This window comes from Pleurodeles waltl, chromosome 2_2 (genome assembly GCF_031143425.1).
Source record: "Pleurodeles waltl isolate 20211129_DDA chromosome 2_2, aPleWal1.hap1.20221129, whole genome shotgun sequence".
Lineage (NCBI taxonomy): Eukaryota > Metazoa > Chordata > Amphibia > Caudata > Salamandridae > Pleurodeles > Pleurodeles waltl.
In genome coordinates this window covers 105,690,158-105,834,336 of record NC_090439.1, presented here as the reverse complement: position 1 = coordinate 105,834,336, position 144,179 = coordinate 105,690,158, and positions in this window count along the sequence as shown.

The window sequence follows — 144,179 nt, the reverse complement described above, 5'->3', positions numbered from 1 at the left end:
GGATCAGTTAAGTACATTGCCAGAGAATCCTATTGAAGAGATTAAAACATGAATGAGGATGAATCAAGACATAAATGAAGACATGAATCAAGACATGAATGAGGACATGAACAAGGTCAACAGTGTCCAAGACAGCTGAGAGGTCCAGCGATATCAGGAGGCAGTTGTCATCATTATTTATGGTTGCAGGGTAATACTTACAATTTGAAAGGAAACTGCATACATGCTGCAGCTTGGTCTGAAGCCAGATTGGTGGTCCCATAGGAGTTGGATGTGATCTTGAAGTTGAGCACAGACTACTTTTTCAAGGGTCTTGCTGATAAAGGGTAGGTGAGAGATAGGCCATTCGTTGGTGAGGTTATCAGGGACTATGTGGGATTCTTTAAGTATAAAAGGATCTGGAACAAGTTGAGATCTTCTGGGAGGTTGCCTTGAGTGACAGAGTCACAAACAATGGTGGGTAGGCATGAGAGAGCTTATCCATTGGGGACTTAGATGGGGTGAGTTCAAGAGGGAAGCTAACACCACACTAACGACACATTATTGTCATTCTTTTAAGGCGTTAGATGGCCAAAAACGATATGCTGCTGAGCGGGCATTAAAAGGAGGCTCCTATTGATTAGAATGAGCCTCTGGGTGCTTTGCAGGATTAGCGTCAACATTTTTTATGCTAGTCCTTCAAAGCGCTGAACTACCAAAAAATTCTGATGCTAGTTCCCTAACTATCGCCATTAAATACGGTGCACACATGGTGGCATTAGGAGGGCACTAAGGGGTGCAGGAAAAGTGGCACTACACTAGGTGCAGTGCCACTGTTCATAAACTTGCCCCTTGGTTTTCTAGAAAATCACTAAAGTTGATCGGAAAAGTGCTGATGACAGATATGGAGTTGGCAGGGTGAGAGACAAGTTTGAGTTTAAGGTTATGAATCAGAATTCTTTGAAGGTTCTGAAGGTTTGAGATTCTCTTTTACGTTGGATGCTGGTTGAGTAGATGGGGATGACTAGTTGGTCATTTTAGTGCAGTGGATGGAAGGTTGCTATGAATGGTAAGCGATGTTGGTAAGACAAGGTCAACTATGTTGCTTTGGAGTGTGTTAGCATAGTGCCAGGAAGTACCAAATTGAGTGTTATGAAAAGTCAAGGTGGAGAAGAGTTTATCTTATTTTTGTGCTCACAATTTTAGAGAGCACTCCCACCCAGTAGTTGTAATCATGTTGATGAATAAAAGGGAAAATAATTCAAAGGTCTATTCTGTCCACGAGGTCTGTAGAAGAGATGAAAGGTGATGGACTAAGTTGAAAAAAGAACAAAGCATGAGAGGAGCTCCACTGAGCTTACTCACTTGTTTTCCTATAGTTCATGACCAGGAGGACGTATGGATAATGAGGTCTCCTCCCATCCTATGTTATTAACTGCATTCTGGATGCTGCAGTATGTGAAAACAAGAAAGTCTAGGATGTGAAAGGATGTGAGGGTGAGTAATGTGTCTGTGATGCAGAGTGCCACAAGTTTGCTATAGGTGATGAGGTCTGTGATGTCTACAGCATGGAGTACCGAAGAGCATGAATTGAGATGTGTTTCTGTATTTTTTGAGCATTTGTGGTGATTAGTGGGGCATGTATGATAGTGCATGTATGTGTTGTGAAAATGTAGTGTGAGTTATGATATAAGAGCAAATCTGGTTGTGGTTGTAGGGATGGATACTATGAGGGGGTTGGTGAGGAACATGATATGCTTTGATATACATTCTTCCAATGGCATCAGTAAAAAATAGGTTTTGCCCTTAGGCCTTCATTGGTCCTATCAAATGCAAACAGGTAACATTTGTGTCTGCTCCTTGACAGGAGCATCCAAAAGGTGGGTGATCTGACAACCTGATTGACATAGCAAAGAAGGAAGGTGATATATAGTGGAAGATCTGCAAATGTGATTTTACCTCCTGAAGATGTGCATGCTGGGTAAAGCAGTGACATCATTTCACCAGTGGTGGATAATGGGGAAAGAGATCTGCTTTTTGGCTCCCTCTTTTTCCATGAAAACCAGTGATGTCACTTCTTAAAAGATTTGTATGTTGGAAATGGAGTGATCAGTCGAAGGACATAGGCAGAACCCCGTAATCCTGTTGGACCCGGATACCAACAATTTAAACTATTAAATATGCTCTCAACTATGGATCAATATGATAACTGATTAGAAAGAACAATGGTTAACTAATCAAAGTTCTCAATAAACATTTCTTTTATATCATTTACTAGATTTCTTCAAAACGCTTTTGATCATTCATCACATAAAATTAATCATTTAATTTAATTACATATAATGAAGTATAGATATTTACCAATTTTATCCTTGTAATATTATTGCATATTCATCATTATTTAAAAATGCATGCAATTTTCCTTCACCTGTTTTTATTTTGTTGTTGCAGCCACAATACCTAAAGTCCAGGATTACACATTGTTGATTGAGAAACTCTTTAAATATTGTATGAATCCAAACAATTCTTATTCTGTTCCAAATCATATACTGAATAGGAGGTTTTCCTACTTTTTTTTTTTTTTTTTAACAATCAAAGCCTTTTTTTGGTAATTGTAGCAGCGTTTTGTCTTTGCAGTTGTTTATAAGCCTCTTCAGGATAGTCATCCAAGGACCTACAGGGCACTGAAAAGGATGGCACTAAAGTGTATTCCATTGTTTTACACATGGTTTTTGTGCCTGTTAACTATGTATTTTGAAGACATATGCAATTATGGAGACCTTGCTTTAGGAACTCCAAGTACAGTATCAAAGTCATTCCCAAACTAAACATTCATGAATGTCTAGTGCTGAAGAGATACAAACAAAAATAGCATAGTCAAATACAGCGATTTCACTCCCTGTGGAAGTGAGTGCAGGGAAGTGCAGAGTGGTTACTTTTGGTTGAGGTGGACCCTGGGAAATGAGGTCCACTTCATTAGCTTCTTTAGCTTCTTATAAGGATAGTTTTTCACATAAAACCAGTAATGTCACTTCCTTAAATGGTGGATGATATAAAAAACAGGATTGTCACTTCCTCTAAAGATGGTAGCCTGGAAATGCTGGGATGTTGCTTTCTGTAGAGGTGGATGTTGGGGAATTAAATCATGCCATATACCATTACTATCTACCTTTGTCTATTTCTCACATACATGTTGTTACTCTTTTTGATGAGAGAATGACTGTATGTGTTATTGGTCTAATATAAATTATATTTCTGACTTGTAAATAGAGTTAAATGATTAAATAATGATGGAAAATAGGTTTGTATTAAGAAAATATAGTCCACACTACAGGGTATAGTTCATGCACAATCAAATAATATGACAGTTAGTATAAGCCTACCTGTTGGAGCTAGCCCTTTTTGCAGGGTCATCCCCAAATTCTTGCCTCGTTCCTCCTATTTTTTGCTGACCATTTTTTGGTGGCTTTAGGACTTTGGGCACTTTACCACTGCTAACTAGTGCTAAAGTGCATATTCTCTCTGTGTAAATTGTATTGGTGATTGGTTTTTCACTGATTGGCATATTTGATTTACTAGTAAAGTGCACTAGAGGTGCCCAGGGCCTGTAAATAAATCAAATGTTACTAGTGGGCTGTAGCACTGATTGTGCCACCCACATGAATAGCCCTGTAAACATGGCTCAGACCTGCCACTGCAGTGTCTGTGTGTGCAGTTTTAATCTGCCAATTCGACTTGGCAATAGCCTTCCCTTGTTAAGCATTTAAGGCACCCCTAAGGTAGGCCCTGGGTACCCCCATGAGCAGGGTACAGTGTATGATAAAGGTGGAGCATGTTCTGTTGTGTTTTATATGTCCTAACAGTGGAATACTACCAAATTCAGTTTTCACTGTTGCAAGGCCTATATCTCTCATAGGTTAATATGGGGGATGCCTTTCTATATCCTTTAAGTGCAATTTCCCTTTGGGAGCAGATAGACATTTGGAGTTTGGAGCCTCTGAACTCACAATCTAAAAATACATCTTTTGGTAAAGTTGCTTTTTAAATTGTCAGTTTGAAAATGTAACTTTTAGAAAGTGGGCATTTTCTTGCTTAAACCATTCTGTGACTCTGCCTGCTTGTGTATTCTCTGTCTGGGTCAGACTGACATTTCAGCTGTTTATGAATCCCCTCTGGACAGTGAGAAAAAGGGAGCTGGGGTGTAGCCTGCATGTCCTGATGAGCCATCTGAGCTAGAGTGGAGGGAGGAGTGGTCACTTACACCTGAATAGGCTGTGCCTGCCCTCACACAATGCAGTCTCTAACCCACTGGTGTGTGCCTGGGGCCTTGCCTGGGCAAGGCAGGATCCTGTGAACAACAAAGGCTTTCATTTGAAGTTTGCCTACTTCAAAGGCAGACAGGGGTATACGTAGTGGACCCAAACCCACAGATTTTTAGTTTACTTCTGGAATCAAGAGGAACCTCTGCCAAGGAGAAGAGCTAAAGAGCTGGAGGAGGAGTACTGCCCCTTTGCCTGTGACTGTGCTTTGCTGGATTGGCCTGTAGTTGCTTCTTCTGCCTGAAAGAGGAGAAAGACTGGACTTTGTGGTATGTTCTGCCTGTGAAGAATCTCCAAGGGATTGTACTGAGCTTGCCTCCTGTTTTGAAGTCTCAGGCCATCATAGACATTCTCTGCCAGCACCTGGACTCTCTGCTGAGACTCCTGCCCTGCCAAGTGGTGCCCCATCCAGTCCCTAGGCCTTTGAAAGTTGGCAGAACAAGGACTGAAATTCATGCACAGAACACTGTGCAGGGAAACTTTTCGACGCACCACCTTTAATGCGGCTGAAAAATGACATGCCACCCACTTTGGGGCTGAAACTGATGCCCCACCTGCATCGCGACTGGGAAATTGATGCATCGTGGCTGGAGAAACGATGCAACATGGCTGCTGATAACAATGCAAACCTTACACAGTGTTGTTTTCTAACACGAGCAACTGGATCTCTCACGCATCATCGCTGGACATCAAAGTCATCATGAAGCTGCGCAGATCCGAGGTGCCAAGTCTAGAAATCAATGCATTGCTCTCTTGTGAGGGAGAAAACGAAGCATCGCATACCTGACCGGAGAAGAAAATGATGCACAGCCTCACTTGTGAGTAAGGAATCAACACATCACTGACTTTTCCGATGCACGCTTGCCTGTGAGGCTTTATTTTTGATGCAAACCAGGTACTTTGGGTAAAATCAATGTTTTCAATGTTTTCTATGGAGTAAGACTCTTATTCTTTTGAAAATTCATATTTGGACTTGTGTATGTTAGATTTTTGTTGTTTTGGTCTTGTTTGATTTAGATGAATATTACCAATTTTCTTTAACTGGTGTAGCATCCATTTTGTAGTGTTTTCACTATGTTACTGTGTGTGTTAGTACAAATACTTGACACATTGCTCCTGAGTTAAGCCTTTTCTGCTCATTCCAAACTGCCAAGGGGTGACTGGGGGTTAACCAGGTGTGTTTCCCCTTTGCCCTGACTAGAGAAAGGGTCCTTGCTTGGAAAGGGTGTAACCTGACTGCCAACCAAAGACCCCATTTCTAACATTGGTGATCAGCGGTGAGGATTGGACTTGACATACAGTGATTAAATGTACACTACTAGTTTCAGTGCAGACCATTACTTAACCATTGTTTTTGCGCTTGTTCTCTCTTTTTGGACTTCATCTGCTTCCACTTTTTGATTTTTTTACTTCTCATTGGGAACTCCTTGTTCTGCCTTGGAACTTTGCATTTTTTTGATTTGCCATCATTTCTCAATCTGGAGATGCACCAGCTGGAGCTGTTCTTGAGTTGGAGAAGCTGGAGAGTTATACAGTTGCTCAACTGAAACAGTTCATTAAGGATCTTGCCTGTCCCATTAGGAGCTCCAATAGGAGGAGGAGCTGCAAAAGGCACTGAGGGCCTGGGTGACAGCCAAGGAGTTTGGGGGGCACACAGAGTAGGCGAATGAAGGTGAGGAGGTGTAGAGTGTCCATAATGTTGTAGTGGATGTACCTGTTGTGCCTGGAGGAAGGTCTCCAGGGCAGGTAGTAGTGTGTCATCCAAGGGTCTGACTCCTGAAGAGTTGCAGGACTACCAGTTTGAGTTAGAGATGATTAGGATGAAGATGGAGCAGAAAAGGCTGGTTTTAGAGGAGAAGAAGATGCTCTTGGCTCATGAGCTAAAGTTGAGAAAGCTAGAAACCATGAGGGTGGAGTCCCTTTGAGGTGGTGGAAGCAAACATCTTATGTCCAGTACTGGAGAACTGCACATGCCCAGAGACATGGTACCCAACTTGAAGGAGGGGGTTTGTATGCACCCGGAGGTTCAGGGGTATGAGGTAGCTCCAGTGGTGGGGAGGGTCCCAGTGGTGGATTAGGGAGCAGGCATAGGGAGTCATATTCCTTATGGTGGGAAGGACACTCTACTGGCTCTAGGTGAGAGTGACCGGGAGAGGGTTTCCCATAAGGTAAAGGTCTTGGTTGTGGAGTGTGGAGACACCCGAGAATAATGTGGGTTGAGTCTCGGGACAGTCAGGTACTGTCTCATCAGTCTCAAGAGGGTAATGTGGGGTACTTTTGTAAGGCTGAGGCACTGGATGGCCGGGTGAAGGGTAGTTTGGTTAACTCATGTGAGGGGCTGTGTGATGTGATTGCTGGTGAGCATATGTCCAATCCTTGTTTTCCAGAGCTACGCCAACACCAGGTGGACTTTGAGTTCTCTGACCCCAGGGAACTTGCTCTGGAGGCAGACCTCTGGATGAGTCCCAGAAGGTCTGAAGAGGCATTTGGGGGTGCTCCTGAAGGGAGTGGTCTAGGTATTTCCCAACCAGGAGAGGTGAGAAAGGCTTGCAGTGTCCTAGGTAGGTCCCAGTGTACTGGGATGTGTGAGGGACCCCATGTCCAGTCTCAGAGGAGAGGGAATTGGGTGGGCTGAGTCCCAGGATGCCCGAGATCTAGTCCCAGAGCCTGGAGGGTTCCATGAATGAATGCCAGGGGGGGAGCTGAGCCTGTACCATGGGCCATCTGCTGAGGGAAACCCCATAGTGTCAGAAGAACTTGGGGGTAGTTGTCTCCAGCAACCCACCAGTTCTGGTGTCTGACACTACCACTCCTAGTGAGGGAGTGCAGAAGTACAAACAGAGGGTTGAGAGGGGGTTGCAGGCCCCAGTGGAGAACATGGAGGGTCAAGGATCAGCTCTGATGTTAGAGCCCCCCAGGAATGACCTTGGTGATGTCATTTCTGGCCTGGGTAGATCCCAGGCCTGACCTAGAGGGAGTGACCAATGCTTATAGTGCCTCTACCATGTTTTATTCTGGTGAGACACTCCTAGTGGGGGGGTGCAGGACACCAGAAGAAGGGGCGTGGGAAGACTGCTCGCCCATGACCCCTACCAAGTCTAAGTGTGCAGACCCTGGGCAGGGGGACCAGTACCAGGATAACATCCCTGCACTGGTGGAAGAATTGTGCAGGGCTGCTACCTTAAGCACCCTCACAATTCTGGGTTCTGGGGGGACTCCTAGTGTGGGGGGGTGCAGAACCCCAGAAGAAGGGAGAGGGAAGTCTTACCCCTGACCCAAGGCCAACCTAAGGGTACAGTCTCCAGGTTGGAAGACCAGTGTCAGGCTGCCATACTTGACCTGTTGGAGGGGAGAGTGGTCACATGATGCCATGCAACTGGGGTTACTACCCCCCACTCTCCACAGTCACAGTGGTTAGAGAGCCCTGAAAGGTCTGGCTCTCATCCCTTACAGCTGTCAGTGGCCACTGTGGCTTGTTGTCCTGGTGGACAGAGTTGCCCCTGGAGGGGAGACAGGAGTCAAACCCCAGGGGTGGAGTGGGCCACACAACTGTGTTGGCCATGGTGGTACTGTCTGCCCCTGGGATACATCAGTGGGCAAAGTAAGGTTAGGTGCTGCACAGATGATATTCGTAGGTGAGGAGAGGGGTTCCCCATGGGTTAGCTTAGTGGTCCCTGAGAGGATGGACAGAGCGATCCAACTGGATTCAGGAAGGCATAGAACTGGTACAAGCCCCTGCTGTTGAGGGCCAGGGTCCATGTTCTATCGTCGCAATCACGGAAGTCCATCAAGGTATTGATTGGTCTCTTCTGGCTTTAGGCTGGTGGGGGTTGTGTTAGACCTGGCCCTTTTTGCAATTTCATCCACAATTTTTTGCCACCTTCCTCCTATTTTTTTCGGACCAGTTTTTGTTGGCTTTAGGACTCTGGGCACTTTACCACTGCTAACTTCTGCTAAAGTGCATATGTTCTCTGTGTAACTTGTATTGGTGATTGGTTTTCCCCTGATTGGCATATTTGATTTACCAGTAAGTCCCTAGTAAAGTGCACTAGAAGTTCCCAAGGCCTGCAAATCAAATGCTGCCAGTAGGCCTGTCACACTGATTGGGCCAGCCACAAGAGTAGCCCTGTAAACATGGCTCAGTCGTGCCACTGCAGTGTCTGAGTGTACAGTTTTAAACTGCCAATTTGACTTGACAAGTGTACCCACTTGCCAGGCCTAATCCTTCCCTTTTCTTGTATGTAAGGCATCCCCAAGGTAGGCCCTAGGTAGCCCCATGGGCAGGCCGCAGTGTATGTTAAAAGTAGGAACTGCCAAATTTGTTTTTCACTGTTGCAAGGTCTATCACTCTCATAGGATAACACGGGGGCTGCCTCTAAATAGCCTTTAACTGTAGTTTCCCTTTGGGAGAAGATAGACATTTTGAGTTTGGTGTCTCTGAAATCACAATTTAAAAATACATCTTTTGATAAAGTTGGTTTGTAAATTAGATAGTGGGCATTTTCCTGCTTAAACCATTCTGTGACTCTGCCTGCTTGTGTATTCCCTGTCTGGGTCATACAGACAGTTGGGCTGTTGGTGAATCCCCTCTAGACAGTGACACAAAGGGGGCTGGGGTGTAGCCTGCATACTCTGATGAGCCATCTGAGCTGGAGTGGAGGGAGGAGTGGTCACTTATACCTGAGTGGGCTGTGCCTGCCCTCACACAATGTTGTTTCCAACCCCCTGGTGTGCGTCTGGAGCCTGGCCTGGACAAGGCAGGATCCTGTAAACAACAGAGACTTTCCCTTGAAGTTTGCCTACTTCAAAAGCAGAAAGGGGTATAAGTAGTGGACCCAAACCCCCATATTTTTAGATTACTTCTGGAATCAAGAGAAATCTCTGCCAAGGAGAAGAGCTGAACAGCTGTAGGAGGAGTACTGCCCCTTTGCCCATGACTGTGCTTTGCTGGGTTGGCCTGCAGTTGCTGCTTCTGCCTCAAAGAGGGCAGATACTGGACTTTGTGGTATATTCCTGCTTGTGAAGAATCTCCAGGGGCTTGGATTGAGCTTGCCTCCTGTTTTGAAGTCACAGGGCCATCAAAGATTTCCTCTGCCAGGACCTGGACTCTCCGCTGAGACTCCTGCCCTGCCAAGTAGTAGCCCATCCAGTCCCTGGGCCATTGAAAAGTAAATTTGTCAAAACCTTGACTTAAATCCACACACAGAACACTGCACGGGACATTTTCGACCCACCACCTGCAACGTGACTGAAAATACTTTACACATTGCACATTGCTTCTGAGCTGAGCCTTTCTGCTCATGCCAAGCTACCAATTGGGTGAGTGGGGGTTAACCAGATGTGTTTCTCTTTTGCCCTGACTAGAGTCAGTGTCCTTATTTGGACAGTGGGTAACCTGACTACCAACCAAAGACCCCATTTCTAACACTACCTAAATGGAGTGTGGTAGAATTAATACATAGCTCTTATGTTCTAGATGCACTGAAGGTACATTTAAAGCAAAATCTATTAGGAGAATTTTGTTCCTAAACCAGTGATGCTAAATGAGGAATTTGTTATTACACTAATGTGATGATTTGGTATATTTCCCCTAATGATTTTGTCAGCACATGATGTACTGATGTTTTTTGCTGTATTTCCACCTAATTAAACCTCAAACAGTTGATTCGACTAGTCTACTTTAAAGCATATTTTGTGTCTGTTGATATTCAAATATGACATATACATTGATAAAAATGTTACAGGTGATATATAGGATCCCTGGATTAGAATGCTGGAAAGGGATAAAGATTGTTGTTATCTTGGCTAGGTAATCACTGGACAGCACAAAGAGAAGTGAGTGTGCAAGTGGAGCTAGTAAAAAGCACAGACAATATCTGAATATACCTTAGTCGCCAGTGTGATTTTGTCATCAGGAGAATTACAAATCACCTACGCCTCTTTTAAGGAGCAAAGTACATGGCAGGATTTTGTGGTGGGAAGAGCAGAGGCCTGAGATAAATGTAGGGCCTTGTACTTTCTGACACTGAACAACAGAATAGGACAAAGACTCATGGTGAAGAGCATACTTTGACACCCATTGGGTGTCTTCAGAAAAGGTAGAGGATGGGAAACAGGCTCAATTGCAAATATTGCATATATTCTTCCAGCTCTTATATTCTTATAGTGAGTGGCAAAAAAGATAACAGAAAACAGTAGAAATAGTAACAATGTTTGGGACCAAATGAAAGTCAACTCTGGTGATATGGTGTGAGAATAAAGAGAAAAAAGGAAAAAATTAACCTGCTGGCAGACAGAATTGTTCAACATGTTACTTTAGCCACAGACTGAAAAGGGTCTGAGGGAATGTCCCAGATAATCCCCTCTATGTGCTCATTGTGTGCTTATCAATGGCCAACAGAGGGGTTTCAAACAGAAGAAATGAGCAACTAGATTTTTCATGAGTTGTGTTTTGTTAGAGATTGAAAGCTCTCCACTTGAAACTAATTCAAAAGTGATTGAAGGAATTAAAGGTGAGAGGGAGACAAGATAGGTTGAAAAGGAGAAAGATAAACAGAAATATGGCCATTTCTCTGATACATGGAAGTATAAATTAAGAGTACATAGACGTAAGAAGAAAGGCATGTGTAGATTTTGAGGCTTTTGTTGTTGAGGAATGATGAAGAGTACAGCATGTCATTAGAATATTTCGATATGCGCTTATTACTTTAACACCCCCCTCCTCCCCACCCTGTGTCCTTCTATCTGTGTGTTTTGCTAGTACTCTCACAGAAGCCCTCTATAGAGAACAAGCCATATTAACCAGAACAAATTAAATACCAATACAAGATGGGTTAAAGAAGAAGACAAATGTATTGTTGGACAAACATAATGCAAATATTTGTAAAGGCTATGCTGTAGAAGAGAGGTCTCTGAAAATGTACTCTTAATTTGTTTGAACTGGGAATGTCATTCTAGTCATAGGTCCAACAACTTGACAGAGAAAGAACAAATTTGATTAGAGCAAGTTGTTGGATTCTCATTCCTAGTCCCAAGGAACATATAGGAGATCAAAAGTTGAGAACTATATTTTGACTGCAGATAAAAATAGCAAATTTACCATACAAACTAATGGGAGAAGGCATACACGGGGCTATGCAGTGCTCCTCCATGTTCAACCTTATATTTTCTCCTGTGAGTCAGGTGTGATATTACAACACCACTCACTACCAGAAACAATGTTGGTCAAGAACATTAAGCAGGGTGATTTTTGGGTGCCAACTCAAGCACTGAGACACATTGGTGGGTGATGTCCATTGTTACAGATTACGGTTTGGAATTACCGGTGTTCCATTAGATCGGTGGTTCCCAACCTGTGGTCCAGAGACCCCTTTGGGTCCGCAAAGCCTTAACAGGGGGTCCACAACTTCTTAGAAAATGTAATCATTTTAACAGGTTAGGTCCCCCAACTTTCAGTAGTGACTCAGTGGGGGGTCCTCAGATTCCAATAATGATTCAGTGAGGTGGTCCGGGTTCCAGTATATATAAAATGCGGGCCCACAGAAGTGAAAACGTTGGGAGCCACTGCATTAGATCATCAATTTGCTCATTAAATTGTCTACCCAACATATAGCATTTCCTTTGTTGGGGAAGCAATCAGTTGGTTAAGTTTTTGGGGCAAAGGAGATTCCCATGGGTGTTTGGTTTCCTTTCCCATTTCCTATTATTCTATACAATTCTGAATGACCATTATCTCAGATCAAATATGGTGTTTCTTTGTTTTTTGGCAATATAGCTTAGAAAGGGGAATGAGTCATGGTTGGTAGGTTTGAGGTTATGGCCTCCAGAAAAAGAAACCACTGAGCCCTGAGACCTTCAGCTCCCTCAGTAAATTTAAATGTAACCCGGAGAACTATCTGAGGTGATTGTAGTGAAAGAAGAATTAATGGAGCATATAGCATCATAACTGTAAGTATATCTATAGGGAAACTATTCAGTAACATCTCTATCTTCTTGTTGATTTCACTGTCTACCCATCACAAATCAGCATAACATGTCTCCTACTGTTTAATATTCACCATATCTGCTTTTCAAGGTATGTACTACTTATGTTCTTTTGTACAGCATTTCTGCTAGGAATGTTGTGTACCTCATACCACATAGATACATAAATAAGTATCACCCACATAGAATTTTTATTGCATAATAATTTGAAATCATTGCAATCATTACGAAAATCAATACAAATACATAAAATAAACCATAATGATGAACGTTCAAAAAGTGCATGCAGTTTATTAAAAACAATTGAACCCCAGGAGAATCGCCCCAAAAGAGCTTGTCTAGAGGTGCATACTACTTCAAACCGTCATATGTCGTAGTGGCTGCCCCTCCCTTCGACCAGAACAAAGAGAGAGATTTACAATTAGATGTATTTATTCACGGTCTGTTTATTCTTTATGTCAAAAATCTTGCCCGGAGCTAGGATAGGGTTAATTGAGGCTAATGCACACATTACACAAAGTGGGATCTCTACCTTAAGCATGCCTATTTGCTGTGGAAGGACATGATTTATCCCCAAATCACCTCAATCATAAGGGTGCTGTACAATGTCTCCTCCCCTTCCTATTATTAAATAAAAACACTGTAAACATTACACAGCCATATGTTATACCTAAGAGAGTGCTTATACCAGGTTAGAGTTCATTATATAATACATTGACCCCTTCATGTAAAGTGCGTATGCTATTTCAGTTTGTACCATCCTGCAGTGGTGGCTGGTGACTGAAAGCAGTGGGGGGGGCACAAATACAAGACGGAATTGCACCTTGTGAATGAGCCTCACTATCAACGTATTTCCATTCACCTACTCACCCACTGCCTTTGGTCACCTACCCATTTACTCATCCACATTGTCATCCACTGCCATTCACACAACTCTTATACACAGGCACCCGCATTTTCTCAGACACTCAGACCAGCCCTGCAAATACTTATTCAAACAAACACACATTGCCTCACCCATCCAGTATCCAGCAGTTTCAGTGATAAAAGGTACACGTTTATTTGAGCTGCAGATTACATGTTTAATATAACATACCACGTCATTAGTCTGCAGAAGAAATAAAAGGAGCATAACTAGCCATGATAAATTACTGGAATCATTACTGCCTTTGAGAGACGAAATCACATACAGAGGCAGTGAAGGGAGAGGAGAGCTGAGAGAACAGATTTTCTTCTTATTGTCTGTAAAAAAAGATAAAGCTCCAACTTACTTGTGTGCAGGGTTGTCTTTGGCGTATTTATGACTTGAGGTCTTCAGGTCATACTCCTGTCTCCCAGAGAGCCCTGGATGGAGTTATTGATTGTATTTATTCCATTTCTCTGCCACAGACTGCTTTGCGCAATGCCACATTCTTTTAATAAAATGTGACCTCTGGTACGTAGACCCTTCTGATCACACCCAACTATTTGAGTAAATAGGAAAGGGTGGATAATAATATCGGAGTGACATGAAGTTTTCAGAAACGCGGGCTGAACAAAAAACGCTCCAAGCTGTTTGCTATCAGGGCTTCTGGTGGAGGAGGAGATAAGCCAGGGACGTCACTGCGTTCTGAGAAAATGTAAGGGCTTCGCGTGGGCAAGCCCTGTCAGCCCTACTGTGCAGCTTTCAGCCACATACTGATGCAGGCGCAGTGGGGCTTATCAAAGTGCACAACTTTCACTCGGAAAATGTTGTGCAGAAAATGTTTTACTTTCATCATGTAATTAAATATATGCTTCACTAGAGAGGCCAGAAAATGCTAGGGGCGCAGACCCTTAGCACTTGAACACCAGCCGCCCCTGCCATCCTGTTCTTCCCCTTCTGATGTACATTGCGAAGCCCCACCCCACGCTCCCACTCCAATACTTAAGAATCAATTAAATGGAGTGTCCCCAGTTTCAAGTTTTGCTAGCCTCAAGTTAAGCCTGCCTAATCGCCCTCCCAAAGCATGCATCCCCGGGGAATTAAGGCAAACTCTTTGACACTAGAAACCACCCTTCTCTCAGATTACTCTTAAGTAGGAGACGTGTGCAGACAGTGGGGTAGTTGTGCCCCACTTGTCCCCCGCCGTTTGTCATCTGGGGTGAGCATTAAAGTATTCGTAATTTTTTTTAAAGAAAAATCATTTGTCCTAGTCCTCCCTTGCTGGCAAGATCCCCAATTCTTCCTCCCTACAGCCAAAGTATATCTTTGTAACATTCCTTGTGTATGCACTCACTTGAAAAAACATGCTAGGCAGCTTTAATCAGTTCTGCCCAGGCCATTCTCATGTATCTTCTGAACCTAGCCACTTCTGTTGGCTCCGTGCAAGCAAAAAGCCACAAGACTGCCTCCACACATGCCCTTATCCCATGCTTAAGGAACAATGGTCTTAAAAGAAGCCTTCATTGTTGGATCAAAGCTGGACACTTGAACCAGAGTTTCCTTGCTGAAATCACACAGTCGGCATTTAATTCTCTGTTGCAATTTTTTTCAGCCTGGGTTCAACTCTCTAATGGGGAGTTGTACTACCCTGGCCCATTTTCTGTCTTTTAACTATTTATTGTCCAACACACTTTTGAAATAAGGCCAGATTGAATTGGCCTCATAGGAAGAGGTTGAGCCTAAATACCTTACATGTTCTATATATCTAATGAGAGCCCCTTCTCTGGATAGCTTCAGGAACTATCTGTCTAGTGCTCTCTTAATGGCCAGATAATTAACTTCCTCCTGTGTTCAGTTGGAAGTTACTAGTTGGACCTTCGATACTGCAGTTACCAAAAAGCTAGCCCAGGAGTTTGATTTCTCTGTAAATATTGCCTTATGAACTTCCTTAAGAGTTCCAGTGCCTGCTTTAAGGATCTGGAAGCATTACATCGCCAAGGTGCTGAGGCAGTCATACTTCTGCTGGACCAAGCCGAATTCTAGTTGAGTCAAGCTGTTATTCTTATATTTTGGAAGGCTGAAGATGCGCTTGTATCCCTGGCATTGTGCTTTTTCCATTCTTAACTCCATTTGGTCTGAAGTGCCTGTTGCGCAAAGCCAGCTACTGCTAACAGTTTTGCCTTCACCATCCTCTGACTGGAATTGTGGTGGGTCTCTACAATTTACCCTGAAGTTTGCAAAGCACACATATATTTGCCTGTATTTTGGAACTCAACTTAGTGCAGTGCAGTGATGATTTGTCGGATTCACTTAGCCATGCCCCCAAATAATTGTAGGATCCCCTGGTTTCTATTATTTGGGCACCTAATCTCCATCTCAAAACTGTTTTCCTGGCGTATTTCCCCAAGACCACCACTTTTGTTTTGCTTGATTTGGCTACTAACTCATTTGCCACAATATATAAGTTCAGGGCATCTATTCCTCTTTGCAGTCCAGTTCTAGTGTGGTCAAAAATGATCAGGTAATCTGCATACTGTAAAGTGTGTATCTTGTGTGGGCCTTTTCTTGGGGTTGTCATTATGGATCCTTGAAGGGCCTTTCCCAGGTCCATATATACAGGTTAAACAGGGTCAGTGCAAGAACACAGCCTTGTTTTATTACTTTGTCTGTGTACAGTTTGTAAGTGACTGTGTCCTTGTCCAATTTTATTCTCACCCAAATGTTGTTATATAGCAAGATGATGGATCTCAGACGTTTATTGGGAATCCTCCACTCTTTTAATGCATTCCAAAATCTTGTCCTGGACACCCTGTCGAAGGCCAATGAATAATCCACAAAGCAAGCGAACAACGCCAGGCTGTCCATATTGTTTGCTTGTTTCATAGCACAACTATGTTATCTATTGTTGAACAACCTTTACAGAAGCCCGTTTGGTAGAAAGGAGGATGTCATTGGCTGTTATCCATTCATTCAACTTGGACAATAATGTGATGGTGTATGTTTTACCTTCTATGTCCAAGAGGGCGATTAATCTATGATTTTTTGGTTCTGTTCTTTCACCCTTTTTTAAGTATTGGCTGCAATAGGGACCCTTGCCATGAGTCCAGGATGCCCCCTAGAATCCTGCATTCAACGATCAGGCTGGATAAGGTATCTGTCCAATTCTGAGGTTGTTCCTTAAACAGACTGTCCAGTAGACCATTGGGCTAAGGTTCTCCATCCTGTTTTAACTTTTAAAATATTTTAGCGACTGCCAGGGGGCTCTGTGCCTCGCCTCCTTCCTCCACTTCAGGGCGAGTGCAGACTTTAGAACCTTCTGGTGCTTGTGTCTTGTGGCCCCATTGTCCTGATGCCCCTGACTCTGTGTATATGCCTGCAACATATGTTAACCAGGCCTCTGCTTTGACAGCGTTCTGCCTGTCATTTTGCTCATTCTCAAATTTGGCTACATATTCCCAGAATTGTTTCTATTTTTTGCTGTGGCAAAGATTATGTATTCCTTTTCCATGTGTTTTTGTTTCAGACTCCAAACGTGGTGTTTGTGACATCGTTTAGCCTCTTTATAGGCTCTCTCTGCATCTTGTGGTCTGATCTTTTGTTGGAGCCTCTTTGCCCTCCTTAGAAACTTTGTGCTTTCCCTCAAGACTGTATTGCATATATAAGTGCTGCCGGTCTTCCCAATCCTCTTCGGTGTGGTCGTTCATATATCTCTTAACAAGGCCTTCCACATGGCAGAGATCCACGGCCCCCAGGTTTGAATAAGAGAAGACAGTTTTGCTAGGGTCTTTCCACAGTGATGCCCACACAACCATTCCTTCAGCTTCCTTGCATTAACTGGGTTCTGCTTAATATTTCTTAATATTTTATACTGCTCAAACCCTGATGACCTCAATTTGGGCCCTAAATTCACTATTGAGCTCCAGTTCTGGAATGAGTATGGCTTCATCGATAGAATTATGGTGTTTCATCTGAAAGCCAATAAGCCTCTGTCTGATGTTCTTTCTCAGAATTGCATAATCAATAGTTGTGCAGTTGTTAAAGGAAATCATTTTTTTCTGTTTTAAGACAAGTTAAGTTAGCCCAGTCTTCTGCAGAAGTTAGATCGTTTGCTTGAAGGAAGCTGCTGAATACTCTTTTCTCTGGGGTATTACTTCTGAAACTAGCCTACTCAGTACCTAAATGGTGCAGATTAAAGTCCCCTGTTATCCCGGTAGCCACAGTTGGATATTCACAGAGTAGATCTTCTAGGGCTGATATTACCTTTGTGGTGGTCTTTGTCACCTTTTCTATAATTTATTCCTTCTAGTAGCACACTCTGGAGGGTGAGGAAAATTCTCCTATGTTCTTTGATGTTGATTTGCAGATCATGTCGTACATAGATTAACAGGCCTCTGAATGGTCTTCCATAGGTGTAATATTTGCTTGCTAGTAGATGCAGCCCTTCAAAACCTTCTAGTTGTACAACTTCAATTGCTGATGTTTCCTGGAGGCACAATATGTCCCCCTCTTGCAGTTCTTTCATTGCTAAGAAGCTTTAAGGGTACTTAGGATTCCTGCTACATTCCATGAGACTATTGTGAGAATGGCCTTTTTTGCCTTGTGCTGGACTGCTTTGGCTTGATTTGTTTGAGTTTCTGCCCCCACTCTTGCCTCAGAGGAGGGGAGGCCCGAGACAAAACTCCTTCAACTTGATTTGATTGTGTTACAGCCCCCTGCTCTGACCTTGGGGGAGACCAGGGCTTCTCCCTTTTGCTAATGGTAGTTGGAATTACCGCCTCTTGAGGTGGTAAGTGAGTGGTCCTCAGTTTCACTACCTCTGTCTCCTGATGTCTCGCTTTCCTTAACAGTTCTCCCGGATAGCCCTTCAGTTGTTCTTTATTCTATACTTAGATTCTGAAAGTGTTTTGGAGATCGTACCATTGGCATCTCCCTGAGAAGACTTTGCTGTCCGCCAAAGTCCTGCAATCAGGATACAACCAGTGCAGTCCCCTTCCCTTGGCCCCTATTATGAGTTTCCTGTTGGCCCAGTGGTAAACAGCTCACAACATTGAGGACGTCTCATAAATGAGTCGGTGGCAATGTTGCGGTGCGTAGGGGGCAGCGCTGCCCTGATGAACTAGGACTGCAAGCACCACCACCCCCTCCAGCCTGACCACCACCACGGCCCTGGCGGTCTTAAGACCCCCAGGGTCGTAATGAGGCCCTTTGAGTGATTTCCCCTTTGCTGTCAGATGCACCTTGAGGGCCAACTGGAAGAGTTAGAAATCAGGTCTTTGGTTGACAGTCAGGTTACCCCTGTTCAAGCAAGGACCCTCACTATAGACAGAGTAAGTCACACACAATCCAAATTATCCTGTGCCCACCCTCTGGTATCTTGGCACTGAGCAGTCAGGCAATGTGTAAAATATTTGTGCAATAAATCATGCAATAACACAGCATAACACCACAAAAATACACCACACAGGGTTTAGAAAAATATAGACTTTTTATCTGATTAAATGCAGGTCAACAATGATTAAGATTTGATAAGTAGAGATATTACTTTAGAAAATTATAAAAAGAGTCTTAAGTTCTTAAAAAGAAATAAGTGTCTCTTGCAAGCACAAAGTACCTGATTTGCACCCTGGGCCGCAGAGGAGGAGATGTGTGGAAAACGGGGAGGTGTGCGTCGGTTCCTCCGGGCCCACACAGAGTATTTGTCAATATTTTTCCACGCACTCTGGGCCTTGCGTCAATTTCTGGCATGAAGACTTGGATCCTCTTGGGGTTGCAGGGTATTTGGACTCCCGGGGAAAATGCAGAGAAATCCTGGGCGTGCAGGATGAAATCACAGGAGCTGCGTCGATCCGGTGGACGATGCAGGGAAATGTCTGTTGCACGGCAGGCGCTGTGTCGATTCTTCTCTCACGGAGTCGGGCTGCGTCGTTCCGACTCGGCTATGGGTCGATCCAGTGGCCCGTGTGTTGAAGTTCCGGTCGCAACACTGGGGCTGCGTCAATCACCACTCGGGGAGCCAGGCTCCGTTGTTCCACTTCGGTGTGCGGTGAGTTTCTCACCACAATGCAGACTGTGCGTAGTTTCTGGCAGGCTGTACGTTGAATTTTAACTGCACAAGGAGTTCTTTGCACAAGGAAGTCTTTTTGGCCCTTAGACTTCAAAGAAGAGGAGGCACGCTCTATCCTAACTCTTGGAGAGCACTTCTCAGCAGAGCCAGAGGGCAGAAAAGCAGCAGGGCAAGAGCAGGGCAGCAGTCTTTTTCAGAAAAACAGTCAGGTGAGTCCTTTGGGCAGCCACGCAGTTCCCCTTGGCAGGTTGCAAGTTCTGGTTCACCAGTGGTATCTTGTCCAGAAGTGTCTGAGTTGATAGGGTCAGAGGACCTGTTTAAATACCCAAATGTGCCTTTGAAGAGGAGGAGACTTGCCTGAGTGAAATGCACAATGGAGCTGTCAACTAACCCAGCCAGACGTGGATTGTAAGGCACAGAAGGATTTAAGTGCAGAGAAATGCTCACTTCCTTAAAGTGGCATTTCTTAAACAGTAATATTAAATCCAACTTCACCAATAAGCAGGATTTTGTATTAGCATTCTGGCCGTAATAAATATGACCATATAATAATTTCAGATCAGAATCTACCACTCAAACAGCATATGATGGTAGTCCTAATGTTAGCCTATGAAAGGAGCATGCCTCACAGCAGTGTAAAATGAATTTCGGGGTTTTACACTACCAGGACATATAACTGCACAGGTACATGTCCTACCTCTTTCCTACATAACACCCTGCACTATGGGTTACCTAGGGCCTACCTTAGTGGTGACTTATATGTAGAAAAAGGGGAGTTTAAGGCTTGGCAAGTACTTTTAAATGCCAAGTCAATGTGGCAATGAAACTGCACCCACAGGCCTTGCAATGGCAGACCTGAGGCATGGTTAAGGGGCTACCCCTGTGGGTGGCACAATCAGTGCTGCCAGCCCACTAGTAGCATTTAATCTGCAGGCCCTGGGCACATGTAGTGCACTTTACTGGGGACATACAAGTAGATTAAATAAGCCAAATTGGGTATGGACCAATGTCACCATGTTTTAAGGGAGAGAGCACATGCACTTTAGTACTGGTTAGCAGTGGTAAAGTGTGCAAAGTCCTTAAACTAGAAAAAACAGTGTCCAAAAAAATGGAGGGAGGTAGGCAAAACGTTAGGGGTGACCACCCTAAGGCTGTCAGTTCTAACATGTGTCCCCTCCAGCTAAAAGTGGGGAGAGCTACCCAACTTCTTAGGAGCTGTCATCGCTAAGGCGGACGTATCTGGAGAGACCATCAGCGTTGGCGTGGTCAATCGCCGGGCGATGTTCCACCGTCAAGTCCATTCATTGTAGGGAAATAGACCACCTCAGGAATTTAGGATTTTCGAACCTCATCTGCATGAGCCAACTGAGGGGCCTGTGGTCTGTCTGAACCCGAAAGTGAGTCTCAAACCGGTATGGTCTCAGCTCTCAGACCACAGCAAATGCTTCTCTCTCTATAGCACTCCACCTCTGTTCCCGTGGTAATAGTCTTCTGCTAATAAAGACTACTGGTTGGTCTAGGCCCTCCTCATTTAGCAGTGCTAGAACCACCCCTATGCCATGTTCTGAAGCGTCCGTCTGCACAATAAACTCCTTGGAGTAGTCAAGTGCCTTGAGCACTGGGGCCGTGCACATGGCTTCCTTTAGGGAGTCAAAGGCTTTCTGACAAGCCTCTGTCCAATTCACCAACCTAGGTTGTTTCTTGGATGTCTGTTCTGTTAAGGGGGCTACCATGGTGCCATATCCCTTAACAAATCTGCAGTAATATCCGGTGAGACCGAAGAAGGCTCTCACCTCTGTTTGGGTTCTGGGTGGTTGCTAGGCCTTGATAGTTTCAATCTTGGCCTTAAGGGACTGCACCTAGCCACCACCTACTAGGTGTCCCAAGTACACCACAGAACTCTGCCCAATCTGGCACTTACTGGACTTGATGGTCAGGCCTGCCTGTTGCAGGGCCTGAGGCACCTCCGTGAGGTGGAGCAGGTGTTCCTCCCAGCTGGAACTATAGACAGCAATGTCATCTAGGTAGGTTGTGCAAAAGGCATCCCTGCCAGCTAAGACCCCGTTAACCAACCGTTGGAAGGTAGCGGGGGCATTTTTCAATCCAAAGGGCATTACTCTGAACTGGTAATGGCCCTCAGGAGTAGAGAAAGCAGATATCTCTTGAGCCCTTTTAGTCAAGGCGATCTGCCAGTACTCTGACGTGAGGTCAAAGGTACTCATCAGCTCAGGGATGGGGTGAGCTTCTGTCTTTGTGACAGAGTTGAGACCCCGGTAGTCCACGCAGAACCTAAGTTCTGGCTTGGCACAAGGAGCAGCAGCCTTGGGAATCAACACCACTGGACTGGACCAGGGACTACTCGACTTGTCTATCACCCCAAGAGCCAGCATCTTGGAAACTCTATCCTTGATGCTGGACTCACTTTGTCTGACACCCTGTAAATTTTGTTCTTCATGGGTGGACTGTCTCCTGTGTCAATACTGTGAACACACAAGTGTGTGAGCCCAGAAGTGAGGGAGAACAGGGAAAAGAACTGCTCCAACAACTCAAAGCAGTCTCCCTCTGATCTAGAGTCAGGGAGTCAGAGAGTTTAACACCCTCCATTGACCCATCACCTTCCTTAGCAGAGAGAAGGTCGGGGAGAGGTTCACTCTCCTCTTCATGCCCTCATCTGTCACAAGAAGCATACTGACATCAGACCTCTCAAAATGAGGCTTCAGTCTGTTGAGGTGGAGAACCCTTAGAGGGTTTCTAAGGATCTTGAGGTCCACTACGTAAGTGGCCTCCCCCTTTCGCTCCTTGACTTCGAATGGGCCAGTCCAGTGGTCCTGAAGAGCTCTAGACCCTACTAGATCCATCACCCATACCTTGTCTCCAGGTGATAATTCTACCAGAGTGGCCTTCTGGTAATACCACTCCTTCATCAACTCTTGACTGGCCTTGAGGTTGCTCTTGGCTTGTTTCCAGAAACATGGGTCAGGTTGCGGAGGGCCAGCATGTAACTGACCACATCCTGGGGAGGTTTCTTGGGAGCTTTCTCCAATCCCTCCTTTACTATGCTTAGGGGTCCCCAGGGTAACCGTAGAGAAGCTCAAAGGGGCTGAACCCCACCCCTTTCTGAGGCACCTCCCTAATAAGCAAAGAGAAGGCATGGCAGGAGGACGTTCCACTTATGCCTCATGGCCTAAGGCAGGCCAGTGATCATGCCTTTCAGGGTCTTGTTGAATCTCTCAAAAAGCCCATTGGTTTGAGGATGGTAAGGGGTGGTAAACCGGTAGGTTACCCCACACTCATCCCACATGGACTTCATGTATGCTGACATGAAGTTTGTGGCTCTGTCAGACACAACCTTCTTTGGGAACCCCACATGGGTAAATATCCCCATCAGAGCTCTGGTCACCACCGGTGCAGTCACTGTCCTTAGAGGGATTGCCTGTGGATAGCGGGTGGCATGGTCCACCGAAACCAGGATAAACCTGTTGCCTAGGGCAGTTTGGGGGTCCAAGGGACCAATGATGTCAATGTCAACCCTTTCAAAGGGGGTGCCAATGATGGGGAAATGGATCATGGGGGCCTTGAGTCTTTTCTTTGTCTTCCCACTAACCTGGCAGGTTGGGTAGGACCTACAGAACGCATCTGAGGCTACCCACATTCAAGGCCAATAAAAGTGGGTGGCAAGCCTGGCAAAGGTCTTGTCTTGCCCCAAATATCCTGCCAGGGGGATGTCGTGAGCCGGGCCCAATAGGAAGGCCCGGTAACACTGGGGGACCACCTGCACACGTGCTGCCAAGCGGCTGGTACCTTAGGCTCACTGTAGAGGAGATAATTCTCCCAATATATGTGGTGATCGCCAGAGGCTTCATCTGCTGCTTGGGCTGATGCCTGTTGCCTCAGACCTTCAAGAGTGGGACACTCCTTCTGTGCTTTGCGGAATTCCTCTCTGGTTGGCTCGCCCTCCACTTGCCAGCCAGCAAGCTCTGGCAGGTTACCCAGGTCGGCTATATCCTCCCCAGTTGGCTCAGGGGTCTCCTCTTCTGGGACCCCGTCAACCACCGTGGTAATATCTGGGGCTGGTTTCCCATGCCCCTTGCCCTTCCTCAGTGCAGCTGTCTGGGCCATTGTTCCAGGATCCAGACACCCTTGACTCTCTTCCCGGGCAGCCATGGTCTGTACGGTTGTGCAGACCCACTCAAGCAAACCTAACGTCTCCAGGTGGGATCTGAGCTCTACCTCCTTCCAGGCAGTGTGCTCAAGCTCATTGCCTAACAGACAATCTACAGGCATGGCAGGACTCACAGCTACTTTTAGAGTACCAGAGATCCCCTCCACTCAAAGGGAACCAGAGCTACCGGTAGGTGGTTCAAGTGATTGTCAGCGACTATGACCTAGTGGAATGTATATGGGATGACTTGCTCTGCTGACATCAGCTGACCCCTGACAGTAGTCATACTGGCTCCTGTGTCACGCAGAGACTCTACCCTTTGCTCATCAATGGTGACCCACTGTCTATACTTGGAAGTATTGGAATTATTGGCAGGCATGTGGGGTTTTGCACCATTTCCTTATCTCCCAGGGACACTACTGATACCTCTAACTGTTCCTCCAAGCTAACTGGGACCATCTCCCCCCAGAGCGCTACACTAGCCAACCCAGGTGTCTGCCCTCCATTGGTGGGCTGGGCCCTCTTAGGACACTGGGAGTCACCCTTAGAATGTCCAAACTTGAAGCACTCTAAGCATTTGGGGAAAAACTTCCCTTTCTTCTTGTCAAAGAATCCTGGCCTTTTCTTAGACTCAGGCTGGGTCTGGGTACCACCACCCCCCTGGGAATTGTTTTGGGGCCTTTTGAGAAGTTATTTTTAAGTTTTTCTCCCTGCTCTTTCTTCTGGTGGGAACCCTGACCACCTTTGGATGCCTTCTTGGACACTCTGGTGCATGCCCAGAGGTCCGCCTCCTCAGCAAGCTTCCTAGGATCAGTCAGCTTACTGTCTACCAAGTGCTGGTGCAACTCTGTAAAACAAATACTGAGCATATGCTCTCTCGGAATCAAATTATATAATCCTGTGCAATCATTTACTTTGCTGCCTGCACCCATCCATTCAGTGCTTTACTGAACAAATAAAAAAAGTCTACCCAAGTTTGTGTGGAGAGTTTGGTGCTGTCCCAGAACCTCTGACAGTATTTCTCAGGAGTCAGCCCACACTTGGCAAGTAAAACGGGTTTCATGGGTGCATATATGTTTGGATCTTTTGGATCCAGTGTAAGAAGTTTGTCCCTTCCCACTACTGGTACATACCACCACAAGGCCACCTCCTCTTGCTCTCCCATGAGCCCTTAGTGCAACTTCATAAGCAGCCAACCACTTATCAATGTCATCTCCCACCACATAATTTGGCACTACATTTTCGGGTATAAGAACCTTCCTTCCCCCGGCAGGTCCTGCATGTATGCTGCCACCATAAGTGCTGGACTCAGACTGCCTTGCCTTGATCTCCAGCTCTTTGAGACTCAGTTAATGAGCCAACAGAAGTTTCTTTTCAGCCAAGGCTATTTCAGCTTCAGCTTGTTTGGCTGCTCTTTCAGCCTCTCTCTCTGCTTTTCTCTCCTCTCCCTCCATGGTTAAATTTACCATTTGTAGTTGAAATTCTCTCTCCTCCCTCCTTTCCTCTGCTGTCAGGTCATGGCTAGAGATACCGCTCCCTGGTTTAGCAGGGGGCACAATTTCAGGGGTAACATCCCCCACTACTGGCAGGAAATCCTCTAAGGAGCCATCCTCTTGTTCCTCCTCCTCAACATTCTCCTATGAATGGGCTTCTGCCCAAGCCCTCAGCCCGTTTGGCACTCCTCCTTTCTGGAGGCCCCCGAGTAGGTACTCCCATCCCCTTGCAGAACCCCTTCAGCTGGTTAACAGTGTATGTCTCCAGAATGGCTAGGTCAAAATCTTCAGCTCTTGCTTGAGACCCAGCCAGAGACATGTTGAATGAGAATTAAGTTAAAAATGTCAGGTAGAAAACGAAATTGCAGAAAGAGATAAAAAATCAAGTTGACCTTCAACTGTGGGTAGGTAGTGTACACGTAGCTATTGTATGTCACAGCACAAATACAAGTCCTATCCTCACCTCTGATCACCGATGTTAGAAATGGGGTCATTGTTTGGCAGTCAGGATACCCCTGTCTAACCAAGGACCTCCACTCTAGTCAGGATAAGTCAGACACAATTCAAATTATCCTGTGCCCACCCTCTGGTAGTTTGGCACTGAGCAGTCAGGCTTAACTTAGAAAACAATGCGTAAAGTATTTGTGCAATAAATCATGCAATAACACAATATCTGTAGGAAAGTACCATCTTGCCTGGCATGTTACCCCCAATTTTTACTTATATGTATGTTTGTTTTTGCCTGTGTCACTGGGATCCTGCTTGCCAGGACCCCAGTGCTAATAAGTTGTGCCCTGTATGTGTTCCCTGTGTGGTGCCTAACTGTCTCACTGAGGCTCTGCTAACCAGAACCTCAGTGTTTATGCTCTCTCTGCTTTTAAAACTGTCACTGCAGGCTAGTGACTAATTTTACCAATTCTGATTGGCACACTGGAACACCCTTATAATTCTCTAGTATATGGTACCTAGGTACCCATGGTATTGGGGTTTCAGGAGATCCCTATGGGCAGCAGCATTTCTTTTGCCACCCATAGGGAGCTCAGACAATTCTTACACAGGACTGCCACTGCAGCCTGAGTGAAACAACGTCCACATTATTTCACAGCCATTTTACACTGCACTTAAGTAACTTATAAGTCACCTATATGTCTAACCTTCACTTAGTGAAGGTTAGGTGCAAAGTAATTTTGTGTGAGGGCACCCTGGCACTAGCCAAGGTGACCCCACATTGTTCAGGGAAATTTCCCCGGACTTTGTGAGTGCGGGGACACCATTACACGCTTGCACTACATATAGGTCAATACCTATGTGTAGCTTCACAATGGTAACTCCGAACATGGCCATGTCACATGTCTAAGATCATGGAATTGGTCCCCCAAGCCAAATATGGTATTGGGGCGCCAATCCCATGCATTCCTGGGATTTCAGCATGGACCATGGGTACTGCCAAACTAGCTCTCTGGGGTTTTCTCTGCAGCTACCACTGCTGCCAACCCTCAGACAGGTTTCTGCCCCCCTAGGGCCTGGGCAGGAAGACAGAACAAAGGATTTCCTCTGAGAGAGGGTGCTTCACTCTCTTCCTTTGGAAATAGGTGTTAAGGGCCTGAGAGGAGTAGCCTCTCCTGGCCTCTGGAAATGCTTTGAAGGGCTCAGATGGTGCCCTCCTTGCATAAACCAGTCTACACCGGTTCAGGGACACACATCCCCTGCTCTGGCATGAAACTGGACAAAGGACCACTCCCCTGTCCATCACCACCCCAGGGGTGGTGCCCCGAGCTCCTCCAGTGTGTCCCAGACCTCTGCCATCTTGGATCCAGAGGTGTGAGGGCACAGTGGAGAACTCTGAGTGGCCAGTGCCAGCACGTGATGTCAGAGACCCCTCCTGATAGGCTCTTACCTGGTTAGGTAGCCAATCCTCTTCTAATGGCTAATTAGGGTCTCTCCTGTGGTTTTCTCTTCAGATAACGAATGCAAGAGCTCACCAGAGTTCCTCTGCACTTCCCTCTTCGACATCTGCCAAGGATCAACCGTTGACTGCTCCAGGACACCTGCAAAACCACAACAAAGTAGCAAGAAGACTACCAGCAAAAATGTAGTGCCTAATCCTGCCAGCTTTCTCAACTGTTTCCTGGCGGTGAATGCTCTGAGGGCTGTCTGCCTTCAACCTGCACTGGAAGACAAGAAGAAATCTCCTGTGGTTCGACTGAATCTTCCCCTGCCAACGCAGGCACCAAACTTCTGCATCACTGGTCCTTTGGGTCCCCTCTCATCTTGAGGAGCCTGGTCCCTGGAACACAGGAGCTGAATCAAAGTGACCCTGACAGTCCAGTGGTCCTTCTGTCCAAATTTGGTGAGGGTAAGTCCTTGCTTCCCCACACCAGACAGTAATCCTGTGTACTGCGTGATCTGCAGCTGCTAGGGCTTCTGTGCACTTTTGCAAGACTTCCTTCGTGCACAACACAGCCCAGGTGCCCAGCACTCCATCCTGAATTGCTCAACTTGCTGAGTTGACCTCCAACTTTGTGGGACCCTCTTTTGTTGTGCTGAGATGACCGACATGCTTAGATTTCTTGAATGCCTGTTCAGGTCCTTCTGTGGGTGCTGCCTGCTTCTGCATGGGCTCTCTCTGTTGCTGAGTGCCCCCTCTGTTTCCTCTGTTTCCTCCTCCAAGGGGCGACCTCCTGGTCCTATCTAGGCCCAGGCAGCACCCAAAATCTTTAACTGTGACTCTTGCAGCTAGCAAGGCTTGTTTACAGTCTTTCTGCATAGAAACAGCTTTGCTTCCTCCAGCACACGGTGGGACATCTTCTGACCAAAGAAGAAGTTCCTGGCACCTTCCGTTGTTGCAGAATCTTCAGCTTTTTCCACCAGGAGGCAGCCCTTTTGCACCTTCATCTGGGGTTTAGTGGGCTCCTGCCCCCCCGGACACTTGCATGACTTTTGGATTTGGTCCCCTTCCTTTGCAGGTCCTCAGCTCCAGGAATCCATCTTCAGTGCTTTGCAGTCAGTTGTTGCCTTTGCAGAATCCCCTATCTCGGCTTTACTGTCTTTCTGGGGTAGTAGGGTAACTTTACTCCTACTTTTCAGGGTCTTGGGGTGGGGTATCTTGGACACCCTTAGTGTTTTCTTACACTACCAGCAACTTTCTACACACTACACTAGGCCTGGGGTCCATTTGTGGTTCGCATTCCACTTTTGGAGCATATGGTTTGTGTTGCCCCTAGGCCAATAGTCTCCTATTGCATTCTATTGTGTTCTACAGTGTTTGCACTACTTTTCTAAGTGTTTTACTTACCTGAATTTGGTTTGTGTGTATATTTTGTGTATTTTACTTACCTCCTAAGGGAGTGTATCTTCTGAGATACTTTTGGCCTATTGGGGGTCATTACAACATTGGCGGGCAGCCGCCAATGCGGCCGCACTCCTGCGGTGCCCATTATGACATCCCCGCTGGGCCGGCGGGCGGAAACAGAGTTTCCACCCGCCGGCCCAGCAGGGATCTGGGCCGCAACATGGGAGCCAGCTGCAAATGGAGCCGGCGGTGATGCGGTCGTGCGACGGGTGCAGTTGCACCCGTCGCGCTTTCCACTGTCTGCAGAGCAGACAGTAAAAAGCTGCATGGGGCCCTGTCAGGGGGCCCCGCTACATCCCGTACCTCCAGCCTTTTCCTGGTGGTTCAAACCGCCAGGAAAAGGCTGCCGGTAGTGGGACTCGTAATCCCCTGGGCAGCGCTGCTAGCATCGTTGCCTTGGCGGATTACTACTGCTGGGGCCATTGTGGTGGGAAACCGCCGGCCCCGGTGACCAGGGGAGCACCGCCAGCATGTTGGCGGTGCTTCCGTCATTTCAGCCCTGGCGGTCCTGTACCGACAGGGTTGTAATGTCCTCCATTGTCACTAAATAAAGTACCTTTATTTTTTGTAACTCTGAGTATTGTGTTTCTTATGGCATAGTGCTTATGATATAAGTGGTATAGTAGGAGCTTTGCATGTCTCCTAGTTCAGCCTAAGCTGCTCTGCTATAGCTACCTCTATCAGCCTAAGCTGCTAGACCACTACTAATCTACTAATAAGGGATAACTGGACCTGGCACAAGGTGTAAGTACCATCAGGTACCCACTATAAGCCAGGCCAGCCTCCTACAGTATAACACCACAAAAATACACCACACAGTGTTTAGAAAAATCTAGAATATTTATCTGATTAAATGCAAGTAAAAAACAATCAAGATTTGATAAGTACACGTAGAGATATCACTTTAGAAAATTATAAAAAGAGTCTTAAGTTCTTAAAAAGCAAAAAGTGTCCCTTGCAAGCACAAAGTACATGGTTTGCGTCTAAATTATCCGCAAGGGGCCGCAGAGGAGGAGATGCGTGGAAAACAAGGAGGTGTGTGTCGGTTTCTCCAGGCGCACAAAGAAGATGTGTTGATATTTTTCCATGCAATCAAGGCCTTGCATCAATTTCCAACATGAAGGCTTGGATCCTCTTTGGGTTGCCGGGTATTTGGATGCCCCAGGGATGATGCAGAGAAATCCTGGGTGTTCAGTATGAAGTCAAAGGAGCTGCATCGATCCGGTGGCGATGTAGGGAAATTTCTGTTGCACGGCAGGTGCTGCGTTGATTCTTCTTGCAGGAAGTCAGACTGTGTCGTTCCGGCTCGGCTATTCGTCGACCAAGTGTGCTGTGCGTCGAAGTTCCTGTCACAACGCTGGTGCTGCGTCGTACTCCACACGGGGAGCCGGGCTGCGTCGTTCTGGTTCGGTGTGCTGTGATATTCTCACTGCGATGCAGGCTGTGCGTCGTTTCTGGCAGGCTGTGTGTAGAATTTTCGCCGCCGAAGAAGTTCTTTGTAGGAGGAAGTCTTTTTTGCCTTGAGACTTCAAGGAACAGGAAGCAAGCTCTATCCAAGCCCTTGGAGAACACTTCTCAGCAGAGCCAGAGGGCAGCAAGGAAGCAGGGCAACAGCAGGGCAGCAGTCCTTTGCAGAATAGCAGTCAGGTGAGTCCTTTGGGCAGCCAGGCAGTTCCTCTTGGCAGGTTGCAGGTTCTGTTTCAGAAGTCTTCACCAGTGGTATCTTGTCCAGAAGTGTCTGAGTTGTTGGGGTCAGAGGCCCTGTTTAAATACCCAAATGTGCCTTTGGAGAGGGGGGGACTTCAAAGAGTGGCTTAGAAGTGCCCAAGGGGCAAGATGTACGAACCTTTTCGCATGGCGCAAACAACTAATTTCACTGTTTGCGAAATGCTAAAAGCACACCGCGATGCTCATTTCCATTTTGCGAGTCGGTAACCTGGTTACCGACTTGCAAAATGGGAATGCAAGTCGCAAATAGGAAGGGGTGTTCCTCTTCCTATTTGCGATTTGCATCGCGAACGCGGTCGCAAAGCAATTCGCAGTTTCCACCAGTGTCACACGGGTGGTAACCCATTCGCAAAAGGGAAGGGGTCCCCATGGGACCCCTTCACCTTTGTGAATGGCCCTGAAAACATTTTCCTATGGACAACTGCCTGCTCTGAAAAAATTAAACAAAAACGTTTCATTTCTTCACTTGTATTGCAACTCGTTTTCCTTTAAGGAAAAGGGGCTGCAATACAAAAAAAAAAAATGCTTTATTTAAAAGCAGTCACAGACATGGTGGTCTGCTGTCTCCAGCAGGCCACCATCCCTGTGAGTGCTGCGACTCGCAATGGGGTCGCAAATTGTGACCCACCTCATTAATATCAATGAGGTGGGCCTTTGCGACCCCCTTGCGATTTGCAGATGGTGTCAGGGACACCATCCTGCATCCGGGTTTGTGACTCGTAAATTGCGAGTCGCTCAGACTCGCAATTTGCGAGACGCAAACTCAGAATTTTGTACATCTGGCCCAAGGTCCCCTTTCAGTTCCATCCTGTCTGCCAGGGTCCCAGTAAGGGGTGTGGCAGTCTACTGTGTGAGGGCAGACCACTATCTTTTGACGTGTAAGTGTCAGGCCCTCCACCCTCACAGCCAAGGATACCCATTCAATATGCAGATGTGTGTAGGTGTGACTGATCACCTTGTGTTTGGGGCTCTCTGAGTGAAGTTCACAAGGGCGCTCAACTAACCCAGCCAGACGTGGATTGGAAGGCATAGAAGGATTTCAGTGCAGAGAAATGCTCACTTCCTTAAAGTGGCATTTCTTAGACGGTAATATTAAATCCAACTTCACCAGTCAGCAGGATTATTAAATCCAACTTCACCAGTCAGCAGGATTATGTATTACCATTCTGGCCATTCTAAATATGACCTTGTTATTCCTTTCAGATCAGAGTCTACCACTCAAACAGTGTATAAGGGTAGCCCTAATGTTAGCCTATGAAAGGAGCAGGCCTCACAGCAATGTAAAACAAATTTAGGGTTTTACACCACCAGATTTTAAACTACACAGGTACATGTCCTGCCTCTTCGTACATAGCACCATGCCCTATGGGTTACCTAGGGCCTACCTTAGTGGTGACCTATATGTAGAAAATGGTGAGTTTAAGGCTTGGCATGTATTTTTAAATGCCAATTCGAAGTGGCAGTGAAACTGCAAACACAGGCCTTGCAATGGCAGACCTGAGGCATGGTTAAGGGGCTACCTATGTGGGTGGCACAATCTGTGCCGCCAGCCCACTAGTAGCATTTAAGCTACAGGCCCTGGGCACATGTAGTGCACTTTACTGGGGACTTACAAATAGATTAAATAAGCCAATTGGGTAGGAACCAATGTCACCATGTTTTAAGGGAGAGAGAGCATATGCACTTTAGCACTGGTTAGCAGTGGTAAAGTGTGCAAAGTCCTAAAACCAGCAAAAACAGTGTCCACAAAATTGGAGGGAAGGAGGGAGGCAAAAAGATAGGGGTGACCACCCTAAGGCTGTCAGGTCTAACAGTTGGTATGTGCGGATATTTATCTACTGGTGCAATCTGAACCTGAATGCACCAGTCCTCGAAGCGCTGTTTCTTTTGCAGAACCAGTTCCATGATCCTTCCCTCCTCCAGGTAGCTTTTGTGTACTCTGTTGTGTTGGGCAGGTTGCTCTCCTGAAATTAGATGCTTATAAGATCTATGCTAGTTATATGAGTCAGGAGGGTGGGATGTTAAAACAGTTTCAAGAAATTGGACCCATTAAGGATATTGGGTCACCCTTGTGACTTGAATAACGGGAGGAAGATTATTTGCACATGTTGCCCAGTTTGGACCATGGTGCTGCTGTGTTATTTTCTGCAAGTTGTTGGGCCACACCACCTGGGCAGCTTTCATTGAGTCAGATAATTTACTGCCCCCTTAGCTCTTTATCACCGACAGCTGCTGCCAGACTAGATTTTATTTTATTTCTTGCTCCCCAAAAAGTTCTGCTGGCTGAACTTGGCACATGCAATCTGCTTGTGTTGTGTTAGATCACTTCTGCCCAACCCCCCGGGAGAGCCAGTTCAATTGCCTGGAGATCTTCCTGCACAATTATGTAGCCCAAGATTAGGCCCTTACTGGAAATGGTCTTTCTTTCTTCACTTATATCTTCTTGGATAGTTTTGTGGTGTCAGCTTAGCCCCTTGCTGCAGGCGGTCATTCTTTCATCACTTTCATCACTTTGGAGGGGGGGGCTTATAGGGAACAGATTTTCACCTACTTTTTCCTCTACTGTTGTATCCCTTCCTTCCTCCAAGTTCTGCTCCTAGCTACTTCTTGCAAGGATAGACCTCAATGTTTTTGCCTCTTCTTCAACTTATCTTCCCTCATCTTGTTAGTGGGTTGTTGTCCTTATTAGAATAAGTGGCCTTCTGATTACCTTTACTGCTATCAGCATTGCTGTCATCCATATTCCTCACATTACTCTCATTGTTTTTCTCTGATATGATATTATTTGTTGACTGAATGTCTTTCTTAATGCTACTTAAGAGGATGTTGGTTAATTTTATCATGTTTATCTGCTCCTTGCTGGCCTCTATTGAAGTGCTCTGTGGGAGTTGGGCCTTGCCTCTGGCATTTGCCCCTTTCTCACCCTGGTCTATTTCTTCATCTCATGGTACCAATACTATGCACGGTCATCCTCTCTTTGTCAGTGGGGCGTTTTGTGCCACCCATCACCCTTAGATTGTGCAAATACATATTCATTGCTGTGAGGGCATTGAATAGTGTTGATAACTTCTCCACTATGCTCTTACAATGGCAACCATTTGCATTGAGTCTTTGTTTCATTACTTCCAATTTAGCAGCTATGCTTGCTATTGTGAGTGCCAGATTTGCATAGTGTTCATTTGTACTTCCAACTTGTGTGATTTCCAAGTGAGGGCATTCGTAGCTGCTATAAGGGTAGCATTAATTGTTGTCAGCAATGTGTCTTGGCATTTATCTTGCTATGTGTCTTTCTTATTGCAGTTTGGGCTTGGTTCTGTGTTAGCATCCTGAGTATTGTGGTCTAACTTGATTACTTTGTTCTTTTTATTGGTTGCTCTTTCGTGTCATCTGCTATCTGTGTTCATGCACATTATATAGTCCTAGCTTGCTTCATTCAATAATCCTACACTGTCTCTGTCTAGCCTTTCCGGACTCCTCAAAGGCTGTGACTGTGGGAGCATCAAACAGCTATCTTTCTGCCCTGTCCACTTCTCCATATATACCTCTGCTGTGGTCACTACTTGGGAAATTTATTGTTGCATGGCCTTATGCCCCAACAATCAGGCCAGTGTCTCAATATTTTCCAGATAACCTGAATGGAGAGTTGTAAATGAGGTCGAAGACATCACGTTGGGTGCACTCTCCATCCCACATTGGAGCTCCTGGGCTCCTCGGCAGCTGGGGTAGGCTCATTGTATTCCGGTACTGCACTGTCTGGCATTGCTCGAGATGGCCGTCTTAAACACTATGTAATTTGTTTCATGATGTTGTTTATCCAACTCTTCTCCATGTGGAGTACCCTCCACAGCTTATAACGTTAAGTTCCCGTCTCTCTGGGCTTCATCCCTAACAAATGATTTTACTTCATCTTCTTGGGTACCTGGGGCACCTTAGGTGCCATCTGGGCACCCTTCCGGGTTGATGGGATAGGTGGGTGTACTTTGTGTAATTGCGTTGGAGCTTACTGCTAGAAAACCTAGGCTGACCCAAAAGTGCTCAATCAAAGACTTGCTACTCCTCTAGCCTTCTGGGCACCCCCATGCAAATCTTGACTGCTGTTTCCTTTTCCCATCTCTTGCCATGACTATCGCTCTTTTTTGTAGGAAGACTCGGTGGGCAACTTTCCAACTTGCTAAAAAATCTCTACCGCCGCTGGGCTATACCAGTTAGTCCAACCCCCTGCCCCCTCCATCAGTTCTACCGCAAGATGAATTTTGGAATGCTGTCTAGAACACCCAGTGCGTTCCTTGGACTATCCCAGGTGCAGTATTCTGCCCTGGTCATTGGTTCACATGGGTCATTTTATGTCACTTTATGTGTCAATTTATGTATTGCTCATCAAGCACCTGTCCTCCTGCGGGCGTGTGCTGCTTTTGCTGCAGGTTTTAGTGGTTTACTACTGCCTTGCTGATTTACTGCATTTACCGCATTCACTGCTGCTGCGTTGAAACTTCTTGATTCCCAAGTACAATTTTCATGCGTAGCATAGCTATCCAATGTCATGGGTTGCGGGGCTTCACTGAGCTTCCTTGAGAGTGGAGAATAAAGGGTGGAGGGGAGCTCACCCCTGTGCCACAAGCAGCACCCATTCCTAGCTGGGCCACCTCTGTAGCTGGGAGGGCTCAACCCTCTGCATAGATTCTACTGCCTCTGAACCCCCTACATACACCTCTACTCATGCCTATGTTGATAGGTAATAGTTGTAAGCTGCTATCCAGGCTTTTTAACTAAAAACGTGACCAGTGTCCTTATGTGGCCGCTTAAATGTCAGTTGAAGAGCAAAAGATGAATAAATTAAATGAAAAAATAATAAGTAAAAAGTATTTTGAACGCCACCAGGGCATTAGCAAAGGCAGCGTGGAGCCCCAGAGGCATGGGGGACAGTTAAGCCAATGTTTTGTGTCCAGTGTCTTAATTCCCGGGCAGTCTGGTCTCGATGCAAGACCGGGAGAGGCAAGCTGGGGAAGCTGAAGCTGGGCCGGGGCTGAAATGTCTCCGGAGGATAGGGTGCACCTGGGAACGAAGGACAGCTTGCAGGAGGGAGGGAGAGGAGGAAGACTGAGGTAGGAGTTCCCACGTTTGCCCGTCACACCCCCACATATGGTCCTGCACTCAAGTGGCACCAAATGCCTGAATGCCCTCCTCCGTTGCCTTTACCTCAGTTTTCGCGCCTCCACTCCTGTGCTGTTCCTTCGCCTGTTTCTCCTTCACCAATGCCCCGCTCCTCGTGTCAAGCTCACAATCGCACTTCTCATGACCTCCTCTGCATATTCTGCAGACTCCACCTCCACGCCAGGAACTTCCTTGATACGAACACCTGGAGTGACCGAGTCCACGCATAAATAAGTATTAAGCAACTAAATAGACACTCTGAAAATATTCTGGTGGTTCTTCTGCCTCTAGAAAAACACAGGTTTGACAATACTGGTCTCCTTTCGTGTGGTATAAACAAATTAAGTGAATCTAAAATCTAGGCTGCAGGGAGAAAAGTTTGTGTATTTGAGAGAACTACATTACGAATTAGGGGTTTGATGAAGGTTGGAACTATAAAACATCCACATTTTTATAGAACCTTATATCTGCTTTGGAATGTGTGGGTCTAAGATGCCTGATTTTCAGATGGATGGTAAAAATACATCAATCAATCAATCAATCATTTGTAAAGCGCGCTACTTACCCACTAGGGTCTCAAGGTGCTGATAGGAGGGGGGGAGGGAGAATGCTACTGCTCGAACAGCTAGGTCTTAAGGCATTTCCTGAAGGTCAGCAGATCCTGGGACTGTTGTAGGTAGATGGGGAGGGAGTTCCAGGACTTGGCGCCGAGGTAGGAGAAAGATCTGCCGCCGTTTGTAGTTGGGTGGATGCAAGGGTCGGTGGCTAGAGCGAGGTTGGCGGAGCGGAGTTGTCGGTTGGGAGTGTGGAAGGTGAGTCGCTCGTTGAGGTAGGCAGGGCCAGCGTTGGGGAGTGATTTGGGTGCGTGGATGAGTAGTTTAAAGGTGATCCTCTTGTTGACGGGGAGCCAGTGTAGGTCTCTTAGGTGGGCTGAGATGTGGTTGCGGCGTGGGATGTCGAGGATGAGGTGAGTGGAGGCATTCTGAATGCACTGCAGTTTTTTCTGGAGCTTGGTCATGGTTCCCATGTAGAGTGCGTTGCCATAGTCCAGTCTGCTGCTGATGAGGGCGTGTGTGATCATCCTTCTTGTTTCAGTGGGGATCCATCTGAAGATCTTGCGGAGCATGTGGAGGGTGTTAAAGCAGGAGGATGAGACAGCGTTGACTTGCTGGGTCATGGTGAGTGCTGAGTCTAGGATGAAACCTAAGTTGGGTGCGTGGTTGGTGGGCGCTGGTGTGGTTCCAAGGACAGCTGGCCACCAGGAGTCGTCCCATGCGGAGTGGTTGGAGCCGAGGATGAGGATCTCCGTCTTGTCTGAGTTCAGTTTTAGGCAGCTCCTCTCCATCCAGTTGGCAATGGCCTTTATTCCGTCGTGGAGGTTGGTTTTGGCGGTGGCGGGGTCCTTGGTGAGTGAGAGGATCAGCTGTTTGTCACCAGCATAGGAGATGATGTTGAGGTTGTGGGACCGGACGATGTTGGCGAGCGGTGCCATGTGGATGTTAAAAAGAATTGGACTGAGTGAGGATCCTTGGGGAACACCGCAGATGGTCTTGGTTGATTCAGAGGGGAAGGGAGGGGGGCGGACTCTCTGGGTTCTGCCCGAGAGGAAGGATGTGATCCAGTCAGGGCTTTGTGGCAGATTCCTGCATCGTGGAGGCGTGTACGGAGGGTGTGGTGACATACGGTGTTGAAGGCGGCTGAGAGGTCTAGGAAGATGAGGGCCGCAGTTTCGCCTAGGTCCTGATGTCGTCAGTTGCGGTGATGAGGGCGGTCTCAGTGCTCTGGTTCTTCCAGAATCCGGATTGCGAGGTGTCCAACGTATTGTTGTCTTCCAGGAAGCGAGTCAGTTGGCCGTTCACGATCTTCTCGATGACCTTCGCCGGGAAGGGGAGGAGGGAGATGGGTCGGTAGTTCTTGAGAACTTCGGGGTCCCCTTTGGGTTTCTTTACCAGGGCGTGGACTTCCGCGTGTTTCCAACTCTCCTGGAAGGTGGTGGTCTCAAAGGAGCTGTTGATGGTCCTACAGAGTTGGTGGGCAATGATGGGACTTGCTTTGTTAAATACGTGGTGGGGTAGGGGTCGGAGTGTGATCCGGAGTGGATGGTGCTCATGGTTTTGATGGTGTCCTCATCATTGATGTGGGTCCAGGAGAGCAGGAGATTGGTGTGGCTGGGTGCCTTGGGGTTTGTGGTGGCTGTGGTGGTCGTGGGGGTTGAGTTGTTGAAGCTGTTGTGGATGTCCGTGATCTTGCAGTAGAAGAAGGTGGAGAGGAAGTCGCAGAGTTCTTTTGTAGGGATAGGGTTTGATGGAGCAGGACCTGGGGTTGGCGAGTTCCTTGACGATGCTGAAGAGTTCTTTGCTGTCGTGTGCGTTGTTGTCGATGCAATCGTAGAAGGCTCTCTTGGTGGTCTGGATTAGTTGGTGGTGCTTGTGGATGGTTGTCTTGAGGGCGGTGTGGTTGCTCTCTGTTTGTTTGTGACGCCACTTCTTCTCGATTCTTCAGCACTCCCGCTTGGAGACCTTAAGGTCGGCGGTGAACCAGATGGCCTTAGTACTGGTGCGATTGTTGGAGGGTATTTGGATTGGGCCGAGGGTGTTGGCGCAGTTGTCTAACCATTGTCTGAGATTGAGGGTGGCTGTGTTGGGGTCGGTGGTGATGGGTGGCAGGGTACGGGGAGAGTGGAGATCAGCTGGTCTTCAGTGATCTTGTTCCAGCTGCGGCGGGGAATCTGTTGTGGGTGGTGGTGTGTGGCGGGTTTCTGGAAGGTGAAGTGGACGCAGCGGTGGTCGGTCCAATGGAGTTCGGTGGTATGGCCGAAGGTGACCTGGCTGCTGGCGGAGAAGACGGGGTCAAGCGTGTGGCCGGTGGAGTGGGTGGGTGTCATGACAAGTTGTTTGAGACCGAGGTTGGCGAGGTTGGCGATCAAGGGGGTGGTGTTGCTGTTGTTGGTGTTCTCGAGGTGAAAATTCAGGTCATGAGGAGGATGTAGTCAGTAGAGGCAAGGGTGTGGGTGCTGATTAAGTCAGCGATGGAATCACTGAACTGTGACTAGGTGCAGGGGGGCATGTAGGCGATGGTTCCCCTGAGGGTGGTGTTGACATTGATGTAAATCTGGAAATGTAAGTGTTCAGCGGCGTCAAGGGCCTCATCAGTGTTGGTCAAGATTCTGATGGTGTTCTTGTGGACAATGGCGATCCCTCCTTCCAGTCTGTTGGAGCGGTCTCTCCGGGTGATCTTATAGCCTTCAGGGATGGCGATGTTGGGTTCCGAGGAGGGGTTCATCCACGTTTCGGTGAGGAAGGCGATGTCCGGGGATGATGAGGTGAGTAGGTCCCAAAGTTCCACAGTGTGCTTGTGAATGGAGCGGGTGTTGAGGAGGATGCAGCTGAGGTGGTTGCGTTTGGTTCTGGTGAGGTGTTTGGCAGTTTGGGGGCAGGAGAAGCTGCAGTTCCTGCAAGTGAATGGTCCGTGGGTGGTCTTTGGGGTAGCTTGGAAGCAGGAGGCAGAGCGGCCAGTGTTGAGGGCGAGGAGGTCGTTGGTATTGTAGTAGCGTCGGGCGGCATGGGGGATGAGTGGCGAGGGTCTCTGGCACTGGGCGTAGTCCAGGTGCGGATGGGTGCAGATGGGCTTGCCTCTGGTGCACCAGCGGCGCGGCTGCACAGCGCCGCTGTTAAGAAGGGGAGGTGGGAGGGAGCAGCAGCTGGGAGGTGGGAGCAGTGGGAGAATAGGGGCGCGAGGGGGGCAGGGCTTCAGGGGACACAGCAGCGGGGAAAGGGAACGGAGAGAGCGGTTGAGAAAGCCAAAAAAGGCAGAAAAATAAGAGAAAAAAGGCTCACAGCAAAGGAAGAGGAGTCTGAACACGGAGATACAGAGCAATAAAAAGGCACAAAAAGAAATACAATTACAGAACAGACATACAATACTTATGGCAAACAACTAGAAACCAGGGATGAGGCGTAGGAGGGTGCCTGCTGGTGGTGGAAGGCCTCGAACTTGCAGCGAGGGCGGGTAGAGGGCACAGACGCAGTCAGGAGGAGCTGCACGGCGTGGGGAGTGAATCCTGACCTAAAATCAGGTCAGGGGTCACTCTTAGCACCACGCATCAGCCACCATTAAGAATGGGAGGTGGGAGGGAGGAGCAGCTGGGAGGCGGGAGCAGTGGGTGAAAGGGTGTGCGAGGGGGGCAGGGTGACAGGGGATGCAGCGGCGGGGAAAGGGAACGGAGAGAGTGGCTGAGAAAGCCAAAAAAGGCAGAAAAATAAGAGAAAAAAGGCTCACAGCAAAGGGAGAGGAGTGTGAACAAGGAGATACAGAGCAATAAAAAGGGACAAAAAGAAATAAAATTACAGAACAGACATACAATACTTACGGCAAACCACTAGACACTAGGGATGAGGTGCAGGCGGGAGCCTGCGGGTGGTGGAGTGCCTCGAACTCGCAGCAGCAGCGAGGGCGGGGTAGAGGGCACAGATGCAGTCAGGAGGAGCTGCGCGGCATGGGGAGTGAAACCCAACCTAAAATCAGGTCATCTGGAGCAACAAAAAAACATACGAATAAGCGTATGGCCCTGAAAATTATACTAAGAGGCCTTAAAAATGGCCCGCAGGCTGGGCTTAATTTACATTTAAAAAAGGGCCAAAGCTTATCGCGTTGCCAAGGAGATCACTGCTGTTTTCTCTACCAATTGTGCATGCCATTGCTGCAAAACGTCATTTTAAATGCTTCCTCCCAAACATAGCACTTCTACAGTTTCAAGAGACATGCAATGGCATTGTCTTCCTGCTATTCATTCTGGATGCAAGGCCACTATGGAGAGAGGTATGTCTTCAAAAGCAGGAGATTGTGTTTTATTGTGGAAAAGGTCAATAAACGATAAACAAACCTGTATAACTGTGAAGAAAAAGCTGCTAAGAGTATGTGACCTTCTATGATTATATGATCTATGGTGCTTTTTGGACAGAAGTGAAAGCAAAGGGCCTTAATGAAGTCCATTGTGAAAACAACAGTGATTACAAGAATGTTGAGGTGAAAATGTTTTTTATAAAACAAATAGATGACGGGTTGGCAGTATTTCTAACTTACTGGAAGACATTTGAGGACTATCGGCCAGATTTATAGTTTGGTGGACGAGTTCTCAGTCACAAACTTTACAAATATCTCATCCATCATATGGCAAGTGCATTATATCCTCATAAGTTTGTAAAAACGCAGATTGGATGTCCGTCACACTTGTGGTGGAGTACCAATCGATTAAACTCTAAATTGGGCAGTGCGTTTTTCTGATCATAGCTTTGGTACTTGGAGGAAGAATGCAGAAAGGTGGCGAGAAGAACGCTTGACATAAGTTACATAGAGGTAAAAGAAGACTGGAGCTTTGTTGAGAAATGTGTCAAAGCAATCAAGCTAACTGTGAACTGAACCTCTGCTCAGGGCACAATTGTCTGCTTTGTTCCTTTTTTTTTTAGAAAATTCAAAAAAGAATTCTGGAAGCTGAGCTTTTGAGGTCCAAAGAGACTTTCTCTGGAATTAGTCCCCCCTCTTTTCTTTATGTGTAAATAATTAAACGATAGGTTTCCTGATAATGTTCTGTTGTTCATAGTACCAGGAAGCCTTCTGGTGTGCATGTGTTCTTGGAGTCAACAAAAAAATAATTCACGTAAAGCAATCATGGAAATTGTTCATATATGTGTGCAGCCGTCAGGGTCTCTTTGGTACATCGTGTAACAATCTGATTTCTGCATCCTGTTATAAATTCCAGGTGGGAAATGCTGAATTGCGCATCCTGAAATGTATTCAAGGATGCACAACTCAGACATATGTGTTATTTGACAAACAGATTCTGGCCATGCACAAGAGCAAATGGAACATGCGCAATTTGCACACTGGTAAATACTAATACTGCACGACCTTGAATTCCATTGAAGATGCACGAAGGAGTTTGCACCAAAAAAAATATGCCCTGTATTTGTAATCAGGACCTACGTAGAATAAAATAAATATGTATACACTACCACTTTTCACATGTGCTGACAATAGTGAAGCCACCAACTTTTGCAGAGCTGGTGCTCAAAAACGCCAAAATTCAAAAACAAATAGTAATTCTTTCACTTCTGTTCCAAAATAAAAGGGCATGAGTAAGGCGCATGTGCTATTAAATTAGTGGAAATAGACGTAGACGACCCATTTTCGCACAGCTGAACAATTGTATTGGCAGATTTTAGACTGCAATTTGCGCTACGGTGACCCAATTCTCGAAATTGATTTCTGGGTGTTACCAGCATAAAATGAAGACAGTTTAAATCTAGGCATTTCTGTCACACAGTGTGGCACTTTTAGGCAAGCCAGCAGAAAGTCCTGCTGTATTTCTTTCTTCAACTGTTTATTCAAACATCTTATTTCAGAGTCTTAGAACAAAAACCAGATCCATCGTGGAGCATTTGCTATTTGATAATTGTGCACACACGGTCTCTCTCAATCTCTCTCGCTTTCTCTTTATTGCTATGCCCCCTTCTCCCTCGCTCTCTCTGTTTCTCTCTTTCTGTTGGACTTATTAGTAATATGAGAAATGTCCTCTTAAAGTGGATATTGCTCTGGACACGTCTTCCATGTACCACTTTTAAACTTGCACGTATTTTAGAAATGGTATTTATACGGTGTTCTTTGCTCGTACATTATGTCTATTTTTCATCAATTGATTTTTTGATTGCCATTCCGTTTAAAATTGTAACTGATTGTGGACTCCACATACCGTTGACTCCCTTGAATTATTTTTAGCCTGTTTAAGTCTCTGTAAAGAGAAGTTGCTAAAAGGGGACAACATCTAAATTAAAAAGCAATAATATACCCCTGCTTTTTTATCAGTCACAGGGGCACTCTTCAATGCGTATTTTACTATACTGTATAATGTGAACCTTTTATGACAAGTGTTTTAATAAGTGCCACGCTAGTCAAGAATGTGAATCTCTCATGATGAAAAACAACATTTCCACATGAATATTCTCATAAATCCACGCAGAAAAACATGCTTAAGTGACCTTCACAGTTCCTCTTTTCGTTAAGTCTGAATCCTGGCCTCCCACTGCCTGCAGAGACACAGTACAAAGAATGATGGATGTGAGGTTTGCAGTTTGCAGCACAGCGTGTCAGGAAGGAAAACAGAAGTCTACAGAGAAACGCTTGGGCCGAAATTTTTCAGTTTTCTTTAACGTTTTGTATTTGCTTCAAATCTCTAGTTCATTATAAAACATATTTTTATAACATATACCTCACAGTTAGTTCATGGTAGGTGGCGCCGTGCATGTATTATGTATCAACGTATCTATCACGGCCGACTATCGAACATTCTGCTTCCGCTTACTCCTTTAGGGGCTGATTTAAGAGCCCTTAGCACCACTCTAAAAACACATTAGTGTAATTTGTTTCATGCTAATATGGCGTTAGATGGCCAAAAACGTTGCACCATATTTACAAAGTGGTGCAATGCATGCATTGCACCACTTTGTAACCCTTTGCAATACATTATGCCTGTGCCAGACATAATGTATGGAAAGGGGGCGTTCCCCTATTAGGGGGGGCTGAAAAAATGGCGCAAGGAAATCTAAGCGATTTCCTTTCGCCATTTTTCATGGCACTGAGCAGACGTTAAAAGCTGGCATGCCATTGAATACCATGGGCCTCTATGTACTCTGCAGGAGTAGCGGCAAAATGTTGGAGCTACTCCTGTAGAGTACATCAATAGCATAAAAAAAATGATGCTATTGCCCCCTACCCAGCACCTTAGTGCATCGTATTTTAAATACGGTGCACACATGGTGGCAGTAGGGGTGCTAAGGGGTGCAAGGTAAGTGGCGAAGCACTGGGAGCAGCACCACTTTTCTTAAATCAGTCCCTTAGTACTTTTGGTTTACTTCTGAATACTAGGGGGGCAATGGAGATTTTGCAGTGAAACAATCCTGTAGGATTCTTGATTTACATTTAAATTCAAGGAGCCCAATAAACAAAGGTGCTTTGTGACTTGCTCTTGTAGTACTCTTGACTTTCCACAGAATTGAGGGAGTACACTAGGAGTACTACATGCATATCCAATACACAACATGAAAAAAATAATTGTGAATCGCAGCCCGCATGTGCAAAATATTGGCAGTATGTGCCCGGGGCAAATGTTTACCTACAAGAATTGCATGAATTGTTATTGCATAACATTTTTGCACTCAGATGTTTGAAACGTGCCTGCGAAAAGACCCCCTTCAGGAGTCTTTTTCAGCCTGGACTTTCTCAGTCTGGTTCTTCTTGTGAATACTGAGATCAAACTGTGCATGTTACAGCACAACATTTTGGCAAAGCATGTATGTTTTTAGACTGACGGAACTAATTAAATATTCTAATTCATCAGAGACTATTACAGTACTCCGAAACGCAGTTCAACTACTAAAACAAATCATTCAAGTGCTTTGTCTGACTGCCATTTAATATTTGGTAGTATGAGAAACCTTATTTCTCAGTTATAGTGTTGTTCACTGTAGAAAAATGGCGATTAAAAAGCTATCTAGGAAAACTCATACATTTGAAATACTTCTGTATCAAATCATAAGGACTATTACTGTTCATGAAATAGTTAATAAACCATCAAGATTAATGTCCCCAAAAGTAAATGTCACTGTCTTTTCAAAATAAATTATGAGTGCTAGACTATGCCCTTGTGCTAATAATGATATTTTAGGGTGTATCTAGCAATAAAAGCAACTTTTGTCAGTCTACCAAGGTGCTGATGATCATATATGCACAGTTGTGCTCAATGTGTCAGTGGGAAGGCGTGATCATCAATGCTGAAATAGGTGGGGGTTACTCAGGTGTTGCCTACTGTGAAAGGGGATTCAGTACTCCAAAAAGCCCATGTTACTTCCCAGAGTGCTTTTAGGGGGCTTTCCTGAAGAAAGAACAGAAGCTTCTGGAGCACTGAAATCTTTTGTATTCAAAACATACTATGACAGTTATTGCTTTTGTATCAGCTCTGTCCCTTAGCTCTGTCGAGCATCGATAGCAGCATCCCTAAGAACAAGCATTTGCAATGTAATAGGTCTCGCATTTTCTTGAGTTAGAGCTATTGGTATTGTAAATTAAAAACCTAGACTTTTCTTGCCACATAAATTGATCAACCTTGCCTCCTAATTTCGTCTTTTCCTCCCATATAATTCCATTGGCCCAGTATTTAACTAAAGCAGTTCCATTTACCTTCTTCCTCTATCTTAAAATATATACAATTATCATACAAACCTTTATCAGAAATTAAATAAACTTTTGCCATTAGACTGTAATGCTCAAAACACCATAACAAAATATAATTTAGGATGGATTGGAGGGTGAAAGGAAAGAGGGAGTCGAGGTAAAGATGGAGAGGACAAATGGCGTAGTAATGGTGTCATGAGTCCAGGAGTAAGAAAGGAAAATGGTTGACTGCAATTTCGGTAGGAAAATACAGCAGTAATTAGAGTTGAGTGAAGTCCATAGGCCTTTTGGCCCTGGTGCCACTGCACCTGTTGCTTCATTGACAACTAGGTCTCAGGAAAGAAAGCAGATGGGCCACAAACGAGAAACGAAAGGAATACAACAGACAAAACGAAGAAAGAGAAGAGGTCACAAAGAACAACAGGACCAGGAGTAATGAAGATTACTGGTTAGTAATAGAACATTATGATGCACACCACTCACAAAACAATGATGTAATCTACCAAGGCGGGCAACTGACTCAAAGCAGGAGACCACTGAAAAAAGAACCCAATGTGGAAAGGGCAGCAAAAAAAAGACTTCTGAAGGATGGGCAAGGAGCAAAAAGCACCCCAGACATGACAGAAGCCAACAGGACCCACACATACAAAAAGAACAGAGCCATGCCAGGGAGCCACCCATGACAACCACCTGCTGTAGATGTCCCAAGAGAGTGGTAGGACCTCGCACCGGGTGCGGGGACTCAGGAGATAACACAGTAACCTGAGAACAGGACACAAACCCAGAGCACATGGCAGCACCACCTGGGAAGCATCCCGAAGCAGGAGAAGGGGAAAAGAAGAGGTGCGTAGCACCCGCAAAGGACAGCAACGCCCGAAAGCCCACCTGAGAGGAACCCCAAACACACAGCAGAGGAGGCAGGGACAGTGAGCCACAGGAGACAGGAAAACCACACAAAATGCCAAGGGACCCCAACAGCCCCAGGCACGCCTAGGAGGCACACCAAGGCCGCACATACCAGGTGCGACACACCAAACCCCGCTAAGCGGAGTCTGTACCAGGCACCGCCCGAGAGGACCATCCGAAGGTGCCACAAAGTGACCCAGGAATGGCAAAAAGCACCCAAAAGAAGGGGAATACAGAGAGCAACCACCTGACAACACCATAAAGGGAACCAGCACCATACGTGCGAGGAACAGTGGCCAAGGGCCAAACCCCACGGGGAACTACCCAATCCCCAGGGAAAAAGAGCAACCAAAAACAGGAGGAGAGAGGGGCATAACAGAACCCTACACCTCACGTGAGGGACTGAGAACTGAAAACAGACCAGGACAGAAGCCTCACAGCAGCCCCAAGACCACAACAGCAACCACACAATCCTGGTGGCTAGAAAAACAGGCAGTGCCACACATCAAGGGGAAAAGCAGCAGCCTGCGAAGCACAAGAGGGGCAGAACTATGGAGAAACCCGTAACAAAACCCCCATACCTCCGTACGAGGGCCCACAAATTGGACCAGCCTGAGGACACCAACAAAAAAAGGCATGGAAAAAACCTTGATGCAATAACAGCCACCAATAGGGAGGAGGAGGGAGAGACAGTGCAAGAACAACAGGAGGGGGACACAGACAGAGACCCCTGTACCGCCGCCTCCCATAGTTGAGTGACTGTGACCCCCAAAAAGGAGCAGGAAGAAAAGCCACAATGGTCAGACAAGAGACAATGAAAGCATCAAGACAAAGGGATGACGGGGTATGAGACAGGCACACCAGACACAGACAAGCCACTGTGACCAGAACCACACCACAAAATGAGAGAAACGGGGACCACGACCACCACAAAGAGGGAAGAGACCACAGGAACCGTGGACAGAATGACGCCGAACCGAGTCAGAATATCAACCACTGAATTATTGTGCACCAAAAATATCGTAGTAAGAATATTAACTATCAAAATATTGTGAATATATTTAGGCAAGCATAGTTAACAGTTATTGAAGGTTGCAGATGTTTAGCGTGAACATCATTGTAGGATCTATCAATGCACTTTCTTTTCTTTACCTCATTAACAATATTCACCGATTGAGGATTAAACCCACTTCTCATAACATCAGGTCATTAGTTGCTTATTTCATAAAAAGGGCAAAGAGAAAGGAAATGTTCCTCATACTATTCTATATTCTTGGTAATTAAGAACAGGAGGATATCTTACAAAAAGTAGGCTAATCACCCTACACATCTTTTTTTGTATTTAGCGTAAAATGGAAATATTTAGGGGCATGTTTAAGAAAAATGGCACTGCACACAGTGCAGCGCCACTTTTCTTGCACCGTTTACTGCCCCTCCACCTCCATTATGTGTGCGCTGTATTTAAATATGGTGCACCATGGCACAGGGTATGGGGCAATAGCATATTTTTTTTGATGCTATTGATGTACTCTGCAGGAGTAGTGCCAAAATTTTGCCACAACTCCTGCAGCGTACATAGAGGCTCATTGTAAACAATGATGTGCCCACTTTTAACGCCTGCTCTGAGCAGACGTTAAAAGTGCCAGATAAAATAATGCAAAGTAATCTCATAGATTTCCTTGCGCCATTTTTTCGGGCCCCCTTTTGGGGGAACGCCCCCTTTGCATACATTATGCCTGGCACCGGCATACTATAGCATAACGGGTTACAAAGTGGCGCAACGCAATGCATGCATTGCGCCACACTGTAAATATGGAGTGGGGAATTTGGCCTTGTTGGGCCACATTAGCATAAAAAAATAATGACACTGTTGTGACACAAGGGGCTCATAAACATGTCCTTTAGATTTATTCCTGATTACAAAACAATGGACCATATAACCTCAGTTACCAACTTGTTCAACAAAGTTAAAGATGTTATCACTCTGCTAGCATCCATCTTTTTTGATGCCAAGAGGAAACTCAATCACATGAGGAGGAAGTTCATATGGGCACTTTGTCAAATTCTGGATTTGTTTCACACTTTATTTATGCTGTAGTAAATATTTACTTAGCTCTTAGAGGTGAATGTGGCATTGTTAAAGAGTCACTAAATTCCTAAGTCTCAGACTTTTCTTACCCTGATTGCACACCTCTCATCTTGCAAGATAACCTCTGTGAACTTGGATGTAACAATATAATTGGCTAGTTAGGCTGATGCACTGCCCTGTTGATCAGGGGGAATTCTATGTGGAGTTCTTCCATCCAGTGTCAAGCTGATGAGATTAACGTGCTCCCCCTGTGTAGGAGGCTGGCCTGGTTTGTAGTGGTACCAAGGGGTACTTACACTCTGCACCAGGTCCAGTTATCCCTTATTAGTGTAGAAGAGGTGTCTAGCAGCTTAGGCTGATAGAAAAGGTAGCTTAGTAGAGCAGCTTAGGCTGAACTAGGAGACATGCAAAGCTCCTACCATACTACTGGTGTCATATGCACAATATCATAAGAAAACACAATACACAGATATACTAAAAATAAAGGTACTTTATTTTTATGACAATATGCCAAAAGTATCTCAGCGAGTACCCTCAGTATGAGGATAGCAAATATACACAAGATATATGTACACAATACCAAAAATATGCAGTAATAGCAATAGAAAGCAATGCAAGCAATGTACAGTCGCAAGAGATTGCAATGAGAGCACATAGGTATAGGGGCAACACAAACCATATACTCCAAAAGTGGAATGCGAACCACGAATGGACCCCAAACCTATGTGAGCTTCTAGAGGGTCGCTGGGACTGTAAGAAAACAGTGAGGGTTAGAAAATTAGCCCACCCCAAGACCCTGAAAAGTAGGTGTAAAGTGCACCTAAGTTCCCCAGAGAGCACAGAAGTCGTGATAGGGGAATTCTGCAAGGAAGACCAACACCAGCGATGCAACAACGATGGATTTCCAGACGAGAGTACCTGTGGAACAAGGGGACCAAGTCCAAGAGTCACACTCAAGTCGTGAGTGGGCAGATGCCCAAGAAATGCCAGCTGAGGGTGCAAAGAAGCTGCCACTGGATGGTAGAAGCTGTAGATTCTGCAAGAACGAAGAGGACTAGGAACTTTCCCTTTGGATGATAGATGTCCCACGTCGTGAAGAAGCTTGCAGAGGTGTTACCAAGCAGAAAGACCGCAAACAAGCCTTGCTAGCTGCAAGGGTCACGGTTAGGGTTTTTGGATGCTGCTGTGGCCCAGGAGGGATCAGGATGACACTAATTGCGTGAGGAGACAGAGGGGGCACCCAGCAAGACAAGGAGCCCGCTCAGAAGCAGACAGCACCCGCAGAAGTGCCAGAACAGGCAATACAAAGAAGAGTGAACCGGAGCTCACCCAAAGTCACAAAAGAAGGTCCCACGACGCCGGAGGACAACTCAGGGGGACCTGCACTGCAGGTTAGAGTGTCAGGGACCCAGGCTTGGCTGTGCACAAAGGAAATCCTGGAAGAGTGCACAGGAACCGGAGCAGCTGCAAATCACGCGGTACCCAGCAATGCAGTCTAGCGTGGTGAGGCAAGGACTTACCTCCACCAAACTTGGACTGAAGAGTCACTGGACTGTGGGAGTCACTTGGACAGAGTTGCTGAGTTCCAGGGACCACGCTTGCTGAGAGGGGACCCAGAGGACCGGTGATGCAGTCTTTTGGTGCCTGCGGTTGCAGGGGGAAGATTCCGTCGACCCACAGGAGATTTCTTCGGAGCTTATAGTGCAGAGAGGAGGCAGACTACCCCCACAGCATGCACCACCAGGAAAGCAGTCGAGAAGGCGGCTGGATCAGCGATACAAGGTTGCAGTAGTCGTCTTTGCTACTTTGTTGCGGTTTTGCAGGCGTCCAGAGCAGTCAGCGGTCGATTCCTTGGCAGAAGGTGAAGAGAGAGATGCAGAGGAACTCTGATGAGCTCTTGCATTCATTATCTAAAGAATTCCCCAAAGCATAGACCCTAAATAGGCAGAAAAGGAGGTTTGGCTACTTAGGAAGGAGGATAGGCTAGCAACACTGGTAAGAGCCTATCAAAAGGAGTCTCTGACGTCACCTGCTGGCCCTGGCCACTCAGAGCAGTCCAGTGTGCCAGCAGCACCTCTGTTTCCAAGATGGCAGAGGTCTGGAGCACACTGGAGGAGCTCTGGGCACCTCCCAGGGGTGGTGCAGGTCAGGGGAGTGGTCACTCCCCTTTCCGTTGTCCAGTTTCGCGCCAGAGTAGGGCTGGGGATCCCTTAACCGGTGTAGACTGGCTTATGCAGAGATGGGCACCATCTGTGCCCATCAAAGCATTTCCAGAGGCTGGGGGAGTCTACTCCTCCCCAGCCCTGACACCTTTTTCCAAAGGGAGAGGGTGTAACACCCTCTCTCTGAGGAAATCCTTTGTTCTGCCTTCCTGGGCCAAGCCTGGCTGGACCCCAGGAGGGCAGAAACCTGTCTGAGGGGTTGGCAGCAGCAGCAGCTGCAGTGAAACCCCGGGAAAGGTAGTTTGGCAGTACCCGGGTCTGTGCTAGAGACTCGGGGGATCATGGAATTGTCTCCCCAATGCCAGAATGGCATTGGGGTGACATTTCCATGATCTTAGACATGTTACATGGCCATGTTCGGAGTTACCATTGTGACGCTGTACATAGGTAGTGACCTATGTACAGTGCACGCGTGTAATGGTGTCCCCGCACTCACAAAGTCTGGGGAATTTGCCCTGAACAATGTGGTGGCACCTTGGCTAGTGCCAGGGTGCCCACACACTAAGTAACTTAGCACCCAACCTTTACCAAGTAAAGGTTAGACATATAGGTGACTTATAAGTTACTTAAGTGCAGTGGTAAATGGCTGTGAAATAACGTGGACGTTATTTCACTCAGGCTGCAGTGGCAGGCCTTTGTAAGAATTGTCAGCGCTCCCTATGGGTGGCAAAAGAAATGCTGCAGTCCATAGGGATCTCCTGGAACCCCAATACCCTGGTACCTCAGTACCATATACTAGGGAATTATAAGGGTGTTCCAGTATGCCAATGTGAATTGGTGAAATTGGTCACTAGCCTGTTAGTGACAATTTGTACAGAGAGAACATAACCACTGAGGTTCTGGTTAGCAGAGCCTCAGTGAGACTGTTAGGCATCACACAGGGAACACATACATATAGGTCACAAACTTATGAGCACTGGGGTCCTGGCTAGCAGGGTCCCAGTGACACATAACAAACACACGGGAAACATAGGGGGTCATTCTGACCCCGGCGGGCGGCGTGAGCCGCCCGCCTGGAGGGAACCGCCAGAATACCGCTGCGTGGTCAAAAGACCGCCGCGGGTATTCTGGGTTTCCCACTGGGCTGGCGGGTGACCGCCAAAAGGCCGCCCGCCAGCCCAGTGGGAAACACCCCTCCATGAGGATGCCGGCTCCGAATGGAGCCGGCGGAGTGGAGGATGTGCGACGGGTGCAATAGCACCCGTCGCGAATTTCAGTGTCTGCTAAGCAGACACTGAAATTCAGGGTGGGGCCCTCTTACGGGGGCCCCTGCAGTGCCCATGCCATTGGCATGGGCACTGCAGGGGCCCCCAGGGGCCCCACGACACCCCATACCGCCATCCTGTTCCTGGCGGCCGAAGCCGCCAGGAACAGGATGGCGGTATGGGGGTCAGAATCCCCATGGCGGCGCAGCAAGCTGCGCCGCCATGGAGGATTCTACAGGGCAGCGGAAAACCGGCGGGAGACTGCCGATTTTCCCTTTCTGGCCGCTGCTGAACCGCCGCGGTCAGAATAGCCTGGGGAGCACCGCCAGCCTGTTGGTGGTGCTCCCGCCGACCCCGGCGGTCCTTGACCACCGGGGTCGGAATCAGGCCCATAGTGTCTTCACTATTAGCACTGGGCCCTGGCTAGCAGGATCCCAGTGAGACAGCGAAAACACCCTGACATACACTCACAAACAGGCCAAAAGTGGGGGTAACAAGGCTAGAAAGAGGCTACTTTCTCACACAACCCCCCCCAAACGAAGGACAATAAGGCTAACCTTGGCCAGTTGAGACTTTATTGTTTAAGTGGTGATAAGTAGAGAGTAACTCTGCAATAGACTGGTTACTCCCTTTATCATCCACTATATGGTTACTTCCCTGTGGGGATGTAAACCACCCTGTTTGAAGTTTTTTAGCTAAGCAACAATGTGAAGATATATTTTCAGAGTTTCTATCAGTAAGTTTTAGTTTAGAGCAGTGGGAATTGTCCACTGAACCTATTTCTAGTGATGAGAATGCCAGACAGGGATGCTGTCTCAGAAAAGCCATAGCTGGGCAAAAACTTTGTCCATATGGCTGGAAGAGAGAACAGGGATGCTGTTTCTCTTGAGTTGGAGCAGGGCAGGGATGCTGTCCTATGAGCTCCACACTAGGGCAGGGATGCTGTCCTAAGTGTTGTGAGGCAGTGTAGGGTGTCTGCACTAAAGTTTCTCTGGGAGGGTTGGAGGGATGCTCCATGTTAACTAAAATGGTGCTCTTTTTCTCACCAATCTGAGTTATCCGACAGAGAGGTACTTCCACCTCAGGGAGTCCAGATATGCCAGCTGATGGTTCCATTGGAACAGGTGCCACCCCAGGAGAGGTTTCTCCCACCACAGGAATGGTATCCTGAATGGCAGGGTGGTTAGGGGATACAGTGATACCCTTTTTACCTGTTGTTGGAGAGGGATCCTGAGTTTTCAGGCCTTCTCTCCTTTGTTTTTTCATTTCAGTAGAAATGAGAGGGAACAATTCCTCAGGGATACCCAGCATGGCTGCAGGGGTATAAAACTCTACAGTACATCAGCCCAACCTGAGGCCACTAGGTCATTACCTAAGAAACAGTCTACAGGTAAGCTAGGTGACACTACCACCTGCTTAGGGCCAGTAACTCCACCCCAACTAAGCTGAACTATAGCTAAGGGAAGAAACTTAGTGGAGTTATGGACATCAATAATCTTATACTGTTGTCCAATGATGTGTTGTTCAGGAGCTACCAGGTTTTCAGTCACCAAAGTGATACTGGCACCTGTGTCCCTGTAGGCCTGGGCCTCAACACCATTTATTGAAACTGTCTGCTTGTACTTATCCATTGTAAGGGAACAAGCAGCCAGTGTGGCAAGGCCAATGCCACTAGGTGTGATAGAAACTGTCTTGGGACTGACTACCCCAGTTTCTATGATGGACCCATAAGTGAACCCAACTACACCCTTAGTTTGACTGTTGCCAGCAGTCCCAATACTATTACCTCTACTACTAGGGGCACTAGAGCTTGATGTATCAGTGGTGGTAGGCTCAGGGGGTTTACCTGGACAGGCCTTATCCCCTGGCCTATGGCCTCTGTTTTTACACACAAAGCACCAAGGCTTTTTAATGTGTGCAGGTTGTGAAGAAGAGGAAGAATTTGTTTTATCCCCACCTCCTGAAGAGTGTTTAGGATTTGAAGAAGGATCTTTAGTTTTACCCTTGTCCCCATGCTTATCCTGAGATTTCTCACCATCTTTCTTCTTGCCATCCTTATGTTGCAGTTTAGCAGCGATTAGATTAAGCATTAGCAGAAGACATCTTGTATTTGTAACTATTGTGAACATTTCACGGAATCCATTTTGTATTCATGGCAGCCATTTTCTTTGCCATGTGCTCACCATGTGCTCTGTCCTACCTTTCTGTTAACTACTGTTGAAATCTGCCTAGTGACAAGTTATATTTAGCATCTCCCACTTTCGCACATGCTCAGTAAGGTCTGCAGCTGTTAGTCCTTGAAAACTGTTAGCTCCTCCTACCTGTCGATTGTGCATTTTCCACATGACCTTACATGTATACAAGTCTTGCTTCTATAATTGTACCACCTCCTTTTAGCCCTTGTGTGGGTTTAAAAGGACCATGCTCTCTCAGTTCAGTGTGCTACTTCAGACATTACCTAAGGGTGCTGTTTGAACTGTAGTACCACCTCATGAGGTTAATAAACTTTGTCTTTTATTTCAGTTCCTGTGCCAACTTCTTCCTACATGGTCTGAAGACTTTGTGCAGAGAAAGGTGAACCCCTTGCACTAGTAGGCCTTGCTGAGGCTTACTTCAACACTTGTCACCACCTGTATGAACCTTTCTGTTCACTCTTGTTCTGACCCATTTGTCTGCCTTCTTTCCCAATTCTTGGGGAGAGGTCAGATCTGAGTCCACTAGATATTGGTGTAACAAATCGGACACACAGTTATTCAGAATATGCTCTCTCAGGATCAAGTTATACAGGCTTTCATAGTCAGAAACTTTACTGCCATGTAACCACCCCTCCAAGGCCTTCACTGAATGGTCAACAAAGTCTACCCAGTCTTGTGAAGACTCCTTTTTGGTTTCTCTGAACTTAATCCTGTATTGTTCAGTGGTTAAGCCATAACCATCCAGGAGTGCATTCTTTAAAACTGTAAAATTATTGGCATCACTTTCCTTCACAGTAAGGAGCCTATCCCTACCCTTTCCACTGAAAGATACCCATAGGATAGCAGCCCACTGCCTTTGAGGGGCCCCCTGTACAACACAGGCCCTCTCAAGTGCAGCAAACCACTTGTTAATGTCATCCCCCTCCTTATACGGGGGAACTATCTTGTGCAGATTCCTAGAATCATGCTCTTTTACAGGATTACTATCTGTAATACTGCTGCTGCCACCATGGGGTCCAAACCACAACCTCTGACTTTCTTTTTCTAAGTCTAAAGTTTCCCTGTCTAGAGCCAGCTGTTGCTGTTTAAGCTTCAGCCTGGTCTCTTCCACTCTCAATCTATTGAGCTCCCTTTCTAACATTCTGTCATCAGGGTAGGTGGGTTGGGCATGCGTTGAGACAGAAGAATGGTGTGAATGAACAGAGGGAGACCTGTCCCTAACAGATGGCACTCTAACAACCTGGTCTAAAGGAATGACATCCCTACTGTGATGAGAGCTCACATTAGTACCAGCCATGCTAGGTGGCCTGCTAAGGGGCAGGTTGGGAAGATTCTCATCTAACACTTTTGCTGGGGCTACCCCAGAATCAGAGTGTGAACCATCTGCTAATCTCTCACCTAATGTGCCAGCTAAGGTCTTATCATTTTCAATGAGCATATTAACCAACAATTCTCTAGAAGGATTCTTCCCTACCCCTAAACCTCTATCAATGCAGAGAATCCTTACACCTTTCCAGTAAAGGTGGTCATAAGCTGTGCTGGGCAGATCCAGAGTTTGACCTGTACCAGACATGATAGGAAAAGGTTTAAGGGACAGAAAAAGAAAGAAAAAGTTTCAGAACTTTTTAAGGAACAGAAAAAAGACTTTTTCAACGTTTAAGAAACTTTTTGAAAGTTTTAGAGGTACTTTTCAGCACTTAGCAATAGAGTAAGAGGAGAAAAGCAAAACTTTTTGGTTAGGTATACATACACTGAACTTGTTTTGTATATTTTTCTCTTATGAAAAGTACAAAATGACAAAGTGGTAAGTAGTTGCAAGTACTTATCCCACCGCTGCACATCCAATGTAGGAGGCTGGCCTGGTTTGTAGTGGTACCAAGGGGTACTTACACTCTGCACCAGGTCCAGTTATCCCTTATTAGTGTAGAAGAGGTGTCTAGCAGCTTAGGCTGATAGAAAAGGTAGCTTAGCATAGCAGCTTAGGCTGAACTAGGAGACGTGTAAAGCTCCCACTATACCACTGGTGTCATATGCACAATATCATAAGAAAACACAATACACAGATATATTAAAAATAAAGGTACTTTATTTTTATGACAATATGCCAAAAGTATCTAGGTGAGTACCCTCAGTATGAGGATAGCAAATATACACAATATATATGTACATAATACCAAAAATATGCAGTAATAGCAATAGAAAGCAATGCAAGCAATGTACAGTCACAATAGATTGCAATGAGAGCACATAGGTATAGGGGCAACACAAACCATATACTCCAAAAGTGGAATGCGAATCACGAATGGACCCCAAACCTATGTGACCTTGTAGAGGGTTGCTGGGACTGTAAGAAAACAGTGAGGGTTAGAAAAATGGCCCACCCCAAGACCCTGAAAAGTGGGTGCAAAGTGCACCTAAGTTCCCCAGAGAGCACAGAAGTCGTGATAGGGGAATTCTGCAAGGAAGACCAACACCAGCAATGCAACAATGATGGATTTCCAGACGAGAGTACCTGTGGAACAAGGGGACCAAGTCCAAGAGTCACACTCAAGTCGTGAGTGGGCAGATGCCCAAGAAATGCCAGCTGAGGGTGCAAAGAAGCTGCCACCGGATGGTAGAAGCTGTGGATTCTGCAAGAACGAGGAGGACTAGGAACTTCCCCTTTGGAGGATGGATGTCCAACGTCGTGAAGAAGCTTGCAGAGGTGTTTCCGTGCAGAAAGACCCCAAACAAGCCTTGCTAGCTGCAAGGGTCGCGGTTAGGGTTTTTGGATGCTGCTGTGGCCCAGGAGGGACCAGGATGTCGCCAATTGCGTGAGGAGACAGAGGGGGCACCCAGCAAGACAAGGAGCCCACTCAGAAGCAAGCAGCACCCGCAGAAGTGCTAGAACAGGCACTATGAAGAAGAGTGAACCGGAGCTCACCCGAAGTCACAAAGGAAGGTCCCACGACGCCGGAGGACAACTCAGGAGGTCGTGCACTGCAGGTTAGAGTGTCGGGGACCCAGGCTTAGCTGTGCACAAAGTAAATCCTGGAAGAGTGCACAGGAGCCGGAGCAGCTGCAAATCATGTGGTACCCAGCAATGCAGTCTAGAGTGGTGAGGCAAGGACTTACCTCCACCAAACTTGGACTGAAGAGTCACTGGACTGTGGGAGTCACTGGGACAGAGTTGCTGAGTTCCAGGGATCACGCTCATCGTGCTGAGAGGGGACCCAGAGGACCGGTGATGCAGTCTTTTGGTGCCTGCGGTTGCAGGGGGACGATTCCGTCGACCCACTGGAGACTTCTTCGGAGCTTCTAGTGTAGAGAGGAGGCAGACTACCCCCACAGCATGCACCACCAGGAAAGCAGTCGAGAAGGCGGCTGGATCAGCGATCCAAGGTTGCAGTAGTCGTCTTTGCTACTTTGTTGCGGTTTTGCAGGCGTCCAGAGCAGTCAGCGGTCGATTCCTTGGCAGAAGGTGAAGAGAGAGATGCAGAGGAACTCTGATGAGCTCTTGCATTCGTTATCTAAATAATTCCCCAAAGCAGAGACCCTAAATAGCCAGAAAAGGAGGTTTGGCTACTTAGGAAGGAGGATAGGCTAGCAACACAGGTAGGAGCCTATCAGAAGGAGTCTCTGACGTCATCTGCTGGCCCTGGCCACTCAGAGCAGTCCAGTGTGCCAGCAGCACCTCTGTTTCCAAGATGGCAGAGGTCTGGAGCACACTGGAGGAGCTCTGGGCACCTCCCAGGGGAGGTGCAGGTCAGGGGAGTGGTCACTCCCCTTTCCTTTGTCCAGTTTCACGCCAGAGCAGGGCTGGGGTATCCCTGAACCGGTGTAGACTGGCTTATGCAGAGATGGGCACCATCTGTGCCCATCAAAGCATTTCCAGAGGCTGGGGGAGGCTACTCCTCCCCAGCCCTGACACCTTTTTCCAAAGGGAGAGGGTGTAACACCCTCTCTCTGAGGAAGTCCTTTTTTTCTGCCTTCCTGGGCCAAGCCTGGCTGGACCCCAGGAGGGCAGAAACCTCTCTGAGGGGTTGGCAGCAGCAGCAGCTGCAGTGAAACCCCGGGAAAGGTAGTTTGGCAGTAGCCGGGTCTGTGCTAGAGACTCGGGGGATCATGGAATGATCATTGGGGTGACAATTCCATGATCTTAGACATGTTACATGGCCATGTTCGGAGTTACCATTGTGACGCTATACATATGTTGTGACATATGTATAGTGCACGCGTGTAATGGTGTCCCCGCACTCACAAAGTCCGGGGAATTTGCCCTGAACAATGTGGGGGCACCTTGGCTAGTGCCAGGGTGCCCACACACTAAGTAACTTTGCACCCAACCTTCACCAGGTGAAGGTTAGACATATAGGTGACTTATAAGTTACTTAAGTGCAGTAGTAAATGGCTGTGAAATAACGTGGACGTTATTTCACTCAGGCTGCAGTGGCAGGCCTGTGTAAGAATTGTCAGAGCTCCCAATGGGTGGCAAAAGAAATGCTGCAGACCATAGGGATCTCCTGGAACCCCAATACCCTGGGTACCTCAGTACCATATACTAGGGAATTATAAGGGTGTTCCAGTATGCCAATGTGAATTGGTGAAATTGGTCACTAGCCTGTTAGTGACAATTTGTACAGAGAGAGCATAACCACTGAGGTTCTGGGTAGCAGAACCTCAGTGAGATAGTTAGGCATCACACAGGGAACACATACATATAGGTCACAAACTTATGAGCACTGGGGTCCTGGCTAGCAGGGTCCCAGTGACACATAACAAACACACTGAAAACATAGTGTCTTCACTATGAGCACTGGGCCCTGGCTAGCAGGATCCCAGTGAGAGAGTGAAAACACCCTGACATACACTCACAAACAAGCCAAAAGTGGGGGTAACAAGGCTAGAAAGAGGCTACTTTCTCACACCCTGTCCCATCTGGTACTGCAGTCCCACTCCTGGGGCACCACGAGCTCCTGCCATTTGCTACAGACGCCACTTGGAACTGTAAGTGACTACCTGTTTGTCTGGTACCCCCCTGATGTTGTTGGCGCATCTGCAGACATTTTCGGACCTTTAGCTGGTGATCTGATCCCCTCCTGTGCTGCCATGATGGGAAAGCCTCTTTCTTCCAAGTCCCTACAACAAGATGATATGCACATTGACATAGCAGATCTAACCACTGAGGTCTTAAAGCACCTCAAAACCTCTCTCCAGAAGCATTCAGCCCAGTTTGACAATTTCTTCCACGCCATTTCAAAAACCAAAGCGTCCATGGAGTCCACGATAGACAACATTTCAATAGATCTACTGTGTGCTGATCATTGCAATCCCACGGAACGGGTAGAAGCGAAAGAATTCTCCCATACCTCTCTTTGCCCAACGATGCAGGAACTCCATTCGCAGATGCAACACCTTCAGACGGATGTGGCTACACTGCACAAGAGGGCGGAAGATGCTGAAGGGAGATTCAGGCACAACAACATCAGACTTTTGGGTAACCCAGAATGCGTGGAGGGCCTCAGTGTGGAGCTCTTTGTTGAAAACTGGCTGATAAATACTGTGCTTTCAGGTGAACCCACCACGTTATTCTCTGTTGAACGAAAATAGTCACGAGAGGGCACTGCATGACCACATCATGGGGGGTTAGGTCTTCTCTCACATGCACGGTTTCGACACTATAAGACCGCATCCGTGACCTGGAAAAAAAGGTGATTTTGTCCCCTGAGGCATAGTCCCTCCTGCTTACCACACAGCACCAATATCGTGATGCTCTGAAAACACCTTTGTGGTATAGTCTATATCTTACTCTGCAACGCATGAAAGGTGATAAACCGGAACGTATACTGGTGTGGCTACTGAGATCAGAAACACCTAGAACCATCATTTGAGCCATACAGACTGACACAACCCAAATCATAAACACTCATGAAGGAATGAACAAAGTCTTTATCTGTTACTATGAAGCGTTGTACTCCTCTCCCCCTGAACTTGACCCATGGTGACTTTGAGCATTCCTAGAGTGATAGATTTGGGGTCTTTGGTTGGCAGTCAGGTTACCCCCTGTCCAAGCAAGGACACTCACTCTAGTCAAGGTAAGTCACACACAATCCAAATTATCCTGTGCCCACCCTCTGGTAGCTTGGCACTGAGCAGTCAATGTGTAAAGTATTTATGCAATAAATCATGCAATAACACGGTATAAACACCACAAAAATACACCACACAGGTTTAGAAAAATGTAGAATATTTATCTGAGTAGAATAAGATCAAAACAATCAAGTTTTGATACATACAAGTTGAAATATCACTTTTGTAAAGATAGAGTCTTTAGTTCTTAAAAAGCATTAAGGACCTCATTACAACCCTGGTGGTCGGTGATAAAGCGGCAGTAACACCGCCAACAGGCCGGCGGTAAAAAACAAATTAATCATGACCACAGCGGAAACTGCCAGCACAAACAGCCACTTTAACACACCGACCACCACGGCGGTAGCAACAAACATCGCAGCAGTAAATGCCAACAGCCAGGCGGAAGACAATGTACCGCCCACAGCATTACAACACGCCTATCCACCAGCTTTTCCGAGGCAGTACCAACGCCATCAAAAGCACAGCAGAAACAGAACACTGAAGGGAATCAGCTCATCTGGACACTCAAGGAGCAACCACAACGCCATGGAGCCAGAGCTGCACTTTTTTCCAATGCTGGTGTACCTTCTCATACACCAGGAACACGAACGCCGGCGAAGACGACCACGGTGAGTACTGCACCTAGCACACAGGGGAGGGGGGAGGAAAAAGAGAGTGACACACACACGCAACACCCCCAAACCTAAAACCATACACACAAACAGATGCAACAACATTACATATATAGCCTGTAACCCTCAGGAATAACACAAGGACAAAATGAATGGAGTAAAATGAGTGTAATAGTACAGTTTTAGATATATACGTCCTTAAACAATAAACAGTATGTTCAATATATACAAAAGGAGGGACAATGCCCACTCCAAAATGTCCATGGCCCACTGGGCCATAACACATAGGCCAAGGCCACACTTGACCCCTGCCTCAATACGGAGGGAACACTGCAGGGGCATCAAGTCGAAAACACACAGGCACCTCAGGGGGACGTGGAATGGGGGGCACCTCAGCTGGAAGATGGTACAACACCACTGGCCTGGAGGGGGCTCCATGCCCACTGCTTGGTCCTGGGGAGTGCAAAGCCACAGTCTCTCTAGTGGGTGATTTGCCCACTGCTTGGTCCTGGGGAGTGCAAAGCCACAGTCTCTCTAGTGGGTGGTTTGCCTACTGCTTGGTCCTGGGCAGTGCAAAGCCACAGTCTCTCTAGTGGGTGGTTTGACCACTGCTTGGTCCTGGGGAGTGCAAAGCCACAGTCTCTCTAGTGGGTGGATTGCCCGCTGCTTGGTCCTGGGGAGTGCAAAACCACAGTCTCTCAAGTGGGTGGTTTGCCCACTGCTTGGTCCTGGGGAGTGCAAAGCCACAGTCTCTCAAGTGGATGCCTTCTTCCACTGGTTCAGGAGGTGGCCTTGTGCCCAGTGTGCTTCATCCTGGAAAGGAGGGGGTGAGTTGATGCCTTCTTCCATTGGTTCTGGAGGGGGCCTTGTGCCCAGTGTGCTTCATCCTGGCAAGGAGGGGCTGAGTGGATGCCTTCTTCCACTGGTTCTGTAGGGGGCTTTGTGCCCAGTGTACTTCATCCTGGCAAGGAGGGGCTGAGTGGATGGCTCCTTCGACTGGTTCTGGAGGAGGCTTTGTGCCAGTGTGCTTTATTCTGGCAAGGAAGGGCTGAGTGGATGCTTTCTTCCACTGGTTCTGGAGGAGGCCTAGTGACAAGTGTGCTTCATCCTGGCAAGGAGGGGCTGAGTGAATGCCTTCTTCCACTGGTTCTGGAGGGGGCTTTGTGCTCAGTGTGCTTCATCCTGGATGGGGCAAGGTCACAGACTCTCACATCTGTGTCACACCCACAGGTGTTGCAGGGGCCAGGATGCACTGCAGCCCATGTAGTCACCACTACATACTGCTCACCGGCGGTGATGGCTGCTCAGTGGATTCCAGTTGCGCTGCAGGTGGCGGTGCTGGCAGTGATGGTGGTAGCCTCCAGGTTTTCACCTGCAGCCTTGGATGGCTGAAGTGCCATGGCTGGTGTTGTGTGCCCCTTCCTGCCCTTGGCAGATGGTGGTGCATCCTTGCTTCTGCCAGCTGGTGTCTTTTTCTTGCCCTTGCTGGCTGGTGTCCCCTTCTTGCCCTTGCTAGGTGGCGGACCCTTCTTGGCCTTGGCAGGTGGTGCTGGAACACTGACAGGGCTGACGGGTGCCTCCCTGGAGCCTCTCACACCTCCAGTTGCTGCAGAAACAACAGTGGCTGGGGACTGGGTGGCTGAGGTGCTGGGCTGGGTTCTGGCCACCCTGACCCAAGGTGAAGGATGGGGAGGGGGAGGGAATAGGTCAATGTTGGTGAGGAAAAGCTTATTAGGGACACTGGGGAAGGAAGATGGTGAAGGTTTGGGTGTGGACGAAGAGGGAGTGGTTGTAGGAGGTGTTAGTCTGCTGTGTTTGTGTGCAGGTGCATAGGCTGGATGCTGTTGTGAGGTGGATGGCTGTTGGGTATCTGAGCGCTTGCGTTTGTGTACTTTGGGAGGAGGGGGCACAGACACAGTGGGAGAGGACACAGGGGACGTGTGCATGGATGTGGGGGTGGTGACTCCCAATGAGGGGCGTGTAGTGAAAGGCGTGCTGGTGATGGAGGTAGTGGATTAGGATGTAGTGCATGCAGGTGTGAGTTGATATGCTACTGGGACGGAGGTGGATGAGGAGGAGGGGGACACAGTGGAGGCAGTGGATGTTGGTGTGCCTTCATGTGGATGGTGCTTGTGTGAGGGCCTGTGAGATGAAGTGTGAAGCTTGTGTTTGCCTGAGCCACTTCTGTGCGTTGATTTGGGTGATTACTGGTCTGAAGGTGTGCTTGGGATGGGCTGGGGCTGGGGAGACTGGGACTGGGTAGAGGAAGTTGGAGGGGGGAGGCTGGAGACAGGGACAATGGCTGCCATCAGTGAGCTGGCCAGAGCCTGGACTGCGCTCTGTTGGGCTGCCACGCCAGAGTGCATGCGCTCCAGGTATGCATTTGTTTGTTGCAAATGTCTTGCTACACCCTGGATGGCATTCAGTATGGTTGACTGCCCAACAGAGAGGGAGCTCAGGAGGTCAATAGTCTCCTCACTGAGGACAGCGGGCTGACTGGGGCAGGGCCTGAGGTGCCTGGGGCGAAGGAAATGCCCACCCTCCTGGGTGAGCGGGCACAGGAAACACACTGAGGGGCTGCTGGGAGGGCAGTGCTGGCACAGGGGTGGCGGCTGTACCTATAGTTGGGGTGGGCACAGAGGTGTCCGCCACTGCCAGGGAGCTTCCATCGGAGGAGGTGTCACTGTTGGTTCTGTCTCCTCCTGTCTCCGTCATGGTGCTCCCTTCACCCTCTGTCCCACTGGTGGTTTGACCTCCAGGTCCATGTGGGATGCAGCTCCCTCCGTTGCCGGTGCCTCTGCACCTCCGCCAGATGATGCTGATGCACACAAGGACAGGGTGACAAAGCAAAAAGGGGGGTGGCGACAGAGGATACACTTGGTCAATGCCAGCAACAACACTACAGTTGGTGTACACAACTCAGAGGGAACAGCCCTATGCAATAGGGCATGCACTACCAGTTATAATCCTAGTCACCATCCCATGGGTACAATGCCTAACGCTGTTAGCTGCACACCTGAAACCCACATGACACTGCCCAGTAGTAGATGCCCACTAACATTATTGGGGTTGGAGTGCATCTGAGCTTGCCCATCATTTAACATACCCTGCCATGTTCGCCCTGGCCTAGGGGCACCCACAGCCCACATCCCCCACCCAGGTAATACCTTAACACACGCAAAGTCATGATTCTGAATCTGTACTCACCCCCTTGTGGCTGCTGTGATGCCTTCAAGCACCCATCCAACTCCGGATAGGCCACCACCAGGATGCAGAACGTCAGGGGGGTCAGGGTATGACGGGCACCCCTTCCTCGTTGGGAGGCCAGCCCCAGCTGGACCTCCACTGTCTTCCTTGCCCAGCGGTGCAGGTCCTCCCACCATTTGCGGCAGTGAGCGCTCTGCCTGTCAAAGACCCCCAGGGTCCGCACCTCTTTGGTGATGGCACGCCAAATACCCTTTTTCTGATGGGCGCAGACCTGCAGAACAAAATACAGCAGCAAAGGTATTAGTCATACCGTCCGGACTTTTATACTCATGGCCCACCATATCCCCCCCATCTCCTTACGCACAGACATTGACCACCATACATGCAACACTCTGTCCAGGACCCCTCAGACCCCCCTACACGAGGCTTACACACACAGCAATCCATACATTCATGCCCCATGCATCATGCTCACAGTGTACTCACCTGTTTGTCTGGAGGGCCATAGAATAAAGGGTACTGGGGTAGGACCCCATCCACCAGTCTCTCCAACTCCTCCGAAGTGAAGGCAGGGGCCCTTGCCCCAGACTCTCGAGCCATTGTTGCTTCCAGACACAGGTCACAGCAGCACTTGCAGTGTAAGTCCTCTCCTGTTGAAGGTCAGGCAGCAAGTGAGTGAACAGATAGAAAATGACGGTCACGTCCACGGTTGTGCATACTGTCACCGCGTCGTACATTGCCATTGGCTCCTGGAACCCGTAGGCCCCAATGATAACTAATTCGGTGTTGCACGGCGGTCGTCGCCGCCGAACGCAAAGGCGCACAACGCCAGCTGAATTACCCCATTTCCACTTGTCCCTCCTCACAGGTCAGGCAGCCACCATTTCAGGTGGGCACAGGTCATGGCACCTAACTGCGTCACAGCAGACATTGGCACATCAACTGACTTACGAGTTCACATATTGTTTCTGTAAAGCAAAAATTGCATATTAATGTTGAAATATGTGTGAACATGACCTTCTGCTCACCGTTTTTCACCCTAGAGCTCAACCACTGAGTATGAATAGGAGATGGAGACATCTCCCGTGTACAGACGCCTGGTGGACCTGGCGACAATGGAGGACAGGCACATTATCCTGACCACTAGTAGTATTTAGTTTATAGGCACTGGGCACATGTAGTAAATTTTTCTAGGTACTTACAAGTAAATTAAATATACCAATTGGGTATGAGCCAATGTCATCATTTTGTAGGGAGAGAGCATACACCCTTTAGCACTGATTAGCAGTGGTAAAGTATGTACAGTCCTAAAGCCAGCAAAAATGAGGTCAGAAAAAGGGAAGAAGGATGGCAAGAGGGTTGGGGTGACCCTGTATAAAAGCCATTTCCAACATAGAGTATTTAACGCTTCCTAGATTGACCCCACTCCATATATTAGACCTGGAGCAACCCATTCAAATAGAATAAATCCACGCAGCAATCTGTCAAATGGCCCATGGTAAAACCCCCAGCACAGATGAGTTCCCGGTAAAATGCTAAGCCATATATCAAACTAGCCTAGCTCCTTGTTGTTAGACTTGGCATCCTTGGCGTGGTCTCCCCTAACATTTTGCCTCTGCTTCCCAGGTTATTGATGTGTGCTGGACTCTGTTTTTTCTGTTTTTGATACTCTGGGCACTTTACCACTGCTGACCAGTGCTAAAGTTCAAGTGCTCCTATGTAAAATGTATGTGTAATTGGGTTCTCCATGATTGGCATATATGATTTACTAGTAAGTCCCTAGTAAAGTGCACTATAGGTGCCCAAGGCCTGCATATTAAATGCTACTCATGGGCCTTCAGCACTGGTTGTGCCAACCACAAGAGTAGCCCTGTAAACATGGCTCAGACCTGCCACTGCAGTGTCTGAGTGTGAGTTTTGAACTGGCAATTTGACCTGGCAAGGGTGCCCAATTGCCAGGCCTAAACCTTCCCTTTTCATAGATGTAAGGCACCCTTAAGGTAGACTTTTGGTAGCCCTATGGGCAGTGTTCAGTGTATGTTAAAGGTGGGACATGTAGTGATGTGTGTTACATGCCCTAACAGTGAAACACCGCTAAATTCATTCTTCACTGTTGCAAGGGCTATCTCTCTCATAGGTTAACATGAGGGCTGCCTTTAAATAACTTTAAAGTGCAGTTTCCCTTTTGAGAGCAGATAGAAATTAGAGTTTGGGGTATCTGAACTCACAATTTAAAAATACATCTTTTAGTGAAGTTGGTTTTTAGATTGTTATTTTTTAACACGCCACTTTTAGAGAGTAGGCACTTTCTTGCCTAAACCTTTCTGTGACTCTCTCTTTTGTGGATTCCACGTCTGGGTCAGTTTGACAGTGAGTCCCCTCTATACAGTGAGACAAAGGGAGCTGGGGTGTAGCCTGCATATCCTGATGAGCCATATGTGCTAGAGTGGAGGGAGGATTGGTCTTTTACACCTGAATGGGCTGTGCCTACCCTCTCACAATGCAGTCTCCAATCCTCTGGTAAGTGTCTGGGGCCTGGCCGGGGCAAGGCAGGATCTTGTGAACAACAGAGTCTTTCTTTTGAATTATACCTACTTCAAAGGCAGAAAGGGGTATAATTATTGGACACAAAAACCCTGAAAATTAGATCACTTCTGGAACGAAGAGGAACCTCTGCAAAGGAGAAGAGCTGAGGAGAAGTGCTGCCCTGCCTGAGACTGTGCTTTTTTGGGCTATCCTGCAGTTGCTGCTTTTGCCTGTGAAAGGGGACAAAGAGTGGACTTTGTGGTATATTCCTGCTTGTCAAGAATCTCAAAGGGCTTTAACTGAGCTTGCCTCCTGTTTTGAAGACTCAGAGCCATCAAAGACTTCCTCTGCCAGCACCTGGACTTTCTGCTGAGACTCCAGCCCTACCAAGTCGAGCCCTATCCATTCCCTGGGCACTTGAAAGGTGAAGTCGGCAGAACAAGAGCTGAAAATCCACGCACAGAACGCAGTGCAGGGAAATTTTCAGTGCACCATCTGCAACGTGGCTGATAAACGACGTACTGCCGGATTCACAGCTAAAATCAGTGCTCCACTTGCATCGCGGCTGGGAGATCGATGCATCATGGTTGGAGAAACAACATGCAACACCAGCTTGCGGCTGCTGATAACAACGCAAACCACACGCAGCACGGTTTTCTAACACTATGTGACTGGATTTTCCATGTATCATCCCTGGGCATCAAAGTCAACCTGACCCTGCCCCATTTGGAAATCGACACTTCGCTCTCTTGCGGAGGAGAAAAGTGACGCATTGCCAACCCAACCGGAGAAAAGATGACAAACGTTTTCCCTTGCGAGGCAGGAATCAGTTTATCGCTGCCTTACCCGATGCACGGTCGCCAGTGCAGCTTTATTTTTGATCCTAACCAGGTACTTTTTTGTACAAAATCACATTTCCATTGTTTTCCATTGAGTAAGACCCATATCCTTTTGAAAATTAATATCTTGACTTGTATATGTTGGATTTTTGTCCTTTTGGTCTTGTTTGATTTAGATAAATATTGCCTATTTTTCTAAACTGGTGTGGTGTCCATTTTGTAGTGTTTCCACTGTATTTCTGTGTGTGTTGGTACAAATACTTTACACATTGCTTATGAGTTAAGCCTGCCTGTTCATGCCTAGCTGCCAAGGGGGCGAGTGGGGGTTAACCAGGTGTGTTTCGCCTTTGCCCTGACTAGAGTGAGGGTCCTTGCTTGGAAAGGGGGTAACCTGACTGCCAACCAAAGACCCCATTTCTAACATTGGTGATCAGCGGTGAGGATTGGACATGTATTTGTACTTGATATACAGTGATTAAGTGTACACTACTGTTTTCAGTGCAGACCATTATGTGAACACATACTACTTGTTTTGCTTTTGCTCTTTTTGGACTTTTTCCTGCTTCCATATTTTTGGTGACCTTTTTATTGATTCTTGAACTTCTCATTAGGAAACTCTTTTTTCTGCCTTGGAACTTTGTGTGAGAAGTTGGCCTGGTTTGCCCAGGAAAACAGGAGTAAAGTACAGCATGTTTCCTCAGAACACACTAGAAGTCATGGTAAAGGATTATTCAAGAACCAAGCAAGACTGCAAGAAACCAACAATGGATTCCTGGACCTGAAGACATGTCGAGAGAGGAAACCAAGTCCAGAAGTCAATGAAGAGTCGAGGAAGAACAGGAGCAGTGCAAAAGTGGATCCTCTGGTTAGAGGAAAGTTACAGAAATGCACCAAAGTAGACAGCTGGGGGTTGCTGCTTCATGTAAAAGGTGTCCCACATTGAGTCATTGGATGCAGGCTGTTTTCGTTTCTGGATTCCGCCAACTAGCCTTGGTTCACTCAAGAATGTATTTTGTGTCAAAGAGGCACTGCCTGGGCCCAGGAGGGAACTGGGGGTCTCAACTCAGACTGAGGAGACAGAGGGGGCTCTCAGCACTTCAGAGAGCCCTCAGAAGACCAGGCAGCACCCACCGGAGTCCCAGGACATGGGGACAAAGAAGTTGCAAAGTGCGGTCATTGCAGCGCTATGCAAAGGGATGCCACGCCACCAGAAAACAACTTGGGGAGCTGTGCAACGCAGCATAGAGTGCAGGGGAGCTGAGCTATGCTGTGCACAAAGAACTTTTGGAAATAGTGCACAGAAGCCCAAGGAGCTGCAAAAGACAGTGCACATTGGTACTGTCTGACACGAGGAGGCAAGCTCCTACCTCCACCAAATTTAGACAGCTGGACCTTTGGACAGTCAGGATCACTTTGGTCTACCACCTGTGTTCCAGGAATCATGCTCGTCGACAGGAGAGGAGTCCCAGAGTACTGGTTGTCGTGGCAGAGAGGCGGTTGCTGAAGCAGGGAAGTGACTCCGTCACTCCATGGGAGATTCCTTCGGTCCTTCTGGTGCAGGATGAAGACAGGCAGTCCTCAGAGCATGCATAACCTGGAAACTGTTGGAGTTGTTGGCTGGAGCTGAAGTTGCAGGGTCACAGTAGCGTTTCTGGATACTTTGTTGCAGTTACAGCGGTTCCTGGAGCAGTCTCTGTTTGATCTGACGGTCAGAAGCTGAAGCAGAGGATTTAGAGGAGTCCAGGTGGAGTCTTGCAAACTGAATTTGAGGAAACAGCCAGAGGAGAGTCCCTAAATAGCCCAGAGAGGGGGAGTGGCTACCTACCCAGGTTTGCACCTATCAGGAGGGGTCTCTGATGTCGGCTGCTGACACTAGACACTCAGATGCTCCCCACACCTTGGAATCCAAGATGGCTAATGCCAGGGACACTCTGGAGGAGCTCTGGGCATCATCCCTAGGGTGGTGGTGGACAGGGGAGTGGTCACTCCCCTTTCCTTTGTCTAGTTTCACACCAGAGCAGGGACTGGGGGCCCCTGAACCAGTGTAGACTGGATTATGCAAGGAGGGCCCTTCAAAGCATTTCCAGAGGCTCTGGGAGAATACCTCTCCCATGCATGTAAAACTTATTTCCAATGGGAGAGGGTATAACACCCCTCTCCTAAAGGAAATGCATTGTTCTGCTTTCCTGGGATTGAGCTGCAGGAGGGCAGAAACCTGTCTGTGGGGTAGCAGCAGCTGGGGCTGCAGCGGGAACCTCAGAGAGCTGGTTTGGTAGTACTGGGAGCCAAGTGGAGACCCGCGGGTGCATGGAATTGGCCTCCCAATACCAGATTTGGATTGGGGGTTCAATTTCAGAATCTTAAATGCATCACATGGCCATGTTTGGAGTTACCATTGTGAAGATACCTGTATGTTTTCACATGTATGTAGCGCACGCTTATAATGGTGTCCCCGCACTGGCAAAGTACGGGAAGTTGGTCCTGGACAACATGGGGGCACCTTTGCTAGTGCAATGGTGCCCTCACACACAGTAACTTTGCACCTAGCTTTCAGTAACTGAAGGTAAGACATATAAGAGACTTATAAGTTACCTGGTGCAGAGAAAAATGTCTGTGAAATAGTGTGTGCACTATTTGACTCAGGCTGCAGTGGCAGCCCTTAAGGAGTGTTTGTATGAGCTCCTCATGGGTGGCAAAAGAAATGCTGCAGCCCATAAGGATCTCCTGGAATCCCAATGTCCTGGGTACGTAGGTACCATATACTAGGGACTTATAAGGGGGGTCCAGTATGCCAATCTGAATTGGAATATGGAGTCACTAGACTATAGTGACAAATTTGGTAAACAGAGAGAGCATAAGCATTCGAGTTCTGGTTAGCAGAACTCCAATGACACAGTCAAGCATGCTAACAACACAGTAAAACACAATGACATATAGGCCACAAACTATGAGCACTTGGGTCCTGACTAGCAGGATCCCAATGAGACAGTAAAACCACACTGACAATCATTGACAAACAGGTCAAAAATGGGGGTCACCATGCTAGAAAAAAGCTACCTTCCTACACTTTGCTCTTTTGATTTACCATCATGTCCGAATATGGAGATGCACCAGCTGGAGCTGTTTTTGAGTTAGGGAAACTGTAAAGTTACACAGTTGCTCAGTGGAAACAGTTCTCTAAGGATCTTGCCTGTCCCATTAGAGCTTCACATGGAAGGAGGAGACACAAAAGGCACTGAGGGCCTGGGTGACAGCCAAGGAGGCTGGGGGCACACAGATGAGGAGGGTGAGGATGCAGAGGTGCAGAGTATACATAATGGTGTAGTGGATGGACCTGTTAAGCCTGGGGAGAGGAACTCCAGGGCAGGGAGCTGTGTGTCATCAAAGGGCCTGACTCCTGAAGAGTTATAGGACAGAAATTTTTCACCAGTTTGAGTTGGAGAAGCTTAGGATGAAAATGGAGAGGGAAATGGAGGAGAGGAGGATGGCCATAGAAGAGAAAAAGTTACTTCTGGCTCATGAGCTCAGGTTGAGGGAGCTGGATCAGAGGAGCCAGTCCTGTGGGTATTATGGCAGCAGCACCTCAGTGCAGCCTGAGAGAAGGGTGCACATTCCTAAGGACTTAATGAAGGACTTTAAGATTGAGGGTGAAATATACTTGTGGTTCAATGGGAATGAGTCTGCTCTCCATATAAACCTGGTCCCTGAGGTGCATTTGGGGGGGCGGGTCTGTGGAAGCACTTTAAGGTAGAGGGGAGGGACACTCGGACATCTTTAGGGGATCCACAGGGACTCACTTACACCATAATGAAGGACACCCTACTCACAAGGTATGGTCTGACCCCTGAGCAGTATTAGGACAAGTTTAGGTCCTACAAAAAGAAAGAGTCCCAAACTTGGTTGGAGTGTTTAGATTCCTTTTGCAGGTCACTGGATGTTTGGGTGAAGGGCAGTAAGGTAACAACATATGAGGAGCTTTACAATTTGATTGCTTGGGAGAACTTGTACAGTCTTTGCTTTCAAGAGCTTCGTCAGCACCTAATTGACAGCAAGCTGACTGATCCCAGGAAGCTTGCGCAGGAAGCGGACCATCGGAAGAGCCCTAGGGTCCAAAAGCGGTATGGGGAGACCATGCCAAGGGTGGGCAGTGCCAGCACCCAACAACTCTGCCAAATTTGTCAACATCCTCAGAGGCTTTGTTTTAATCATGTGTGTGTAGCACAACTGTGTTGGTTGTAACTTCATTGTACTATCTGCATTTCAGGATAGATATTGCTAATGTTTGATATGTACTCAATGTTACCACTACTTGTTGCACTATATAGTTGTTTTCACCAATGCTTGTCGAACACATGTGATTTTGTCAAGTCCTCCTGCCTCTAAATTTGTCAGGTTCACTTGTTTATTGGTTGTCAGGCACCCACACACTCCCAAGGTCTCCAGGAAGCAGGTATTTTCAAAAACATGAGTCATGCTGGCAATAAATACTCTTGCTATGCACATGACTCTGCTCAGCTTTCTTCCTGTCTGGCAAGGAAAGCCTCTGCATATAATTTTTTGTACTAATAGTGATTATGCAATTCAGTGCTAGGATTACTTTATGTGTGAGTTTACTTGTTTTTGGTATTGCAATTCTTTTTATGTTAATATTGATTATGCAATTCAGTGCTAGGAATATTCTATATGTGAGTTTTCTTGCTTTTGTTGTTGCAACTCATTTTATGTTGTAGTTTTACCATAGAAAACCTAATGTGAAAGTGCAGGTCCATGACAGAGACTTGCAGAACTTCCTAATTTCTTTAGAGACAAACAGATGCCATCACCTTTTTTATGTAAATCCATGAGAAGAGAGAGAGGACCAAGTTGATGATATTACCAGGTGAATGTGCTGTGATAACTAAATAAGATGAATTTAATGAGATCAGTGCATGCCTTTTTGAATGCTGTTTAATGAGACCAGTGCATGCTTTATTGAATGTTGTGAAACAGTCTTTTAATAGCACATAGCTTCACCAATACCGTAGTTCATCACAGAAAGGCAACTTCCAGGGGCTCTACTGAGAGTCCTCCATAACCCAAAGAACCGCTCCTGGCTGGACCTGGTGAAAAGGAGTGCAGTGTTTCTTTCTCTCTTTTTCCAAATCTCCTTCCTTTTTGGGGCACCTGCCGGACCCTGGTGCAATCAGCAGCAACAAGAGGTATAAGGAGGTCGGGATAACAGTCATGACTCCTGCAGACAATTTGGTTATCAGGTGAGTGGCCATGCCACAACAGGCAGGGTCCCTCACAGAGGTGGGGGGGTAATGGTAAACTGGGGAGTTCTCTAAAGGGCCCCAACGTAGTTCTCAGAGTAAGGATTCCCACCTCCTAGTGAGAAGAAGCCATGGTTCTCCAAAGGGAAACCTGCAGAGGGGGATCCCTGCAAGTGTTATGCATGTGACCAGGAGTCTTCTGAGAGGGGATCCCAAATGTCCCAAGGGGACACAGGCACCCACTGGTGTTCAGTCACAGGGTTTGGCCAGTGTAGCTCTTGGGGAGGAGTTGGTTTAAGGCGGGTGGGAGCCAGCTGAAATGACCCTAGTCTCAGTAGGAGACAGTGAGATGGTCAAGAGAACCCTTGTGCCTGAAAACACTAAAAAGTACAGGCAGTGGGTGACCATCAATGGACAGGGGAGGAGGCTCTGAAAGACATAGGAGCCAATGCGACTACAGTGAAGAGTCACCTGGTGTCTGAAGAGCAGATAGATCCCTGTGTACTTCACCAAGTAGTTGCAGTGGACAACTCAGAGCGCCTGTGCAGAGTGGCGCAGGTTCCCTTTGAATGTGGGAACGGGGGTCTCAGGTTCCTTAAAAGTAGCTGTGAGTCCAACCATGCTTGATATGTCCTTACTGTCCTGAGTGGTGTCACCAGTACCTCCATGCCTGTAGATTGTTTGCTTGGCAATGACCTGGAGGATTCTTCTTGGAAGGAGGTGGAACACAGGTCACACTTGGAGATGTGGGGTCTGCCTGGGTGGGTGTGTGTGTCTACCCGGTCAACGGCAGTCTATCAGGGTGGTCAGAAGCCCCTGGAGCATGAAACAGTGGCCCAGGGGTCCGCCAAAAGGAGGAAGGGCATGGGGAGCGGGAAACTGGCCCCAGAAGTTCCCACGGTCCAGGAGGAGGCTGAGGGTGGCACCCCAACCCTACAGGGGAACAGGTGGCTGAGCTGGTGGAGGTCCCTGAGTTGTCACAGTAGCAGCAGGAAGGGGGACCCACAAGGGAGGCATTCTGTGAGGCACAGAGAGTATGCCCTACTCTGGAAGGTTTGTGTAGGAAAGTACAATCTTTCTTGGCATGGTTACCCCCATTTTCTACCTGATATCAGTGTGCTTGACTGTGTCTACTGGGATCCTGCTAATCAGAACCCCAGTAGTTATGCTCTCTCCTTTAAAATTGGTTGTTAGTTACTGTTAACACAGTATTTCACCCACAGTTGGCATACTGGTGCCCCCTTATAAGTCCCTAGTATATACAACCTAGGTACCCAAGGTGTTAGTGTTACAGGGGATCCCTATGGGCTGCAGCATATATTTTGCCATCCATAGGGAAAGGCTTCTGCAGGACTGCCATTGCAGCCTGCATACAAAGGTGCAAGAACCCTTTCACTGCCACTTACACTGCACCACGTCACTTATAAGTCACCCCTATAGCAGGCCCTCCAGCCCTGAGGGCAGGGTCCAATGTGCCTGTGTGGGAGGGCATCCCTGCACTAGCAGAGGTGCCTCCACAACCTCCAGGACCATTTTCCCAGACCCGTGAATGGGGGGATGCCGTTTTACGCATGTACTGGACATAGGTCACTACCTATGTCCAGTTACATAATGGTAACTCTGAACATAGGCATGTTTGGTATCAAACATGTTGGAATAATACCCCAAGGCTTCTGCCCTACTGTTGCTTGAGAAGCTCAAGCCTAGGAATGAAGAACAAAGGATTTCCTTTTGGAGATGGGTGTTACACCTTTTCCCTTTAGAAGTAGGTATTACAGGCTGGGAAGGCGTAGCCTCCTCAAGCCACTGGAAATGCTTGAAGGGCACATTTCGTGCCCTCCTTGCATAACCCATTCAACACCAGTTCAGGGATCCCCAGTCTCTGCTCTGGAGCGAAATTGGACAAGGGAAAGGGGAATGACCACTCCCCTGTCCCTCACCAACCCGGGGTGGCGCTCAGAGCTCCTCCAGAGGGTCCCTGAGTTTTGCCATCTGGATTCAAGTTTGGCAGGGAACTCTGGGAGCATCTGAGTGGCCAGTGCCAGCAGGAGATATCAGAGCCCTTCCCTGATAGGTGCTTACCTGATTGGGTGACCAACTCCCCTTCTGCAGGCACCAACTGCAATGATGACTGGCTGCGTGGATCCCCCCTCCTGCTGAGCTGCATGGATCCTCGATCATGGGTGGTAGACTGAACTGGAAAAGGTAAGCTGATCATCTGTAGGGGGGTGGGGAATATTAAGTGCATGTGTGTGCTGTGTATGTGTGTGTGTTTGTGAGCGAGCGAGTAGGGGTGTTTGGATGTTTGTGTGCAGTTGGGGGTGTGTGTCTGCATTTATGCAAAAGGGGGTGGCAGGGTGCAAGTGAGTGGGTGTGTGTATTGGGATGCATGAGAGTGGGAGTGCATTTGTGCAAGTCTGCGAATGAGTGGGGGTGTGTATGTGAATGTATGCGTATGCAGAGAGGTGTGTATGTGAATGTATGCGGAGGGGGTGGAGGTGGATGATTGTGGAGGGGGTGGGGGTGTGAATGTTTTCAGAGGAGGGGTGAGTATGTGTGAGCGGGGTTGGTTGTATATCGGTGTGAGAGTGATTGGGTTTGTTAGAATGGATGTGTACAGTTGGGTGGTGTTTGGAAGTGTGTGAATGAGTTTGGGGGGGTGTTTGTAAGTGTGTGGATGGGTGGGAGATTTCTGCATGTGTGGACATGTGGGGTGCATGTGCTGGAGGCAGGAATGGGGATTCCTGTCACCAAGTGTGTTACCTCCAGGGTTTTCATTGCAGGGTGACTGCCACAGAAAGCCTGGCAGTCTGCAGCCCCATAATCCAGCTGGCAGGCAGAGGCCTGCTGCCGGGCTTGAGGAGCTCACCAACGGCGGCATCGGTGTGACTGCACCGGTGGGCAAGGCAATGTTGTGGTGGTAACCCCAGAACTTGTAATATGTCTGTCTTTACCGCAGGCCCGGCGGCGGTAAGACCACCACTACGAATCTGGCAGTCCGAGGACTGCCAGACTCGAAATGAGGGCCTCAGTACTGTAAAAAGTATTTTTGAATTAGACTCTTTTAGAAAGTTGGTATTTTCCTGTCCTTAGCCCATCTGTGCCTACAGCCGCCTGACTTAGGACACATGACTAGGTGTTACTGACAGTTGACACGTTGTGAATTCACCCCAGACAGTCACACAAAAGTGTAATTATCAGAGCCTGAATGGGTCATTAACTGACTTGATGAGGGGGGTGGATCTAAGCGCAGCCCCACTTGCAGCTGAATAGGCTTAGCTCTGTCACAACACAATAGGCTTAACAACCCTGTATTTTCAGTGCAGCCAGATAGAAGCCAGGGCTTGGGAGGCAAGAAGCTCCTGGGACTTCAGAGAACACTTCTGGAAAACTCTCCCAACTTCCAGGAGCAAGGCACCAGTGTATAAAAAAAAGGGCTCTCAGACCCACTCTTCAGTTCACTACTGGACCAGCAGGAGGGCTCTCAGAGGACTACTTGCTGCTATGGCCTGCCGTGCATTCTACCAGACTGCTGCTGTACCTGAAAAGACTGCTTTGCTACCTGGGGCTAGCCTTGAATCTTCATAGGCCAGCCCTGCAGTGGAGCCCTGCATCTTCACCTGCACCCAGGACTTAAGACGTGACTCCAAGGGCTAGTTTAGCTGGCCTTCTTTTCAGAGCCACAGGGACATAACAGGCTCCCACTATCATGGATTTAAAACTGGACCAAGCCTGAGTGAGTCTTGAACCCCTAAGATGTTTTCATCCACTCCTGGACCCTTGATTGTGGTGCTAAAGGTACTCAGGTGGCCATTTTCCAAAACTGAGGACTTGCTATTTTGAACCTTAAACTTTACAAAATCATATTTGTGGTGCAAGTAATTTATTAAAATGACCTCTATTTTTCTAAGTTGGTTTGGAATTTTTTTGTGTTGTGTTATCACTGTATTGCTGTTTGTGACTGCTTTTTGTGCCAAGCTATCCGGGGGTTAAGCAGACATTAAATTAGTGACTTTTAGAGGCTCACCCTGCAAGGGATTGTGGCTGTGTCTTGACCAGGGCTAACACTCCAGTCAGCCAACAACCCAATTTCCCACACAAGTTTTTTATTAAAAATAAAAGAATGAAATCCAATGAAAAAACAAACATTAAACCTTTCATATGGTTAGGAAAGCTTTATTTGGTCTTTCTACACACATCAAACCTTACAATAAATAAACATTGTATATTTGTAAGTAATAGTTGTATCTTAAACTTGTAATTTAAGCACCATTTTTAAGTGAACATAAATGTATTTATTCTTTAGCTACAAACCCAACTTAAACTACACCAAAAATATCATTTCCAAATGTTTACCTTTAATTTATACCTTATACAACACCTTCAACTTATTATAACTCGTGCACTTCAATGGACAATTATTCATCTCAGTAGCCACACTACATTAACTATAACTTGCCAATCTACCATGCACCTTAGTCTCTCAAAAGGTTTGATTTGGATGACAAAGCAGTTCTTGTAAATAGTAATATAGTATAAGTGAGATAATATAAAATGGTATGCGCAGTGCGTGGTATGGTGGTCGCCACTGGATAGTTATAGTTTGCACCATGTTTCCATAGGTAAAGCTTTTTTTTGTTTCTAATATCTTTGGCACCATTTGATCAACTTTCATGGAACTTGCCCTTCACCACGGACTGCTAATTACCTCCCTTAGTACATCACTCATGACATATTTGATTATATCATTGATAACATTACTGCAAAATCTAAAATTAGATCATTGATGACAACACTGTGCACGGAGGGGTGGAAGTTATACTTACTTTAGCTCACTAGTTATAGTTAAAGAAATATCCATAACTTGTGAATTTCAGTGGTTTTGTTAATTTAAAGTGGTATGTTTTAATAGTACTGCATTAACCTTTATGTTTTCCAGTGAATATCTAAGTTTTTATGAATGTCAAGTAAGTTAATATTAAAATACTCAACTATAAAATCACAGTAATCATTGTTTTTTAGCAATAAAACTCTCTGCTGTTATGCTTAGGATTCCCAGAGATAGGATTTCTTGAGATGACCTATTAATTTGTGTACAGTGATGATAAGAGGGTGCAAAGAAAAAAGGGGCACCCCAAACTGAATTCGTCCACCAATTATTTTTTCCATAGCCTTTTTACTCAGACATAGCAACAAAATAGCTAAACAAATTTAGATGAAATTTGGCAGGAATATAGATTATAGAGATGAAGGGGTCCTTTTTTGTTATTTCAAATGAATTAGTTCAGTATATTTAAAGTTTTAATGCAGAAACCTTACTGATACATTGTGCCCCTGCAACTTTCCTAATTTTGCTGTATACCGTGGGACATTGCAATTACAAAACAGTATTAGTAAACGCTTCACAAATTCTAAAGGCAGCTATATGTTTTCACTGCACTTTGTCTGCGTTCCGAGTTTTTGGAAAAAATATATTGTACTACTGTTTTAGAAGTGGCTAGGAAGGCATGAGTCACCTTAGCTAAGTCTGTACATTAGGGAAAAGTAGTTTTATTATTCTATGAATTAAAAAAAAAGTTTACAGAGTACAGTGTTACTTCTTTGAAAGTACTGCAGCACTTACATAAAAAATATGTATGTAAAAATGTAAAAAACACTGCATACACTATATTATTCTTTCAAACCCAGAACCTAAAAGTCATCTAAACAACATGACTGCCTTTTAATTTTTATAAAAGTGAGACACTATTGTACAATACTCAACTATAAAACACTCCACTGTTCTGTGTGACACTCCACTCAGCACTCTACACTACCACACTCTACTCAACTGTGCTCCAATCTACAAGACTATACTCGACCACAATATACATCATCACACTTCACACCACTCCAGTCAACAATTCTGCACTGTACACTCAGCTCCATGATATTCCTCTCTACAACACTCCACTCCACTCATGCCACTCCACTGTATCCAACAACACATCACCACGCTCTATGGCAATTCACTCTAGAACCCTATACTCCACTGTATGCCTCTTGACTCTGTTCCATTCTACTCCATGTTATGACACACCACTCTACAACACACCACTCAACACTCCACTGTAAAATACTACATTGCATGACTCTCTCCTCTACTTTAGTTTACAACATTTCACTCAATGACAGTCTACTCCACTCTACTATATTGGTTGCCACTGTACTCTACAACATTATACTCATAAAGCCATAGAAATTCAGCAGTTATAGTTAGAGCTATTTCAAGTAACTATAACTTGCACCCTAAGGTCACTATAACTCGCGCCCTAACCATGCACAGTTTTCTCATCAACAACTGTATTGTAAATGTTGCAATGATAATAACAAAGTTGCCATGATATAATATATGGAGTAATTAGCTGTGGCTGGCGAAGGCGCGAGTTAGAGTTACCTTAGGGTGCAAGTTATAGTTACTTGAAATAACTCCAATTATAACTGCTGAATTTCATTGGTTTTGAATGAGTAAATTGAGAACCTAAATATAATTTCCCTATAACCTTTGATTTTTTCAGTTAATTTTTATGTTTTTTTAACATAAAATAATCTTACTTAGCATATATTAATCCAAACATGAGACGCACAGCTTTTGGCTGTGTGCAGCCAGGGTTGGCCTCAGGGTCTGACTCTGACAGTGGATCTGTGAGTGCGTGCATGAATGTCTGAGTGGAACTGAAAGTGGGTTTGTGATTCTATGAGTGGGTCTGAGTGGGTGCATGAGTGTCTGAGTGGGTGTGTGAATGGGTACATGAGTCTCAGGGTGAATCTATGAGTGATTGAATAAGAGTATGAATGATTTTGTAAATGCTTTTTAAAAATGTTTTCACCATGTGTGATATTCATGACTTATTCACAAATATTCTCAAATAATTTGTGAGTATCATGCAGGGTGAAAAAAATCCTTTTAAACCCATAATCTGACCCTCAAACACCCCTATATCATGCCCCTGGGGTCAGGGTACCTATACCCTGACCCATGATGCTACTTTTCATTTTGTTTTTCAGTCCCGGGGACCATGTCCACGGTCATTAAAATGGAGGTCGCAACTTTCTGTTTAGGATGTGGCCAGCCAATTACAGTGCTTCTATTCACACACACATTCACAAATATTCTCAAATTATTCGCAAGTCCTTGGCACCTCTAGCTATCTATATTGTTTTTCTTTTAGTAGCTCAAAAACTACTGAACAGGTTTATACTGTTGCGTAGGCTTTCATTATTCTGATGACACTACTGGATTTCGAGTGCCAGAATCTACTGCAATGTGGGAGACTGAGTCTAACCCATTACAAGTGACACCTGTCACTCCAATCCGGGTTCTGCTCTGGCTAACTAGCAGTGCCTCATCTCTACCCAAGGCGAGGGATGATTGGGCAGCCGAGCGCATGACATAACTGGTTTCTCACAGAACCCGTGGTCACTCAGGTCTCATCTATTTCTCTCAGTTACATTGGACTCACATACACAATGACAAACAGATGCAGTATATATTTCAATAATGCTTTAATAAGCGACTGCATCTTAGATAGCAAAGCGTGGACTGCAATAAGCAGGACGATACGGCACGACAAGATTAACATTGTGACAAGGAGAGTAAAACATATAAATAATGCTACTATATTGTCACTAGAGTCAACAGAATAATTCCTACCTAGGCTATGATAGAGCACAGCGTGTTAAGCTCTAATTCTGCCCTTCAGGTTCCTCTGGGAAGACATCATCCCCCATACCTGAGCAAAGGCCTGAAGTCTGTAAAGACAGCAGTAGCGAAGCATTGTGCAATCAGCATACAGTCGTGGTTCTCTGGCTGGAATGTCCTTCTAACGTGTAAGGGACAGGGAAGTGTTTTTATAAAAAAAACAGCTGGTGTTCTAAGGAAATGTCCCTACGTAAAGATGTGGATTTTCTATGAATGTCAGAGACTAAACTTATACCACGTTCACCGGAATCCTATCTTGCTGCAGCCTTGAAAGAAGCACAGAGTGAGCAAGAATGTTTTGTTTGATAACAGAGTGCTGGCGTAGGCAACAACAGAGAGAAAATAAAAGAAGACCGTAAAACTGGCTACTGTAACAATAATAAAGCAAAGGCAAATAAAATACATCTAGGTGAAAGTGCACAGCGGCAGGCCTAGTATGTTAAAATAACGTGCATGAGGCTATAACTAAAATGGCTACACAACAATACCAACAACAATAAGCATTTGCAATGCAATAGGTCTCTCATTTGCTTGAGTTAGAGCTATTGGCTTTGTAAATGCCTAACTCAACTTTTCTTGCCACATAAATTAGTCAACACTGCCTCATAATTTGGTCCTCTCTGCCACACAATCCCAGTGGCCCTGCATATAACTAAAGCATTTTCATTTCCCTTCTTTCTCTATTTGCAGCAAATAATGAAAATATTGCCATTATTTATTATAACTATTTATATTATTATTTGGGGTCCCCCCCATCCTAGTGTGGGACCCAGAGATGACCTAGACATCCTAACAAAATAAGGCTTAATTGAGGTCTGTGTACCAATAACATAACATTTACAAACGTTTGAACATTCTCTGTTCTGTTTTTGAGACTATTTTAAACACTGTAATGATATGGTGCCTAACAGTTACAACGCAAGCAAATGGAAAGGAGGAGGTGTATTTCTAGTTGCTGAATTGCATACATGTAATTTAGAAATTTGAATACCACCCTGCTTGGCCAAATGTTCTTAGATGTCGATTAGTTACTTTACTTTACTGATGTAAAATAGTTTCGTTCTGAGGCCTATCAATGGAAAGGCCCATGCATTTTGTAAAATAATAGCCGACATTTACTTATTTTGCTGTCAGTAACGCAGTCCTAAGTGCAACGCTAAGTAGAGCTCCCTCAGAACTGATTGTTTAAAAATCAGTTGGCAATATAACTCAATTGCAAACTTCCCAAAAGAAGGGGATGCAGAACAGAATCCCTTCGCACCTCTGCTTGTATGGCATAAGCTTTCAATATACTTCTTCTAGCTCTGTGGGACTACAGGCTTTCTCGCTCGCTGCCATTGATGAGAAAGGATGAACAAGTTTGGAATAATTTTCCTTTGCATCATCACTGAATGGAGTCTTGACAATGGGGAATTATTTAATGTGCAAAACAATCACTTTCAAGGGCCTGTTCTTCCCATATTGTTTGGTTGCAAGTGTGCTCTCGATTTATTAGGCCACTTATCACTTGTAGAAGAACGGATAAAGTTATTTTAATACCTCAGTTATTCTGCAATATAAATGTGAAATCTGTTCTTTAGTTGGAAGCCTGACAGTGAGCGCGAACTCTGTAATATGTAATACATACTGTGTGCGCAGCGCACACCATCGTGCCTACCAAGCCAACGATACTCCCCTGTCTCGCACCGCACGTAGTTTGCAGCGCACTGCTGGCCATGTACATGTGCTCAGCAATGCCAATGACACCCCAATAAGTGCGCACGCCACTGTTCCTGTAAGAAACCAAATAAATTGTTCATTGACATCAGAAGACTTACAATGACAAAAATGAATTCGGTCATTCGTCTTTGCGGACTTTTGCTTACTAAACGATAATGCTGCTAAACTGCCTACAAGAATTCATGACATATATAGATGGCACATGATTACCTGACTTGTCTCTTAGGGCCAGTTTAATCAAAGGTTTTTGCATTCACAAACGATGCAAATCGGTCAATTCCACCGTTTGCGAATGCAAAATAGCCTTTCACGATGTATGAAAGGCATTCGCTGTGCATTCTTAAGGAATCGCTAAAATAGTGATTCCTTAAAAACGCAACTAGAATTTGCAAATCGCAATCTGCAATTTGCTAATAAGGAATCACAATCTGCGATTTGCAAATAAGGAATCACAATACAATGTATGAAGAATTTGCAAATAGCGATTAGCCGCAAAATGTTTTTTTTCATGTCCAATTTACCACGAATTGAAATCAGGTGGTAAATAGGTGCAACCTATTTAAAGAGGCCCTGCATGCATCAACCCCTTACAACAATGGTTGCACTCTACATAATGGCACAGAGTATGAGGATTCTGGCAGGTTTGAGGAGAGGGAGGAGAAGACAGGAGCGCATTTTCGGAGTACGCATTACCCTCTTTGATCGGACAGGGGAGGAGATATATGACAAGTACAGGTTGAACTCTGTCACTATACTTGACTTAATAGCTGATTTACAACCCCTACTGCAGTGACACACAGAACCAATGTCATACCCACTCATGTGCAGGTATTATGCTCCCTGCATCTCTTGGCCTCAGGAAGCTATGAAGGGGTTATAGCAGCAGCTGGAAGTGTGTCATAAAGTGTGCTCTAACGCTTCTTTAATACATTCCTCAATGCCATGTTAACTAAACTTCATCTGCACATAAAATTCCCCAACACCCCACAGGATTTGCAGCTAATTAAATTAGAATTCTTCAGGAAGCCCAATTTCCACATGTCACTGGCTGCATTGATGGGACACATGTAGCAATCTGTCCACCATCTGCAATGGAGTATATATATGTACGAATAGAACAAATAGCTTTTCTATGAAAATCCAGGTCATATGCAATGCCTCCAACATCATAAATGATCTTGTGGCCAGATACGCTAGTAGCACACATGATGCCTACATCTTTAAGCACAATGGAATACACACAAGACTTCTTGCTGGAGAGGTTGGTGAAGGATACGTACTTGGTAATATAACAGAGTACAATGCTGCATAACGTATATGTGATGTCACAGATAACAATAACTCATTTTACACTGCTGTCATTCTAGGAGACAGTGCATATTCAGTGCGGTCCTTCATTCTGACACTGTTCCACAATCCTGCCATGCCAAATGGAGGAAGATACAAGGCGGCACATAGGAGGACACAAAGCATTTTTGAGAGGACCTTTGGCCTGCTGAAGAGTCATTTTCGATGCCTGCATAAAAGTGGGGGCACACTGCAATACAGTCCAGAAACCACCTGCAAGATCGTGGCCACATGTGCAATGTTGCATAACATCGCAACAACAAGAGGCATACCAGTTGAACCCACAGAGACGGACTCCGATGAGGATGACGACCCCCTGCCACCCTTTCACCCAGCAGACAGAACCAGAGCAGCAGAGGGCAGGCAAAAACATGCTGAGATTACGCGCAACTATTGCTGATGTAAGTAATGGCAACTCCACGTCTAGTTTCATTTTTTCCTGCTGGTATCACATTTATTGCTTTGACATCAGGACAAATATATGTGAATAGGACATAGGTATTCAAAAGACACAATCAGGTCCCTATTACAGTGTGATAGTATTGACATCATAGTATCAAAGCATTGCTACAAAATATGCAAGGCCCTCAACTTCTCAACATTACTTTTTACGTCCACGCACTCCACTTGAATGCTCAGTGGGCTCAGTGGCACCTCTTGTTGCGGGTTCAGAGACAGAACTGTGTCTGAAACTTTGATGCCTATGATCCATCACAGGGGCTGTGACACTGCTGAGGCTATGGATGCCTCAAGACCACCGAACAGTGATGGGCCCTCACATTCCTCTGTGCTCTGTTTGCCTTCTTCACAATGCCTTCTGAGGCGAGTAGACTGACACCAGAACAGGGACTGCTGTCTGTGGGTGCGTCTACACTCTAAAGGTGGTGTGGGTACATCTTCTTGTAATTCTTCGGAGTCCAAAGTAAACTCAGGTAGGGGTTCCACCCTTGCCCTACGTCTTGTTGGTGCTGGTATGATGGACTCAATGGTATTTGAATCAGACTGTGGCTGACTTTCGTAATTCCCCCTTTCCAGTTTCTGCTGCGTCACAGCCCGGAAAATCTGCAACAACAATACACAACATGTCATTCATGATGTTCTCCTTGCATGTGTAATTTCACAGTTACTTTCATGATAAACATTTCCCCTGGCATGGGGTCTCTAAGTATCTGTTGTGTTGGTTCTGTGTTCGGTTTTACACCATACTGCTATTTATGGAGTAGATTAACTTTTGCGGTATGGACTTGCACTCCCATGAGGCATTGTTGTGTTGAATGGAAAATGTGGCATGGACTATTTATCACAGTGCATGGTGCCATTTAAATTTTCTAAGGGACCTTTGCACATTCACATATGGTGATTCAAATCATTACTGCCATTACCTTTGCTGGTGCCTGGTGCACCTGTGGTGTCTATGTCAGTGACACCACCTACTGCTTCAGGCAGCAGTGTTGACTCCACCATATCTTCCAAGGGGGAGGACAGTGACTGAGGGGTGGTCCACCACCAGTACCCCATGCTTCCTTCAGCCTGCTTGATACCCTCTCCTTGGCATGTGATCGTAAGTCGTACCAGCACTTGCATATCTCCTCAATTGAACGCTGCGCATCACCCACTGTGCAAATTTTGGTCTGGATGTCGTCCACATTTTCCTTTTCTCACTTTCAGCGACATGTAGGGAGTGCTTGCCAAATAACTGGTCACCTCTTCTGTGAGCACCTCCATTTCCTGCTCACTGAATCTCAGTTTTCTTTTTCCCCCTCCTATGTCCTTGCCATTTCCATCAGTGGCCATTGTGTCCACCTGGTCCTGGCTGGCTCTCCTAAATGCCTCCCTGGTGCAGTGCTGGGTCTCTCTGCCTGCTCATATGTCTCAGGCTTCTGGAAACAACATGCACTGACTCTCTTCCTATTTGTGATTGATGTCATCATGCTGCTCTAGGATAAAATAAATTGCAATTTACGATTTCAAAAAACCTATTCGCTATTTTACTGAATCGCTATTTGGTACTTGCTATTTGCGATTGTGAAACCTCAAAACATTCTGTGATGGTCTTGTTACATCGCATTTTGCGAATCCCAGTTAGCGATTTGGTAAAAATCACTATTTGGTATTCGCAAATGAGAACCTTCCTACATCTGGCCCTTAGTTCTGACAAATATTCAGTAACTTTATCCTGATAGTGTGCTATACCTGCGAGGGGCAACTCAACCGTGACTTGAAACGACTTGTGAACGAAATTAAGAAACATAAAACAAAAATCCAGTCCCAGATTGGAAGACTGCTGCCTTTTCCCACAAGAAAGGCTGGCTGTTGGCACACAGTCTGCTTTCCAAGAGGTACTGGGGAGTGATGGCGCATCATCAGATGTACACTTACATAAACACAGGCCCTGGGGCAGACCCAGCTCCTCAGTGCTACCTGACCTGCTTGCACAGGCAGAGGAGATAAAAGTCTGCTGTGCTCCAAGCTCCCCGCATGATGCATGTGCTCTACTGGAGTAAAGCATGAAGGGTTAAATTATGTCACTCACTTGGACGTCACCCGATGTAACTCCAACCAAATGTCACAATTCTCAGAAGCGAAACAAACAAGTAGTGGTGCAGGATGGACAGCAGCAATGATGGGAAAGAGGGGGTGCAACTAAGGAAGTAACAGGTGGCTTGAGATGGCCAACAAAAAGGATCAACGATGGGATGAGGGGCCATCACATGCTGTAACAGGAGGATGCATGAACGAAGTATGAGGGCCAACAAAAATGTTCTCTTAGTGAAATGGCCTGGGTGAGAACTCAGCACAAAGGCGGAACATTCCGAAAATTGCACCAATAAAAGTAAAGATTTAAGACAAGCACAACAAAGAACAAATTGCAAGAGTGGGCATGGTTAAAACCCATAGACTGAATACAACATGTCTTGCAGTCAGTGCTGCGCACTGCCTAGTCCCAACCTAAAAAGGCTTCCTTCTGACCAAAAGCTACCTTTCTGCCATATTTGGTTTCATTCTGTTCAGCAGTTCAGCCTGTAGTCGTGTTCATAATCCCAATGGGAATTAAGATGGGAAATGCAACTTTTTTGACCCCATTTAACGGATCACCCGAAACGTCCCATGCATAACCAGAATCGCAGAAACACTATTTTGGAACATTTTGTGAAGATTCCTTAAATGTACCAAAGTTGTAAGCAAGTCAAGAAACTCTTTTTCTAGGGAAACATGGTCCTAACTATAACTACCTACTGGTGACATATATATATATATATATATATATATATATATATATATATATATATATATATATATATATATATATATATATATACATATATATATATATAGAGAGAGAGAGAGAGAGAGAGAGATGTATATATATGTGTATATATATATATATATATATATATATATATATATGTATACAAAATGAGCAAAATCCCCCCGAAATGTAAAGGAACAACACGGAGGGCACAAGTGAAATCTTTACTGTGCAGGCTTCACCAGCGCATTTTGGCTGTAGCCTTGTTCACAGTTAGATGTTGAAGCAACAAAACTCATACTTAAAGTGGAAACGTGAAATTAAAGATGGACTTGTACAAGTGCTCAGGCAGTCCTTGAAATGTGGCAGCTCAGTTTCCATCTTGAAATGTCACCACCATAAATGGAAACAATGTCAACAAAAATTAATGTGAGTATAAATAAACATAAATACATATGTCGGTTCTGTGCTTAAGTCTCAATAACCATACACCATGGCTGCCTAAAGGGAAGAAAATTACTCCCAAGGTCATGTACCACACACGCATATTAAAAATACCTTACTTCTCTCAAATGGCTAGTGCGCTGCCATTGCAAGTTTATGTAACTATGGGTAACTAGATCATCCAAGGTTGTTCCTCATCTTAAAATTGCCACACCTGTAAACTCATTATTAAAGAGTCCCAAATGCAAGTGCAACATTGTTACATAGTGAATATATTAATTCCTCATGAACAGTAATCTAACATAATAGTCACTGCTCACATTCACAATAATGGTGACATCGTGAGGTGGAGTCCAGAGTGTGCACTCATTAAACCAATTTCTGCATATTGCAGTTAGTCCAATATTCACGTATTTCACAATAGAAAAAATAAGTTAAATTAGGTCCTTATAGAAGTACATGGTACAGCTTCCTCGATATGATATGTACAGTAAATGCTGTACTATAAGAACTGCATTATCATACAAAAAATACATGGCATAGTTCAATGCCACCCATGTGGGCAACATGCTAACATGAAACATCGCATATAAAGACCATAATAATATGCTAGATTTAACTCAAAAAATTTCAGAACAAACTCTCAACAAAATTGATATCCCATATGGCCATACCTAGCTTGTGCTCAACTATCTCATTACTGATGTGCAACTAGTCTTCTTGTTAGTAGTAGAAGGGATGAAACCTAAGTAAAATAGACAAAAACATAAAGTTTAAAATTAAAACTTCAACCTCAAACAGAGGAAAAAATGCAATTACGTCTTCAGTTGAAAAAAAAAAGAAAATATATATTGAGGACATGAAAACTAGCAAGGTCTAGCACATGCATTAACCCAAATGGTTCTTCATTAGAGTCTAGAATTTCAAATCCAATAATGTATCTAGATTCAAGGATACAGAGTTTACGTTCCCTATCCCCTCCTCTGAAGTCAGATTGGATGGCATCAATAATCACAAATGTCAAATGTTTTGAATTGCAGCCATGACTTTCTGCAAAATGTCTTGCTATTGGGTACTGGCTATCTATGTGTTTAGTGGCTCTCATGTGTTCCAAAATTCTCATCTTATCTTTGTGAATAGTACTGCCCACATACAGTTTGCCACATGGGCAAATGTGTTGCATGCGTACATCCTATTGATGTAACGATGTCTGGATCTTGTGAGAATCCACGGTTTGTCACAGTTCTCACTGTGTGCTCAAGCTTTACAATTCATACAACAAAATTTGGTGCAAATTGATCCTGTGCTTAAGCCTCTACTCCTGTTCAAAATCCTTATTGAAATTAGCATGGAGAAAACATGTTTTGGGTCCCCCCTTTTTCCAGCACCCCCTTTGACCGATCACCCCAAAACTTTCCAGACAGAAGCTGACATGAGTGTCATTTTTGGAAAATGTTGTGAAGATTTGTCAACCGGCACCAAAGATTTAGGCAAGTAAAAAATTACTTTTATATACAAACTAGGTCCTAACTATACCTAGCTAGTGAACATACCACTGGGTAATATATATATATATATATATATATATATTTAAACAAACATACACAAACATACATTTATATATTCACTGAAAAAAACAAAGGTTACATGGACATAATAGTTAGGCAATGGCATTAAAAATAACATTGGCATTCACTCAAAAAAACAAAGGTTATGAGGACCTTGTAGTTAGGTTCACATTTTAAACATACAAAACCATACACATTTTCCTGCTACAGTTAAAGATATCACAAGTAACCATAACTCATGCCCTACAGTAACCATAACTCACTCCCTCGCCATGCACTGTTAATTACCCAACAAATTGCAACACTCATAACATCTTTGATAACATCATTAATAATATCAGTATAGTACTTGTAGTAACATTTTCACAAAAAACTGTACATGAGGTGGACATGGGTGTGAGTTATAGTTACCTTATGACATGAGTTATAGTTAACTATAACAGATGAATTTATATGGTTTTGTACATATATATATATATATATATATATATATATATATATATATATGTATATATAAATATTACCTAGTGGCAGTTGCCAGTAGGTAGTTATAGTTCAGACTTATTTCCATAGACAGAGCGTTTTTCGTTTTGCCAATAATTTTGGAGTTGCTTCACGAATCGTTGTGGAATTTTCAAAACGTATACAGTACTTTGGTCAGTTCAGCTGCTGTCTTGAAGGTGTCAGGATGATCTGTAAAGTGGGTGGGTGAGAAAAAGGGGTCTCAGAACACATTTTCCTCATTTTAAGTCATTGGGATTTTCACGTTTTTTAATTCAACTACAGCCCGTACCGGTAGACGTAATTACACCTAGTTTGGCAGAAAGCTAGCCCTTGGTCCGGAAAGTGTGCTATTTGTGATTTGGTATAAATCCATTCATTAGTTTCTGAGATATTAGAGTTTCAAAAATAGAGATATCTAGGGATGTGGATCGTCTACTGATCCAACAGTCCCCGTGCTGATATCTGGTTGTCTGTCAATACTTCAAGCAGGTAGTGTTGGCAGCCTTCTGGGGAGCTTCAGGAGAGTCCAAGAAAAAAAGGTTAACAAAAATAAGAAAATAGACCAGGGTAGGGACACCCTGACCCTTAGCTCTGGTGCTGGGGTCCCAGAGGGACCCCGCCAGGGCTTAGAAGCATTTTTCTTTAAATGTCAGAAAAATCTGTTGATCCCGATCTGCGGATTTTTCTGTTTTTTTTCTTCATAAATGGGTGTTTTCCCTCTCTTTTCATGAAGCCCCTGGATAGGCCAAGTCCTGGGGTCATGTGAAAAATAAAGAGGGTGACGCACAGGTCTTCCTCGTGTGCTTGCCAAAGCCCCGGAGACTACCACATCCCCAGGGCTAAATGTCAACACCAGGACAATTCGCGCTCTACGGGTAACATTGTGCAAAGTTGCTGATATTGCATATCAACTTTTTGCATTGCAGGTATTTATCATGAAATGTCTTTAATACTGTCTGCAATGTATTGTGCATTTTCAAGCCTTTCCTGCAGCATGACTAGGTGTGGCTGAGTGTGGAAGTGGGCGGGGCTTGGGTCTATTTAAGGAACCCAGCCCAGCTCCACGTGCTCACTATTCATAGGTCCCGGTGCAGAGCAGCAGCAGTTTCCAGGGCTCCTGTTCCCAGAGGCCTACTTGGAAATTTCCAGGCCCCGTCCTCATTACCAGGGTGGTAAGGCTGAGGTCGGGTTAGGCACCGAACTCCGTTTCTTAAGACTTTTTTGAGTTTTGGTCTTTGGATTTAATCGCGTGTGCAATTGTTTCTTGGCATTTGAATCTTGATGGTTGAATCGGCAGCAGTGTGCTTGATTCATTCTTGGCCTTTAACCCTTGCATTTCAGATGGGCAGAGTGCGCGATCATTTCATGGCATTTAGATCTTGATGGTTAAATCGGCAGCAGTGTGCATTATTCATTCTTGGCACTTAACCCTAGCAGTTCAGATCGACAGAGTGCGCAATCATTTTCCTGACATTTGAATCTTGATGGTTGAATCAGCAGCAGTGTGCGCAATTCACTCTTGACAATTAACCTTTGCAGTACAGATCGGCAGAGTGCGCAATCATTTCCTGGCATTGAATCTTGATATACAGTTTAGAAATAATATGCATAGTCATTTCTGGGCAATTGAATTCTGAAACTCAAATCAAAACAGAGTGTGACTTTACAGTGTTATTCATGAATCTTCCACTGTTCATGTTTTGAGAATTAATGTGTTAATTGACTCTTGTCATGCCATAGTTACTATTCCAAGAACTAACTTGAGAGATTTCCATGTTCAGTGCATAAGATGCTATTCTGGAAACGCTTAAATGAAAGTTTGCGTAATCCTTCTTTTACTTCCAGGTATCCAGAACTAAACAGTCATGTTATTGAAAAGCTTTTGATCTCTCATGTTATCAAAGTACTGGTATTTATTAACAAAGTTCTTGAAGATTAATGTGAATAACTTTGCTATTGTGTTCCTAACTCTTGCTTCCGCAAGTCTCCTTTCCCGCAGTTCCCAACCGAAACCCCATCCCCCACTTGGCCATTCTTTAACTCTGTGCTATAACGGCTAGTAGAGTTTGGAGCTGCCAAGAGGTAGAGATATTGGGATCAGGCGCAAAACCTGAGGTTCCGGTCTCGCTGACACTAAACTAATAAGGCACGAGGAGGTCCATTGCAGACCCCTGGCTCCCGGGACCATCACCTCCTGGGGCAGAAGTTGTTGGAGGGAGGCCGTACAGCCCCTTTCAACCAGCCAATGATGGCCCTGGGGACAGCCACCCGCCTGGCCCAGCTCCTGCTATGTTTCGGGTTGCCCACCCTCAGGCTGTTTGCTTTTGCTTGGTGGTTGCTGCTAGCAAAAGCAAACAAAGTCCACTTTCTGACAGTGGGAGCAGTCAACAGCTCCTGCTGGCAGAAAAGCTGAGTTTTCATTTTTTCCCCTGCACACAAATATGCGCCCTGTAGAAAGAAAAACAGCCAATTTCTTTTTTCTCCATTGTAGTCAAAGGGCTCCCCAGGCTAACATTGGGATACTTTATTTTAAAATAATAAAGTCTTATTTTCAATAGAGATGAGCTCAATATAGTAAATTTGGTCCCAAATTAAATGTTATGATAAAACCAACCACTTGCCAATGTTAAATTTAATATAGCTAGAAGAGGGTAAGTGTTAGAAATGGGGGCTTTGGTTGGCAGTCAGGTTACCCCCTGTCCAAGCAAGAACCCTCACTCTAGTCAGGGTAAGTCACACACAGTCCAAATTATTCTGTGCCCACACTCTGGTAGCTTGGCACTGAGCAGTCAGGCTTAACTTAGAAGGAAATGTGTGCAATAAATCATACAATAACACAATATAGCACCACAAAAATACACCACACAATGTTTAGAAAAATATATAATATTTATCTGGATATTTGCAGGTCAAAATGATCAAAGATGCAATAAGTAAAAGTAGAAATATCACTGAAAAGTGATATAAAGTGTCTTAAGTCTTTTAAAAGCAAACAAAGTCTCTTTTTAGCACAAAGTACCTGGTTCGCGTGACAAATCTCCGCAAGGAGCCGCAGAGGAGGAGAAGTGTGGTTACAAAGGGGGTGTGCGTCAATTTCTTGGGCCACATAAGGTGATGCACCATTTAGTTTCCACGCAGGGACGGCTGTGCGACGATTTCATGGTGCTCGGTCGTGGATCCTCTGGGTTGCGGGGGTTTTCAGACACCCTGGGATCTGTGCGTGGAATCCTGGGCTTGTGGAGTGAAGTGACAAGCGCTGCATCGTTCCGGTGGGCGTTGGTTGGAAGTTTCTTCCGCACGACAGGTGCTGTGTCGATTTCCCTTCTAGAAGTCGGACCATGTCGTCCCAGGTCGGCTGTGCGTCGATCCGGTGGGCCGTGCATCAAAGTTCCTGTCACAACGCAGGTGCTGCGTCGATCTTCTCCTTGCGAAGTCGGGCTGCGTCATTCCAGTTCGGCGTGCAGTGAACTTCTCACCGCGGGGCAGGCTGTGCGTCGGTTTTAGCAAGCTGTGCATTGAATTTTCGCTGCAGAAGGAGTCCAGTTGCAAGAGAGAACTCTTTTTGGTCCTGAGACTTCAGGGAACAGGAGGCAAGCTCTATCCAAGACCTTTGAGAGCACTTCTTCACCACAGCCAGGGACCAGCAAGGCAGCATGGCAACAGCAAGGCAGAAGTCCTTCACAGAAAGCAATCAGGTGAGTCCTTTGGGCAGCCAGGCAGATCTTCTTGGCAGGATGCAGGTTCTGGTTACACGTTTCTTCTCCAGGAAGTGTCTGAGTTGGAAGGGGCAGAGACCCTGTTTATATGCCCAAATGTGTCTTTGAAGTGGGGGAGACTTCAAAGAGTGCCTTAGAAGTGCACTAGGTACTTTTTCAGTTCAATCCTGTCTGCCAGAGTCCCAGTAGAGTGTGTGGCAGTCCTTTGTGTGAGAGCAGGCCCTCCACCATCCCAGCCCAGGAAGACCCATTCAAAATGCAGATGTATGCAAGTGAGGCTGAGTATCCTGTGTTTGGGGTGGGTCTGAGTGAATGCACAAGGAGCTGTCAACTAAACCCAGCCAGGCATGGATTGTAAGGCACAGAAAGATTTAAGTGCAGAGAAATGCTCACTTTCTTAAAGTGACATTTCTAAAATGGTAATATTAAATCCAACTTCACCAGTCAGCAGGATTTTATGTCACCATTCTGGCCATACTGAATATGACCTTCCTATTCCTTTCAGATCAGAAGCTACCACTCAGGCAATATATGAGGACAGCCCCAATGTTAGCCTATGAAGGGAGCAGGCCTTACAGCAGTGTAAAAACAAATTTAGGGGTTTTACACTACCAGGACATGTAAACTACATAGGTACATGTCCTGCCTTTTGCCTACACAGCACCCTGCCATATGGGTTACCTAGGGCATACCTTAGGGGTGTCTTCTATGTAGAAAAAGGGGAGTTTTGGGCTTGGCAAGTACTTTTAAATGCCAAGTCGAATTGGCAGTGAAACTGCACACACAGGCCTTGCAATGACAGGCCTGAGACAAGGTTAAGGGGCAACTTAAGTGGGTAGCACAACCAGTGCTGCAGGCCCACTAGTAGCATTTAATCTACAGGCCCTGGACACATTTAGTGCACAGTACTAGGGACTTATAGGTAAATTAAATAGTCCAATTGGGTATGATCCAATGTTACCATGTATAAAGGGAGAGAGCATATGCACTTTAGCACTGGTTAGCAATTGTAAAGTGTGCAGAGTCTAAAACCAGCAAAGACGGTGTCCAAAAAGTGGAGGGAGGCAGGCAAAAAGTTAGGGGTGGCCACCCTAAGGCTGTCAGGTCCAACAGTAAGAGTTTTAGAACTCTTTCTGAAAGTTACCAAATTCAGTCCTTTTGTGCCCTTTTCTGATTGGTCAGCCTCTGGTAGCATGAGCCAGTTGTCCTTAATGAGATGTGAAGTGACCTGGACTGAAACAAAGAAAGCATCTGATGGGCAGAGAACTACTGCAGCAGATGGCAGTGCAGGATGGGGGAAGAGTAGTCAAACTGGTCTTTAAAGGGGGGAAAGGCACTCGGGACAGACACTAGACCCCCACCATTCACTGCTCCCACAGACAGTTGGGAGTACCACTGATTAGATTATAAGTGGGTCTGGAAGGGGTGTGTTAAGAGAGACCTAGCCACACCAGTGGATAGACGCAGCCAGGTCCAACCTCTAAGGATGGATTTTTGCCATCTTGGATTTCTAGTGAATGTTGCTTTCTGGGATTGATTTTTGCCACACTTCACAGGAAGTGGTCACACCAGAGGATGGCGGCCTGCACCCCGTTGGACAGGAACACCCCCTGTTTTCCTCCCCATGAGCAAAGATAAATATGGCAGAGCTGCCCTATAATTTGGATCCCTGCTGGAAGAAGATACTGGAGAAGAAGGACTGCCATGCTGGACGGTGACTTGCATCTGTACTGCACCAGCTGCACAATTTGGGCTTCAACAAGAAAAGGACTTTGCCTTGCTACTGCAGCTCCAGGAGTGGACTCCCTGTACACTACAGGTAGAAAGGAGCTGACCAAAGTCGTCTGCATCAAGTCCTGCAAGAAAAGTCCAGCTGACCAGCGTGTAGTGGCCATTTGAGGATTCTGACCAGGTGCACTCTGGAAAGTCCTAACTTCCAAGGAGCAACTCACAGTTTCTTTAACCTTCTATCAAGTTTGTGGACACTTCAAGGGCATAAAAAGGTCTTATAGAAGAATAACCAGACGTTTTGAGAAGTTTGGAAAAAATGCTTCACAAGTGGACCGATCCAACATTGAGAGTCAAGCTGACTACCTTCAACTGTAATCCAGCCTGAATTTTAGGTTCATCCCACTGAAAGCTCTGGAACTCTAGACTCCCAGGATTTGATCAGTGGCTCTTGGAAAGGCAATCCGATGATGTTACCTCGGAATAGGCTTGTTGAGGAGGACCGCACCAGATTGAGGAAGAAAAGCTTCAGAAACGTTTCTTAGTGCAAAGGTGAAACTTTGACCAAGGCCTCCCACTCAATGTAGGACTGCATTGCGGTCAGCCTTAACTTTTGACTTCGCCCGTGTCAGGTGAGACCAGATGTCCCTGGTTGGAGCTTTTCATTTTTAAGAGCTAGACAGCATGTTTTCATTTAATCTCTAAAAATTCAAATCTCCTGTTCCCTACACTGGAGTTGTGTCATTCTTTAGTCATTTTAAAGATAAAATATTTCCTATTTTTATAAATTAGTGTTGGATCTTTATTGTGTGTTGTGTTTTACTTATGTACTGTTTTGTTGATATTAAATGCTTTACACGCCTGTCTCCTAAATTAAGCCTAACTGCTTGTGGGCCAAGCTACCATGGATTGAGCAAGGATTAATTCACTGAGACCTTGACTGGACCTAGTAGGGGTTAGTGGCCTATTTCTAAGTATAGGTATCTACCTGCTTTTACCACTTTCCAACATTTATTTTCTAGCATTTTGACTGTTAAACCTTCCTAGTAATGGAAGATTTATGATTTTACCAATCTTACCAATTGCATGCTTGAGCTGACTGTCATTGGTCTGGAAGCAGCACAGGAAGGAGTCACCTATTTCCTAAAGGTTAATGTCACAGACCCTTGCACTGAAAGATGAGGGTTCTACTACAGGTGTGTCTGTGGTAATTTTCCTTCTTTAATTTCTTTTAAACTTCAAATGTTTAGGGTTCGTACTGAAAGGTGATCTTACTCTTTTTAATTGACATATAGATTTTTCTTTACGATTTCACCAGACATTTCTCATTCTGAGTATATCATTCATTAAAGCCAAAAAACCTCTCATCTCTCTCCTTTTCTTTCTTTCTCTCTCGATTTCTCTCTTTCAATCTCTTTTTCTCACTCACACACCCACTCAGACCCTTATGCACATAATCACAGACTCACTCAGACACTCACCCCACACTCACAGACCCATTCAGACCCTTGTGCTCCCACTCACACTCCCAATCAGACCCTCACACACCCACTCACAGACCCAGACACTCATGCATCCACTCTCACATCCAGACATACTCATAGCCACTCTCACACCCAGATGCACCCTCTCATACCTATTCTCACACCCCATTGGGACAAGCCAATTCCAACTCCTACTGTGCCTGACCAAGGGCCATGCGCATTTTGGGTTTGGGTGTGTTAGAGGATTGGCCTCAGGGTCTGGCTGCAGGCCAGGCCCTGCGGCCAACCCTCTACAGGCACAGCCTTTGGCCATGCAAATCATGGAGTTAGGAGGTTATAAGGGGTTTGCCGCACAGCCTGTCCACAGGCCAGGCCTTGCGTACAACCCAAAGGCCATGCATGGCAATGGTTGGATTAAGGTATACCAATGAAAATTACTTTACGTTAGAGGAAAAATAGCAATTCACTGAAAATAGCAAAGGTTACAGGGATGTTACAGTTAGGCTAACATTTCACACAAACAAAACCATAGAAATTCACCTAGTATAGTTAGAGTTATCTCAAGTAACTATAGCTCGTGCCCAAAGGTAGCTATAACTCGCGCCGTCGCCATTCACTGCTTATTGCCCCACAAATTAGGGCACTCATAACATCTTTGATAACATCAGTGATAACATCAATGTAATATTTGTAGTCAAATCTTTGATGAAAAAACTGTGCATGACAGGGGCTCGAGGTATAGTAAACTTAGGGCCCAAGTTATAGTTACTTCAGATAACTATAACTATAACAGGTGAATTTCTATGGTTTTAAAATGTGAACCTAACTGTAACATCCCTCTAACCATTGGTTTTTTTTCTGAATTTCAATGTTTTTTTCATGTATGATAATGCTCATCACTATACATTAATCAAATCACAGCCATGCATGGCCTTTGGTCGTGTGCAGTGGTGGCATGGCCGCAGGGCCTGGTGTTTGGCAGTGGCAAGACCCTGTGGCCAACCCCCTATAACCACCCAACCCTGAGAGAGAGAGAGAGAGAGAGAGAGAGAGAAAGTGAGAGATTGCGAGAGAGAGAGAGCAATGTAGGCTTTGATGAATGATATACTTAGAATGAGATATATCTGGACAAACTGAAAAGAAAAATGTTTTTGTCAATTAAAAAGATTGAGATCATCTTCCAGTATGTAACATAAATATTTATAGTTGAAAGGAACCTTAAGCTGGAAAAAAACACAGACTCACCTAAACCTCCTAACCTTTAGTGTGCATGCCTGAGACATTGACCACTAGGCTAGAGGTGACTCCTTACTGTGCACTCTCCAGAGTTAGCTATGACGTTCAACCTACAGATTGTGAGGGGACTAAGACTTCAATGTTCTATTGTTGTGTAGGCTCTCATTATCCTAATGAGACTACTGAATTTTGAGCGGCAAGATCGTTCACAGTGTGGGGGACTAAGTCTGACCCACGGTGAAGGACCCTTGTCACTCTAAATCAGGGTTTTGCTCCAGCTAACTACCAGTGCCTCATCTCTCCCTAATGGAAGAGACAATTGGGCAGCCAAGCGCATGACATCTTAGCACTTCCCAGGGAAGTCGTGGTCACTCAGGTCACAACCGGTTCTCTCACACACAGTACGGTCTCATATAGAAATGACAAAAGCAGTTTGAGGTTTTAAAGATCGGTTTAATAAAACGACTGCATTTTAGATAGCAAAACGTGAGCTGCAATAACCAGAACTACACAACACAGTAGGATTGAAATAGTAACGATGAGAGTGAAGCACAAGAATAAGGCTATCATAGGGCCACTAGATTATATTCTCTCTAAGTTATACTTTGAGGACAGCATGTGAATCTCTAAGCCTGCCTTTCAGGTTCCCTCGGGAGGACATCAACCCTCATACCTCAGCAAAGGCCTGTAATCTGCATCAGCACCTGCAACGGGGCAGTCAGCATCTAGTTGTAGGTTCCTGGCCGGAATCTCCCTCTGACGTGTACTAGGACTAGAAAGTGTTTTTATAACTAACACGCAGATGTTCTAAGAAAATGTCCCTACGTAAGGATGTGTATTTTCTACGAATACTGGAGACTAAACTTCTACCACGTTTACCGGCAATGTACCAGACTGGTGCCTTGGCTGAAGCACAGGGCAATCAACAATGCAATATTTGAGAACACAGTGCTGAACTAAGCTAAACAGTGTGATAGAAGGAAATAAAAACAAGACCGTAAAACTGGTTATTGTAAAATAACAGTACGAGGCCGAATAAAATGTATCTAGGGCAAAGCGCACAGCGGCCTAGTATGTTAAACTAATGTGCATGAAGCTATATTAAAAATGGCTACACTGCACCCTCCCCTTGTTGGTAGAAAGTGGTTTAAGCCGAAGCTAAAATGCCCTAAGCTAAAATATTTAAAACCCTATCTAATTTTAACAAGTTAAGAGGACACACAAGCATACTAATTTGCAAGTTTAAAATGAGCATGTGGCCAAATGCCGAATTCAAAGGAAAATGTCAATTTAGGATAAGTCCAAAACAAGCATCAGTCATGGAAAGCAGGAGATTCTTCACCTCGGCAGATGACAAAACCGGTAAATCCACGCCAAAAAATACCAAGGAGCAGGTGTGTTCCAAAGCCGCAGTGTCAACCAAGGCGGCATCCCGTGCAGTGCCTATGAACGAGTTAATGTCGACTTCCTCCAGGAAGGGTAGCTCGTAATCAGCTTCTCTAAGCAAATGCAGCCAGAGCGCGCATGACTGGTAATGAACCCTCATCGAGAACATCAACAGATCAGCATCAATCACTGAGGGGCGTTGCTGTGAGAGACAAACGTCCAGTGCATGTTCAAAAGAGCACCAACGGCACCGAAACACGGGCTGCACACAATCCAAAACCGGTCTGAATGACAGAGACCAGTCAGACTCCAAATGTTCCAGGAGTGTTGCTCCAAAGTGCTGCATCATACGTTGACGACACAGCTGCGCTGATGGGAGCACCCACATTCGTCCTTGTTGCGGCGGAACAGCCATTGCGGAGAAACAACAGCAACTGCAAAATGCCGGCTAATAAAGCCAAAGTTATCGGAAATCCCCCAAAAATGCTTCCGAAAATTGAATGAATAGCCGAAGGTATTAAACGGAATATGGAGGAAAAGGTGTGAACAAAACCAATACCAACAGCTTTGAAAAAATTAGTCAATCCAGCTGTGCTGGACGCATTAAATATACGTCCCATGAGTTCACCAAAGGGTCTTGGAAAGTATGTATTTAACAGGGACTGTAATTCCGCCGATGACCTTGCCATCTGAAGTGCTTAGGTCTCACGTGCAGATGTAAGGGCCACATGCTTCTGAAACAATAAAGCCTTTAGTCTACTTAACTTGTCAAAATTGACCTTGGAAGTAGCAATGCGAGGCCAAATATCTGCTACCTCCCTAATTTTAGTGGGGGAAACAACACATTCCCGCAGCATGTAACGACCCTAGTTACCGAAACAACGTAAACTATTCCGGCCCACATGCCACAACAGTCTTCACCATTGAGGAGGACGTAGCTGCCGTTTGAAAGCACCTGGAACGTGCGTTTAATTAACGGGACTGGAACTCCCTTCAGATAGCAAGCCAAGTTCGCAACCGAGGCATTACACGCCTCATGCAAGGACAGCTGCTTACAAATCATCAAATGGCTGACTGAAGTCTCACATTCACTGCTGCTAAGAAAGACCTCTTTCATGCCATTGAAGCTTTTGCACGAGAAGGGAAGGTCCCACACCTCATGGAAGTAACTATCTCCCAACTTTTCATATCTGCCTACCGGAACATGTTTCAAACAAGAAGTGAATTGTAATGTAGAAATAGGCAGATTAATAACCCTGTGTATCAACCACTCTGCTGAAGGAATCTCGGCCACTGTAAAAAGCAATCTTTCTATCTTTACAATGTTAAGCATGACATAAGTCGCCTCCTTTTTAGCCATTAGTTGTTGTTGTTGTTGCGTCAAATTAAAGGAAAAAAATATTTCCCTGGCACTGATGTGCTGCCACGGAACGCGACCCGCGTTCAATGTCTGAAGCGTCCAATCCAACTGCATTATGGACCTGGTCTGACTCTGTCCATGATATAAAGAAGACATATCAGATCATATAATGTCTATAGCAGAAGAAACAATGTTGTTAATTGTATATACCCGGTCGGACAAGTTGTGAATTCCATTATCCACAACAGCTAATGCCTTTTTCAGATTTTCCTGATTTATCTGCCTTAACCGGGCTGCAGCCTCTTGTTGGGAAAGTTTCCATATTTCATTGTATACCTCATACAAGAAACGCTTCCTACGTGGTATCTTTGGGCCGGACAAAAAATCTTGTAAGTTAGTGTTATTAGACAGGAGAGTGAGATGTGTCTTAACTGCATCTAGTGAGGATGATTTTAGCCATTGTTGGTACAATTTTCCCACACTATATGTTGTAATTATTTCAGCATGTTCTGGTGATATATAGCGAGGGTCTGACCTACTCGTTCGGAAACCCCCAGAGGAGGTGACAAAACATTGATGACACCCGTTGGTACCTATTGGCCACAATAACCATCCGTCTGGACGCATCAGTGAAGTGTTAAATGTACCATTCTGGACCCATTCATTAAGCTCACTAAAAGTTGCATGTGTGTACTTTTGCCAGTTATTAATTTTTCAAAATAAGTTTTTGAACTCCCTTGCGGGGGAGTTGGGCAATGTTCCCATTGCGTATAATTAAATATCGTTTTTGGACTGCTCGCTTTATGTATGAAGTGGTGCCCATAATAATTATAGCAAAACATGTCACCATAATTGTCTTTAAACTGGTAAACATCCTCATTTTCATAGACAGTATAATATTGCAATTCTGTCATCATTGAGTCAACTGTTTTCACATCCCAATCATCTGATACAATGCCTGGTATGACTATATCATTCATGGCTAACTTTAGCGCATATGGTATTTGAATTATTTCAGTGGGACCGTATATATCAAACATTACTTTATCCCACACAATCCCATCTGGAATTGGCACTGCAGAAATGTTCACAAAGGACAAGTCTCTTCGAACCTTATGTGATGAAAAATGTGGTCTCAATACCTCCTCCACCTGTTCAACTGCTGATCTCTTGGGAAGAAAATTACCATGTATCAACAGAAAAAAGGTAATGACAAACCCAATCCAAAGGAAAAATCCTAAGACAGTCAATAAAAGCCACAGATAGTTCCATGGAAAAATAAAATATGTATCTTTAAGCCAATGTATCAGCTTACGTGGACCTGACAGGTCAGCAGTCGAAGAGGCAAATGAGTCCGATAGACCGTCATTGTTGTCGGCAAAGTAACCAGAGGCAGTTCGTGCAAAAGGCGTTGCCGTAATCAATGGAGGAGCTGGTGTTTCCCGTGGTGGTACACTGTAGACAGCACCATCCGTCACGTTTGTAGTCATGGTGACTTGATAAAATGTTTCTAAGTTGCTCGTTGTTAGTGGAACTAATGCGAGATCATCATCCACCCTCCCCAAGCTCGGAGAGTCATCAGTGTTGGTATAGACAACTTGAAGGGGAACTTCTTCTCCAGTAGTGAGAGGGATTCGGGAACTACTGTACGTTCCTCTTGGTCGGCTGTGTAGAATCGGTCACATGTTGTAACTTGACATTGTCAATAGAAACAAAGCAATTTTCTTTGGCACCTGGCAACGGGGGTAGAATAACAGTTCTGGTTCCGTTTATCCCCAACACAGGGACTGGTGCTCGATAAGAAGGGCCAAATTCTTTCTTCACTGCGACCTTTTCACGCACAAGATCCCAAACTCTGGGAATCCAGCCGGTAGGTGTTACTGGCACATCCTTAATTCCTGTGGAGGCAGCACTTTTGGAAGAATTATCTTCACTGAACTGCTGTATTTCCTGCACAACAGTGACACGATCATTTATGTCAAAAGGTGTTTCCGACGCCTCCACACCAGGACCATCAAGATCCGGAACAAACATTTGTGTTCCGAACAGGCACTCATATGAAGTATGACCCCCCTGGGAACTTCTAGGCAGGTTATTTAGTGCTCTCTGAACTCCATACAGGTGGGTTAGCCAACTACGACCCATACCTAAGACTCTGGCTGTTAAGGATTGCTTTAAATCGCGGTTTAATCGCTCCACAACATAATTTCCCTCGGGATGAATTGGAGATGAGTACTGGAGCTGGACCCCCAACAAAGCCATGGTGTCCCTGAATGCCCTTGAGGCAAAAGCAGGGCCCCGGTCTGAATGGAATGCCACAACTGCATATGTACCGACAAAGAATTGCAAATCTTTAATAACAGTCCGAGCGTCAGCCGAGCGTTGTGGCCACACCCACACAAATCTGAAGCAAGAATCAACAGCGACTAGTATATATTTGTATGCACTATCCGGTGTTAATGGACCGCAATGATCCAGGTACACACATTGTAATGGTCTATTGGAGATCAAGAGGGGTGTCTGCGGCGGGCGCCTAGCTGTGGAAACTTTAATTTGTTGACAGATGTCACAACAAAGGACATACTGCTTAGTCTCTTTATAGAGACCAGGCCACTAATAACGGGTCTGCAAGAGTGAAATTGTAGCAGCCATTCCAGCATGTGCAGATGCTACCCCCTCATGCGCTGCTTTAATCAATTGTGATCTTACATCTTTATTGGGGATGCCGCGTACGCCTACGCCGGGAATTTTAACTTCAGCGTTCAGCATACTTCCCATCAAGTATTGATATTTATTAGGAAATCCTTTAGGATAAGGCGTACCATCAACTGTAGCTTTTATGGCAGCCATAATGTCTGTGTCTGGTTTGGAAATCGAACGAATCACTGCAGCTACAGTGGCAACTGTCACTGCTGACTTTGTGGCTTCATCAGCCAAAGTGTTTCCAGCAACGTGTATTCCAACGCGCTGGTGTCCAAGTGTATGCACAACATGGACTTTGGGTAGCATCTCTTTCAGGTCTGCTACCTTCCCCTACAGTAGTCTGTGTTTTATGGTGTTGCCTTTCGAATCTCTGAACCCATTCAAGCACCAGTGATGCAGGTATTCATTAAAAGACTGGACGCAATAATAAGAATCACAAACAATCAGTGTGAACTGTGTCAGATCTGTATGTTCGAGTGCCATTAGTAAAGCTTTTAGCTCAGCCAATTGTGCTGTACAATCCCCTAAGGTCTGTGTGTAGGTATGTTGGGGACATAATTTCTCCCCCTCCATATAGCCACTCACAACCGCACATGCAGCAGAATATTGATGTTTAGTTCCAATCGCTGGTTGCGCAGAGCCATCGGTGTACATGACTACTTGATACTGATCAATAGGCAAAGTGTCAGTGGGAACTGGATATTCAACTTCATATTGTGGAAATTCCTGAGTTTGTAACTTTTGGTCAAAAATGTAGTCTACATCAGTGGCTGTTAAAGACGTAGCCCATTGTTTCCATCGTGGGTGAAGTGCTTTTGCGTTCAGGACGCTAGCTTTTGTAACAGCCACAAGGGCCAGAATAGGAGAAACGACAATAATGCGTTTTCCTTGGGCAAGAGGTCTTTCTTTAATAACAGCCATCTGTACAGCAGTGAGAATTTTCTCTGTGGGTGCAAAGCATTGTTCAGCAGCAGAATACAAGTGTGACTTGTATGCAATCGGGACTGTCTCACCTTCACTAAATGTGACATAAGTAAACCCAATGGCCCCAGCTATCACCCTGATGACCAAATGCGTCTTATTGTCCCGTGGGTGTAAATGCTTTGCTGCTAGCATATCTGCCTGTAACTCTCTAAGAGTATGTATATGTTCAATTGTCCAGAATTTGCTTGAAAAATCAGGACGTATCAATTCATATAAAGGTTTTATGCATGTAGCATAATCAGGAATGTATGTTCTGCCAAAATTTAAAAAGGCCAACAATGATTGTAATTTTTTATTCATATTTGGTGGTTGCAATTGTGCACATTTTTCCAAAAATTGCGGTGCTAGGCTCTTCCCTTCACTTGACACCTTATCCCAGAAACAGGACGCTGAGGAAGGCAATTTTTTATTTTTTTAAGTTAAATTTGTAGCCAGGTTCGGCAAACCCTACAACAGTGCAGGCTACCCGTCTTAAATGTTGCAGTAACTCGGCATCCATGAGATATATATCGTCCACATATGACAACGCTTCAGGGTCTATCTCGTGTAAGATAGCAGTCACACGAGCTGCAAACAGTCCTGGGCTGTTCTTATACCCTTAAGGCAAACAACAGAATTTGTTCTGTGAGCCTAGTGCGATAAAGCTTGTTAAATCTCTGCTTTCAGGTACTATATTCTGGCAGAAGAATCCATTCGAGATATACAAAGTCGTTTTATATTTTTTCCGCACAATGTTGCTCATTAGTGCAGTGCTATGCAAATTTCGTATAGCATATGTACGTGTATGTCCGTTTAAATGTCTGTAGTCTAAGACTATTCTGTATGAATGGTCTGGTTTAGCTACAGGGAATAAGGGATTATTCATCGGTAAGACACAGGGTTCAATCACCCCTTGATATTCTAATTGTGTAAGTATTTCTCTCACCTGTGCCCTTTCTTCATGTTTTATGGGATACTGGGGTTGTGGCTGAGGTTCACCTTTAATGGGAATTACATGGTATGGAGAATCCCTGTCCCAACCTATGTGATTTCTGTGTAACGCAGGTGCCTGTTGAGAGCCCATTCTATAGAATAGGACTCAGCGAGTTCCTCTGGAACAAGGGGTGAGAAGGAAGTTTTAATAACCTCCTCCCCAGCAGGGCAGGTGCGGACAAAATCAGGCGACCAATCTTATTCGGCCAGCAAAATGTCATATATTTTAACTACACAATCCCAGAAGATTGCGTGTATGGTGCGTTCAATGTCTCCTTCCAATTATAAAGTTACTCTATACACCATGTCGGGTTCGGAGACACGCATTTCTGCTGTTTCTACTTGTATGAAGTCATCAGTTGCTTTCACCTCCAGATGCTCTAGAAGATTCCGGCAAACTATTGTGACCTCTGCCGCGCTGTCTAGCAGTGCTAGAGCCCATTTCTTGTTCTTCAATAGAACCCTCTTCCTGAGTTGCATGTCTAACTGAGACTGCTGCCACTTTTTTCTTTTTAAACTGTTGTTTTTGTTGTACTGGTTTCTCTTCCTTCTTAACAGAAACCTCAGAAGAGCGTTGTGTTTCCTATCTCGGTTTCACGTACTCTGTTCTCCGCTCTGATCGCCCACCTCTCTCATTTCTCTTTTCCGATGAGTCCTGAAAGGAACGAGATTGGCTTGTATCAGTATATTGATATCTATCAGGCGTTTTTATATTCTCTCTATTTCTGAGATTATACCTATTCTGTGGGGTCTCCGTGCATGGAGATTCTTCTATTTCTTTTTTAGGTGTTTGTAGTTTTTTCTCCCAGCGCTTCTTATTACCCTCAGGTTGTTGTTTAGTATTATCTTTATTAACTTTACCCTAAAATTGAGGGTTTTGTGGTCTGGCCCCAAGGCTATGTTGACCAATACTGGAATATGTTTCCGCTATTATTTTAGGCAGTTCCCGCTCCTGATCTTGTTGCGGAATGTTACGAAGACGCATGCGCACTGCAAGTGCAACTGCTTCCCCTTTAAGATTACTTAGCATAATTGAAGAAACTGTGGCAAAGTTGCCCATCAGTTGCATTCCTAAATCTAAGGCCGGGGCAGCCCCGTATTCATTTTGAATTTGTTTAAGCACATCTGGTAGGTTGGCTAGTGTCGATGTACCGTGTGCCGTTGTATAGAGCGCGGCAAATACCGTGCCCCATGTATTATGATGTTCAACTGTGGGAACCATCCCAAAGGGCAAGCACATAGTTAATATTCTATGTTTATCCTGAGGTCTCGTATGGTGGGACTTTACCCATAATAGAGTGTACAGTCACCAGATTTATACCAGGTATTACTGCATGTGGTTGTTCTGGAGCAGCACGCGCTGGGTTTGTATTTAGTGTCTGCATCACAAATTGTACTAATCGTCTATATATTGCTGTTAATTCAGTATATAAGCGGCGAACCTCAGCTACCGCCCTGTTCGCAACCACAGGATGAGGTGTATATGTGGCCAATAAAGGCCAGGTAGGACCTTCATTACTTAGTGGACCTAACCTTACTGGCAATATTGTATGGGGTAGGGCGCCATTAAGCCAATTATTATGTTCTTGATAAGATACAGGTATCTCTAAGTATTCGTATGCCCTGTACTTCCCAGGCGCGTTCGCAACTGTATATGTATGGAATGTATTTGTGTTCCCATCAACTGTTGGAAATGTGACCCAAGAATAGAACAGCTCTGTTTTATAAGCTGAATGAGCGTCCACCACAAATGTGACTGGACATCCATGTGCTGTAAGTCCATGTGCTGGTAAATGTGTTGTAAGTGGTTGTCTCATATTAAGAGCTATTTGTACAGCCTGGGGATTTAAAGCACTGAAGGTTCAGAGAAGGCACACCAAGACAGGGTCTTATTTCCTTTTAAGGTTCAAGCTTGAACAACCACCCGCTGTAAAATAGGGTTACCTATACGGCGGTGGTGGAAATCCTCAGTACCACGGATGTCTCCGTATACGGAACTGAGGAGTCATTATATTAAATGAGACCGAGATATACCGGTGGACCCGAAAATTAGAGCCGGACCAAACGTTGGCGGCGCCATGTCACGTAGGCTCTCATTATTCTAATGAGACTACTGGATTTTGAGCGGCAAGATCGTTCACAGTGTGGGGGATGAAGTCTGACCCACCGTGAAGGACCCTTGTCCCTCTAAATCTGGGTTTTGCTCCGGCTAACTAGCAGTGCCTCATCTCTCCCAAATGGAAGAGACAATTGGGCAGCCGAGCGCATGACATCTTAGCACTCCCCAGGGAAGTTGTGGTCACTCAGGTCACAACCGGTTCTCTCACACACAGTACGGTCTCATATAGAAATGACAAAGGCAGTTTAAGTTTTAAAGATCGGTTTAATAAAACAACTGCATTTTAGATAGCAAAGCGTGAGCTGCGTGAGCTGCAATAACCAGAACTGCACAACACAGTAGGATTGAAATAGTAACGATGAGGGTGAAGCACAAGAATACAGCTATCATAGTGCCTCTAGATTATATTCTCTCTAAGTTATACTTTGAGCACAGCATATGAAGCTCTAAGCCTGCCTTTCAGGTTCCCCCGGGAGGACATCAACCCTCATACCTGAGCAAAGGCCTGTAATCTGCATCAGCATCTGCAACGGGGCAGTCAGCATCTAGTTGTAGGTTCCTGGCCGGAATCTCCCTCTGACGTGTACTAGGACTAGGAAGTGTTTTTATAACTAACACTCAGATGTTCTAAGAAAATGTCCCTACGTAAGGATGGGTATTTTCTACGAATACTGGAGACTAAACTTCTACCACGTTTTCCGGCAATGTACCAGACTGTAGCCTTGGCTGAAGCACAGGGCGATCAAGAATGCAATATTTGAGAACACAGTACTGAACTAAGCTAAACAGTGTGATAGAAGGAAATAAAAACAAGACCGTAAAACTGGTTATTGTAAAATAACAGTACGAGGCCGAATAAAATTTATCTAGGGCAAAGTGCACAGCGGCCTAGTATGTTAAACTAACGTGCATGAAGCTATATTAAAAATGGCTACACTACACTATCACTAGGTGAAAACACTAGAAAATAAACAGACACACTGCCAAACGACACTAGGATTTGAACCTTCAGTCTACTGAGTGACAGCACAAGACCTTGACCAGTAGGCCAGAAGTGACGCTGTTCTGCTTTACATGCAAATGTAATTATAACATTCTTACCAAACATCTTATTAGTCTGACTCTTTGAAGACATTTTATAAAAGACCATTCCAATAACAATATCTCTCCCTTCCGTTCTTTCATGGGATGGAATTGAAAGAGTGAGTGACAGGAACACTGGGGAGCCTGAAGGACTCGAGGGTCCTAGCCGGCTCCCCACATCCTAAGGGAGCCAGTATTTTTCCCACAAGCTGGGAGCTGCTTTAAATAGAAGCTCCCTGCTTGTGGGAGTTATGTTTTTATCTGTTTACCTCCACACATATTTGCATTCAGGAAAGTAGTTGAAAATTTCACTTTATGCAAATGAGAGGTGTTTGACAGCTCTCGCTTGCAGAAAGAGATGTGTTTGCTCTGACTTGGCGGGAGCTGTCAAAGCTCCTGCCAAGTCACAACAAATAGCTATGTCCTGGGAGTGGGCACCCTGGGACATAGCAGGTCCCCAGGGCCATCAATGATATCTACAATGGACTGCTTAGTCTCCCCCGAGCAGAGAGGAGGTGGGTATTCCCAGGTCTGTGGAGGGCCATGCAGCTCCCACACATTGTATTTGATTGAAGCCACAGAGAGGTGGTGGTCCCCGAGGCTGTGGGGAATCTCTCATCCCATCCATTGTATTTGATCGAAGCCTCAGGGAGGTGGCGGCCCCACTGGGTGGCGGGGGATTGCGTGGACTTCTGTATTTATTATAAATAAGCCCTAGGGAATGGCAGTCCCCCAGGCATCAAAATACCCTAGGAGATGGGCTCCATGTGCCCCCTCCTTTACTTAAAAATGCCCCTGGGATCTGGCCCACCTGGAAGCTTAATAAAGTTAAGCACAGGAGTTTAAACAAAATATTTATTGTGAATTTGCAATGCCATCACAAATTTGCAGCAATTTTTTTTTAAAAAGTGCTTTCTTGCCCATGCAGGGTCCCTCTGGGACTCCAGCACCAGAGCTAAGGTCAGGGTATACCTTCAACGTCCCCTTTCCTTTTTTTCTCACTTTTTTCTGAGAGTCAGCTGAAGCTGACTCCCAAGATGGATGCCAACACTTCCTGGTTTGAAGTGTTGGCAGCCAATCAGAGCTCTGCAGCTCTGTGCCTAAGTTCGTCATTATTCGCAAAGTCGTTGCGGCCACAGATATACAAATTTATGTTTCCTTTATCTCAAAAACTACTGAATAGATTTACACCAAATATGCAAAAGTCTACTCTGCATATTAAAACCTACCTTTATTAAAACCTACCTTTCTGCCAAATTCGGTGTGATGACATCCATCAGATTCGACTGTAGTCGTGTTCAAAACTCCTAAGGGAATTAGCATGGGAAACCCATGTTTTGTGAGCCCCTACCTTTTTTTAAGCCCCTGCTTGACCAATCACCCAAAAACTTCCCATGCGCAACAAGAACCACTGGCACACTTTTTTGGTACTTTTGTGAAGATCCGTCAAACAGTGCCAAACAGTGCCAAAGATATGAGTAAGTCAAAAAATCCTTTTTTTTTTGGGAAACATGGCCCCAACATAACTACCTAGTGGCAACCGCAGTAGGTGACATATATAAAGAAAACAAAGGTTGGTCTGTGAGTGGTTGTATGAGTGTCTCAGTGGGTCTGTCTGTGTACAGGGACATTATAGTTAGGTTCTGAATTTTCTTCTACAAAACCAGAGAAATTCAGCAGTTATAGTTTGCTGAGCTAAATATAACTTGTGCTGCTGTAATGCACAGCTTATGACATCATGTATGACATCACTTATGACATAGTCAGTGACATCACTGATGACATCTCAAATTACATAGCTGATGACATTACTGATGACATCATCCAGTGTCTGGAAGTGGTTGTATGTATGACTGAAAGTGAAAGTGTTTGCATTGGCGAGTTAGTGGTTGTGTTAGTTTCTGTATGATACCTTAAGTAGATGTGTTACTAGGTGTATGTAGGAGGAAGTGGCTGTATTGGTATAGTGAGGGGGGTGTCTGAGTAGCTGTATAGCTGGGAGAAAAGGCATGTGAGTGTTTATATTGAGTACTGCTTGTATGTTTCAGCAATTGTGTTAGTGTATATTGCTCTTTTACTTCTTGTGTGGTACAGTAAGTGTATGTGTGAGAAGATGTACAAGTAAGAAAGAGGATCTGTTAGTAGCTGTATTGTTAATCATGTATGTGTGTGAGAGGTTTATTTGGGGGCTGGGTAGCCATAGTTTCATACTTATTAGTCAGTAAGTAGGTGATGTAGTGAGTGTATAAGTGATTGATTTTATCTTTGAGTTGATCTTCCAATAAGTGAGTTCTGTATCAGTGAATCATTGGGAGAATGAGTGGATGTGTGAGTAAATTTATTTATAAAAAGTGGGAGTATGAGTGGCTGTATGGGTGAATATGTGGGTGAGTGAGTGCCTGCATGTATTGGCGACTGGGAGTAGGAGTTGTATGGGTGATTGGTTGGATGTGTACATCTTTGTATTGGTGATTAAGTGGTTGTGTAACTCTCTGTATGGGTGAGTTCATGGGTGTGTTTTTGGTATATGTGTGAGTGAGTGAGTGGATGTCTGGGATTATATGTGTTTTATAGTAGCTTTGTGAGTCATGTATGGGTAAGTGAGTGAGTGTATCAGTGGTGTATTGGGCTGTGAGCGGGTGTGTGAATGATTGTATGAGTGTAGTAATAGCATAGTTAGTTATGTATGCATGAGTGAGTGGATATGTTAGTGTTGTGAGTAGGTGTGTGGCTGTAGTTGCATTGCTCTGTCAATGAGTGTTTTAGTATTTATATGTGTGGTGATCTATGTGAATTTCTTTAAGAGGCTGATTGGGTGTGTGGGTGGTTCTGCAGATGACTTAATCAGTGATGTCATCAGTGATGTTATTTGCGATGTCATCAGTGTTGTCACTGACTATGCCATGAGAGATGTAATATGTGAAGTCATAAGCAGTGCATTACAGGGGCGCGTGTTATAGTTAACTCAGGTAACTACAACTGTTGAATTTATCTGCCTTTACAGACGTAATATCAGGAAATAACTATAATGTCCCAGAAACCTTTGTTTTTTTTTCAGTGAATTTCTATGTTTAAAAAAAATTCTATTTCCTATCTATAACATCTCTGTAACCTTTGCTTTCTTCAGTGAATTTCTATGTTTTGTTAACGTGCAGTAATTTTCATTACCATACCTTAATCCACCCACCGCCATCCATGGCCAAAGGGAGTTGGCTGCAGTCTATCTCTCTGGGTGTGAGACTTGGTGTAAGAGGGTGTATCTGGAGTGGGAGTACCTGTGAGAATCTCAGACTGGGTGTGCGAGTGCATGCATCAATATCCTAGTGTGTGTGCCAGTGTCTGAATGAGTGTGAGTGGGTGCATGAGGTTCTGAGTGGTCTGTGAGTGGGTGTATGAGTGTCTCAGTGGGTCTGTGTGTGGGTGCATCAGTGTCTCACTGGGTCTTGTGAGAGGGTGCATGAGGGTCTGAGTAGATTTGTGAGTGGGTGCTTGAGGGTCTGATTGGATCTGTGAGTACGTGCATCACTGTATGAGTAGGTCCATGAGTGGATATGCCAGTGTCTGTGTGGGTCTGTGAATGGGTGTGTGATGGTCTGATAGGGTCTGTGAGTGGGTGTGACAGTGTCTGAATGGGACTATGACTGGGTGCATGAACGTCTGAGTGGATTTGTGAGTGCAAACATGAGGGTCTCAATGGGTCTGTGAGTGAGTGCAAAAAGAACTGTGTGGGTCTGTGAGTGGATGCATCAGTGGCTGAGTGGGTCTGTGAGTGGATGTGTCACTGTCTGTGGGGGTCTGTGAGTGGGTGCATGAGGGTCTGAATGGGTCAGTGAGTGGGTGCATCAGTGTCTGAGTGGGTCTGTGAGTGGATGTGTCACTGTCTGAGTGGGTCAGTGAGTGGGTGTGACAGTGTCTGAGTGGGTCTGTGAGTTGGAGCTTGAGTATCCGAGTGGGTTTGTAACTGGGTTGTGAGGATCGGAGTGGGTGCATCTGTGTCTGAACAGGTATGTGTGGGTACATGAGGCTCTGAGTGATCTGTGAGTTGGTGTATGAGTATCTCATTGGGTCTGTGTGTGGGTGTATCAGTGTTTCACTGGGTCTCAGAGTGGGAGCATCAGTGTGGGAGTGGGTCTGAGAGTGGGAGCATCAGAGTGTGAGTGGGTCTGTGAGTGGGTGCATGAGGGTCTTAATGCAGCTGTGAGTGGGTGCATGAGGGTCTGAGTGGATTTGTGAGTGGGTGCGTGAGGGTCTGAATGGGTCTGTGAGTGGGTGCCTGAAGATTTGAATGTGTGTGTGAGTGGGTGGATCACTGTCTGTGCAGATGTATGATTGGGTGTGTGAGGGTCTGAGTAGGTCTGCGAGTGGGTGCAACAGTGTCTGACTGGGTCTGTGAGTGGGTGCATGAGGATCTGAATGTATTTGTGACTGGGTGTGTGAGGGTTTGAATGAGTCTGTAAGTGGGTGCATGAGGATCTGATTGGGTCTGTTAGTGGATGTGTCACTGTCTGAGTGGGTCAGTGAGTGGGTGTGACAGTGTCTGAGTGGGTCTGTGAGTTGGAGCTTGAGTATCCGAGTGGGTTTGTAACTGGGTTGTGAGGATCGGAGTGGGTGCATCTGTGTCTGAACAGGTATGTGTGGGTACATGAGGCTCTGAGTGATCTGTGAGTTGGTGTATGAGTATCTCATTGGGTCTGTGTGTGGGTGTATCAGTGTTTCACTGGGTCTCAGAGTGGGAGCATCAGTGTGGGAGTGGGTCTGAGAGTGGGAGCATCAGAGTGTGAGTGGGTCTGTGAGTGGGTGCATGAGGGTCTTAATGCAGCTGTGAGTGGGTGCATGAGGGTCTGAGTGGATTTGTGAGTGTGTGCGTGAGGGTCTGAATGGGTCTGTGAGTGGGTGCCTGAAGATTTGAATGTGTCTGTGAGTGGGTGGATCACTGTCTGTGCAGATGTATGATTGGGTGTGTGAGGGTCTGAGTAGGTCTGCGAGTGGGTGCAACAGTGTCTGACTGGGTCTGTGAGTGGGTGCATGAGGATCTGAATGTATTTGTGACTGGGTGTGTGAGGGTTTGAATGAGTCTGTAAGTGGGTGCATGAGGATCTGATTGGGTCTGTGAGTTGTTGTGTCAGTGTCTGTGTTGGTCTGTGACTGGGTGCATGAGAGTCTGAGTGGATTTGTGAGTGGGAGCGTGAGGGTCTGAATGGGTCTGTGACTGGGTGCATTAGTGTCTGATTGGGTCTTTAAGTAGATGTGTCAGTGTCTGTGAATTGGTATGTGAGGGTCTGAGTGGGCCAGTGACTGGGTGTGTCAGTGTCTGAGTGGGTCTAAGAGTGGATGTGTCACTGTCTGAGTGGGTCGGTGAGTGGGAACTTCAGTGTCTGAGTGGGTTTGTGAGAGCACGAGTGTCTGAGTGGATCTGTGACTGAGCGTGTGAGGGTTGGAGTGGGTCTGTGAGTGGGTGTGTGAGAGTCTGAGTGGGTCAGTGAGTGGGTGCATCAGTGTCTGAATTGGTCTGTGAGTAGATGTGTCAGTGTCTGTGTGGATCTGTGAATGGGTGTGTGAGGGTCTGCGTGGGTCTGTGAGTGTGTGCCACAGTGTCTGAATGTGTCTGTGAGTGGGTGCATGAGGATCTGAGTGGATTTATGTGTGGGTGCTTAAAGGTTTCAATGGGACTGTGAGTGGGTGCATGAGGGACTGTGTGGGACTTTGAGTGTGTGGGTCAATGCCTGAGTGGGTCTGTAAGTGGATGTGTTACTGTCTGAGTGGGTCAGTGAGTGAGTGCATCAGTGTCTGAGTGGGTCTGTGAGTTGGAGTGTGAGTGTTTGAGTGGATTTGTGACTGGGGTATGAGGGTCAGAGTTGGTCGGGGAATGGGTGCATCAGTGTCTGAGTGGGTGCATGAGACTCTGAGTGGTCTGTGAGTGGGTGTATGGGTATCTCAGTGGGTCTGTGTGTGGGTGCATCAGTGTCTCACTGGGTCTGTGAGTAGGTGCGTCAGTGTGTGAGTGGTACTGTGAGTAGGTGCATGAGGGTCTCAATGCATTTGTGAGTGGGTGCATGAGAGTCTGAGTGGATTTTTGAGTATGTGTGTGAGGGTCTGAATGGGTCTGTGCATCAGCGTCTGACTGGATCTATGAGTGGTGTGCCAGTGTCTGTGTGGGTCTGTGAATGGGTGTGTTAGGGTCTGAGTGGGTTGGTGAGTGGATGTGTGAGTGTCTGAGTGGGTGCATGTGGGTCTCAATTGGGTCAATGAGTGAATGTGTGGGTCTGTGAATGGGAATGTGAGGGTCTGAGTGGATCTGTGAGTGCATGCAACAGTGTCTGAATGAGTCTGTGAGTGGGTGCATGAGCATCTGAGTGGATTTGTGAATGGGTGTGTGAGGGTCTGAATGTGACTGTGAGTGGGTGCATGAGGGATTGTGTGAGTCTGTGAGTGGGTGTGTCAGTGTTTCAGCGGGTCTGTGAGTGGATGCATCAGTGGCTGAGTTGGTCTGTGAGTGGGTGCATAAGGGTCTGAGTGGGTCAGTGAGTTGGTCCATCAGTTTCTGAATGAGCCTGTGCGTGGATGTGTCACTGTCTGAGTGGGTCAGTGAATGGGTGTGTCAGTGTCTGATTGGGTAAGTGAGTGGGTGTGTCAGTGTCTGACTGGGTCTGCGAGTTGAAGCGTGAGTGTCTGAGTGGCTTTGTGACTGGAGGTGTGAGGGTCAGAGTGAGTCGATGAGTGGGTACATCAGTGTCTGAGTGGTTCTGTGAGTGGGTGCATGCAGCTCTAAGTAGTCTGGGAGAAGATTTATGAGTGTCTCAGTGGGTTTGAGTGTGGGTGCATCAGTGTCTCACTGGGTCTGTGTGTGGATGCATCCGTGTGTGGGTGAGTCTGTAAGTGGCTGCATGAGGATCTCAATGGGTCTGTGAGTGGGTGCATGAGGGTCTGAGTGGATTTGTGAGTGAGTGCTTGAGGGTCTGAATGGGTCTGTGAGTAGGTGCCTCATGTCTAATTGGGTCTATGAGTGGATGTGTCTGTGTGGGTCTGTGAATGGGTGCTTGAGGGCCTGAGTTAAGGGTGGGCAGGTAGCTCCACTTTGTTGGCAGAGCTCACAGAGTTTTTGGAACTCCGCCCTCCAATTGGAGCATGAAGTTCACCCAAAAAAAAACCTAGCCCAGCCAGCGGAGCAGAGCTTATCAGATGTGCACTGTATAGTTATGTGCTACACAGCACAAGTGCAGACAGTCCGCGCTTTGCTGCAGTGCGCACTGGTGGCAGATCCAGGGCTGACTGCCCTCTGCCAGCAGTCCAGGAGCAGGGGGCAGAGGGAGGCAGAGAGCCAGGCCACTGCAAAGAACAAAAAAGACCCCCTGGAGGACCCAGGTAAGTCCTTGTTTCTTTTATTTTTGCTTTTCTTGTCTGCGCACACTGGTGCACAGACAAGAGGCATGAAATGGCAGCTTTCACTGCTTACCGCCCTGGTTAGAATTCAGGCCAGGGTCGTAGGCAGTGAAAGGTGCCGTTTCAGGCCTCTTGTACACCGGCCTGCCTAACTATAATTTCCCTGTAACCTTTGTTTTTTTAAGTGGAAAAAAATACATATATATATGTGTGTCTTTGTTGGAAAATGTATTATTGGTAAGGGCAGGTAGGTACCTAAACTTAGCCATAGGTCACAAACCCCCACTAGGTCCGGTGAAGGCCTCAGTAAATTAATCCTTGTTCAACCCTTGGTAGCTTGGCTCATAACCAGTTAGGCTTAACTCAGGAGAGAGTTGTGTAAAGCATTTAATATCAATAAAACAGTAAATTAAAAAAACACAGCACACAATGAAAAGGAAATAGGATTTTTTCAAGATAAAAGTAAAACTAGCGCTTAGAAGCAAATAGCACTCAAACCATCCAGGGAATCCAAGATGGTGGACGGATTTCCCGGCTGATCGCCACTACCGCTCTAGCCCATCCCCAGACTACACGCGGCTCTCACTCACCCGCTGCCGCGGATGCCGCAGACGCTGTGCGCCGGCAGCACGGACCGCTGCGGGCGCTTTTCGGCTTTCTGGTTGTCCCTGCCAGGATCGGGGCCGCGACGGCAGGCACCGGAGGGCCCCTCAAGAATAGGCAAGCGTGGCGCTCGCTCCAGACCCGCGCTCTCGTCCCTCTCGGCTAAGCGCGATTCCCGTCGCTTCCTGGCAATATTAGTTGGTGTTTGGGGCGTGTGGCACGCTCGGATGGCGCCGAAAATAATCAGGACCCCTCGCTCCTTACGGGCACGGCAGAACCAAGACCCAGGCGGAACCAGAAAGGACAAAAAGCTACCGGTCCCCGGATCAAAGGAGCACAGCAATCTTCATGTGAAAGGGGGCCTGCATAAAACAACTGACATGGAAAAAGACGCAAGGTACTCTGTTCCAACAATGTTTTCTAGTATAATGCGGCCTAAGCAAAGGTCCACGGAAAAGGCAGCTTGTGACAAGCAATCAAACGTGTTAGGAGTCAACGATGAGCATGTACCTGTTGCATTTACATCTCCTGAAGCATTCACTCCTATGTTCGATGCAGGGGGGAGGGAGCCTCCCTGTCAAGAGACCGCCAGTACAAGTCCAGGAAATAGTGGGGAGGGGGCGGCCCTCCCCCCAATGGGGTGTGCGAAGCTATCTGAGCATGATCTTAAGGAGTCAAATCAGAGGTCTCAGGAATCCATTCCAGAGAAATGTGTAGTACAATCTAGCCCACCAAGCTGCAAGCTAAACTTGCAACAGATTGATGATATGGCCAAGTCCTCAACGATATATGAGACCACCCTCCCAGCTCCTGCCCAGAGGGGAATAGAGGCGAAACTAAAAAACACCGATCAGGGGCCACTTGATACAGCAGAGAGTTTTTTTTCTCTCTCCGATCAGTCTAAAGACTCAGATTTGGACGAAGAAATTCCTTTAACAGATTCAGATATCGAGAGTAGCTCTGCTGCAAGTATCTGGGTATCGAACTATTTAACATGCAGAAGAAAATCAGGAAAGCAAACTGAAGTCAGGAGCAGTTCAGGGGCCAAGCTTAGGAGAGACCCGACTAAGCCTCAAGAGGAGGATGGTGAAATGCAGTGGGATTATACGGCCACCCAACAGGCCTTTTCGAAAAGGGATTCGGCCTATAGTACTCTGGTGCCCCCCCCCCCACGGGCGACCTTGCAGAACCTCCTTCTTTGGATCTTATTTACAGGACAATGGTTCAGAATCATGAACAGACTCAGAGGGAGAGCAGGAAAATGAAAGCAGCAAGCAGACAGCTACAACTATCTATTAAAAAAGTGGTCAAATCCTGCCAGGACATTGGTGTACGCATCGCCACCATGGAGACTCGAACGGAGGAGCTGGAAATCGAAGTTAAAGCAGCAACAGCACAGACGACGACACAAGGGCAGCAGATCTCGGTTATTCAATGGAAACTGGAAGATGCTGAAAACTGTCAGCGGCGGAATAACTTGAGGATCTTGGGTATAGCAGAGGACCTCGAGGGGCAGGATACTAGGGCTTATATAGCTTCACTTTTTAAGAAAGCATTCCCAGACTTGAAAGGGTGGGATTGGGAAAAGGAGCTTCAGAGAGCACACCGTTTTCCGTTAATGAAGAAAAAACAAGCTTTGACTGCTACTAATAGAGACCAGAGTTACCCACGGGCCATTATAGCGTATTTTGGTAATTTTTTACTGAGACAGGCTGTGTTTGAAAAAGCTCGCCCCAACTCAAAGGTGACGGTGGAAGGTGTATCATTCTTTAGTAGGCCAGACTTCGCACATGCCACTGTAGAAAGACGGTGGCGACTTAGGCAGATGATTGCTCAATTTCAAGAGTTGGGGGCAGAAGCCTACTTGCTAAGCCCTGCGCGTCTAAAAGTTGTCTACAAAACAACTACAAGATTTTTTCTTTCAGAAATTAAGGTGGGGGAATATGTACAGCAGCTGAAAACCGGTCAAGTGCAGGGGGTACGGGAGAAGGGGGAGGAGGGACTGCCATGAATAGTTGTTTATATGTAAATGTATGTGATACTGTTTGGGGTGTTTTTTTTTTTTTTTGAACATATATCGGTTAAGGGTTTTTGATCGGGAGGGTGAAGACGAGGGGCCGCGTGTATGGATTGGCAAGCCATAATTGTGTGAAGGTGTTTTACGTATGGGCGGGCTAACGGGACTGGCATTACCATCTTACAGGCTTAGGAGCCTGGCGATTCCATTTGTAGGGGTAAGGGTTGGGGGGTGGGTTAGAGGAGGGTGGGGGGGTCACAGGGACAAAAAGGACAATGGGACATGCAGCAGGGGGAGTGGGGTTGGCTTTTATCAGTGGAAAAGGTGGCAGGGTGTGAAAGCAGCAAAGTCCAACGAGGCATACAGGGGAATTAGAAGGACCAGCATCCATAAAAATGGGACAGCAAAGTGAAATACGTATTGCCACAGTGAACGTTTGTGGGCTCAATAATAACAAGAAGCGGCAGTTTGTAGGAGAGGTTTTCAAGTAATGGAATGTCGATATTATTTGTATGCAGGAAGCACATATTCCAGGTACACAAAAGCAGCTAATGGAGTTTTATGGGTGGAAGCTAGCGGTTTTTACACGACAACACACAACCACTAGAGGGGTAGCGATATTAACTCGGATCAGTACTCTGGTTATACATAAACAATTTGCTGATAATCTTGGCAGGCTTGCTCTATTGGAATGCTCGGTTAAGGGACTAAGGTTTACTCTATGTTCTATCTATGGATCTAACACAGATGATCCAGAGATACTGGATTGGCTTAATTTAGAACTTACGAATTGGGCAACACCTATTATAATGTGTGGAGATTTCAATATATATTTAGATAGCAAAGAACCCATTCAGGAACAAACACTCTACCTGGGTAGAAAAAACAAAGTTTTTAGGGCACTTCAGTCATTGGCCATTAATCATGGCTTGATCGACGTCTGGCAGTTGTGTTGCCCGCAGGATTCAGGGTCCACCTTTTTCTCTGCTCCGCATAAGAAATTAGTCAGGTTAGACTATTTTTTTGTGACAGCTTCTCTACAAAACCAAATAGGGGTCAATAGACTTCCTAGAATCATATCAGACCACAACCCATTGGTTTTGGCTCTGGAGACCGGGAGAAAGGGCCTGCAGCCTAGATCTTGGACATTTGATAGGACACTATTAGCTGATCCAGTGTATATCCATAAAATGAAGGAATGGATCCCGGAATTCTTTAAGATAAATTAGGGCTCTGCTTCTTGCCAGATAGTTTGGGATACTTTTAAAGCTGCTGTCAGAGGAGAAACCCTGAGTTATGGGTTAAGAAAGGAGAAAATACGCACGGATCAGCTAAAATTAGTTCAGACAAAGCTGGTTAAAGCTGAGCAGCGACTAGGGGGAGTGATCCGCAGTGGAGTAGATATTTCAGACATTCTGTGTGATGTGAATATCATTAAGGCAGAAGCCGCCAAGATTTTTATGGATAAGGCTGCTGCAAAATTTTTAGTATATCGGCAGAAATGCTATGAGTATAGCGGGAAAGTGGGTCAACAGCTGGCCTTAAGTATAAGACAAAAGCAGGTATTTGGGAGTATTAAAAGTTTAGTGAATGAAGAAGGGCGGATGGTACACAACGGTCCTGAGATTATGGAAGTCAATTCTATCAAAAATTATATACCCGGGAAGAACAGTCAGAAGAGGAAGGGATTGATGCCGCGGGCAATGAGTTATCAGGTCAGTTAAGAGAGGAAGATAAGGCAGCTTTAGAAGCACCTATGACATCGGAAGAATTGGATGTAGCAACTCGTGCCTTGGCAAGCGGGAAGGCGGCAGGGGGAGATCTAATTCCACTAGAATTCTATAAAGTTTTTTTTGTGGAGATATGTAAACAGCTAATTAACTTATTTATTGAAGTACAAGCAGGGGCTCCTCAACCGGCCTCCTGGGCGGAGGCTAAGATAGTAGTTTTTTTGAAAAAAGGACAAGGAACCCACTCAGCCTGGTTCATATCGCCCAATCTCTTTAATTAACAGCGATGCCAAATCTACGCTAAAATACTTGCTAGCCGCTTGAGTTTGGTAATCTCAGGTTTAGTATCTCCATGGCAGCATGGCTTCATCCCGGGGAAAAGCACAGCAGATCATATAAGACGAGTTATTACGTTACTTGATGTTAGTGCAACAGCCAGGCTTCCCATGGCAGTAATCTTGTTAGACGCGGAAAAAGCCTTCGATCGGGTCCATTGGCCCTTTTTATGGTCTGTCCTGCGTAAAAACAACATCGGTCCCGGGTTTGTCAAGGCAATTCAACAGCTCTACCAAACCCCAACGGCTATGATACAAGTTGCCGGGCTAAAGTCGTCCTCAATTAATATTCAGAGAGGTACGCGACAAGGGTGCCCGTGTTCACCACTACTTTTTGCGCTATATATTGATCCCTTGATCAGGAAAATGATCCGAAATGGTCGGATCATGCCAGTTTCATTGAAAGGAGGGTGTACTAAGATTTTAGCATATGCAGACGATATAGCGGTGGTGACCACGGACCCCAGGACTGCTATATTGGAAATAGAGCAGGAAGCCCTGCAGTTTGGGAAAAGATCTGGTTATTTGCTGAACAAGAGTAAATGCCAAATATTGGTGAAAGAATCAGTAGATTTTAACGACGAGCGGGTGCTGACACAGGTACAATATTTAGGTGTTAAACTTACAGCAAACCTTGACGAAGTGGTGAAAATAAACATGGGCCCAATTTTAACAAAGACTAGGAAAGATCTCGCTCGCATTAACAATCTGCACTTGTCACTCATAGGACGCTGTAATGTGATTAAAATGGTGTTTCTACCCAAAGTACTCTACCTCTTTAGAACAATCCCCTTAGAGATTGGGCAAGATTGGTTCAAATTAATAGAGGGATTGGTTAATAGCTTCATTTGGTCCTATACAAAGCCGCGCCGGGCTTTCCATTATATGACTCTTCCAAGAGAGCAAGGGGGGTGGGCACTTCCCAATTTTAAACTTTATTATCTGGCAGCAGTGCTTCAGTATGCACAGATACTTTATGTTACGGATAGACCCGGGCAAGATGCTCTCCCTTCGATATATACCCTGATTCTGGGTAAAGAAGCAGACGCGGTTTTCCTGCGGATTCTGGAACCCAGCTACTATAAAAAGGTTAGATTTAAGGTAATTTATTCTGCATTTAAGGCATGGACCCAGGTTAAGCGTAAGATAGGTATAGGACGAATCTGCCACTACACTCCCTTGTGGATTACCACCACGCTTCCAGCAATATTTAAAGACCACTATTGCTTGAGGTGGAGCAATCGGGGTATTCACAAAGTCGGGGACTTGTTTCACTCTGGCAGCCACCTCAAATCATTTGAGGAACTGAGTGCGGAATTTGCGTTGGAAAAAATAGACTTTTTTAAATTATTACAGATTAGAGCCTTCTTACTAACTAATATGACCCAAGGTTGGCACACGGATAAGATTAAGCTAATGGAAGTCTCACGACACCCCACTAGCTGTGGTATTAAAAACCTGTATCCACTGCTTTTAAATGCTATACAAGATGACCTGGCGTCATTGGTTAAAAAATGAGAAGCATGGGTTGGAGCTAAAGAGACAGAGGTTTGTGAGTCTATGGAAATGGCACGGACTGTTTTAGTGTCTGCCGGCCCGCAAGCTCAACATTTTATGGTATTGTACAACTTATATTATACACCTGCTAAGATTGCGAGCTGGGGCAAAACGTCGGGTATTATGTGTCCACGATGCGGTTGCCCGAAAGCAGATCTCTGTCATATGTTCTTTCAATGTGTAAAATTGGGAAGTTTGATTACTGGGATATGCGATATATTGAAGAAAATCTTGAAACAGACTATCTATCTGACACCTCAAATGGTTTTACTGGGAGTTGATCATTCAGTCTGCAATAGTCGAGATAGATACTTTCTGTTCATAGCAATGTCAGTATTTCGCAACTGCATAGCATCTCTGTGGCGTGATGTTGATCCCCCACGGTTCAATCAATGGTTTTCACAACTCTTATCTATATATCACCTGGAGAATAGCCTGTATGAACTAAAAGGAACAGCGGCCTGTAAAAGATTTACTAGAGCTTGGGCACCTTTCTCCGTATGGCTCTTGGGCTCCGAGAATGTGCCGACTAAATAAGTAAATTTATGAGATCCCTAAGAGCAGAAGCTATTATCATTGACTCTTGTTTAGAATGTTTGCTTAACCTGTACGACAATATTGATGTATTTACGCTTCTTTTTTGTTTTTCTCTTTATTATTGCAAACATGTAACTGCGTGTCCTTAAAAAAAAAAAAACAACAAAAAAAAATAGAAGCAAATAGCGCTCAAAGAGTAAAAAAAATCGCACTGGACAGGGACAAAGTCCAGAGTTCAGGCCATCCATGATGTAACAATGTAACAATTACTTTCAGAAGTGTTTCCTGATTCAGGAAAGTGGTCCACCGCACCAGCCAAGGGTTCAGAGGTTCTGGTTTGCCTCCTGGGGTCTGAGACTACAGCTTCCACAATGAACCTTTTCAACTTATGGAGCTTTTTACAACAGTTGCTCCAAACTTCTCCAAACTTCTAGATCTTCTTCCAGAGGTCCCTGTGGGTCCTTGATGTGTCTACAAGCTTGATCCAAGGTTCCAAAAGCACTGAGTTGCTCCTTGGGGGTTGGGACTACTATTCCCAGAATGCACCTGGTCAGAACCCTCAAATGGCTGCTCGACGTTGGTCAGCCGGGCTCTTATTTCAGGAATTAATGCAGGGTACTCTGGTCAGCTCCTTTGTACCTGTAGCTTACAGGGCGTCCACTCTTGGAGCAGCAGAAGCAAGGCAAAGTCCTTTTTCTTGGTGAAGCCCAAAGTGTGTAACTGATGCAGTCCTTGTGAGTGCAGTTCTTCAAGTGCAGACCAGGGGTTCAACAGGGCAGTCCTTCTTCTCCAGTATCTTCTTCCAGCAGGGATCTGAATTGTGGGTCAGCTCTGCCACAGATATCCTTGCTCCTGGGTGGGGAATCAGGGGGGTGCTCCTCTCCAAAGGGTTGCAGGGCGACACCCTCTGGGGTTATCCCTTATTGTGAAATGTGGCAAAAATCAATCCCAGAAAGCAACATTCTCTAAAAATCTAAAATGGAGAAAATTCATCATTGGAGGTTAGATCTGGCTGAGTCCACCCACTGACGTGGCTAAGTCTCCCTTAACACACCCCTTTTAGCTCCTTTCCTAATCTCATCATTGTGGCTCTCATCTGTCTGGGGGGGAGCAGGAAGTGGGGAAGGTCCATTCTCTGTCCCAAATGGCTTTCCATCTTTTGAATAACAGTTTGGCTACTCTTCCTCATCCGGCTCTGCTGTCTGCTGCAGCAATTCTCCACCCACCCGTTGCTTCCATTGTCTCTGCCCATGCCACTTCACACCTCATTAAGGTACCCTAGCTCAAGCTATCAGAGGCTGACCGGTCAAGAAAAGACACTACGGGGCTGAATTTGGTTTTAGAAAGAGTTCTAAAACTCTTTCCCTGTTCTAGTTATGTCAAATTCAATATTCACAAGTTGTTGGATTTATTATAACATTTCATTTGGTACCAAACTTGATATATTAAGCTCATCTCTGTTGGAAATTGGACTTTATTATTTTAAATGAATGTCTCCCTGTGTTAGTCTATGGAGCCCATTGACAACGATGGGAAAAAATGAATTTGGCAGTTTTTGTCTCACCAGGGCTTATGAAACATATTTTATAAAGTCCCTGCTTATATTTGCACTGCATCCAACCCCAAAGGCACATAAGGCAGACCCTAATAATGTTTTACATGCAAAAATAAGGTTGTTTGAAACTCTGGAAGTACTTTCAATTCCAAAGTTGTATTTGGGGTTAATTTTAACTTAAATTAAGCTAGCAAGGCAGGACTACCTTTACAATGACACTGGACACCACAGCAGTGCACCTACGGGTGCACTAACTATACTGGGGCCCTTAAATCTACATGCCCTACCATGTACTAGGGACTTATAGGTAGGCTGTCAGAGCCAATTATAATTAGGCCTAATTTTCATTCACCAACTTAAACAGACCACCAGCCCTGGGACTGCTTAGCAGTATCTAGGGCACAGTCAGAGTCAGAGAATATATCAGCTAAAAATGAGGCAAAACATGAGGGGGCTTCTGTAATCAGCCCAGTTTTCCCACAATATCTATCTATTTATAGATCTATCTATATATATATATAGATAGATATAGTTATAGATATACGCATAATGCATACACAATAAAAACAAAAACTATTTACATCTACTAAAATAAAATATATTAATTAATGTACACAGTAAACAAAATACTAAAAATTGAAAATTCCAGAAAACACGTTTACAGAAAAAAACATAAACAGTAAAATAAATTTTAGAATAAAAACAAATAATATTAATTATAAAAAATACAACAATTAAGGCTATTAACTCAATTTAACCAACAATATATTAAAAAGATTGGACTCTAAGATCCTAATTAGAAGTACGGCAGTCCTAAGACTGCCATACTTGCAATGGTGGTCCAACCACCGCAATCTTGGTGTTCCGACCACCAGATAATGATCCTGGCAGTCAGACCGCCAGGAGGCCGCTGCCACCACCAGGATCATGAATCCCAAAGGGTTGGTGGTGGTGCAAGTTGTGGTCCTGCATGGCTGTGCAGATGCCGGCACTGCCGTGCTGATCACGACTTGACTTTCTGTCAGCCTTTTCATGACAAGCTCACTGCCATAAAAGATGCTGGTGTAAAGGCAAGTTTGGGGCCCCCCTGTCAGCATACTCAGAATGGGCATATTATGCTATGGCAGACAGGGCGTATTCCCAGTGTTCCGCTGCCATGGACAGTGAGGTGGAATTAGCCTCAGCTCTCAGGGAGGGGAAAGGACAATGTCTTTGCACTGTCTATGCCTTACAGCCCAGCGGGGAAGTACGGCAGTGGGGAGACCGCGGACTTTGCAGCCGACTCTCGATTGCTGTATTGGTGGTCCGACGGTCAAACCACCAAAGTTGTAATAAGGAATATACTATTCTCACTTTAGTTTATGCAATAAGAGGGAAACAATTGGACTTTGAAATGGTAAAATATATTTTTCTATTTCAGTCTGTGCAGCAGTAGAGAAACATTTGGATTTCTGAGGATCAAGATTGCTCTTCATACTCCAGTCAGCGCAACAGTAGGGAAAGTGTTGGACTTTGAAAGCTCTGAATTTCGGAGGGGTGAAGTTTACTAGTACCACTCAAAATGCACAACAGTAAGGAAAGTGATTGGCTTTGGAGGGGTGAAATGTAATATTCCCACTACACTTTGTGCAACATTAGGGAAAGTGTTGGATTTCAAAGGGGTGAAATTTACTATTTACGTTTCAAGTTTGTGCTACAGTAGGAAAAGTGCTGGATTTCAGAAGGGTGATATTAACTATTCCCACTTCAAACAGCACAACAGTAGGGAAAGTATTGGACTTTGGATGGGTGAAATTTGCTAGTCCCACTCCAGTCTGTGCAAAGCATTGGGTTTCAGAGGGGTAACATTTACTATTCCCATCCCTGTTGGTGAAACAGTAGGGAAAGTGTTGGACTTTGGAGGGATAAAATTTACTCTTCCCACTCTAAAATATGCAACAGTAGGCAAAGTGTTGGAGTTCAGACAGGTGAAATGTACTTTTCCCATACCTGTCTATGTACCAGTAGGGTAAGCAATGGATTTCGGAGGAGTGACATTTTCTATTCCCACACCAAACAGCACAACTGTAGGGAAAGTGTTGGACTTTGGAGTGTCAAAATGTACTATTCCCACTCCAGTCTGTGCAACAGTAGGAAAACCTTTGGATTTTGTAGTGGTGATATTTACTGTTACCATCCCACACAGTGCAACAGTAGGGGAACTGTCAAGCTTAATTTTACTATTCTTTCTGCAGTATAAACAAGAGTAGGGAAAGTATTTCCCTTCAAACACAGTATTATTATTATTATATATATAAGTAACACCATGAATGTGGGAAAAAATAAACTCAATATAAAAATTATTAATTAAATAAATATAGATATGTGATAAAAGGTTAAAAATAATCAATTTACATAATTACTATTCATTAAAATATATATAATATGTGTAATGCAATTTAAAAAAATAATCCAATTACATAATTACTATACAGTCAAATAGGTAGTTATAAATTAATGAATAATTGTTTGCCAATTATTAATTAATTAACTTCCCCCTATACTCCTACAAAAAATAACTTACCCCCTATACACCTACAAACCCACACCTAAAATAAATTATAAAAAGCTCTGAACAGGCCTTAAAAATGCCCCCCAAAAATTGCGTAAAGAAACTTTTTTCAGCCCCCCTAACCGGGGAACGACCCCTTGCATACATTATGCATGGCACAGGTACAATGTGGCGCAAGGGGTTGCATTGCGCCAGTCTGTAAATATTGTGCAGCGTTTTTGCCATAATATTGCCACATTAGCATAAAAAATGCCACTAATGTGGCGATATGTGGCGCAAGGAGCTCTTATATCTGCCCCATAGATCAAAAGAAAAAAATATAAGCTCTCACCCCTTGGGCTTCCTTCTTGCACCTGCTGCTTGAACATGGTTTCCTGTGCTACGCAGTTACACCCTTGGTTCCGGACTACACCCTTCACTCCCTTAAACTTTGGTTTGCCCACCTCATTTTGTCCAGCACTCCCGATTTCATCAACTCCAACCACGTGCATCTTGTGCTTATAAGACCATTGTATCTCTGTACTCCTAACTTACTTGCAGCATAGAGCTTTTCGTTGTTCTTCATAGTGCCAATTGTATGGATTATGTATGATGGTCTGATCAAAAGGAGTTCCCCAAGTATCAGTACAAACAGTACTGTTGGAACATGGGTAGAAGTAATGCATGTTTTCCTCATGTTTTCCTAGCACAATGAACAGTTACAGGGCTGGTTGCTGCAGTCTATGATTCATCAGACGTAATGAATTGATAAAGTATGTGCTACACAGTGCAGGATTCTCCATGTGTGGGAAATAGGAAACAACAACACTCCAACCTTGTGTTACCTCTTTTGTATATTAATCAAGACAATGGGCCTGATTACAACTTTGGAGAAGGTGTTAATCCGTCCCAAAAGTGACGGTAAAGTGACGGATATACCACCAGCCGTATTACGAGTCCATTATATCCTATGGAACTCGTAATACGGCTGGTAGTATATCCGTCACATTTGGGATGGATTAAGACCTCCTCAAAAGTTGTAATCAGGCCCAATACTTGTTTATTGCAAGCATGTCATTCCCCGGTCAACAGCATCTACAAACATTGCAAGGCCGCAGTTAAATGAGGAATACATTAGTTGCCTATGACTGGCAGCTCTGAATGCGTTCTTCCACATGAGTGGCACAGCATGCTCTCTGTGTTTGATTCACCCCTGGCTCTGAAGAGTGCAAAGTTCCTCACAATTTATAAACAGCTAGCAGACATTCAGCATTTTTGCCAGTCACTGCATTTGAGTACAAACAAACTGCCTGTAATGATAACCTTATAAATCAATAAATATAATACAAGTGGCTTGTGTTACCCAAACAAAGAGGAACCTGCAGTTGGCATTCCCAAACTGCTTGTGTATTTAACTGTGCTGCATTTTTTTAGAAGATCGTTTGACATACTTGAAAGGACCACTGTTTCAATCATAAATACCAAAAAATTACAACAGTGATGTGCTGAAAAAACATAGGACCTATTTAAGACTGATATGGCAGTGGCGGTGAGACCATCGTATTAGGATGCATGTGGTTCCATATACCGCTGTGGTCCGCCGGCACCAGCGCAGACTGCTGCGGTGGTGAGATAGGCCAATGAGGCCGTCGGAGCCAATGTTTCTGCCGGAAAGATGATGATGTTGACTTCTGCCAATGTGACTGTGGCGGTCCAACCACCATGTCCCAGCTGGAAGAAATGGAGATATTAAAGAAAGGAATTCACCTGCAGGCAGCATCGCACGTTATGTGCTGCCATGGAGCCAATTACACATGTCCTGCTGCTGCTCATAGGTGAAGCACAAAATCCACACCACTGAAGGTGTAACTGAGGGTAAGATCACACATCTACCCATGTTCTGAAACTCAACAACAGATCGACACACCACCATACACGTGGTATGTGAGTTACGCTATGTGGACCACATATACTTTTTTGGTGTCCCCGGTCAGAGTCGTTCACAACAAATGATCCATACACAGCCACATGGCGCACTCTTTGGGCAGGTCACTGACACCACACCGCCACACTCCACAAAACCACAAGTCTGCTCATTCCAGTTTCAGTGACAGTGAAGTGTACAGAACATTGTGTCACTCAACAGAAACACCAAATCAACATCACACGTAATTAAACTGACATCCTCAGATGTGATATTGAAGACACATTTGTATGGATGCGTTATTTAACCTAAAAATACCTTCCATGAAACATCCCAGTAATCGACCTACTCATATCATCCACATTGCAACACAATGGAAGGTCAATGGGATGCACACTATTTTGTGAGACAAATATCCAGAGCTCACAATGTAAACAATACCAGCTCAATAGGGATGGGGGCATGAAGGGCAACCCAGTAAGCATGATGCTCTGAGACACATTTCACTTTACACATTCCCCTAACACACCATTCACACAGGTACTAGGCCTTCATGTATCTCAAGGACAACCATTGATAGAGCCAAGTGACATGTCAATCTGCCAAATGTGTGAGGCAAGTCAAGAAAGCAAATACAACAACAGCATGGGTCTACACATCAAAATGGACACATGGTCTGTCAAATGTAAAGGAAGGTAGTACAAACAAAACTCTAGCTTGCACATGAGACAAATGTCCAATCTACATCAGGGGGACAAATCTGACACAATACATGCTGACAATGGCCAAGCTAAGATGAAATACTTACCATATTGAACCAAAGAAAATGCAATGACACCCCAATTGGATTACCACCCACATATCTATCCAGTGAACACCTTCCGTTGTGACACCAGCATTGCCCACAAAATCAGATCTTGCCAAACACAGAAAATGGATCAACAATCAGGGAGAAATACACAGAACTGTCGACATACAACAGAAATTACTCAGGAACAATAAAAAGGTAGAAAAGCAATGGTAGGATAAATGTGTAACCAAAAACAAAAAAAACACCTTGGGTTTATTAAGATAATACGATTGAAGGTCTGAGGCCATTGGCCAGTCCAGCTTGACTCCTATTGATGCCAGAGAACTGCCACAGGAAGGGTCATCAGGTGGGCATGCAGGCAATTCAGGGATCATTCTTGCGTGGGGTGGGGTCGGAGTTGGGATGGGTGGGTTTTGGTTTGGGAGGGGTGGGCGCCTTCTTAGTAGAGATGGTCTTCTCCTTTGGAGGGGTGTGCTTCTTCTTCAGGGTGGGAGGAGTATGGATGCTTGTAGGGGACAGGTGTGACAGGGGAGCACTTGGATGTGAAAGGGATGGGTTGGGAAGTGGGTGTGGGTGTGGGTGTGGTTCTCTTGGTTTTGGGAGGGGGTGGTGTTCACAGGGGAAAGGACAAAGTCAAAAACAAAACTTTTCTTGTGAAAATAGGTAGGGTCTGCAGAAGGTATTAGGGTTTGGAAGGTTGAGGAGGTGTGTGTTTTGCCCATGGGTCTTGATGCTGGTGGTGTGTGCATGTCTGAGGAATGCTTGGGTTTGGGTGGTGTCTGTTGCATATCTTAGTGTGGGTGTTTGATTTTCTTGAAGGGCTGTGAGCTGGATGGGCTCGATGAGTGGTGGCTGTGTGTTGGGGTGTTGGGGTGGTGTCTGGGGTATAGTGGATGTGGTGGCTGTGTTTGTGGGTATTAGGGTGGTGTCTGGGGGTATGGTGTATGGGTTGTGTGGGTCTGTGGGTGTTGAGGTAGTGTCACAGGGTATGGTGGGTGTAGTGGCTGTGTCCGTGGGTAATGGGGTGGTATCTGTGGGCATGGTGGTTGTGGTGTGTGAGTCAATGGGATGGGTTGCTGTCTGTGGGAATAGTGGATGTGAATGACTGTTGAGTGCTTGCATGCTGGCATGTCCTGTGGTACTTGTGTTTGTTGGGGTGGGTGCATGTGGATTTGTCTCTGTGCTTGGGACAGAAGAGGAATAGGGAATTTAAATAGGGAAGAGGTAGGTGGTGGGAAGGAGGATTGTGGAGGTGGATGGCTGACATCAGTGAGGAGACCTGAGCCTGACAAAATCTCTGTAGGCCAGACATGGCACTATGAATGCCTTCCAGATACATAACCATCTGCTGAAGCTGGCTCCCCTGCACCTGGATGGCATTCATAATGGCAGTCTGACCCTCAGGACGTCAATAATCTCCTCACTCAGGGGCAGGGGCTGAAGTGCCTGGGGTGAAGGAGACCCCCCACCCTCTTGGGTGAGAGGACACATCCTACTGGGTGAGGAACAATAGATAAGGTGGTGATGGAACTAGGGGTGATGACAAGGATGGAACAGGAGCAGGTCTTGATGGGTCTGACACCACTAGGGAGTGGCAACTGAAGGAAGAATCTGACGATGATGAAGTCGATCTTGTGTCCTCCGTGACACGCTCCTCACCCCCCAGGCCACTGGGTCCCTCCGTGTCAGTTGTCTCATGACTGGCGGTACCCCACTTGGTTCCACCCTGTCTCCTCCACTTACCTGGAATGATGCTGAAATTACATTAGGGTCACTACAAGTTCCTGATCACACTTGAACAACAGCTGTAATTAGCAAACAATGTTGTGATGTATAGAAGCCCCCAGCCACAAGCTCCAGCAAAGTTGCTACATTTACAACATCATAAGCATTCATGCTCGATGAACTGTCAACAGTTGCCCATATGAAATTCCATATCACAGACAACTCCAATTGCATGGGTGAAGTTGTACAATCACAGTAGCCATTTAACAAGTAGGAGACCGTATTACCCTCAATGATTTGCCTCATGCAGCATCACTCAGTTACGTATTGTCACACAATAATACGGCAATACCAAGTTCATTTACACAGATCCCACACAAGTTCATGTATCCAGCTAGTCTTCATATACTCATGCCAGCATCATGAAGAAATGATAGCTAAATAATCCAGCCAGGGTGCTGACAGAAGTACTGTAGCCGGAAGAAGGTGACATGGAATCACCCATGTCACAATGGAAACAAATCAACAATGGTCAGTTCATAATGGGTACATTGTCTAAATTGACTCATTGAGGTTGTACTAATGTTGCTCAGATAGATAATACATCTTGCACAGAAATGTACACTGGAGACAAGTTGGGCAAAATGTCAAGGAGATTTGTCTACAAAATTCACACCACAACGAAACAGCTAGCCCCAGGGATAACACATCTCTTGTTTGGTACTCCTAACAATACCATACTCTGATTCCATCAGTAGAAGCCAATAGTCATTTGAATGTTGTAGAGGCCCAGAGTTTCTCAAGTGCTTGAAGAAGGGCCTTAACATGTTGCTAAATGGGAATCCATATCACTGTCTCTGTCATGCAAACATAGACTCCCTTGGATGAATGGTTGTACTCAACCACATGTGATTCCTACATTACTGCAAGTCACTCCCTAATGCATGTCAACTCTTTGGTAACAAACCTTCCCCATTTAACATTTAACATGCGCAAAGCACTTTGCTACATGATGCTACATCAAAGGCATTGAAATGCACATTATAGGTAAAAACTGTAGTCTTACCCATCATGTCCTTCACTGCCGCTCTACATGCCAAATTACATGCAATGATGGGTAAGGGTATGTGTGATCCACCAGTCAATGGTCTGTGTCACCACATGAACTTTAGCCACATAACATATGTCCAATTCCAAACACGTTTACGTGCACATATATGTGAGGGAATTCAACCATCATCCCATAGAGGCAGGTAGACATGTTAGCATGAAACAGTAGCAAAAATTATATCTCAAAAGTGAAAGGTACACATGCTAACATGTAGACACAAGGAATGATGGCAACAGTGATGCCACCAAAATCATGGCAATGGACATTCACCAAAGGAAAGTATTGCTATATGACTGCATCCAAAGAGCAATGTGTGCTCTGTCACAGGTATGATGGCCACCATCACATGGGAGACAGTAGTGAGACTCCAGCACTCATGACACACTGAAGCAATTGACCTTTGGAGGACAGATACCAATATACTCACTGGAGCAGACATCTATTATTTCATGTTGTTTGGGCTGTCATACTGAAGAGTAGTAGACTGTTGTGTACAAATTACACCCACAACAACAAAATGGCCTGACTGATCACTGTACTTAGCCATGTGTTGGCTCTTGAGAGTTAATTGGTTGTGAGATGTATTCAGTTGTGTCCAAGGTCATTGGGTTAATAGGCAAGGCACATCAGCATACACCAACTTCCATACCTACACAAACAATTGCTTATCTTGTGCATCACAAAAGCCCAACCCCAATCTTCAGGGGCAGATGGCAGAACATAACACAACAACTTGGCAATGTAATATGCAGGAATATGCCCTAGACTCACCCCAGCTGCAGTGCTTCCCTTAATCGCCTTTCAAGCTCAGGGTAGATGTGGGAAAGTACCCTCTTTTTGGCATGTTACCCCCAATTTCTGCCTGATGTCAGCGTGTTTTTGACTGTGTCAATGGGATCCTGTTATCAGGACTCCAGTGCGTATGGTCTGTGGCCTGCTTGTCAGTGTGTTTCATTGTTTTCTAAATTGTCACTGTAGTCCTGTTAATCAGAATTCCAGTGCTCATGCCCTCTCTGTTTCTAAATTTGTCACTACATACTGGTGACTCAGTATTTCACTCCAAATTGGCATACTGGTTCCCCTTATAAGTCCCTAGTATATGATACATAGGTACCCAAGGCATTGGGGTTCTAAGTGATCCTTATGAGTCGCAGCATTTCTTTTGCCACCCATAAGGGGCCCTTATAAAGGCTTCTACAGGACTGCCATTGCAGCCTGTGTGAAATAGTGCATGCAAGCAATTTTCACTGCACCAGGTCACTTTTAAGTCACCTATATATGATTTCTCCCAATCCTGAAGGCTGGGTGCAGAGTACCTGTGTGTGAGGGCACCCCTGCACTAGCAGAAGTGTCTCCACATCATCTAGACCCATTTTAAGTGTGCACTACACATAGGTCAATACATATGTACAGCTTCACAACAGTAACTACGAATATGACCAAGTAAGGTATCTAACAACTGGGAATTGTACCCCCAATACTTATTTCATAATTGGCTTCACAATCCCATGCACTCTGGGGACTTCACAGTGGACTTCCAGCACTGCCATACCAGCCTTCCAAGGTTTTCACTGCAGCACCAGCTGCTGCCATCTCACAGACAGGCTTCTGCCTTCTTGAGCAGCTCAATCTCAGGAAGGCAGAACGATGCACTTCCTTTAGAAGAGGGGTATTACACCCTCTCCCTTTGGAAATAGGTGTTACAGGCATGAGAGGGGTATCCTCCGAGAGCCTCTGGGAATGCACAGGTGGTGCCCTCCATGCATAATCTAGTCTACACCAGTTCAGGACCGCCAGTTCCTGCTCTGGTGCGAAACTGGACAAAGGAAAGGGGAGTGACTACTCCCCTCTCCATCACCACACCAGGGGTGGTGCCAAGAGCTCCTCCAGAGTGTCCCTGGGTTTTGCCATCTTGCATTCCAAGGTTGTGGGGCACTCTGGGGGCATCTGAGTGGCCAGTGTCAGCAGGTGACGTGAGAGACCACTCCTGATAGGTGCTTACCTGGCTAGATGCCCAATCCCCCTCTCAGGGCTATTTAAGGTCTCTCCTCTGGGTGTTTCTTCAGATTTGGATTGCAAGACTCCAGCAGGAATCCTCTGCATCCTTTACTTCATCTTTTACTGATCGATCAACTGCTGACTGATCCAGGAACTCTACAAAACTGCAACAAAGAAGCCAAGATGACTTCTGCAACATTGTATCTTCAGCTCCTGCCAGCAACTGCAACAGTTTCCAGGTCATTCATCCTCTGAGGACTGCCTGTCTTCAGCCTGCACCAGAAGAACCAAAGGAATCTCCTGTGGAGTGACAGAGTCACTTTCCTGATTCAGCAGGCACCTCTCTGCAGTGACGAAAGTGACTCCGACAGTCCCAACGTCCATCTGTCCACATTTGGTGGAGGTAAGAGCTTGCCTCCCCATGCAAAACATTACTCCCGTGCACCACATGACTTGTAGTTGCAGAGGCTTGTGTGCGATCTTCCAAGAAGTTCTTGATGCACAGCACACCTTAGGCCCCCAGCACTCCATCCTGCGATTCACAGCTTCCTGAGTGGTTCTCTGGCAGCGTGGGCATCCTTTGTGTCATGCTCCAAGGGCCTTCATTAGCACCTCCTTTATCCCCATGCTGTGGGACTCCTGTGTGTGCTGCCTGGTCTTCTGAGGGCTCTCTGAGTTGCTGAGAGCCCCCTTTGCCCCGCACTCCTGGGCAGAGGCCACCAGGTCCCTCCTGGTCCAAGGCTGTGCCATGTTCTGCTAACCATAAGCTTTGCATGTGCCGAGGCTTGTTGGTAAATCCAGTGTTGCATACCAGACTGCATTCATCCATCTGGCGTGGGACATCTTCTGGATAACCACATCGCACCACACAATGTTAATGTGCTATACGTAGACTACTTTGCTCCACTACGTGCACCATGTACATCCCATTTATGCCACACAAAATGTGACAATAGGTACCCAAAAATGTTAACTGGCACACAGAGGCACATTGTAGCCTGTGAGGAGGGAAAGGATGGTGTTGAACAGAGGCAAATATGCCTACGAGGTTCTAACCTGCTTCTCTGGTGAGCCATAGAGCAGACCACACAGGGGAAGGACCTCTTCCATGAGCTTCTGAAGTTCCCCTGGAGAGACGTCAAGGGCCCGTTTGCTTGGCATGGCATGATTGCTCCTGGAGGCAGCAGACGTCAGCTGAGGTGGTGGAGGTGTTGATGGCAGCAGTGTCGGGAGTCAATTGAGTGATTTTGCAAAACGCAGCATACACATACGCCATGTACGTGGTCATCACCACCAACAGGCAAGGCCATTGGCCTGCAACTGTCACAGGCAACAACTTTAGCCTATGGTTGTGTCCACTGCGCAGACAACTTACTCTGACAGCCGCGTCCGCTTGCTAATGTTCAGTGAAGTAAGTCAGGCATCCACCATTTTGTTAGTTGGAAATACAATGTTGGGCCTTGATAAATGCATCTCAACACAAATATATGTCCATGATCATCACCTACAACCTCAAGCAGCTTTGTTGTGTTGGTTTCTAATGCACAATCAACAGTGTAGTGTGTTGCTAGTCACAGATGGCATAAAACTGCAGTTTCTGGTACACCGCCAATGATGGTATTTTTGGCGTTCAGAACGGAGAGTCAAATTTTGAAGGGCACATGAGGAGCAGATAGTTGGTTGATGCCCAAATCCATGTTGTTGACACATGTGTAGACAGACATGGAGGTCATATATGGCCCTTGAAAAGTAGACAGCTTTAATGTGTAAAGAGTGGTGTTATTCCAGTCATTCCTGCTTTGTCACATGTACTTTTTTCCTCTACATCAATGACCTCCAGTGTACCATCCATTGCCAGACCTTCAAACCATGGAAGAATGTCACGTCATCAAACAGTACCGTCTGAAAAGACAAACTATTGTGGACGTATGGCATCATTTGGAGCCAGATCTGATTCCTGAAAACACAAATCCAATATGCATACCACTGATTTTTTAACTCATGGCAGTATTACACTTCCTAGCCCCAGAGTCATTTCAATATTCAGAGTCCCTATCTGGTGATATGTTCCAACCTATGTTCAGTGTTGTGTTAAGAGATGTGTATTAACAATGATAAAAAAACATTGATAGCTATATCAGGTTCTCCAGACGTGAAGATTTAGCCAATGTGAAGGCTGACTTGTATGGTTTTGCTCGCCTCTCACATGTAGTGGGAGCCATTGATGGCACACATGTTGCCATGGTGACACCACAGAGCAGTGAACAAGTCTATTGCAACATGAAACATTTTCATTCTATCAACATGAAAGTTGTGTGCTTGTCGGATCACTACATCTCAAACTTCAGTGCCTGGTTCCCAGGTTCAGCCCATGATTCCTTTGTGATAAGGAACAGATTCATACCCCAGCTGATGTCACAACTACAACCAGAGAAGACCTAACTGGTTGTTAAGTCACATCTGCCCTGATTTTGTGTGTACAATTTCAGGTGCTACGATCATGAAGTGAGTGACTCATTGTTGCTCTTATGACTCATTCATAAACCGGAGACACAGCATATCCAAACTGTCCTTGGTTATTGATGTCACTGAGGAATCCAACTACGCCAGGGAAAATCTGCTTCAACTAGGCCCATGGAAGAACATGGCGGGCAGTGGAGCGGGCTTTTGGGTTCTTATAGGCCAGATTTCACTGTCTGGACAGGACTGGGGGAGCTCTCCTCTACTCACCAGGCAAAGTGTGTCAGATCACTGTGGCATGCTCTATAACATCACACTGCACATGAATATCCCTTAAATCCCAGAGGAGGGGGAGCCTGTGGGGCCACCGGGTGAGAATCCTGAAATGCCAAATGAAGATGATAGTGGTGAAGAGAAAGTATCTGACTTGCAGGAAGATCTCATCAATAGCTTCTTCTCATGAGTGTATGTCTTTAGATGTCATGACTTTGTACAAAAAACTGTAGTTGTGATAATTTATGGAGTTAATACTTGTAAATAGTTAGGAAGCTGATACTCAGGCAAAATCTGCCAAAGGGTGTTTGATGTGGTAGCTTTTGACACATCCACATCTTGGTGATGTTGCTTTATTTGTGTCAGATTTATTGATATGTACTTTGTTCTCCCAATGCTTGCCTTGCAACTTGTGTCATATGTATGGTTTTAAACCTATAATCCTTGTTTGGTACTTTGTTCAGTTTCCTTCACCATGACATCTTCTTGTGGGCATTTCAGAGTTGTAACATTGGCAGGCATTTGATACTCTTTGGACATATGAAGTGGACATGGATTGCTCCTGGGAATGTAGGTCACAGACTTTGGGTGTAGAAGACCTGTGCCAAGACAGCTTGCACAGTAATAGGATGGAAGTGCAGAAGACTCCATTGGACTTGTTCCTTGTTGTGCGTTGGCCCTGATGTGTGTCATCATGTGGTCAGAAAGTATGTAGTCACAGCCCAAATTCATCTTATTTTCCCTTCACATTGGCTGAACAGTCTTTTTGTGTGAACTGTATGTAGCTGTTGATGTATTTCCTCATTGCTGGCCAAAGTGCCTGTGGCACATCATTGACATTTGTTAGTGTCATACCACCAGACGCAGAAGCACTGGTATGTAATGGCCCTGTGATCAGAAACTGTTGTACTGTCATCTGTCTTCTGAGTCTTGTAGTATATGATGTTGGATTACTTTTGTGTGTTAGGTGATATGGCTCCAGCTGATGACATCAACCACTTTAACGTTTGCCTATTGTACAGGACAATGCCTGATCAATCCCTTCCTTCCATGGTCTGGAGGTCTGTACCTGTAAAGTTGATCATTTACCCAGTATGATTCAATTATGTATGATTTACTATGTTTCAGAAAAATTGACAGCCTATCTGTTGAACAATGCAATAAGACCTCTTCTTTGGCAAGACACTTATATGTATGTGTTTGTGTGGAATGGTTATAATCCTGAGATGGACACTGCCTACATGCAACATATCCTTTCACGCACAATTACCTTGGATCATCATTGTATGGTCCACATTGTCTTACATATCTACATGGCTACATGTGAATTTTGAGACAGAAGGCAATGCGTTTGTGATGGGGATTTTATTGCAGTGCTACTACATACTAAAATATTTGTGACAGAAAAAAACAAAAATGGAAAGTGAACGGGTCAGTCATGGTGAATGAAATCATTGGAGTATATGCCACATCATTGGAAGTCCAGAGCATTCCTCCCATCGGAAATGGAATGTGGTTCAAGATCAGTTCACAGAGTGTATGTTTGACACACAAAGGAGAAGATTAAGGAAGAAGTTTATTGCTGGCAGTGGTGAGTGTCTTGCCATCCACACCTCCTGGATTATTTGCTGGATGTCCCGCTTGTGAGGGGTGGTGTTTCAGCTGTTGCTGAGGCAAGTGAGTCTGTAGGTGGTTGTGCCTCTGGCAGTAAGCAGAGACATTGGACATTCTTAAGTTGTAGGATACGCTATTGTGTCATGTTACCATGGTATTGAACTATTTGACATAACGTGTGAAACTTGCCTAAACTATCAGACTCAAGCGGCTCATGAGATGTGCTCATCAGTAGCACTTTGGATGATTGAATGAAAATGACATCTTACCAACAGTGAAGCCAACACAGTGGAGAGGCAACATAGGTATTTGACCATTTTGAGGCCTAGCTGAGTGAGATACAGGCAAACCTAGAACTTTTTTGTGTGTGTAACAGCAATCATCATGTATGGAGTGCTGTAGCAATGTGTTGGCTGCCACTACCAATCTGGTGATGCAGCGTAAGGCCTTAGGATGAATACTTGGTGTACAACGCATGGTAAGGTGCCATTCCTGTCCTCAATAGTTTAATCTTGGGGTAGCAGATCAAGATGGAGCTAGGTAGACAGACATGTCTCTGAGTTGAGCATACTATGTATATTGCTCACTCACAGGTGAATACACTTCAATTGAGAGTTAACAAACATAGCTATATAGTCAAGAGAACACTGGGTGGTGGTTAGAGTTACTGAAACAGGGCCTCCTGTGAGTTGCAGCCAGGTCACTCCCTCTACTTCCCACACTTGACAAATTATATCCTTCCAGGTGAGTATTCTTTAATTTGGAGTTGACAAACAGGGTTGTTCAAGTGAACACTGGGCTGGTATTTGGAGTTACTGAAATAGGCCCTCCTGGTAGTTGTAGTCAGGTTGCTCCCTCTGCTTCTCACACTTGACAAATGGTATCCTCCTAGGTCAGTACACTTCAATTGGAAGTTAACAGATAGGGGTATATGGTCAAGTGAACAATGGGCTGGTGGATCAAGTTACTGAAACAGGGCCTCCTAGGAGTTGCAGGTAGGTCGCTACCTCTACTTCCCACACTTGGCAAATGGTATCCTCCCAGGTGATACACTTCAATTGGGAGTTACCAGCAGGGGTATATAGTCAAGTGAACACTGGGCTGGTGGTTGGAGTTACAGAAACAGGGCCTCCTGGAAGTTGCAGTCAGGTTACTCTCTCTACTTCTCGCACTTGACAAATTGTATCCTCCTAGGTGAGTACACCTCAATTGAGAGTTAACAAACAGGGGTATATGGTCAGGTGAACAATGTGCTGGTAGTTGGAGTTACTGAAACAGGGCCTCCTGGGAGTTGCAGTCAGGTCACTCCCTCTACTTCACAAACTAGACAAACAATGTGTATTGTGTATCCGTAGCCAGACTGCATTAAGGTTTGAGCATACATTTACAAGTTGAGACATTCCATGAGTCCTGTGATTTTTTTTTTTTTATATTGAAAGACTTACAGGCACCATTTCTACTCATGACATGTGATGGGCCTGGAAGCTGTACTTTTGGGTCCAACAATAAACATTGATAGTGTTCTATCTCACATACTCTGGTTCATGAATGTTGGTGAAGTACATGAACAACAAAGTGTTAAAAGCTGAGCTGTGAGCATGTAGGCCATTGCACTTTTGTGACAGCTTTTGTGTGGTAACTAACCAGACTCCACCCTACCCAGGTCTTCCCGTCAAGTCATTAGGATGTAGGATATCCAAGACCTTCTCCTCCCAGGGAAAGAGTCTCAATGGGGTATTTGGAGGGCCACAACCAGTCTTATTGACCTCCATCTATTGTCTGTCCGCCATGGAATGCACCTTGCCCCTCAGGTTGTTCTACATGATCCTAATGTCCTTCTTAGTGTGCATGGTGGTGCCTATGGAATTCACTCTGTCTACAATCCTGTGCAACAGTTCCATTTTCCTGCTTAGAGAAGTATGCTGGAGATGGGCTCCAAACAATTGTAGCTTTATTCTTATGATTTAATCTACCATGACTCTCAAATCATCTTCAGAAAAACAGGGATTTTTGGGGCGTGACATGGTGGACAACTAAAGTGGGTGACAGAGACTTAATTGACAGGGGAAGTGCAGTGGGGAGTGAATGGACAAAAGTGTGTGCAAGGTGTTAAATGGGACGGTGAAAAAAGGAATACCTGATCCATGGAAAATATTAAAAATGGTGGGAGATGCAAAGTATTGTTCTCTGGGAAGGGGTGTGTTTTATAGTGTGATTTGCAGGTGTTTTCACCAAACCAATGTGTGCCAGCTGTGTTGTTTTTTAATTCTTCCAATGTGCCCTTGTCTGTTACTTTGCTGAACGTGTGCCAAGGGGACCACCATGGTGACTGTGTGTTTGTAATAGGCTTGGTGTTCACCATTCCCCTGCCAGCGCTAGACACCAGACTGCCTAAATAGCAGACTGCCGCATGGCTGACAGTCTGTCTTCTTGCTTGGTGGGTGGAGGTTCAGCCTGTTCCCGTCATAATATGGCAGGCTAGTGACTGCCAGTGTAGGGTCTTTTTAGGATTGCCATCATGGCGGTCTGACCTCTAAACTCATAATCAGGCCCATAATTTTTATCATTGCGTAAATAGAAGATTTATGTATAGCTCATTTCAGTAATGTCTGTAGTTGTTTCTGTATTCTGTATAAAAACATGAAATGATTTTTAGATACCAACCCGGTGGAATTATTATTACATTGTCTTGGGTTTTAAGCTAAACAAAGGAAACATCTTTGTACAAAGTGACTTTGTAACTCCGGTACATATTCCTATGGATTTAGAACTTTCACCTACTAAATCCACAAGAAAATGCAGTGGAGTTTCAAAGTCACTTTGATTGTGATATTTTTTGTGTGTATACTTTTATGGTCACATTTGTGTCCAAAATAATGTTTTGAAACTGTAAAGTACTTCCTCCAAAACTCCACTTAACTCTAAATTTCATACTTTCTGGTTCAGTAAGGCTCCTGGTGAAATTGTGAGGTAAAACTAGACCTGGGCAGAGCTTGCAGATTTTTTCTCTGCGTAATTCCACAAAGTGCCAAAAAAACTCCTCAAGATAACACAGAGCTCCGCAAGCAGGCGGACGTTTTTCTCTGCCTCTTCACATAGATTTTTTACTTATGAATAGTGCAATCCACACCTCCACACTGCAAAATTTTCTGGCTGCACAGACCCTCAGTGCCAAGGCCAGCAGCAACGCCAGTGCAGCACAAGCTGTGGCAGTTGGCAGGGGAGTGACATAGGTGGCAGAGCCGGGCGGTGGTAAGTCAAATTGCTTATTGGCAATTATTAGAATAGTCACTGCAAGGGTGTCATGAACCCCCTGCTTTAGCGCCTACAGCAGAGTTTGAGTTCTTAATGACTTCTTTTATATGCAACTCAGCTGACAAAAGCTCATAATGAATGGGTTGATGGAAAATGGATAAAAGGATGGAAGGTTAAAAGGATGGATGAAATGGTATACGAGTGAAAGAATGCGTGGGTGCGTGAAAGGATGCATAGGTGTTTGATAGGAAGCTCTGTTGGGTGGAAGGATGGATGAAAGGATGTATGGGTGAAAGAAATACTGGGTGGGTGAAAGGGTGAATAGGTGAAAGTATGCTTGGGTGGGTTAAAGGATGGGTGAAATGATGGATTGGTGAAAGGATTAATAGATGGATGTAGATGGATGGATTTGAATGGTGAAAGACTGGATGAAATAATGTAAAGCGTAAATGGTGGGTATCAAAGAGTAACTACAACAATGGAAGAGTTAATGAATAATTGCAGGAATGAATAAACTAGTAAGCTCTTCTAGAGAGGGGTGTGCTCACCCATTTCGCTTGTTTGGTTTCATGAAAGATTTGGTTTAAATTGTGGGGTATTTTAATTTTCTGTCTACTCCCTTGACTCATGGTCTTTGTTAAGTGAGGCAGATATGTATTCCACCCATCATTATTCATCACCTCCCTGCCCATGACATTTCACCACACATGACCTCACTGCAGCATTGTTCATTTTGGCATTGCAGTGTTGGCTGTGCAATGTGCGTCTGTTTCAGTTAATTTTTCAATGCATTGTAATTTGTAACCTGAAAACCAAAAACAAGGTTTGTGTCCCTTCCCTCCCAATTCCCACTCAGTCACATCACCACCAGCCTACCCAAAAAATTGAAAAATCCATTCTTGGCATATGCCATATTTTTCTGGCCAAGTGAATTATATATTTCATGGCTTCCATAATGGATTTACACCTGTTCAAATATTTCCCTTTTGACATTTGTCAACTATAGTGATTGACTAAGTCAAAGCTTAGGCACATGATGATGTTCAGTGACACCTCACTATTCGATAGCAAAACCTCCTCTTACCAGTCCTAATCCCTCTAGTTTACTCTGAAGTAGAGTAAATTAAGCTTCTTTCCCTTATTGTCAAACAAATCTATTTGTTGGAAATATTTTGCAGTGGAGGGTGAGGCCAGGAGGTAAAGACGGACTAAATTCTTGATTTTGAGTTTTGCATGTGGGATACTCTGTGACAAACCTGCCTAGTACAATCTAAAAATACTGTTCCTTTCCCTTTAGTCCAGTGCATATTTTTTCCTTGTCTACTTTTGGCAGACAGGATGTCTGCATTTTAAATGGGACATGTGTGACGCAGTTTCCTTTTCATTCATCTGCTTCCTTGGAATCCTGTTAGAAAGGTATTTAGATAACAGCATGGCCATTGGAATTAAAGTAAGACAATTTTCCATTACAGCTGCCCCGGCTGCTGCCTTCAGAGAGTAGAATAGTACCGGATGTGCTAGCTAGCATGGCTTCATTAATTTACCACAACAAGAATACTTGTACCGCATAGTGCATAATGCAATATTCATTAATGAGAAGACATTTATTTTTATTTTTCTACACAAAGTGTCTGTTTAGTTTTTTACTAGGAAATCTTTTAAAGAAAAAATGAGGCATGTATGTGTAACAAATTGCCCTGTGGCTCGTAATTCCATCAAATTCCCATGACCCTAGGGGACCAGCAATGGACTGCTACTGTGTCATTACATAATTTTAAATAAGAGTTTGCACAAAGTAATGTTTGCAATTTGTCTTCTTTCATTATTTTTTCTTTCTTGCTATAGATACTCCTGCTGGTCCACCACCTATACAGCAGGAGAGAGAAGTCCGGATGCAGCAGCAGAATTTGGAGGCCATCTGGGTGGAGTGCCAACGGCTGCTGGTTTTGGAGGAGGAGGTGACCGAGGCACATGAAAGTGCCCTGGGCACTAGGTTTACTCCAGCCAGCAGCTAGTGCCCCCTACCTCCTGGCAGTAAAACTATCAGCACTGCCCACAGCTGGCAGCCACCCATAGACTAAGAACTGCTGCCTCCCCTCCCATCATCAAAGTCAAGTTTGTAAATTAGTTGAACATCCTCCCTCACTGTCTGCCCCCACATCAATTATCACTCACAGTCGCTCAACCATATATCATCACTCATTGGTAGAACAGTTAACTCTTCCAATATTAGAACATGGTAGGTACACAATTGTATCTTCTCTTTGATGCAAGAAACACATTGGAATTTGGCAGTCTTGTAAATCAAATGATCTTCTGAAGCAGCTCTACTAGGTGATGAAAAAGAAGGATAGGTATTGGAGGGAAGTAGGCATTGTCTCCAAGGTCCCGAAAGAAATGGGAAGGCTTCTTCACTGCACACTGGTTCAACTCAAATCTGGGCATTCATGTGCCAATAAATTGTAGAGTTAAGTCAGACACAATCATAATATTCCACGGAGCAGTTTAATGATATATAATTTAAAAGTACTATGGTGGCCTACTCAGTTAGGGAAGTAGAGTTCATCCTGAAATTCAGGTGGTTCACACAGAAGTTGGTCAGTTAACACACATGAGTCTGACCAATCACCCCACTCCTCCACCTGTGGTGTTTCAGGAACAGTGTCATTGTGTGGTGTTCATTTTGATTATGGTCAATCTCTCCATGTTTTGAGGTGAGAGGCTGTTTTTTCCCACTGTGACAAATGTACCAGCTGTACTGGATGCACACTCAGCAGATACAATAGTCACCGAACAAGCCAGATATTTGATTGTCAGCCTGCTGTGCTCTGGTCATTGGTGCATTTTTGCAGACCAATCCAATACACCAATGGGTTTTGATCCACATAGACCTGTTTTGCGGCATCCAGATATTCCTGGAACATCCTCTGAATGGTCATTGGTGCTGCCACTTGCTCGATCTCCTTTGCCTTCATCTCTGCACTGGATTTAAAACCTGACACTTGAAACCAAGCCAATGCATAGGTTGGGGATGATTCTTTTGTTCCTGTTGACATTCTTCTTGTTCTTGTTACTGGTGTTGGCTGCTGTAAGATAACAGGACTGTCCCCTTGTTTAAGGTGGCACCCCAGAATTTCTGTCTGGGAGTGAGACTCTAATTGATACATCTGGCCCATTGTCACTGCAGCTCTTTCAAGCAAAGCTATCCTTCTTTACATCTTAAGTACAAACCCTTCAGTTAAAAATGATCAGGTACAAATTTGTGCAGAGTTAAAAGCACTAGTCTGTTCGAGATTAACAGAAGTATACTCGACAAAACACATTTGAAGATAAACATTGGCAAATCCAATAGATCTGGATTCTACTGTCAAGAACATTTCTGATGCACTTCCTAATTTTTTATCCTATGTCCATTCACATCTAAAATAATCCATGATTGGGGATTATATTACACATATAGGGGGTCATTCTGACTTTGGCGGGCGGCGGAGGCCGCCCGCCAAAGTCCCGCCGTCAGAATACCGCTGCGCGGTCAGAAGACCGCCGCGGTAATTCTGAGTTTCCCGCTGGGCTGGCGGGCGACCGCCAGAAGGCCGCCTGCCAGCCCATCGGGAAACCCCCTTCCATGAGGATGCCGGCTCCGAATGGAGCCGGCGGAGTGGAAGGGGTGCGACGGGTGCAGTTGCACCCGTCGAGATTTTCAGTGTCTGCTTGGCAGACACTGAAAATCTTGGTGGGGCCCTGTTAGGGGGCCCCTGCAGTGCCCATGCCAGTGGCATGGGCACTGCAGGGGCCCCCAGGGGCCCGCGACACCCGTTACCACCAGCCAGGTTCTGGCGGTCAAAACCGCCAGAGCCAGGCTGGCGGTAAGGGGGT